Here is a 144,179-nt window from a genome sequence, read left to right on the forward strand (position 1 = left end):
TAAATCTAAAGTTTAATGCTTTCTTTTTTAAAAAGATTTATTTACTGGAGGGGGAGGGGCAGAGGGAGACAGAGTCTCAAGCAGACTCTGGGCTGAGGCGGGGCTCCATCTCAGGACCTTGAGATCATGACCCCAAGAGTTGGACACTGAACTGACCACGCCACCCAGGCACCCCTTTAATGCTTTCTTAATATGTTCACTCCTTCCATTAAGAGCTAAAGAAATCAAGGGGGGAAAAGGCATTGAAATTAACATTCCACAATAGAGCTTAAAGAACACATTTTGCTTGCCTTAGCCAACTTACATAAAGTTTTGCTTATAGGAATAGTCAAAAAAAGGTTTTAAGCTTGAGGAAAGCTCAGAAAGGTGACTTTTCAAAAGTAAATGTTGGGATATTCCTTTACAGAGTGATTTTTCTATGAAGAATAAAAAATGTGAACTCAAACATGCAACATATTCTCAATATCCTGTGGTGTACTTGAAAAAAAGAGCACTATATTGAAGTGTCCTTTAAACACCAGAAGATACATGATAAATAGTGTACACTTCCTTTTTATTAACCAAGGGATACTCCTCTAGAAAACAAAACAAAACAAAACAAAAAACCTTCCCATAATACTATGCAGCTCAAAGGGCTGAAAAGCAGACTCAAATGAATGTTAAGAATAGCCTGGATGAAGCCCTCCAGGGCCCCACTATCAAAGCCCAGGGTGTTTTTCTTATTTTGCCTCTGGGCCAAGATGTTTCTGTGATTATTGATATGCAAAATTCTCATATCATTAGAGACCTTATAGTATACCATGAAAAAGTACCATTTGAAGGAGTAGGGAATATTGCAGAAAGCAGGGGAATGAGTTTGTGTGCCTACAAGCCCCCGGGACTTGAGGTTTTCTTTTAAAATGATATTTCCCAATAGTGCCAACTGCTCTCTGAATGCCCCAGGACTTCCATTTCATCTGTGAAAAGGGCATCCTACCCACAAAAACTCGCCCTGCCCTATGGGGGTCCTGTGAAGAGCAAAGGGGACAAAGAGTTTGAAAGAAGGTTCCAGGGCGCCTGGGTGGCTCAGTTGGTTGGGCGACTGCCTTCGGCTCAGGTCATGATCCTGGAGTCCCGGGATTGAGTCCCGCATCGGGCTCCCTGCTCAGCAGGGAGTCTGCTTCTCCCTCTGACCCTCCCCCCTCTCATGTGCTCTCTCTCTCAAATAAATAAATAAAATCTTTAAAAAAAAAAAAAAAAAAGAAGGTTCCAAACACCTGAGTAATACAAACATGTTATCATTATTCCCTCTGTAAAATGGGGCTAAGTGGTGTGTAAGTAAATCTTCATTATATAACAGTTGAAACAAACCATCCTTGAGGTTGTCATCCAAATATGAGATATTGCACCTTCCTCGGCCTCCTTACTCCCCCTATTTCTGCTGCCTCTGTGGTCTATTGAAAATGTAATACATTCTATGCGATTGTCGTGTGTGTGTGTGTGTGTGCGTGTGCGTGTGTGTGTGTGTAGGGGAAAGACGCAAGGAAAGAAACCTCTGTGGCCGTGTTCAACATCTGAGCGCTGGCTGCGTGGAAGGCCGGAGGAAGGACCCGTCTGAGGTCCCGGGACTGGCCCCCGCCGGCAAGCTCCCCCGCTCTGCGGTCCGCGTATTGGTGCCTGTCCCCCTCCACCCGGGCGGGAGTAACGGAGGGAGGGGACTGGGCCGCCGAGGGGTGGGAGCGCTCGGAGGGGCAGCCCGGGAGGGCGCAGGCCAATCGCAGCGCGCTCCGCCAGCGGCCAATCACGGGCCGCGTAGCCCAGCGAATCTGCCCGGCAGTGCGGGGCGGGGCTGCCGGGAGTCCGGGTGCCGCGGGTTACACTTCTGAGCGCCTTCGGAAAGCCACAGGGCAGGGGGAGTGTGCGCCGAGAGGCCGGGGAGGAGGAGTAGGCAGGCCCAGCTTCTGTGCCAGCCCAGTGACACACTTTGAGGCATAAATCTGGCCGGCGATGCTGCGTCCGGGCGCTCACGTGTGTATAGACCCACCGGCTCGTCCGTACGCCGTGTGGGCACCTGTCGTGTGAGTGGCTCTGGGCGTGGCGGCTCGTCGGACGTTCAGTTTCTCTAAGATTTATCTCTAGGGGCCTACCTAACCCCGGCTCCAGAGGGGAACCTAAGAAGTTTAACGGAGCCGGGTCTGAGCTGATTAAGGGAGTGGAAGAGCGGCTGGGCCGGAGAGGGTGGGGACTGCGGGTGCTGGGGGTGGGGGGCGCGGGTAGGGAGCCACCTCTTTGCCCCGTCTCCCAGGCAGGAAGGTCTTTTGGCAAGACTGGCTTGACAAAGATGGCCCTGGAATGTGTGGAGTCCGGGCCGTGATGATCACTGAGTGAGTGGCACTGGGCTCAGGCTGGGCAGTTTGTTGACTGACAAAGAGGAATGCTAGCAGTTAGGAAGGTGAGGAGGAAACTCAGGATGGGGACCATCTGCTCCCCCAACCCCAGCGGGACAAAGACATCATCGGAGGTCTGCAATGCCGACTGGATGGCCTCGCTCCCCCCTCACCTCCACAACGTCCCCCTTTCCAATCTGGCAATCCCAGGTACTCTTCTATTCCTGCTTGTTCCCACTGTGTTTGCTTCTGCCATTTTAGTGTTGTTATTATTAATGGATTGGGTTGCTTTTCTGTTGTGCTGAGAAAATAATTGTCAGTGACCTTACTAAACCTTAACCAAAACTTAACCCTGAAGCAACTGCTGTGAACAGATTTAAGTACACTGCCTCACTGACAAGGGGGACTCGGGAGCATGGAAGCACCATTTTTTGTTTGTTTGCGTCTTTTTGTTTTGTTTTTACTTGGTAACCTCATTCTAAGAATGTTACCGTCTTAATGTTGGAACCAGGCCATGTGAGGGGTGCATGTACATGAATCGCTGAAAGAAAGAAGGAGAGATCAAGAGTAATGAATAAAAAGTCATTAACAATTTTAGATCTGGGTCAAAATTGAAACTGAAAAGTATTTTCTTTCTCATTCATCTGACCTTGCATATAGGAAAAACAAACAAACAAACAAACAAACAAACAAAGATAAGCATTAGAGAACAGGTTCAGAACCAGGACGGAGTATAAAGACACATATTTTTGCTGTTGGAAAAGCCAGAAATAGAGAATGCAAATGCTCATCAGAGGTCACAGGCAGTCATTAGGTGTGATGAGGTGGTGTTTGAAGATTTGTCTATATATACACAGGTGTCTGCCTGACTGATCTAGAACCGAAGCGTTGAAAAGCACTTCTGCTCCAGCCATGGTTTCTCTCCTGGGCGTTTTATGCCTTGGTATCACTCTCATTAAATTTGTTAAATGTGTCCTCTTCCTTCCGCTCAAAAGCTGGTTAAAGCATGGTTTCTAGGGAGAGACATTTGGACTACAGTGATCCAAGATCACTTGGTCTCCTGTGCTGGGCAAAGTCCCAGATGCCTGTACTTGAAAAGCACCCCTAGGAGCAGGGGATGGACGACTGCCAATGTTTTCTCTCAACTGGAGATAGAACAATTGCTCTTCGCCCCTAGACTACCAGACAAACTTGCAAGCATCCCTGGGAGCAGTCTGATTTTTTTGCGTGACCTCATGCAACCCAGATCTTTGCTTTCTATGCATGAGGAAGAGCAGAGCTGGCTTCAGATGCAGCCTTTTCCTTCCTCGCCTCTTCTTTTGGAGGTCGTCCAGGTGCATTGTCTTCATGGGCTCTTGCTACTTTTGAGCAAGGAGAGGGCTGCTAAATCTCTTGATAGTTACGATCACTTGTGTTTTATCAGCCATTGACTATAGTTCCTTGGGAAATGCCAGACGGTCATGCTTCAGAACAGGTCTTTTCCATGTTTAATTGACGCCTTTGGAGTCATCACTGAAATGATGCACAGGCTTCTTTTAACATTAGTCATTTGTCTTCAGGCTTTCCAGTGGAATTGTTTGGTCAGGTGGTATGGCAGGTAGTATGTGTTTGCAAACAGCATGGCATCTTAGGCAGGCCCTAAGTAACTTTGTCATTCAGGGCACGGCCAGGGTAGGTTGGGGCTTCCTCCTTCCTGTTGTACTTTGGACGGACAGATCACACCACAGCCCCAGCTCTGCCAGTGGCTTGGCTGGGTGCTCTGACACCGTGACCCCAGAAAGGAGCTGGGCATTTGTTCTGCAATCTATAGGGTATCTCAAAATTACTAGAATTGCCAGGGGAAGGGGGCAAACAGCCAGAGCCTGCTGCTGTGATTGGAAATGCTATGATTAGGCACCATGGAGGACATAGGAATTTTTTAACCCTGCTTTGTGAAGTGGGTCCTTCTATGCAGAAAACAAAAAAAAGGAAGGAAGAAAGAAAGAAAAAGAAAAAATGACCTTGACTCCTCAACATGCTGAATTCACTTCTGTGATTGTCCTTTTCCCAGCTGTGGAAGGGGCATAGCATATGTATATATGAGTTCAACACAGGAAAATCACATGTAAGTGCTAGCCATTTATGGCCCCCCCACCAACCCTGCCCCCCCCCCCCCGCCCAGTTTCCTTTCCCCTCTCTCAAGCTTAATATTCCCTAGCTAATGGCTAGCACTCAAGTTCTGCCAAGCCTTGCGGAGAAATTCTGAAATACAGAAGGCATTCAGGACGTGGAATCTCCATCATCTTCCTCCCCCATTTCCCCTCCACCTCTTCCCCTTCGTGATCGCCTTCAGCATAATAGTTCTTATTTACTAAGTGCTAACCTCAGTACCCACTGGCAAACACTACCTCAAATCTCTACACCTCCAAGATAGCTACTAACATCCTCATTTTGGAAATAAGAAAATTATTGTCCAGAGAGGTTGAGTAATTTTTTTAAGATCACACAAATAGTAAATAACAGAACTAACATTTAAGCCCCTATCTAGCTGGCTCTAAAGCCCATGCACTATCCCTGTGCCCCCCAGGGGGCCTTGGGGAGTGCAGAGCAGCTGTGTGTGTGTGTGTGTGTGTGTGTACTGGGGGAGGGGGTGGTAGTCTCTAACTAAAAAGCAGTTTTTACAGTCTGTCCTCTGCGGTAAATGAAATAATTTTTAAGATTAGGTGGTCTTTATCTGAGTGATTATATATTACTGTGAAGAGATAGATAAATAGATAGACATATATGTGTACATATTATATATCTGAGTAATATATATATTTACATGTTTACAATTATATATGTATATATGTGATATATATGTGTATGTGTGTGTGTATGTATATATACACATATCCCTGTTTATAATTGGAACGCAGGAAGTTTTAAATTCAGATTTATTGTTTAGACCAATTTTGTGTGATGTTTATGCCATGTATGTGCTCCTGTGTGCCAACCGATGATGTAGGGTGTCTATAAGATTGTGTCAGATCTGTCAGGATGAGGATGGGGCGGCATTGACCTGGGAAAGGTCAGAGAAAAAGCAGGGGTTCTGGCAAGAATAGTAGAACTGGGATGGAGTAAACTATGTCAAATTTGAGTGCATCTGCTGCATTTGCCTAAGTCATGATGGGAGAGAACAGGTGTGAATGTGTACCTCTCAACAAAGCCTTGATGTATTATTTTACTTGTACAACTGTTAAGAACACCTGTTAATGACTGGCATCGCCCAAACATATTGAAATATCCTGGAGAAGAACCTCAGAACAAATCTCATTGCCAACCGTTTAGAATGATTGGAGACCCCAAGGGTAAAGGATCTGGAATTGCAAAAGTCAGATTTTTAAATTAAAGCTTTAAACTCTACAAACATTTTCACTGACGTTAGTGAAAGCATGATATTCTTTATGGACAAATGGACTGATAGAAAAAATGTTTTCTATAACGTGTATAGTTTTCAATGAATTCTTTTTCTATAGTTTAGTGTATTTCTTTTCTTGTCTTTTTTTTTTTTTTTAGATTTTTTTTAAACCATGCTCTTTCCCTTTTTATTGAAGGTAAACTGTTTAGTCTGTTGGAGAGAGCCTTGAACTTAAGAAAGTTGATATTGTTGATTCTGGCTGTGTGATACTGAAGAAGCATCTGAATTTCTCAGGACTTAGTTTCCTCATTTGTAATTAAGATGTTGGATTAAATGAAATACAGAGTCTTTTCTAAATTAAAAATTCTTTGATTAATTGGAGGCTTTTTTATAAATGCCCATTCTTTGTCCAAATGTGAAAAGAGATAGAAGAATGAGTCATTTTAGATCTAAAAGCTCTTTCTTTTATGCCCCTTTAGAACAAGAAATTATTTTTGGCATGTGCAAACAAGTACTCACAACTGCCAGGATGAAGCAGGGTCCTCTCACTTTAGCATCCTAAAAGGAACTGTAGAATAATTAGTCTAAATAAACTGACCCTGAGTACATTTTAAGAAACGTCCATGCTCAGGCCTGGGGGAGACCCAAAGATGAATCAGGCATCAACCTTAGTATAAAGGAGCTTTCAATTTAGTTTTATATACAGAAATTACCATATATAGTTCAAAATAATTGGGGTAAATATTAAAACAGAGATACAAAGGTGTGATGGAAGCACAGAGAATAGAAAGATTAATTCCCGTTAGTTCCTACTTTTCCGATTAGGAACTACTTTGTTGAACAAACATGGCATTTGACTCAAGATTTGAAGAATGGTCAAAATTTCAAGGGATGTGACTAGGCAGGTGGTCTGGGTTGGAAGGAGACTTTCCTGATGAAATAAACCAGTTAAGCTCAGGGATGAGGGTAGATGGGAAATGGTTGGAGGACTTTCTCTCCTGCCTCTCAGTAATGCTTTGTTAATACCTTTATCATAGCACTTCTGAACACGTTATTTTTGGCTGTCTGACATCCATATCATCTATGAACAATTTGCATGCAGAGAGTATGTCTTATTTCTCTTTATAATCCTAGGTCCTAGTACAGGGTAGCAGCTTGGTCATTGGTGACAAGTGGATGATTTTTTTTTTTTTTTAAAGATTTTATTTATTTATTTGACAGAGAGAGAGACAGTGAGAGAGGGAACACAAGCAGGGGGAGTGGGAGAGGGAGAAGCAGGCTTCCCGCCGAGCAGGGAGCCCGATGCGGGGCTCGATCCCAGGACCCTGGGATCAGGACCTGAGCCGAAGGCAGACGCTTAACGACTGAGCCACCCAGGCGCCCCAACAAGTGGATGATTGAATGCGAGGGACCCAGAGAGTAAGGATGCGGGAGAGTGGCTCGCTTGCAGCCACCACCGTGTCTGATTGTGGTCAGGGCTAAACTGAATGGATTGATTAGGTTTACCTGGCGAAAACGCCGTCTGAAGCCACATTTTCCAGCCATCTCTTGTTCCCTCTGCATAGTATTCCCGTAGCTTTAGATAAGGCTCATCACTGAGCCCCACTGGAAGTGAAAATTCTGAGGCAGAGCAAAATGGTCAGGAGAGTCAGAAGCGGAATTCTGGTGTAACTTGTGTCCTAGGAACAATTCTTTCACCCTGCATCCTGTCTGCCTTCTCTCTTCCCTTGTCAAATGTGAGCTTCTCATGTTTCCTGCCTGGCCTCAGCCCCAGCCTGCTCTCATTTCTTGTTCCCCTCTTCACCTTCCTTCCACTGACCTGGCCTCTCCCTTTCCAGTGCCAACCCTCGCCCAGATGCTCCTCACTGCTCTCCAATTCCCAGACCCTTCTCCGTTCTCATCTTCCTGAGGATCATCCCCTTCTTTTTTACGTTTCGGAATTCTATCCCTGTCCCACGCAGTTCCGCCTTTGACCACTTGGTGAGTTCTCTAGCTCTTCTCACTTCCCACATGTGTGTCATGCAGACGACCAGATTATTACAGGGGCAGGACGAAGGGATCATTACTCAAATTATGCTTTTGGAAGTTGGATTAGGTCTGATGCATCCAAAAGAGATTTGGGGACCCAAAGGGGCATAACATACATTGTGGAACAAGAATTCTAGGTTGGCTCCACTTTGAGGATAGCATGAGCCATGAGTTGGCCCTAGAAAGAAACCCATCCTCCTACAGGATTTGAGGCTGTGGAAAACCAAGGACAAGGCTGAGTCTACCAGGGCTGACCCAATCAAGAAAAACAATCTTATGGAACCAAAAGGGACTCTTAAGTGGGAATACGTTTTGTTTTTTATTTTTTTCTCTCTGGGTGGTCATGGTGAGGAATAAAAAGAGCCTCTGACTTTGGTGTTCTTATTAGTAGGTCTTTCTTCTAAGGAAGCTCATCACTTCCTTAGATTTCCCTACCAGTGCCCCCCAGTCACATAAAAGCCGCAAGGAATTCAGGAATCACTCATATCTTCCAGAGGCAGAACGAATCATGGATTGGTTTAGAGCGTTAACGCTAGCGCCACTCTGTCTGGATTTGAACGTCAGCTCTGTTCCTGATGACTCTGTGACCTTGGGCAGGTTTCTTACTCTCTGTGCTACAGTGCCCTTCTCTGTAAAACAGAGATAATAATGGCACTACATCATTTCGTTAGTGTGACAAATAAATTAATTCACATAGCATGCTTAGAACAGTTTCTGTCACAAAATGATGTGTCATTAAAAATTAATTATGATGGATTTATTAAAAACCTGCACCTGGAATGGACGACCAAAAAGAAGTGTAAGATCAGTCCATCCCTTCAGGTAAGGCACAGTCTAGTTAAGGAGCTGACCTTCCAATTAAGCCTTGTGGCTCAGTGTTCTCTGTCTGATCAGATCAGGATAACCTGAATGGTCATCCCCTCAAGGGGGCTTAGAGTTAAGGGAAGGATACATGGAGGGTTGCCCAGGATGTGAGTACCAAGGGAGACTTAAGGGCAGTATGAGGGCAGCTGATCAAGAGAGCCAGAAGAACCTCTTTAGCTACTTACTCTGTCCCCCACCCCAAATTTAGCTGTCAAACTTTGTCATCTTCAGCCATCCAAAGCCTTTGGGGAAAATGCAACTCTCTGTGACAGGGCCATACTGTTAACTTTGCCCCTCCTCTCCTCATTTCCCCACCACTTGCCCTCCTAACCCAGTCCTTGCGTTCACAGCTCAAGAGTAGGGATGTTAGGAAATGCTTTCCTTTGAATAGATCTTTATACATACTTTTTAACTCTTTCCCCAGCCATTGGAATAGCCTCACAATCCCTCCAAACATGCACATCACCCTCTACACATACACTAACACACACATGCTACCCATCACCCAACACACACACTGAGCTGTGGCCTCAGGAGAGCCTAAATTTTCATGCCTGTTGCTGTTTTCCCTTGATAAAGATCTTGCAAAACATGCCTACGGACATCTCAAATCCTAGGAGCCTGCCGCCTTCCCCTGCACACTACTGTTTCAGATGTGCTTCTGAAGCTGACAGTCGGCTTCTTCTTTTTTTTTTAAAGATTTTATTTATTTATTTGACAGAGAGAGACACAGCGAGAGAGGGAACACAAGCAGGGGGAGTGGGAGAGGGAGAAGCAGGCCTCCCGCGGAGCAGGGAGCCCGACGCGGGGCTCAATCCCAGGACTCTGGGACCATGACCTGAGCCGAAGGCAGTTGCTCAACAACTGAGCCACCCAGGCGCCCCCTGACAGTTGGCTTCTATCCCATGATTTGAGCTGACTACCCCCTCACCCCCACCCATACCCCGCCAGGGGACGGGTTGGCTCCAGTCTCCCCCACCCAGCCCCTAAGAGCTTCCAAGTACAGGCAGCTAGAAGTAACTGTTAGAGAAATGCTTTGCCTTTGCGAAAAGCTTGAACCTCTTCACAAATGCTGAGTAACCCTAATCAGAGTTTCAAACCTGGCCTGCAGAGGAGGGATTATTTATAGACATTGTAGTAGGTGGGTGTGTTTGTGTGTGTGAAAGGATTTAAACACCCATCAAGAAGCAAATTGAGGTAGAGGAGCACTGTGACGGCGCTGGTTTGAAGTGAAGGGCCTGGTGGAGTCAGGGCCCTTCACTTCTCACAGCTCTGGGAATTCGGATTGTATTGCTGAGCGCCCATAAGGATCAAACAGTCCCTGGGAGGATTACATTAGTAGGTCTCTAGTAGCTCCAAGGTAACATGGGTTTGGCCACAGAGGCCGGCATTGCTCCAAGGGGATGTGTAGGTGGTGCTATGAAGTGTCCGTGGTCTACCTTGGATTCACAGTCTACAAAGCCGCTGGAATTTTCTAGGAGAATAACAGGTGGGGTTTTTTTGGTTTTTGTTTTTTTAATTTCCAATTATTCTAGAACTATTCGCTGTAAGGTTCTTTTTTTTCCAGAGAATATTCTGTTGCTATTTTTTTTCCTCTGTACAGACCTGACGGTATCAAAGGAAGAACCAGGAGGCATCTGTACCCTGTAATGCTAATGTCTCGGAGTGCGCAGCAGTCTGCGTAACGGTGGAACTGAACGATTCCTAGACACTGTCCGACTGAGATGAATATTTTATTAACATGTATGATTTGAAGGCTTCTATGCTGAAAGCAATATTCTTATAAAGTATAATTGAAACCAGGTGAAAAAATGTCAAAGAGATAAAGGTGAAGACAGCACCCCTCCCTCCTGAACTTTGAGTTCAGGTCACTGTCGTGGCAAGAGGTGCCCATATGGATCTTCAAAGCTCCTCACCCTTTTGCTTCTTTTGGTTTTCACTGCCTAGATTTAAAAAATGTATTCATTTAAAGGAAAGTTGGGTATTCAAAGGATGTTTGTTGAACACTTTTGTGCCGGGTACTGTGTTAGATGAGGTGAGCATGGAGAAAAGAGTCTTCTCCCTGCTCTTCATGAAGTTATGGTCTTAAAAGAGAAGCTAAAATTCAAACACTGTGGAGAAGAATGCATAGGACACTGTAACACTCAGAAAGCTAATTCCCAATTCCATTACTGGGAGGAGGCGGGAAGCCTGGTAGATTGAGCTTTCAAGAGGAGCCTTGGGTTGAATCATAAAGAGCAAATAGTAAATAGGTGTTAAAGGTAGAGGGAAGGTTATCACAATGTAGAGGTACCCAGGAGGAGCAAGGAGTGAGAGATTAGGGTGACCTTGAGAAAAGCCAACCAGTCTGGTATGGTCAGAACATAGATTTCATTTAAACAGAGATGAGACTGGCAAAGTAGGCTAAGGAGTCTTACGTGCCATGCTAAGATTAAACTTTAAACATTGTCCCAGGGCAAACAGCAGCCACTGAAAGACTTGGTCAGCAATGGGTGAAAAGCCCCCAAATAACTACATAAGGGTGAAGAGAAACAAAATGGCACATCAGTTATTAGGAATGCTGAGGGGTAATATGAGAAACTTACTCTTTCTTTCATTTCTATTTAATACATATGTATTGATTTCCTCTCATATGCCAGGCCCTCTCCTAGACACAGTGATGATCATTACACACAGTTCCTGCCTTCAAAGAGCTTACAATCTAGTTGGAGAAATGGACTTTTTTCCTTAAGATTTTATTTATTTATTTGAGAGCGAGAGAGCATGTGAGCACAAGTGGGGGGAGGGGCAGAGGGACAAGCAGACTCCCCACTGAGCAGGGAGCCCAATATGGGGCCGATCCCAGGGCATCAAGATCATGACCTGAGCCACCCAGGCTCTCCAGAGAAATGGACATTTAATCAAGTAGTTATATTGTATGTGATGAGTAACTGCTCTTTAAAAACAAAACGAAACAAGTAGTTATAACACTCTACTATACTATTAGAATGATTGGGGAGGCAGAAGTTACTACTGGAAGAAGTATATGGCATGAGCATCTTTAACAAGACTTGGGAGTCCAGGGAAGCCTCCTGGAGGAAGTGATGAATAGACTGCGCTGGGAAGGATGCATAGGAATTAGCCCTGAGGATGAGAGTGTTCTAGGAGAGGAAAAAATGTGGAGAGAAAAAGAAAGAGAAGAGAGAAAATGGCCCACTTAACCAAAATCGTTCACGGTAGTTGTACTGTAGGTTTTCAGGAGGGGAGGGGCAAGGTACAGGGAGGTCTAACAAGCCATGTTAGAGTCTTTTAGCTTTACCTCAATGGTGGTGGGAAGGACATTAAGCAGGTGAATGACAAGGTCAGCCCTGTGATTTGGAAACACCGCTCTGGCTGCAGTCCACGAAGTATATTGGAATTGGGAGTACTGGAGCCAACTGGAGCAGTTAGGTTGTTGATGAGGCCATCCCAGTGGGAGGAGATGCTGACCCGAGAAGGAGAGTGACAGTGTGGACAAAGGAAAAGGGAAGACACAGGAGATGTATTGGAGGAAGTATCGACAGGACTTGAGGGTGAAAATAGGGATACAGGAGAAGAAGCAGGTTAGGGGTGGCAGAGGGAAGCAGATGTGCTGAGTTTGGGGCACGCCGAGTTTGAGGGACCTGTGGGACTTATCAGAATTGGGAGAAGGGCCTAGACAGTGCTCAGTGGAAATCATTTCAGAGCTCAGTCTTACTTTTCACAATTTGCCCAACCCCTGACCCTCACCCACAGCTACTATTATATCCAATATAAGAAGATTTGAGTTTGAAATCAGTGTCTTTATTCTTTTTATATATATATATTTTTTAGATTTCAGTTAAACTTTTGCTTTGTTCAGGAACTCTGCCCAAAACTTCTAGTCCCAGATAAGTGACCCTCAGAAGCTCATCTAGTGTTGGCTTGTTCTGCATGAATTCTCTCATGTCTTGTTTAATGATTTCTTCAACTATATTGGCAGCTTGGGGGTGGGAGTTGAGGTTAGCTGTGTGCACTATAGCACAAACCAACTGTGAAATGGAAACATTTAGTAACGTTACCACGCCATCAAATACCATATATTTCACGCACTCACATCCTGGGGTACACCAAAAGGCTAAATAAAAGCAGGAGAATTTTGTAGTAGAATATTTAATGTAGTATAAGTTTTTCTTCTACCCTAAACATTTTCCTGTTTTCCCCTAGACCTTTGTATTATTCTTATTTTTGTGTTAAAAACTGAAAAGTTGCTAAAGAGAATGTGATTCTTTTGGAACCGAGAAAGCTTATCAGGGGATGACCAAGTGCCCTTTGTGAGGTGTTACTTTACCAAAAATGATGCCATCTGTTCAGAGACAAAGCAGAGTGATAATGAGCAAAACAGAGAAAGAATTTCTTATTAATGAATTACCTATACAGTCTCTTACTTTGGGATGGGGATCAGAGTCTCCCGGACATTTGAGGAAGAGAAAGTCTTTCAAAAGAAAATAGATGCCCATCCATCTGTAGAGGGCTTTAAAATGCCTCCCAGACATGGAATTGAAACCCCTCTGACTCACATAAATCCTAGGATGTTGGGGCCAATTCGGAGAATATCTGGGGCAGTGGAATTCTCATGGTGCCCTGCAAGAGCCTGGGTGAGGCTTGATGCCCCTCAGGACTCCTCCTCATGGCCAGAAGTGGGGACTGTTGGGGCAGACCTTGAACCAGAGAAGCTCTGCTTGTATTTGTTTTACATATAAATACCTCATCTGACAACATTCCGGGTCTGAAAAGCACCATGAAAAGCTCGATTTACTCCAGCTGTCTAGCTCATCCAGCCAGTTGGGGAGTAGACCAGGAGTAGTAGCTCTCTGGCTTCCCAGGCTAATGTCAGTTCTCAGACAGTGGGATACCTCTTGGCTTCTCAGCCCATAAAGATAAGTTGATCAGCATCCTCTGCTTTCCAGGGTTCTGCCTCATCCAGTGGCTTTGTTGCATTGTGAGTAATTCCAAATTCAGTAGGCACTTGATTAAAAATTAAATGGACCACGTGGCCCGCTCAGATTTTGTGGGCAGTTTGACCGTTGTTATTAATACTCTCCCACACGCCCTATGGAAAATAATCCAGTCGGATAGATGAAGTTTATCCCTTTGGGCTGACAGGGTTTAAAGATGTTATTCTTTGGTTTGGGAATCTGCTAAATGGTCCCCAGATCTCGAGCCTGGGACTCGTGTTGGCTAGATTCTGTAGATCCTAAAGATGCCTCAGCCTTTTCTGCATTTGTCAGCATGGAGTCACATTCCCTACAAATGCTGCATTTTTCCCAAGGACCTAATTCAGGTGTGTGAAATGGGAGACCCCAAGGAGATGTTATTAGAAAATAATTTACACAGGAATGAGTTGCAGGAAATCTAGTCTTTAGGACTTATCCTTTTAAATTGTTCGATGTGATGTTTTATTATAGCTGCTCCTTTCGTCATCCTTTCTGGCTTATTTTTGTTCTGTGTGTTTCCTGACATATTCCTCTTCGTTGAACCAAATAACTCAAGCTAGCAGGATAGATGGAGATAAATGGAACTGGGGGATACAGGTGCTGGGGGTGAGGAGGTGCAGACAGTGAACTCTGCCTGTTTTAAGAAGATGGATGGACCAAAGAGAAGTTTGGGAAAGGATCAGAGGACCTTGGCTTACCTGCCCTAGGCAACTCTCTAAACATCTGTTTATTCAAGCAATCATGCTTGCATTTATTCTAGATGCATGTATTCAGTGCCTACGATATGCCAGAAACTTAGGAACTGTAGGGATACTCACAGTCAGGTATCCGTGACAGATACGGAGATAATTGCCTCAAGGTGTCCCAGGTTCATCAAGTTCAAGAGGCAGTGGATGCACAAAGGGAAAAATATTTACATCTACTTGGTGGAGTCAGGTGAGCTCACAGGCAGATGATTTGTGACTTGGGTCACATACAGGTAATGAAAACAAGAAGGCAAGGGGCAATGAGTTTGTTCCCAACGAGTGTGAGGGTTTTCTGTTTCTGTCTTCTTTTAAGCAAATCTTTTGCTATATCCAATAACCATAAGGCCCACTTCTTTTTTTTTTTTTTTTTTTAAGATTTTATTTATTTGACAGAGACACAGAGAGAGAGAGAACACAAGCAGGGGGAGAGGGAGAGGGAGAAGCAGGCTTCCAGCCGAGCAGGGAGCCCGATGCGGGGCTCGATCCCAAGACCCTGGGATCATGACCTGAGCCGAAGGCAGACGCTTAACGACTGAGCCACCCAGGTGCCCCAAGACCCACTTCTTATATGTAACTTTGCAAATGAGTATGTTCTCAGCTCAGGCCACAGACCTATTTTAGCATGCAAAATGACAGTCTGTTCAAATCCCATTTATTGTAATATTCATAGAGATGAAATACCTGATCTGTAACACAAGATGTTTTCTACAAAAACTGCCTTAAACATTTCCATCATTTAAAGATGCATGTTCATTTTTATGTCTGTTCTTAATACGCTTTACCGTATCTCAATTTTTAATGTTTATACACAGGAGAAACAGTATAGAGAAGTAGTTCAGAGTACGGGTTCCGGTTTAGCATACCGAGGATCAGATCCTAATTACTCATCACGTGACCTTGAATAAACAGTTTAACCTCTCTGTCCCTTAGTTTTCTGCTCTGTAAAGTAGAAATAATGACAGCACCTGCTTCACGAGCACAAGGTTAGAAGAAACACGGTCTATATACCTGCCCTTACTCTTGACACCAACTGCCAGTTTTGGGGTCCTCAAGATCAGCCTTAATTTTGCTAGATAATTTGCTGGAAGGAGTGACAGAACTCACTGAAAGCTGTTATACTCACAGTTCCTTTTTATTTTTTATTTATTTATTTTTTTAAAGATTTTATTTATTTATTTGAGAGAGAGAGAATGAGAGAGAGCAAGCACATGAGAGGGGGGAGGGTCAGAGGGAGCCCGATGCGGGACTCGATCCCGGGACTCCAGGATCATGACCTGAGCTGAAGGCAGTCGCTTAACCAATTGAGCCACCCAGGCGCCCCTACAGTTCCTTTTTATTACGGCTAAAGGCTACAGGTTAAAACTGGCCAAGTGAAGAGGTACACAAGGTGGAGTCCAGGGGAGTTCCAAACGTGAAGCTTGCAGCTGTCCTGTCTCCCGGGCTTGTGGACGGTGCTAGTCTCCCGGTATTGAGGGGCGCAGTACACACAAAATACTGCGAACCAGGGAAGCGCATCTGAGCCTTGGTATCCAGAGTCCTCACTGAGGCTCCACATGGCTGACCTCAGTACCCAGCCCCTCCAAGGTCAAGTGTCTATCCACATGACTCAAAGCCATCACCATAAATCTCATCCTTAGATGTTCTGATGTGGCCCCAAAGTCCCCAGGTGAACAAAGATACTCTTATCAGGCAAGCTATTGCAAGGGTTTGAGAGATTACCTCCCAGGGCCAAGGAAAAAGACCAGCCCTCTGGTTGGTCAAGGTTAACCTCTCCTTGGGCAAGGTTAAATTCTTTACTACACAACAAAGTTGTTTAAGAATTGTATAAGATAAAACATGCATTGTGCTTAGAATATTGCTTAGCACAAAACAAGCATAAATTTTCGATATGTAGCTACGGTTATTAACAGTCCTTTTTGATGGCCAAATATATATCTAGCACCATATTAGATACTATAGGAAATCTTTAAAAATTTAACGAGATATAGTTTGTAATCTTGTAGGAGAGATACTGAGGTTCAAATAAAGCAAATAAAAGCAGAAGGCGGTGAATGCCACAGTAAAGAAACAAGCAGACTGTGCTTGGGACCTGGGAAAGGAAGCAATTACTTGCGGATGGGGGCTAAGGAACAGCTGCCCTGGAAGACACCTGGGAGCTGGTCCGAGGATGGATAGGATTTTGATATGGGGAGGAGGGGCATTTCAGACACAGGGAACTAAATGGATGAAATCGGAGATGGGAAAGCAAGGGCCCTCATGGCTCCCGATACAGGTGACAGGAGAAAGCAGTGGAAAAGGACTGGGCAGATGGACGGAGGGCAGATGAGAGAGGTTTTCAGTGTGGTGCGGAGCACTTCCCGCTTTATCTTGTAGACTGGAGGGAGCCAAACCCTGAAAGAAAATCTGCTGTCTCTCTTTACGACTCCAGTCTTCGCACATGCTCTTTCCTCTGCTGTCACAGCCTCCCTCCCAACAGTCCCCACTTCACTTGGCCCAAGACAACTCATCCTGCGAGAAACAGCTCGGTACCACGTCTGTGCATGCCTCCCTTATGGGACATATTGTATGCCATTGGGACTGTTCACCTGTCTTCCGACTACACACAGCAGTGTTTGGTCACCTCTGTATAGTCAGCGTCTGGTTCAGAATAAGAACCTTGTGCAACAAAAGGAGGGAGCCAAAGAGAGAAATGTGGAATCCTGAAATATCTACAGAGAATTTAAGCATAAAGAGCAGATATTTCTAATTAATTTAAGGAGAAAGTAGGACATAGAGAAAGTAACGATGCCTAAGGTAAGACAAAATCTTATAATTGCATTGCAAAGTTCTCTTAAGGTGTCCCAAGGCTTTATAAAATAAAAATAAAATATAATAATAGAAGAAGAGCTTACTTATATAACACTTATAAAGCATTTACTAGGTGGCTGATACTGCTCTACTTGATTTACGTAAACCTGCCTGGTTAAGCTTTGCAATCCAATGATAGAAGTACTATAACCTCCATTTTACAGATGAAGAAACTGAAGTACAGAGAAGTTAAGCAAATTGCAACAAAAATCCTGGTAACAATACTAGATTGTAAAAACTGATCTTGCCAAATTCATTTAAGTGCACTGAATAAAAGATATCTGTAGAGTTGGAAATTGACCAGTGTTGGGCTGTGCTTCAGTTCCTTTTGTTGGTTGTAATGAAGAGTACTTTTCTTTTCATCTGAGGCATTTGCTTCCATGCCAGAACTGTAATGCCTGAGTACCCATGAGGATGGTTGTGTTTGAAACACTGCCCGGTAACCTGTTCCAGCTGAACAAGTCACATTTTTTTTTTTCAAGACCAAACATGTAGGAGGCTTTTTATTGACTCAGAACAGAAGCAGCCCAGTGGTTTAAGTGGTCTGTGTAGTAATCGCCCAGCGAGGATCCAGCCGAGAAAAGATCTTTCTACCTTAATACCAAAAGATCAGCAGAGGCTTTCAGCAGGTGTGTAAGCTTGTCAGGACGCTAATGGTTCAGAATGGGGTGTGTTTCGTTCACTTTCCCTGCTGTGCGTAATGTACAAATTCCCTTTAAACCTATCATTTCATGTAATTTAGACTGTTACTTCTTGGCTTTCCCCTCCTCCTCTTTCCCTTTCCTTTGTGGGAGTACCTGGCTTCATCCTTCATTTACAGGAAAGAGGAAAAAAAAAAATCCTTGTTCCTGAAGGGACCTAGCTGAGTGAGGAGCTTCCCTGGATCTTGACCATTCTGCAGTTTGTCAAATGAATCTTAAAATAACCCTGCCCTGTGAAAAATTTCAACTGAGCGAGGTGCCTATGACGGTGTTTTTTTCAAAGCCCCCCCAATAAATTTCATAAAAATGTCAGACAAAGCAATCAAACACCAGCCTTTGGAGTGAAGGGAGCTGTCATGTAGACGCTAAACAAGAAGTGAGCTACTGGCGAGTGCGTTCAATCAACGTGCAGACCTACCCCTAGCCAACCATAAGGTGGCCTTGAGAAAATGAGAACTTGAACCTGTGTGAAGGGCAAGAATTTCTCCAGCAATTTCACGAAATTCTCAGATGAGCCAAAGATAAATAAAAGACCACCCTACAGTCTTAGAGTGATTTGCTTTTTGCAAATACTTATAAGCACATTTTCTGCTTAAGTATGGTAAATATGAAAGAAATGTATCTTATTTCTTTACAATGATGAATAATTATAAAGGGTCATAAATTCCTTTCACAAACTGTTAATAAGTTGGACTCATCCGATTCCTAACGTAGAAGAGATCCTAAGGCTCATTTCACCCACCTTCCTAAATTTGCAGATGGAGCAACCGACCTCCAGTGTGAATTTACGATCTAATCAGAGTAGAACCGGCGCTGGGATTCAAGGCTCTGAGCTGAGGAACTATAAAGAAAATGTTTCCTCAACTGAGAGAAGGTTAGAGTGCCCTCGTGTGTCCCTACATAGAAATTATTCATGTCTTTACAAAATACAAAATTACTTTAATCTCTCCATCAAGTTCCTGCATTGGGATGAGGGCAGGCATTTAGCTCTAAAAACAAACCCTGTGATCACCACATCTGAGGAAGTAAATATACAATGCATTTGACTTGTTTCATTATTAAACATATAGAAGCAACTATATCCGTAGAGTGTTTTTTTGTGGATTCTGGTCTGACACACCTGGATTTTTGTCCCAGGCCACTTGAGATCTTTGTAACCCTGAACTAGTTGCAAAACCAGTCTGTACCTCAGTTCCTCATCTGTAAAATGCAGGTAATCACTGCTGCAGGATCATGGCAGATCCAAAGAGATCTTATATGCAAAGTGCCCAGCTGGACATTGCATACATGATAAACACTCAGAAGATTGAAGTTGTTATTTTCAGACATGAGCCCTCACCAGGGATCACCTGCGAGTTCATGATGAAGGAATGGAATGCAAATACTGGGGAGGTCAACAGAATGTCTTTGGGATGCTTTTAGCTCTTGGATAAAGAGGTTCCCATGAGCTGGGGGGTGGGGGAACAGAGGGAAAGGAGAGATCATTTTTAAAGAAATATGTACTGAATATATGATTCCTCCAAAATAAATTCTTCCTTCAGATGGGGAAATTTAAATGGAGATAGGCCAAATGGCTTTCCCACAGATGGAATTTCTTTCAGAGATAACACCTGGTCCCTGGCACCCAGAGTCCAGTAATCAAAAAAAAAGTCTCTATTCTGACCAAAAAAAAAAAAGTTGAAAACCAGATCTTATTTATGTCATTGATCCAGTTCTTTTAGAAGTCTTTATTTATTGAGAGGGTAACCATATTAAAATCAATAAGAGCAGAGGTGAAAAACGATAGCTGGGTGAATTCATCTTCTGATTTTAATTTGCCTCTTTATTTGATGAAACAAGCTATCTCAGCATAAGTGTTGAGCAGAATTGCAGTAAATCAAGTCCTTTTGCCCCCAGTGAGCAAAGGTTCCCTCCTCCCCCGAGTAATTCTCACAGCCATCCTTTTCATACACGTGGGAGCAAGGTATCATTATGTGCAATACAAGGAACCTTGACCTTTAAATATTAGTGGAAATGCAGAGTCGGCAATTCTGTCTGTATCTTCTACTAGCTTATTGGAGAATTGAGAGGAACAGTCTAATAGCATGTGAGCGGGGAAGGTGGTGGGGTGAAGGAACTCATCACCTGTGCCTCGATCTTTTTGTCCTTACATCACCGGGGGGGGGGGGGGAGGAGAAGAAAGATTAGGTTGGACTCTTCTCTAAATACTTTTCCTAGATGCCATTATCACTGGGGAAGTCTGCATAGATTATTGCGCTGCGAGAAACAGATAAAAGGCTGCTCAGAGTTTGCAAGCCTCGCCCCTGGGGTCGCCCATCCTTTCTGAGAATCTGTTGCCTTTAAATAAGGCAAATGCGGCATATGAGGCCAAGGCATTTATTATTTATGGGAAGTTCATCAAGCTCACCTATGGCTGTGGAGGAGCAGAATGGAAGCCCGTGAGCCTCAGCAGCGCCCCGGCACTCTCAGCAGCCCCCGCTCAGCGGGAAACGGCCCGCTCTGCCCCGCGTGCAGCCCCGGGGGCCGCGGAATGCTGCACTCTACACAATTGCAGTGCTATTCTGGGCAGTGACAGGCTGCAGCTCGACTCTGTGGTCATCAATCTTCAGTCAAGTAATGAAAAGATATTCCCTGCCTCACACTTGAAAGTCTCCTGTTTGTGTGGATTAACTGAACAATATATGGTGTGGTTGCTCCAGTTACCTCCAGTAGCGTTTGTGAAACTCGCTGTTCCTGGTGTTTGTCTCCTTTTCTGTGTTGTGCTTTTCTTTATACGTTGTTTTTCTCCTTAGAGTGGCCCTAAAGTCTATAGATCTTGCTTAAGGATGGTTATTATTGCTAGCCCTGTGGTAGGGTTTGAATTCCAGCATACTAAGAAAAAGATTTTTCATAAAGTAAAAGATTTATTTAGTTATTTATTTTAGAGAGAGAGAGTGAGAGAGCGCGCCGGCATGGGGGGGAGAGGCAGAGGGAGAGGGAGACTTAAGCAGACTATGAGCGAGGCCGGACTCAGGGCTCGGTTTCACGATCCTGGGATCACAACCCTGAGATCACAACCTGAGCTGAAACCGAGTCCAGCGTTTAACCAACTGCACCACCCAGATGCCCCCATAAAGGGATGTTTTTGAAGTCCACCTCAATCAGAGAGAAGCCTCCCCTCATACTTTTCCACCTTCTCCCCACTTTATGTGGCACCACCCCACTCCCCAGCCTGGTGTGCCCCTGCCTGCAGACTCTGGCCCAGGCACCGGTGAGACCCAAGGCCAGGAGCCAGAGTCCAGCAGGGACAGCCCTGCTGTGATGGGGCCCATGAGCCGGGCTGGATGGAGACGCGCTTTGCTTCGGACAGGTTAATAGCGTGGCACCCCTTCACTGTCACTTGAACCATACTGATTTGTGATGTAGAGAGAAATGCAGAAATGAGACTGTACCACACCTTTGAAAACCCCACGTGAGGTTTGTTTCCTGCCCTGGGTCTCTCCTAAGCCCTGCAGCCCCTGTGATTCCCTCTTTCTTTCCCCCTCTGATTCCCAGCCTTCCTCCCGACACCGCCCCCCCTTTCCTCCGCAGAGCACTTCAGGTCGCTCCAGCTTCTGCCTCCAAGCCTGCACACCCCAGCCCCCCTTAATACTGCTTCAGGCGTGTCTAAAACATTAATGCCAAAGCTGAAGATTTCAGCTGTGCTTAGCAAACAAAAGATACCACAGTTACCAGGCTTCACTCTGCTTAGAAGAGAGTGTGTATTAAAAAGGACTTTTTTCTTATCACATGTTCATATTCAAGAGAAAGAGTGGCCTATGTGCATTAAAAAGAGCTTTTTTTTTTTTTTTTTCCCATCTCGCATATTTTGTAAGAAATCACTGGTGAAAACCTGTGTCAGCTGGCACCAAATATGGTGTTTATCCACTGTCCCTCGTGGACGGGTCCCTTTAGCTCCTACTCTGCCGGTGCGCCCCTCCGTGCGGCTATCCCTGGAAGCCCACGGTCCTGGCAGAGCTGGCTGTCATGAGTCAGGAAGATGCCAGAGAAGGAGCGGAAGTGGCCTCCAGGGAAAGTCAGAGATGAACAGTAGGGTATCTGGAGTCCACTTGAGCCAATGATCTCTGAAGGGCCAGAGGTGTCCCTCATATTCCTTGTCACCCTGAGTCTGAGAGTGGACGCCGGTGCTAAGGGAGTGAGTAGTTCCTAAAGAGCCCTTCTTCCTAAACATGGCCTTGCCGATACGTTCCATAGGCATACCAAGGTGTAGGTTTTAGTCATTTCTGAAATTAAGCAGTGGTCTCCCCAAACCTTAGAAAAATACCCAAAGTCTTTTATCAGATGATCTTGAGTGGGAATGCTTTTGAGTACCTTCAATTTCATATATTTGAAAAATTTTTGAATTTCTTAAAAAATCGCAGGTCCACTAAAATGTAAACACTTTGAGTGAGATAATGTGTTTGAGGACCTAAACCTCATTTTTAGCTCATTTTCTAAGAAATACTGTCAGAAGATTTTTTTTTTTAATAGAAATTCTATGAAGACAGAGTTGTCTGGTCTCCAGGTAAATCGAGGCACAAAATCCTCTTATTTTCTCAGAAAAATTCAACCCTTTAAAATGGCTTAACAAGTCACCAGGCTGTCATCTCCCAAACCCAGACAGACGGACAGTTATCAGGAGGTATGGTTCAGCTGGGCCTCTGATCCCAGTTGCTGATCCCAGTTGCATTTAGGATCTGTTCTCTCTTCTTTTCCTTCTAAGGAGATGTGAGAAAATTAGTCTCTTTCATTGGTGTAAACACTTAACACCTTTTCTCTTTATAAAGCATGATACTGCTTCTCTTCTGCTGTTTGCACTGACCGTTTTTGGATCTATCGGAGCCTATACTCCTGCCTAGAAACCTTCTGGTCATATGAATGACCTAGCTCTATTAAGACAGAGTGCAAGCAAGGTTGTGGTCCTTTGTGTTTGGGTACCTTTAATATCCTTTTGTTGTTGTTTTTAGATGGGGAAGAGTCTTCATTGCAGCTGAGATCTTCTTAACTTGCCCTGAGCATTTTTTTAGTGTCTGTATTTTACGTTAATTTGGAAAAATAAATTTGACATTCCAGGCCATTTTATGCAGCATCAGCTCCAGTGGGTAACTGGCAAGACGACTGCATCTGTTTTCTTGCAAGCTGCCTGCATTACTCTGGCCTCTAATAATCAGGGAAAGAATATGCAAATTACAAATCATGTGACCCAAAGTTCAAACTGAGATAAAATAGGCATGCCCTAATTGAACACTCTGACTATTCCTCCTAGCCAATGCACACACGTTCAGTACATGTTTTAAGAGCAAGCTTGCAATGAACCAGACTATCTTAGGTGTTGATAGAAATAATATGATTAAGTCCTGATAAAAATCTGGAGTTTACATGGAGTTTAGATGGTTCCTTACAAAATGAGCTCAAAATAATAGTTGTCTTTAAAAGAAATTTTGCAGATGGGGCCCCTGGGTGGCTCAGTTGTTAAGCGTCTGCCTTCGGCTCAGGTCATGATCCCAGAGTCCTGGGATGGAGCCCCGCATCGGGCTCTCTGCTCCGCAGGAAGCCTGCTTCTCTCTCTCCCACTCCCCCTGCTTGTGTTCCCTCTCTCACTGTCTCTCTCTCTCTGTCAAAAAATAAATAAAATCTTTAAAAAAAATAAATATAAGAAATTTTGCAGAATAATTATTTTATCTATTTGAAGCTCTTTGTTGATATTAGTAAACATACTTCCTGTGAAATGGTGGCTTTTTTTCAATTCTTTTATTAAAACACACTTTTCCAAGTAAATGAAGCATGGCATTTTTTTCCCTCCTGAATAAGAATTTTTCCCTGGATTTCATCTCAGGTGGGCCAGTTTTAATGTCAACATATACCCACAAACATGCACAAAATGCTTTGGTAACGGAGAGACATTAGTTCCAAACACTCCTGTAATATCCCTACTATGAAGGCTCGCTATCTAAACATTTGCCATAACAACTTGTAAATTTGTTTTACCTGAAATTCACTAGTCAAAAATCTCATCATAGTGAATTCAGCCATGTGGTCTATCAAACACCTTTAAGTTGCAGTACATCCAGAAGAGAAGATAGAGAATATTTTGTATCCACAGCTCAGTGGCTCTCCCAGCAGGCTTAAGTTATGTGTAAGTGCTCTCAACTTCCCATGTTAGTGAGTGAAAATGTCTTCTCAAACAGTGAAAAGCCTGTGAACAAAATAGGTGAACCCAAGAGGCCTGAAAAATAAGAGGTGATAAAGCGTGTTGAGAGAGGCAAACTAACATCAACTCAGCCGTGCTCATGTCCCTGGGAGCTATGCACCAATATTTTCAAATGTGTAAGAAAATGCAGAAAAGCTTCTGAAAGTGTTGTTGATTTTAGTATTTGGTGTTTAAAATACCTTATATTATGGAAAGATTCTTTTGTTGGGTGGTTATATAAGTGTTTGAGTGTTTTAGTGGTATTTGTGAACACTGGTGGGTTGGGAAAGCATGGCTGTTTTTTCCGTTTCAAATAATGGACTACAGGCTTTTGCTCTCCAAAAATGTGGTAACATGTTTTTAGAAAGAGGTTGGATTTGTTTTTCTGTAACTGTTTTTGTATAGAAATCTCTTGAGGATGTGTAATTCTATGATGTTAAAAACAAAGTTCAAGAATACCCTTGGAACTTTCTCTCTTCTACTTTCAAATTACATAGTGTATTTATTTACTCCTGAGTTATTGACATTCCTGAGTTATTGACTAGAGATAATTCATTATTTTATGTTTAGTGTCAGTTTACACAAACTGTAAATACTGTGATCTGAACTTATTCTTTTTGATGTTGGCTTTGATGTTGGTAACCTAAGATAAACCATTGGAACTGCTAATTTCATTTTTCCCATTCAACTGCCGCAGCAGGTCGCTGAATATAAATCTTTAATGAGGTTTCACGACATTGTTTAAAAACCAGATAATATCATCCAAATGGAAGATGATACAAATTCCTTAATAGTGAAATAGTAATAGTGATGATATGTTTGAACTCCTTCTGTTGGCCAGGGACTCTTCCAAGTGCTTACCGGAGTTAATCATTTCACCTTAACCACAAACAATTGATGTTGGTATTGTTGTTATCCCCATTTTACAAAGGAGGAAACTGAGGCACATCATTTCAGTCACATAGCTAGTAAGCAGTAGAGCCAGGATCATGAACTTAGGCAGCCTGGCACCAGAGCCCGTGCTCTCATCCACTGTGGGAACTCTCCATTGCTCATTCAGTGCTCTGGTGATTCATTAAGTTAGGTCTCAGGACTCAACATTCTTCTCGCTAAATTGGCATCTGATAAACGTCAAGTCCGGTCCTTTGCAGCAGAGGAGGCAGACAAATGACTTGTTGGCCCTGGAGATACCTAGTGGGAATATTTAAAAGATAACTGGAGGGGAGCCTGGGTGCGTCAGTCGGTTAGGCCTCTGCGTTTGGCTCAGGTCACCATCCCAGTAGTCCTGGGATTGAGACTCTTGTCAGGCTCCCTGCTCAGTGGGGAGTCTGCTTCTGCCTCCCCCTGCTCTTGCACTCTTGTGCTCACTTTCTCTCTCTCTCTCTCTCCCTCTCAAATAAATAAATAAAATCCTTAAAAGATAACTGGAAAAGAGGGAATTGAGTTGGTTCCCAACTCATTGGTGTTCTGGCAGCAGGGAAGAGAACCTTCCAGTACTGGGGCAACTTACGAATGGGTGTCCGGTGAGAAGCAGTTGCTGGAGGCATTGAGAGACATGCTGATTAAGGATAAAAAGAGGTGCAGGTAGGTGGGGGGATGGGTTAACTGGGTGATGGAGATTAGGAGGGCCTTGTGATTAGCACTGGGTGTTACATGTAAGCATTGAATCACTATATTGTACACCTGAAATTAATATTACACAATATATTAACTAAAATTTAAATAAAAACTTGAAACAAACAAAAAAGAGGTGCAGGGCCAGAGGTCCAGCCCAGACAAGTCAGATGTCCATTTGCTACTGGGGAGTTCAGTCTAGAGTGATATTTCTCAGCATTTTGTTTTTTATCACTAAGGAGTCTTTTTAGCCATTTCTATCCTGTCCACCTCTTTCCCTCCCTCCACACACAATGATACTGTAATACCACAGATACACTGTATATCTGTTTAAGTACTGTATATATATATCTGTGCTTTATACATAAAAAGAAGGAATTTTTTCATCCCCCAAGAACGGATTTCTGTCCCCCTGGGGGCAGTGTCACCGCCCTGAGAATGCATAGGCTAGGGGCACAGGAGGCACTGAACTGTGTTTGAGTGAACACGGCGTGGGAGTGGGGGCTTCAGTGAACCAGCTTGGAGGGGGCTAGCGGGCTTCAAAGTCAGAAGGGCTCACCAAAGGCAGAGTAGTATCTAAGGAGGGGGCGGGGGTGGAGAAAAGAGATTTTCTTAAATATGTGAGGTCAGAAGTTTTTGACGTGGGGTCACCATCCCCACTTGCCCAATGCCACCCAGAGATGTGATAAGGAGTTTCTCTTTCTCCTATGATTCACGTAACTCCTGTCTTCCCTCCGTGGCTGAAGGTGTGTCACCATGTAATCTGAAATGCCACTGTGTTTTAATGAAATGTTCATTTCAGGGTGTGGGTTTTGAAGTTCCTGTTTTATTTAGAGACCACGTTCCCAAGAAGCTTGCTTTAAATTCTTTTTAATTAAGTGAGTTCAGGAAAAAATGGCTCCTCCAAATTGCAAGAACTAGGTAATGAAAATACTATAACTAAAAACTGCTGTGTGCTCACTTGAGATCTCCTAGTTCCCATAAAAATAAACCTCAGAAAGAATCAAGTAGCAACTGCTGTTCCAGATAAAGAGCAAACTGGTTGTCCCTGGTCCTCAGAAGGCCAGCTCATTTTCTTGTACCTGGTCTCTTCGATAATCTTGGAATCTAATGCTATGTAGGAGGAAAAACATTGAGCACACATCTTGCTGACTCTTCCCGTTCAAATCTCTTTCCTCATGATTTTGCTACCACAATGACTTTATTCTGACCTCTGTAACACAGCCCATATCTCAAGGGCCCTTATTAACCTTAAATAACCTCATTTAATCACTTACTAGAAAGCATGATAAAGAAAGGAAGTTCTCCCAATATTTTTCTTCTTCACAAACAAGCAGTGGTTATTCAGTTGGTCAAAAGGCAGGAAGCATGAATTCCTGGAATGAAAGGAATGGTGAAGATATGGGAAAGGCAGTCCACCAGATTATTATTTGAAGATTTGAACGTACTAGAAGATCCGTCAGAGTAGGTGATGCCAGAAGTCAGAGAGCTTGTTGGGAAAGGATGATCTTCTATTTAGGCAGCAGGTGTCAAGCCTGGGTGCCCAAGAGAATCACCCGGGAACTTTTCAAGTCTTCCAGTCTCAACTCCCACCCAAGAGAGAATCTGACTCTTGTAGGTCTGGGTGGGGTCTTGGGCACTGGTGGTTTTAAAAGCTCCCCGAGAGGATTCTGATGTGCACTCAAGATCAAGAATCACTGCTTCAGATTACAAAGTGCTTTCTCACATATTATCGAGGGGTTTGTACACCTAAAAAGAGGAAAAGGAAACATTTGCAATGCCTGTTGACTATATAAGGAAGAGGAAGAGAAAGAGTGGTAATTATGAAAATGGAAGGATTGCAGAAAAATAAGCTTCCAAAAATTGGAGGAAAAGCCCTCACCCTTGTAGGGCTAAAATTAGGGATGCTAGCAATCCACTGAGTGTAGAACATGAAAGAAGAGTTTGTGTGGCCATACTTCCTGCTCTGTATGGACTGTTCTTAAGATGACAATAAAATTCCCTTCCCAGAGTCCAAAAACAGTCATCTAATATTTGATGTCTATTAGTTCCTAAGACCTTATTGAGTCCACTCTATAAATGAGAAATATTGGAGAAAACAAGAAAAACATTTGTTGATAGTCAAAAAGTATGTTAGAAAATATCATGTTAATATTTCCATGTCCATTTTGGACTGTGCACATGATCTGCGTGTATAGACAGAAAATGTTCCTCCACCGTGATCCTAACAGCTTTCAAATAGTTCTAATTAATCATTCCACAGATGGAAGTGGCAATTAACAACCTTGGTTATAGCTGAAGGAGAAGTAGAGCCAACGCTAGGCTCTCAGGCTGGGGGAAAATAGAAGTCAAGTTACAATGAGGCAGAAGAAAAGTTAAGTTGTGACCAGGATATTGAATTTTAAGATTTTGCAAGTGGGTGATGACAAAGCTTAGGCTGTGGCCAAGAGAGTGAGTGGCAGCTACTGTCAACAAAGTAAAGGCTAAGCTGCCATCTCCCTGTCAACCAGTAGATGAAGAGGGACAGTACTTGAAGTGAAGAAAAGAAAATCTTCCAGACCCTAAATATTTAAGGTCAGGAGTCCCAATTAATGACCCCTCCTCCTTCTAGTTTCCAACTCACAGAGAATGGCTAATAATAACAATAACAACAGTTCAGCACTTCCTACATGTCAGCATTGTTCTAAGCACCTTGAGCACTATTTCTGTGACAAGAGGCACTATTAGGCCCATTTCACAGATGAGGAAATAGACGAAGGGTAAGCAACTTGCCCAATATGGGTTGTAAATGCTGGGGAGAAGTTGTAGACAGGGTTAGGGTGAGAGAATATTTTATGGAAAGTTAAGTTCAGCTGAAGAAGTGAACAAAATTCAGGAGGAGGCCTGCCTACCAGTGTGTACTGCACACCAACAGATGCCAGGCTTTGTGTGGAGACCTGGTGAGAGATGAGTCTAAAATAACACACTGGGGCCATATTGAAGAGTTCTGAACAACAGTGCTCAGCATTGGAACCTGATTTGGGAGGGAGGAAGGATGAAAAAAATGACATAATTAGCACTGTATCTTGAAATGATTAGCTTTCGAATATGAACAAATTGGAGAGAAGCTGGAGTGAAAGGGATTACATTAGAGTCCTTTTGGTCCTGATTATATGACAAATAATGAACATATGAACCAGGGGGGTGTCAGCTGAAGGTTAGAGGAAGAGACAGGTTTGATATATGTTGCAAAAGTCAAATGCAAAGTTTTGGTAACTGGGTGGATGAAGAGTATGGGTGGGGGGGAAGGGGGACAGAATGTAAGTAGAATCCAAGGTTTCAAGTTCAAGTCGCTGCACTATTGGCAGAAATTCAGAAGAGTCACTTTGTGGGGTAAGAGGGACAGCATGAGTAGGTGGACTCTGAAAATCTGTAATCTGCTGTGTGAGCAGGTCATCAAGGTGGGAGACCTCAGCAGGAAGTTGGAAACAAATCTGGAATTTAGAGGAGTTTGAGCTTGAAGTGAAGGTTTTGGTGTCGTCCACACGAAGGTGCTATGGTAAACCTGGGGAGCGGATGAAATCTCTGGAAGGGGGAAAAGGAAGCAAATAGAGAACAGATCCTTGGGAAATATTTAAATTTGGGGGCAAGGAAGAAGAGGAGCCAGCAAAGGAGACAGGGGGAGAGGTTAACAGAAGGATAGGAATGTCTAAAAGTATGTATCACAGAACACAAGGGGATGGAAGGTTCCAGAAAAAAAAGCTGACTTAGCAAACCCTCAGAGAAACTAAGAAAAATTAAGCCATTAGGAGTTGTCAGTTGAAAGGTTATGAGGATCTAGAGGAGCCATAGGATAGGAGGCGGCCTCGGGTGGGAAGGAAGGGATGGAGCATAAGAGACAAAGCAGGGCTGCGCCACCTTTGAAGAGTTTGAGGGTGAGGAAGAAAGCGAAGACACAGTGGCTGGAAGGGCTAAGACATGTGAGGGAAAGTGTTTTGTTTGGTTCTTAAGTTAAAGGGCACCTGTTAAATCTACTTTAGAGATAAAGGAGCCACAGAGAGGGGTGAATGAAGACACATAGGTACTGCCAGGTGGTAAAGCAAAAATAAGTAAGCAGCAAAAATATTTCCGTGGCAGAAATCACAGCAGGATGAGGTCCCAAACTTCTTCAAACCTGATCATAAAACTCACCGGCGGGAGCAGCTCATGGAGCTGCCCTCCCTAACTCCCACGCAGAAATTATCACAGAAATAAGGCAAGGGCCAATTAAGAGGTTTTCCCTCCTCCTCTGGTGGAATGCATGACTGTAATGCATGCATCCCAGGGCAGAGGGGAGGGGTAGCTCTCACTATCGACAGTCTTAAAAAGTAAAATAACTTCCATCGACTCTAGGGAGAAGAAGAAGTTTTGCTAATGACTGGGCTGGAAAATATTAGGATTTTCTTTGTATATGTACTATTAGCAGGTTGCATAATTTGTAATTATTCTTTGTGCAGGAGAAGGGAGGGCATTTTTATCCCATGTTTTGAAAAAGAAAGTTAAATGCACTCAGGCACTCAGGCTTGAATGTTACTTCACTCACTCTGTAGGAGGCAAAAGCTTCCCAGAAAAAAAAAAAAAAAGGAGGAAAGCAAAAATACTGATAGTGGTTAACGAGTAACGTTAAGTAGGCTTTGACTGCTGTGGGTAGGCCTGGGTAGGACAATGCTGTAAAACATTCTGCAAACAATCGGCTCCATTGCCCTGTCCTTTCCTGTCAAGGTGGTGGCACTGGGCACAGCACATCAGAAAGGAAAAGAGGAAGCGGAGAAGGAAACAAAGAGGCAGAGACTGAGTGTTCCTAGGGAATGGGCACACCCTCCCTCTTCTGGGGGATGGCTGGGCACCACGCCTGCCCCTGTGTATCCAGAAATGGTCCCTGGGGCCCCATCGCTGTTACATTGCCGCACAGCCTTGGGGCATGGAGAAGCGCTTGGGAGGTTGTTAGCACATCTCCCTCCGGAGATGAGACCAGGCTTAGCACCAACAAGAAAATACCAGAGGGGATTGTCTCTTCTCCATGCCTGGATAATGGCTATTTCCTGAGACCCAGGGAAGAATTAAATTCAACGTGGGCCTTGGGCGCACTTTATCACACACTCCCACCCTGAACAGCTGGGCTGCTAGTATAATTTAAAAAGAAGAGAGAACTGGTCGTTCACCATTATAAATCTCTCAATGAGGAGGTAAAAAGATTTCCCATTTCTGTACAAGCCAAAGGAAGCAGAGCATTAGGCAAGTATCCTGTGAGTCTCATTAACAGAGACAACCAATATGGAAAATCCAGGGGGATTTGCTCCACATTTCTATTAGTAATAGCATTTTTTTTTTACCTGAAATATGCAGCAATTTTCTCGCATGTAGAATTGACTTTGCCTAAGGATTAATAAATATGCTTTTTCTTAATAGTTACTGAGTATCCTCCATGTTCTAGAGACTACAGACAAATAAAACATCGCTGGTCGCCTTCTTTTTTTCTTCTTTTGCTTTATTTCTGAGAAGATAAGATAGTAAAGCCATCCCAGACTGATTTATTTTAAAGAACATGGAAATAATATGATTTTAAAATTGAGTCAGAAGAATAATTAATAATAGCCAGCTAGTATGAATTAAAAATTTTGATTCTAAAATGGGCAGTAATGGTTAAAAACGAAGCTGGTAGAGTCAGAAGAAGGGCAGTTTCCTCCTCGATTTATGCGGGATCCCCAGTGTCAGAGTCAGTTCCAGAGCTAAGCGCGTGATAATGGGTGGCGCTACATAGAAACCCATGACCAGTGAAAGATATTTGTGAAAGATCATTTTCACCTTGAGTAACTACTGAAGTGTTTTTCTCACCGTAGTTAGAACTGTGTCTCTTGTGGTCTCTTAGACTTTATAACAATAAGATCATCTCAGTGTCTGGGTGGATAACTACCCTCTTTTCTTTCAGGCGGAGGAAAGGAACGTACATTTGCCCATTTAAGAGCAGATTTGGCTTATTAAGATATGTGTCCAGAAAGAAGGCCATCTGTGTAAGCTGTGTTGAGCTTTTAAAAATGATGACCTGATTTGTCAAGAAGTCATTCCTACTGAGTCAGGTTTTCATGATAGTAAAATAGTGTATGTATGATAGCATAAAAAATAGTATACAAAATAGCAGTTGTTGTTTTTTTTTTAATTCTGCCTTTCCTAGAATGTAAATGCCTGTCTGAGAATTCGACTGCATGAATAAAGCGGATATGGTGGCATCGAGTGTTCTTCCGTAAGAGACACTTAGGCAACCTCCAGGTTGTCTTCTTATGAATATTCTTTAGCAAACATCTTCGTTTTCCCACCATTAATGTATTTCCTCAGAAGAGCCTTCCGTGAAATGAAATCACTAGATCAAGTGGTATGAATATTTTAAAGCTCCTCTTTCCAAACCCGTTTCTAAGGAGCTTTCCAAAAGGGTATTTATTAATTCACCTTACACTAGTCATATGTGAGAATTAGAGCTGTATTCCAGGCTTACCGAGCTGCTAATAAGACCACATTAACTTTTATTTGCACTTCTTTCTAGTCTAGCAAGCTTGAAAACTTTTGCAAGAATTCGCTGACATTTTTGTGTGTGTATTTGCTAATTGTTTGCTGCTTCCTGATCGGCGGGTTTATCCTTCCCAGCGCCGGTCTCACCTGCTTTCCCATTTGTTGCTTCGCACAGGCTCCCATGATTCGTTCAGCTACTGGGTAGATGAGAAGTCCCCAGTGGGGCCCGACCAAACCGCAGCCATCAAACGCCTGGCCAGGATCTCCTTGGTGAAGAAGCTCATGAAGAAGTGGTCTGTGACGCAGAACCTGACGTTCAGGGAGCAACTGGAAGCCGGCATCCGCTACTTCGACCTACGCGTGTCTTCCAAACCCGGGGATGCCGACCAGGAGATCTACTTCATTCATGGACTTTTTGGCATCAAGGTCTGGGACGGGCTGATGGAGATTGACTCATTTCTCACCCAACACCCCCAAGAGATTGTCTTCCTGGATTTCAACCACTTCTACGCCATGGATGAGGCCCACCACAAACTCCTGGTTCTCCGGATCCAGGAGGCCTTTGGAAACAAGCTGTGCTCCGCCTGCCGTGTGGAGAGCATGACGCTGCGAGCCCTGTGGGAGAAGAAGTGCCAGGTGAGAGGAGACAGACCCGCTTACAAGGGCAAGGGCAAGGGCAACAACGGAACTCTGCCACCTTTTCTGTCTCAGCCGCTGGACGGCAGCTCACCACAGGGCTCTTGGCTAGAAGGCAAAGATTATTTGGAGTGTTAAACAGACACACCCGGAGTCCTGGGCTCTTGGATAGCTTCATACTCTAGGATATGCACACCAGTTCCTGGGTACCGGTGAACTGGGATTAACACCTGCCAAATAGTTACAATTGGTTGGGCAGCCTGTTGGAAGCATCTGAATTGACTTTGAGTGGCCTGGCCAGAACCAGCCCAAGGCAACTTTGTGAAATTGGACCAGCTGGTGATTGCCATTTTTTTTCTTATCTCCCATAGAATCCTTTCTCAGGCTCCTACTTCCCCTCAGGGATAGGTGGGCCCATCCTGCCTTGAGCTCAATGTCAGATAATCCCTGCAGGGGCTGACAAAAGCCTGTAAGTGATTCATCTCAGAGGTGTTAACATTTTAAATCTTAACAGATTTGGGGGCCCGGCCTGAGAGATTGAAGGAGGATCCAGGCCGCAGAGTATTCCCAGGTCCCCTAAGCTTAGAAGAGCCCCCAAACCAAGGCTTTGAGGGACATACTCAAGAAAAGGAATGTGGGCATCAGATACATGCTGCTCTGCTCCCACAGGATGAAAGACTGTGGGAGAGGGGAGCTTCAGGAAAGGTCAGCGTCCAATTTAGACTCGCTTTAAAAGAAGAAAGAAAGCAAGTCCCTTTTTTCATTCATAGTTGCTCACTTACTCAAAGGTACATTAACCAAAGCATCTTAAAGAGGCAGCTATTTTTGAACTTGGGGAAGAGCTTTCAATTAAAAATTAATTAAAGATTATTCACTTGCAAATATTCATTGAACACCAAGTGTGTGCCAAGCACCAGTCCAAGCACTTGGGATAAATTAGTAAATAAAACAAAGATCCTTGCCTTCATGGAGCTTTCATTCAGGTCTAAGAAATAGATGATAGATAATTGCCATAATAAATACATTACATAAAATGCTAGAAAGTGATATGAGCGATGAAAACAGAAAGGTAAGCGTGGTTAGGAAGAACCAGCATTCTGTGGGTTGGAGGGTTGGTCTCAGTTTTAAATAGGTTGATGAGGGTAGACGTTCGAAGGAGTTAATGGAGTTAATCGTGTGGCTGTTAGGGGAAGAGCTTTCCCAGCAGAGGAACCCGCCAGTGCCTGGTTCTGTTTGAGAGGAAGCAGGGGCCATGGGGCTGGAAAGCAGAGCGGTGGGAGGAGGTCAGAGGTCATGGGTGATGCGGTGGGAACTCAGGCTTTCACTCTGAGGGAGGAAGGTTCTGGGAGGGTTCTGAGTACCGGGTGCTGTGTCCTGAATTACACTGTAATAGGATCTCCTTGGCTGCTAGGAAGAAAGCAGGGGGAGGAGGGCAGGGAAAGGAGGGGAACCAGTGAGGAGCACTAGTGGGAAAAGTGGTCAGATTTGGGATCTATCAGAACTTAGAGCCAACGGGGTTTTCCAATGGATGGGATTCAGGGCACAAAAGAAACAGGCTCCAGGGATGGCTCCCAGGTTTGGCCGGAGTAACTGGAAACCCCAGGTGGTTTCGCACACCTCTGAAAGGGCTAATGCCTTTGACACCACAGAGGCTAACGAGTTAGCTGTCAGTATCTGTTAAAATTTAAGCCGCTTTTCCTCACTAAAACTTTGTAAATGATGTTTTGCCAAATATTTATCACACCTCTGCCCCTAACCTGGGTTGATATCTTTTCAGACTCACAGGTCTAATTTGGAGATTTTTTTTTCTCAGTGGTGTCTCTCTTACAATATGAGATAATAGTAATACCAAGGGCACCTTAACAGCTAACCTTTACTGAGCCTTTACACTGTGTTAGGTACCTGGATTCGCGCATTTAATCCTCTCCACAACACGATGAGATAGGTGTTTTGTTATTATCCTCATTTTACCGATGAGTAAACTGAGGCATGGAGAGACTAAGCGACTTACCCGAGAGAACATTCCTAGTGAGTGGCAAGAGCCAAGATTGAGTCATACGCTGTTTGGCTCCATAGAGCTCCCACAGCTTCTGATGCTATCCCAGGGCTGACCCCTCATCGTGGTGGTTTTCACAACTAGGAGCATAGATTATGCTAATAAAAACACCTTCTCCTTATTCGTGAGCCGTTATTATCAGAGGGTCTCAGAGGTTTCACAGAACAGAATAAAGGGCTGGAGATCTGTAAGAGGGCTTTTGAATGTGCGATTCAGGTAAGGTTAAATCTCAGTACAGCTAAGTTTGACAATCAGATATCTGTTATAAATACAGTTTTATAATTTTGCGCACAGATCATGTCCTGAATGGACTGCCATAGTGCATACCAAATTGTTCCGAAGTCTGCAGGAGTAACAGGTGTCTTCAGGAATAATGATGAGGGGGACAGTGAATTTCTAGCAGCAGAGTGATGAGCTATCCTTGTTTTTAAGTATGGACTAATCTGTGTCTTCCAAGTACAACTACTCTGAAAATTATGAAGGAAAGACACTGTGATGACCTGTCAGAAAAAGGGGAGTGTCATCCATTTGCTCTTCTTGCTTTCCCCAAGTTTTCCCTGCCCTGTCTCTTCTTAAAAGCTAAACAGAGACCTCACAGTCATCAGGGATCTATCTCCTGCGGGGGGCAGGGCCCTCCTGGTGGTTATACTTTAAATATTCATTATGTAATGAGCTGCCTTGCATGGAACCCCCTGAGTATTTTATCACTACAATTTCATAGCAAGAAGTGTACTACCATTCAGTCAAATTTCATTTACTCAACAATTACATCACAGCTCACTGATAGGTGTACATCGCAGTTATGGGTTTTGACGTACAGTGAATTAGAAGATTTAATCTACGGTTTGGCAGTATTTCAAATCTTAATGAGAAGGTGGGAGTCCGTAACACCTGTAAAATACAAAACAACCCATACACAACTGCAAGATAAAACTGCCTCAAATGTACTGTATGGAGAAAGGGGTTTGTAAGCCATCAATTGAAAAATAGCACGTAGCACAAATCTATAGTCCAGGAGCCTCCAGGAAAGGACCCATCAGAATAAGAGGAGGTCAATCGAGGAATAATTTTCAAAAGAAAGTAGATTTCAAATCTGAGTCTCCAGAGAGAAACTGAACATAAATTGCTGAGCTGGAGGGGAGAGTATTTCAGAGAAAAATATAGCAGAGCGAGGTAGGGAGGCAGATGCAAAACACAGGCCCTAGGGCAAGAGTTACTGCCCCTAGAATCCCGTGGAATAACAGTTGGTTTGCTGGGCCAACATCCTCGTGTAACCAGAAATTCTCCTTCCAACCCTTATGGTCAGACTGCGCAGGCGCTTGAGGAAAGGCCTAGAGCCCCTTTTGTACAACGCGTCCTATTTGCACCTTTTCTAAGGCAGAGCAAAGAACAGCACTGCCACTGCCCAGGGCGCCCGGCAGCTCTGAAAGCCAGCCCCGACAGGGAAGGATCACACAGCCTCCCGCCTCTGCCACCGTCCGTTCCACAAGACAGCGTGCCTCCCTTTCGGAGGCAGGAGACCCCAGCCTCCCAGCTAGCCAATTACCGCGCTGGCAGGGAACCCTCCCAATCGCCCCGACAATCTGCTTACTCTGAGCCTGTGATTAACCTCATTAACACACGTGTTTACCACGGGCATCCTCAGCAGTCAGTGAGACGTTACTCAACACCACTAAAAACAAGGTAACTATTCACCTGTTGGGTGCATCCAGCCTGACGCGCCCGAGCTCCGGCGCGTTAGTCATGCACCTTAGTCACGAGCGCAACACACTGGAGACCAGACACGCATTCAGAGCCCTGCTTCTCGGGTGCCCGGGGCATTATGCTCTCGGGCCAGCTATCTGAGGATTGCAGTCCAGGCAGTGTAAACACGCGGGACATTCCTTCAGGAAGAGATTACTGGTGCTTGGCAGCAGGGAAAATATACTACTTCTAGAAACCTAAGCAGCAGAGCCCTGAATTGGGACGATCAAAATAGCAACTCCCCGTCCCTCGGCTGCCTGTCAGAAACTAATTAATGCTGTGGCTATGGCTTGCTAATTATTTTCAAAATCACCACCAGCCCCCAGAGGTCCCACTGGAGACCCATCGCCTTCTGGAAGTCTGCCCTGCCTGGAGTAGCGCCCTCCCACCCCCTCCTAGGAAGGGTTATTCGTTCAGTGGCTTGGCTCGCGTGATTGAAACTCAGGGTACTCCCAGATTAGTGCAAGGTGTTGGTCTCAACCCCAGGAGCGTCAGTCTCCCGAGCATGGCAGTCATACCTTGTAGACGGCGCGAGCCACAGGGCTCTCCATCCGGGGCTCAGAGCCCCAGGGGGAGGGGCATGGGTAGGATTGAAGCAGTCTGTGAATTTGGATGGGAAAAATCTACATATTTTTCCCTGTCACCTGTAACTGAAAATTCATATACCCACAGTATCGGCCCTACCTGTGACTTTGTCACCATAGAAATCACAGGTATTTCCGTATCACATTCCAGTTATTTGAAATACCATTTATACTCATCATTAACTCAAAATGATGGAATTTATTAGACTTACAACAAAGTACTTTTATTTAATGTATTTATTATGAAGCATGTACACTAATTTATTACAAATTTAATAATATATTGATAGCTATATTTTGGTCTCATTGATTTCCTTTGTAATCCTGTCTATTTTATTTTATACATTCATTTAAAATGCAGTCTGAGGGCGCCTGGGTGGCTCAGTCGGTTGAGCGACTGCCTTCGGCTCAGGTCATGATCCCAGGGTCCTGAGATCGAGTCCCACATCGGGCTCCCTGCTCTGCAGGGAGCCTGCTTCTCCCTCTCCCACTCCCCCTGTTTGTGTTCCCTCTCTCGCTGTGTCTCTCTCTGTCAAATAAATAAATAAAATCTTAAAAAAAATAAATAAAATAAAATGCAGTCTGAGAAGGGGTTCAGGATTTTACCATACTTCCAGAGGTGTTCGCAATAAAAATAAAGAATTTTCATGTTCAGACATACACAAGTGCTTAAATCTTTGCTTATTGATTTCTCTAAATATACATATACATAAAATTCTTGAATCTCTACATGCTTATACGTGTTTGCCTTTAATCCTAGCAATCAGGGCAAAGCCAAGGAATTAACATTCAGCTAATTCATCAATTGTTCTCCTTTTTCTGTTTTGAATGTCTCAGGTTCTTATTTTCTATCACTGTCCCTTCTACAAGCAATACCCCTTCCTGTGGCCCGGAAAGAAGATCCCAGCGCCCTGGGCGAACACCACAAGTGTGAGCAAACTCGTCCTCTTCTTGGAGACCACTCTGAGTGAGCGGGCCCCGCGCGGCTCCTTCCACGTCTCTCAAGCGATTCTCACCCCCAGAGTGAAAACCATCGCCCGAGGCCTGGTTGGTGGCCTTAAGAATACCCTGGTTCATAGGTAAGAATTTGCTTCCACCCCACAAGTAAGGTTTATGGTTGGTTGGTTGGTTGGTTTTCTTAAAGGAAACGTATCTTGATTCTCTTCTGAATAAACAGCAGTAAAATCATAGAGTTTGAAGATTTTAGGATAACAACAAAACAAACACCAAAAAACCTTACATTTGAAAAAGCTGTGCATTTGAGGCGGTTTGCATTAAATGTGGCCAAAGGGCCTCTAAATACTTTGTTAAAATATCTAGTAGACCGTAAGTATTCTCTGAACTTTGATGCTCAGGCAAAGCACTCTAAGCCAATGGCAGTGTGTTCACTTCTGGTGTGTGATCACATCCCATACTTGCCCCGCCTTTCAGCGGGCCCAAGTACTCAGTCATTTAAAAAGCATTAAATGAGAACAGCTGTGCCAGGTGCTAGGGATTCAGAGGTGACCTGCAAAGGTTTGTCCCTTCCATAGCGACAATGAGTCCTGAGAAGCAGCTTCGGATGGTACCTGCCGCACCATAGTTTCACATACTTCCTCAGAGCAGAATGGATTCTGACCGCACCATTAGGCAGGAGAAGCTCCAGATATTTTATATTAGATGATATTCTTTATCAAGGACACCACAAATGATAGGTGTCATCAAGAAAAAGCATGACTTGCGTATCTGTACATATACATGTGCGTGCGTGTTGATGTGGGTAAAGGGAATGTTATCAATACACTTGCAGAATAGGGCATCCTCCCAATCCAAGCTGAGGAAGCGAATATGTTTGGATAACAAGGGCTATTTACAGGACTCGCTTCGGTTCCTGAGTTCCAGGTGGTAAGCACCAGTATTTAGGTAGTGAAAGATTCTTCCAAAAATGTGTCTCTGCCTATCTGGTTCTGAGTTTGGATAGCATCACTCCAGATAACAGGAGTTCATCTGGCAAGAGTTCAGATAGCAAGAAGCACCCGAACTTTTATTTCCTGGTGAAAACTCCTGCTTATCTTGTCCATAAACAAAACGAGAAACCCTTACTGTGGGGCTTGACTCAGTTCTGACTGAATTACTCGTGCTGAACTTGGAAAAGAGAATGTCATAAAGCAGTGCTGTAGCTCGGAAAGATCCAGAATGACAAACTCTTCCTTGTTTTTTATGTTCATGTAACACACCATTTTCCTCATGCGTTTGGCAAACTTGTAGATTAATATTATTCACTTATTCATTCACGCATTCATTCAACAAAAAAGATTGAGTACTTAGGAGGAGCTGGGTCTAAGGATACAAGGGAAACAATATAGTCTGTGTCCTCATGGAACTTAAGTCAATCAGGAAAAATAAACATGTAAATTTCTGTAAAGCAGTGTGAAAATAACATAATAAAGTCTGTGCAGAGAGTTGTACTAATAAGGGAGAGAAAGTATTTAAGAATAAGGATAAGTTATATCTGTATACTGTATTTAGAATATAAATTACCCTCTTGCGGATGATTTCATTTGATTCGTAAATCAAGCCAGCCTCCAGGTCTAGAGAGCATTATTGCCCCCATTTCAGCGGGACTCAGTAAGGCTAAGTGACCCAGACCCACATAGCTGGAGAGAGTCAATAATATGCTCTAACTCTGGACTTCTGACGGTTGTGCTGTTGCCCTTTTCCATATTCACCACTGACTTGAATATAGCATATTTCATCGCTCTGCTCCTTTCTGCTCCACTGGCCTGTAGTTGTCTTACTAGTCCCTGAGTCTGGTCAGATCTTCCTGGACACAGCTGTGAACCCCCAAAGTCGCGATGCTTTTCATACCCGTAAATTCCTAGAACTTTAATCTGGCTGCAAAGGAAGCACAAAGCTTTCACTTAGTGATAATGATGGCGGCATGTGCCCAAAGCCAAGGGATCCTGGCATGCCGGAGCCCTCGCTGGTGGCAAGCGGATGTCTCAAGGCTGGAAGGATACTTGGGCCTCTCCACTCTGCTGGTCTCAAGAATATTACAGGGAGGCAGCATGCATTCCTAGGCCTCCACATCCACTGCAGGGAGAAACAAAGTCAAGAGTTTGTTCCCAAACGCCAGCAGGACGAGTGGCCGTCATTTCCTCTGGGCAATTGAACAAGCGTAGGAGAGAAGCATTTCTAACACCCAAGAGCTCTGACCTAACTGAGGTACAGGGGTGCTCTCAGACTGGTTCCTGACCACTGGTTACCAGTTTAACCAAGAGGAAAAAGATCAGATAGGTGTATTTTCCCACAATTGTAGAGGTGATTTTTTTTTTCAGCAGGAAGTTAACTTAACTCTTAGGTGAAACTTTGGACCTGAGATCTTGTTTGCTTTGGTTCATCACCCTGAAAGGAAGGCATGAAATAGAGCCATTCTGACTGAATTTCTATGGTAGATTTCCCTAGATTCTTAGAAACCTTGCACTGCCACTGAAATCGAACGAAAGCAAGATTTGCCTAAGCTCAAGCACAGAGCAGCCATGGAGCCATAGAAGGGGACACAGACTGAAGTCAGAAGCCTGAGACTGAGGCCTGATCTGGTCCCTGGTATGGGCTGAATTATGTTCCCTGGAAATTCGTATATTGAAGCCCTAGGCCCCAATTATCTCAGGATGTGACCGTTGGAGATTGGGTCTTTAAAGAGGTGATTAAGTTAAAATGAGGCCATTAGGGTGCGCCCTAATCCAGTCTGACTGGTGTCCTTAAAAAGGAGGAAATTTGGACATACAAAGAGACCCCAGCGGTGTGTGTGCTCAGAAAAAAGGTGACATGAAGACACAGCAAGAAGGCGGCCATCTACCAGTCAAGGAGAGAAACCTCAGAAGAACCCAAACCTGCCAACATCTCGATCTTGGACTCCCAGTCTTAGAACTGTGAGAAAATACGTTTTTGTTGTTGAAGTCACCCAGTCTGGCATTTTCTATGGCAGCCCTAGCATACCAATGTAGTCTCTCAACAGCAGGGTGGCCTTGGACAAATTTCCTGAGCTCTCTGAGCTGTCTCTTTCCCGCCTCTTAAAGGGTTCGTATGACTGCACAAAACTGTAGAGTCTTAGCATGAAAATGCCTCCCATGGTGACTGGCACAAATAGGCACGCCGTCTCTGTCTGTAAAGAAACCTGGGAACACAGAGGGTCAGGCTGCTTCTCCGTGGGCTTCAAAAGCAAAGGGAAGGGCGCCTGGGTGGCTCAGTCGGTTAAGCGTCTGCCTTCGGCTCAGGTCATGATCCTGGAGTCCCGGGATCGAGTCCCGCATCGGGCTCCCTGCTCGGCGGGGAGTCTGCTTCTCCCTCTGACCCTCCGCCTCTCATGCTCTCCCTATCTCATTCTCTCTCTCAAATAAATAAATAAAATCTTTAAAAAAAAAAAAAAAAGCAAAGGGAAGTTTCTAACCGACTGCTCTGCTTATGGGACCTGGTGCTTCACAGGCCTGTTGGCAATATCCGGCTCAGCCGTCTGCCCTGATCTCTCCCTGCTGAAGGCCAGGAGTTAAGAAAATAAAATGGCTTCTCCTCACAGGCAGTTGTACATTTCCCTGTCCTTGTACGTAATCCTGGTTATTTGATTCTTGCCTCGAGGAAGGTGGATACATGCAACCCGAAGCTGACATAGAGCTCTTTGTCACCGGAGACCGCAGGTGGATGCCTTTCCCACATTTCTCTGCTCAGGCTCCAAGGATCCCCTGTGGTTTGGCTCTGGCTGGAGTCCCCTGGAGTTGCTACCAAGCTTTTAGTTCTCATTTCCCCATGACGACCAGGAGATGGCGCCAACATTTCATACCTAAACACTGACTAGGGGATTTTTTTTTTTCTTTTCTTTTCTTTTCTTTTTTTAAAGAAAGCTCTACACCCAATGTGGGGCTTGAACTCATGACCCTGAGATCAAGAGTCACATTGCTCTACTGACTGAACTAACCAGGCGCCCCCTGGCTAGTGGATTTTAAAAAGAAGTGTTGGGGCACCCAGGTGGCAAAGTCGGTTGAGCGTCTGACTCTTGGTTTTGGCTCATGTTGTCATCTCAGGGTTGTGATCTCAGGTCGTGGGATGGAGCCCCTAGTGGGGCTCTGCGCTCAGCTCAGAATCTGTTTGAGATTCTCTCTGCCCCACCCCCCCCCCCCCCGGTCTGTGTGTGTGTCTAAAATAAATAAATCTTTAAAAAATAAAGTAAAAGAAAAAGAAGTCTTGAATGGGTCAGGCTCAGGACTATAGTGGCCTTCTTGTGGGCCACTATGTATTGCAGGTCTCTATCGTCAAGGAAAGACTACTTGTGGCGCTTTGTTCTTGGCCTTCAGCTATTTCTACCCTACACTCTACCATGTATGAGTTCTTTTCTCGTGCCAAACACTCACATAGTGCTTGCTATATCCCAGGCAAAGTTCTAAGCACTTCACATATATTACCTTATTTAATTCCCCCCCCCAAAATCTACATGAGATAAGTAGTAGTTTTATCCCCATTTTACAGGGGGAGAGACTGAGGCAGGAAGAAATTGAATAAGTTAAGGTCAAATTGAGGTTATTAAATCTTTGGGAGACCCGGTTAAAAATGGACTTACTCCTGTGATGGCAGCTTATTAAATCCTAATTAACCTACTAACATAAAAATGCAAATTGGTTTATGAGATGCGTTTTATAGCCCATGGCCAGTTCTCGAGTCCACTGAGTGAGGGAAGTGACCCAGGACTGCTCATTATTTTCCTGAGAAGAGGAAAAGAAATGCTAGCAAGGCCTGGACAGGGTCATCTAGAAGGAGATTGAGAGGTCAGGATGTATGCTCAAAGGGAGGGCAGCTTGGAAAGAGAAGATGACAACCAAGGAGAGCGTCACCAGAGGAAGAGAAAGGGGCCCCTTAAGATAAAAGTATTTTTATTTTTGACCTAGAGCAAATCCTTCCTAAAAAGTCTCCAGTCCCAGGATGGCTGGGTAGCTCAGTTGGTTAAGTGTCTGCCTTTGGCTCAGGTTATGATCCTAAGGTCCTGGGAATGAGCCCTGCATCAGGTTCCCTGCTCAGCAGGGAGCCTATTTCTCCCTCTCCCTCTGCTCCCCACCTCCCCACCCCTGCTCTTGCTCGCTGTCTCTCAAATAAATAAATAAAATCTTAAAAAAAAAAAAAAAATCTCATCCCTTAACCAAATCATAAGCTATGGCTTGTGTCCTTAAAGTCTGCCCAGATGCCAGACTATGCAGTACACTTCACTTCGCCCTCCCCTCTGCCCTCCATGGTATTTACATTTCCTGCTAATACAGAAGGTATCACATTAAATTGTTGTCATTTGTTGATGTCACTAAGTGTTGAGCTGCTTCAGGCAAAACATTTCTGGATATTACATGGAAAATCCTTGAATTGTAAAATGTGACCAACCGACTGTCTTTGTGAGACCACTGAGTAAGCAGTGGTCCATTAAGAAGCCACTCATACTTCTGGAATAACTATATCCATATGGGAGAAGTGAGCCCCACCCCTACTTCATACCATATATAAAAATTAGCTTGAGATAGATTTTGGATCTAACAGGAAAGCTAAAGCCATATGCTTAAAGAAGAAAACAGGAAAATATTTTTGTGACTTGGGACTAAGCAAAAGTTTCCTAGATAGGTCACAGAAATTATAAAAGAAAAGAATTTAAGGAATTGAGCTCGCCAAAATAAGCCATTAATAAAATTAGTAGACAAGCTATAAGCAAGGTTAAAATATCAAAAAGCATATCCAAGAAAAGACTAATGTCTAGAATATATAAATAACTTCTACAACTCAACAATTAAAAGAAAAAGGAAAAAAAGAAAAGAATGGGTAAAAGAATTGAGCAGGTACTTTCCAAAGCAGACATACAAATGGCCAATAAGTACATTACAAACGGCTCAGCCTTAGTAGTCATCAGAAGAATGCAAATTAAAACACTTAGATATCTTTACATACCCACTAGAATGGCTAAAATTAAAAAGACTGCCAAATTTTGGAAAGGCTCTGAAGCAACCAGGACTCTCATACTTTGTTGATGGGATTATATAATGGAACAACCTCTTTGGGAAAAGATTTGGAAGTTTCTTATAAAACTAAATGTAAGCCTACCATGTAGTAAAGGAATTTTAGTCCTTGGTGTTTATCCAAAAGAAATGAAAATAAATGTCCACAAAAAGACTTAGATAAGAATGCCCATAACAGTTCTAGCCATAATATCCAAAAATGAGTAACATCCCATTTATTCATGAGTAAGAAAATGGATAAACAAACTACAGTACATTCATGCAGTGAAATAGTACGGTAATTAAAATGAAGAACAAGCTGCTGATGTATGCAACAACATGGATGGATTCCAAAACCATAATGCTGAGTGAAAGAACCTCACACAAAAGAATACATACTGCCTGAACTCCCATGAAGTTCTAGAACAGGCAAAATTTTTTTTTTAAAGACTTTATTTATTTGACAGAGAGACACAGTGAAAGAGGGAACACAAGCAGGGGGAGTAGGAGAGGGAGAAGCAGGCTTCCCGCTGAGCAGGGAGCCCGATGTGGGGCTCGATCCCAGGACCCTGGGATCATGACCTGAGCCAAAGGCATCCGCTTAATGACTGAGCCACCCAGGTGGCCCCTAGAACAGGCAAATTTAATCAATGGTAGAAAAAAAAATTAGGATAATTGTTGCCCCTGGGAGGATGTGGGCTGGGATTGATGAGGAAGGTATATGCAGGAACCTTCTGGGGCGCTGGTAATGTTCTGTCCCTTGATATGGGTGTACATTACGTACATACATTTGTCACAACTCAACTAGTGTACGCTTAGGATTTGCCCATTTTATTGGGTGCAAGTTTATGTCAAAAGAAATATTAAAACAAATATTGAGTCCTGGTTAATGATATGCATACGGGGTATTTGGGGCATGTGTATAGCTGTTTGCCATTGGAATTTGTCAAAAATATAAGATGTTTTGATGGAAGGATAGAGTGATGGGTTGATGGACAGCTATGTGGCAAGCACGTACTATAAAATGTTAGTGCTAGAAGCTAGGTGGTGCATGCACTACCTGTATATTTCTTTCAGTGTTGCAATATGTTTGAAAATTTTTGTGATTAAAAAAATTAGAGAACTTACCAATAATTAAGCTCTTGATCTTAGTCTTTCAAGGTCCTACTGACATGGTTATCTCTTTGGTGCTTGAGGCAGATAATCTCCTCTTCCAGAGCAGAAACCCTGAAAGTGCAGTTCTCTATTGGAATAGACGTCACTTCATCCCTGAAAGAGATCTACAGCTTCAACGGACGAACTGTGGGGGACTTGTGCTTTTATTGATGTACTTTTGTTACACGAATGGAAATGTCTTGTTTCCATTTCTGGAAGAGTCCTTTTCAACTCTACTCCCTGTCCTGTCTTCTGTATAGGAATCTTCCTGCCATCCTGGACTGGGTGAAGACTCAGAAGCCCGGAGCCATGGGTGTCAACATCATCACATCCGACTTCGTGGACCTGGTGGACTTCGCCACGACTGTCATTGAATTGAATGACCTCCTCCAGGAGGACAGAGCTTTGGCTAAATGCTGATTTGGTTTTTATTTCAATGTTGGCTTTGTTGATCCAGGCCAGAGTTCTGAAGGGTTTCCTGTTAGGACGGCCCCTGGGCAGTGATGGGGAAGGAGGAGGAGGGCAGTTTCCCCTCTTCATAGGGCCATTTGGATAAAATTATAGAGCTTTTAATTGCATTTTTCCCAAATGAGACTTTTAAAAAAACTGAAGTCCAAGGGAAGAAGCATGTTTCGTGTGATCAAAGTCAGGGTCTCCACATGGAATGTAATGTGGAAATGGGGTCTGCAGCTTCCTTCGAGTGTCTCCGAATTGGCCCAGTTTCCTGCTGTCTCCCAGGATGTTGTATGCGAGCCAGTGAGAAGACTGAACCAGGAAGGCATTCTTAGGCAAAAGAATGGCTCGTGGCAGGTGGGGAAGGCTCCGTGGGTGGCTCTAACATCAACCTGGGGCTTTGAGGGAGAAAGGGGCCAGGCACCACTTCTTCTGGCATCTCGAATATTACCACTTCTTCCCCGAGAGAGTAAGACTTCTCATCACCAGGCCATTCCAGCCACAAGCTGTTCTTGCATAGCTGCTGCTTGGGAACTGGGCACCTGCGTTCTTTGGATAAACTGCATATTGCCTTTGGTATCAGAAATGTGTTTCCCCGTTGTAAAACATTGATTCCTTTCCATTTCTATTGGCCCCTTAAAAGTGAAAGGAACAATGGTGGGGGATCTTTTCAGTGTGGGGCCCAACAGGAAATAGATATGCATGTTTGCTGCATGCCACATTTCTTTGTTTTAATCCTATAACCTTTTCCCAAAATGGCTGCCAGGTAAACTCCTGCATCATTTTGGCAAAGTCCTCTTTGGAACGGGATCTTCAAGCCAGATCTTGGAATTGCATTTCATTGCTGCTTGCCGAGGACCCGGGTCTGTGCTGTGTCGTGTAAGGTATAACGCTACCGGAAGGCACCTTATCGTGGCACCGGGGGGGCAGCCGCGGGATGCGTGGGCAAGTGCAATGGATTTAAGGAGGAAGCTCCGAGTGGGTTTGGAGCTGTTCTGTAACTTCGTGAAAACCAGACTACCTCAGGGACATTCAGGATGACTTGTGTGTCATCAAGCGAGAGAGACCCAGTGCTGGAACGTTTCCAGTTTGCATCTCGATTGTTCTACTTTCTGCAGGTTGTTTGGGGCCTGGTAATCACCCCTGCAGGAGGGCTGTGAAACTCAAGAGGGGATTTTGGGTTTTGTTTTGTTTTTTTAATTGATAAGAGGTACTTATCTAGGAAGAGCCCTCCTGTGTTTCTATTTATTTATTTATTTATCCATTTATTTATTTATAGATTAAGTTCAGTGCTTCTTACCTCAAGAGCACTCACAAAGGCGCTTCCTGAACTTTTCTCACCCAGGCCCAGCGCCGCCCTGATCTTCAAGGGGCCCGTGCGTTTCGGGACTGTGAGCGACCTCTGACTGGGCTGGGGATGTTCCCAGCTCCCCCAGGCCTGTCGGGACAGTGTGCATTGTGTGGGTGTGGTGCAGAGCTGAGAAGCCCCTGGCAGACCACGCACGGGGTCAGAGGATGCAACGGGTCATGAAGAACTCTCAGTTCTTGAGGGAGAATCCCTAGTAGAAGGTCAGAAAGGAAGGATCTGGAAAGAAAACGGGGCATAGGAGTGTGTACGTGCTGATGCCCCTCAGAACTGTCTGAGGATCCCTAAGGAAATGTCAGCCTCTGGATTCTTAAGGCAGATAAACATGGACTCCTGGACGGATGTGTGTGTGTGTAAGGATCGTTGGGCCACCTCCCAGAGGCTCGCCATTCCTCCCCTGCCGGTGCTCACGCTGTGCGGCTGTGGGCGCCTGGGGTGAGCGGCCGAAAGCACACGCCCATGCCCAGCTCGCGCTCTTCCAGCCTCTCTGTAAAGTCGGTTCATCCCTGACCTTTAGCTCCCGCGGCTGGAGGGGGGTCACAACACAAATGCCTCTGGGAGAATCTGGTTTAACTTTTCCTGTTCTTGCATTTGAACCCCCACTCCGAGAGGTTTCTGAGATTGTGCTGCCCATTTTTTAGGGCCTTCTCTGGAAAGGAGTAAGAAAGGAAGTGCCCTCGCTTTATCAGTTGTTCCTCAATTCTGCTATTAAACCCCAGTGAGAAGCTCTGAAATCCCCGGCCTACCCTCAGGGTTTTATTTGTGTCATTATTGTTTCATTTTGGTCTTATTTTTAACTCTTGGTCCATTGCTAGGGACTAGATCGGTTCCCCTCTTTTAACCCTCTGTTACTTGGCAAAGAGATCAGGAGGCAAGAGGAGAATTACTCTGCTCTGTTTTATTTGAGCCTCAGCTTTGTCCAGGTGCTCAGTGCTATGAGGCCAGGTGCGTTGCAGGTATCTACACAGGACGCCAGTGACACCCAAGGGCTGCTAACTGTTCCGTGAAATGTTTACTTGATTTTTTCCTTTAGTTTTAAAAGATATAATTGCACTTCACTTAGGTTGTAACATTTAAGTGCATCTCAGTGTTTGCCTGGTAAGAGAAAAGTCATCAAGCATGACCCAAAAGCACAGAAAATGGTCCCAAGGTCATGGGCACGGAGCCCTGCTCTATGTGGCAAGCGCAGGTGCTCACTCCTTCTTACTGCTCTGGGTTGCCAGCCTGGCTTGCCTTCTGAAATTCTGCACAGGAGTTCTGGGAGCTGGGAGGAAGATTATTTGCAGTTCGCCCTTGATAAACACCCTTGAATCGGCAGAATCTCTGCTCCAAGAAAAAGTTGTTCAACATATCACAAAGGACATATGCATTCTGCTCTTGGACCTAAGGCCAAGCAGGAGACTCCGTGATGGGACAGAGGGAGAATAAACTTTAGGTCTACGACTCATTCTGCAACTGCCAACAATAAAAATGGTTGACCCACCGCATCATTTATTCTCACAAGATCAAATAAGGCTATCGTGCTTACTCAGAATTCACTTCAAGATCAAATAAAAAGCTACTTGACTGAGCCAAAGAGGGCTTTAGTTTCATAGGATTTGGGGCCATAGTTCTTCTGAAATGTAGGCTGAGTTTTTCATGAATTCTCTGGACCATCTGCCACATTTCCATGGCTTTGTGGCAAAGGGGACAATCACAGGTTTCAGTTAGATTAGAGCACTGTTTAAAGGCTTGAACTTGGAGCCTATTAGAAGTACCACTGTGGTTTCATGGGCACAGAAGATATTCTTAGGGTTGGAGAGAGAAGTCAAGATGGAACTGATGGAAGGGATGATAAATGATTGTGGATTAAATTTTAAATTAATGGCAGACCAAAGAGGATCATGCCAAAACTATTATATATATGCTGTATGAGACCTCTAATAATTAAGTTTAGTCATTTCCTCAGCACTGAGTCCAGACCCCTGAATTCTTGAGAATAGTTAAGCCACAGTCCGAACCCAGTTTTTATATAAACTCAAAGAAAGCACACAATCTGAGCCCAGGTCATGATCAATCTTAAGAATCCTAGTTCTTCTTTCATGACCTCACGTTCACATCACAAAGTGGATGTTTCTGTTCAAGAAGATGATGGTGGAGCATTCTGGAATGAAATGCAGTTTTGTGGTGGGTCAGGATTTTGTTTCTGAATCCTGCCATAAGAAAGTGTCCCCCAAAGAGACATGATTACAACCTGGCAAGAAAGCTTAGTGCTAAGCGAACGGTGGAGAAGCCGAAGAAATTGCAACTGAAATGAAATGGTTTCTTTTCACGGAAGCACTAGGGCTACACAAATTCAGGCCATCTTACCGAATGAGTTCGTGCCCCAGGTGCAGTTTTTGTAATGTTCTCTGTGGGCTGACTGCAGTTTTTTACTGGGAGGTTCTGGGAAATGGAACAGGCTAACGAGTGGGGCACAGCCATGAGACTTCTCTCTCGTGGCTTTGCAGCTAAGTGACCCTATGCTACATCTGCCTTGGTTCCTTAATCTGGAATAAAGATGTTGTCTGCGACTTTAGTGCTGTTCTGTACACCTTGGTGGACTAGCCCCCAAAACATCAGGCCCCTAATCATTAAAGTAAATGCCTCATACTCGGGGGTACCCAGTTCCGGTCATTCTTCCTTGTGCGGCATGTGTGAAGAAATGCCATTGGGTTCATTGCTCAAAAGTGTGGTGTGGGATGAGGGAACTGGCGCCTTTAGTAATCCGTAGAACGAGATGCGTGTAGCTGCATGAAATCAGCCGACGAAATCAGAAACTTGCGTTTCTGAGAGGTGGGCTTGCCCAAGTGCATGCTAAACAGTCATGTTACGCCACAAGGGAATGAATAGAAACTGATAACATCAAATGTCCTGACAGGAAGTTTGTTCTGAATGGCACAGAACGTAGTTGTCCCTCAAAATTCTACCACCTTTCCAGTCCTCCTTGGCCCTCTGCCTCAGATGGCTTCCTAGTATTTGCCATCATCACTTTGTCACTCACAAATGTTACCTTGGGATACACAGGAGTGAATTGATTAGGGGATAAGTGATTTCGCTGGAAATTGGCCCTAACTCCAAGTGATCATGGACAGCCCTTTACTACCCCAGGATGTATGGCCGCCTTATCTTCTGGCTTCCCCAGCTTCCTACTAGAAATATTGATACAGGCCCCTGTATCGCTGCACAGACCCTGAACCTGGAAGAATACAATACACATGGCTATCGATGTTGTTGAAATAGCAGTCTTAAAATGCTATAAAAATATTCTAAGAACACTTTCGATCCTGCAGTGGATATAGTGTTCTAGTCTTTTCTCCAGCAAAACTTATTCTTAGGGTTTTTCAGACTCCTTTCTAAGCTACATAGTTTGGATACAATATTTTTCTTCTCTTCACTGGGAACTCAATCCCACAGTCTATTGAGATGACCTCATCAATAGTCAAGAGACATTTTCCATCTCATTCCTTCTGATCTCCACAGAAGTCCACTTTCTCCTCTTGTCTCCTGGCCATCCTTTATCATCTGCCAATTACTATAAATAACAGAATGCTGGCAAAACTTACACAAAAAGGCACACGTGTTCAATGATGCCCAAATACACTCTTACCACCGAGGTTATTGCTCCGTACTGTCCCAAAGGCATAATTCTGCACCCCCCCACACTCCCCCACAGCCACACACAGAATCTGATTGGAACCCAGAACTCGAGGCCAGTGCTTCATTCAACTAGCAGGAGCTTGCTCACAAGCTTGTAGCCCAATGAGAAGCACAGCACTTTGAAGTCAGGCCTTCAGTCGCTTTGTATATTTGCAGTTTTACATTTGCTATTAGTTTATAGCCACTAATAACACTGCGGTCATGAATCTATAGTATCAATATGATAAATCTTAGAACATATTCTAGACACAGCGGTACCTTGCTGCTACTATACTTACTAATTTACGCCCCAATATTAATAAGTATCACATACAGATTGTGTATGCATTGTTTGTCCTGGATATATGCCAACTAGGATCAGCACTTAGAAAATACAGACATTATCATAGTGAAAATACGTCTTGGTCAATTCAAATGATACGTGACTCTGATAAATACTCTATTAGATATTATGTTTGTCCTCTAGGCTTGTTTTATATTACAGTGCATGCTGTTTGCTAAGTTAAGTAAAAAAATAATAATAATAAATTGTACCAATTTTAAGGTTAGAGTTAAAATTTTACATATATGCTGCTTGGTACTCTGAAATGTATTTTGTGGCTTAATTATCTTATTCACACACATTTCACTTGGCTTTTCCCCCCCTAGGAAATCATTATTCAAATATATCTCTCCTTCTTTCTTATAAACTGGATCATACTGCTTAATTCAACCTAAAACATTGTAAAGCCAGATTACCTCATTTTAACTGTGAAAAAAAAATTAATAGGAATGACATGATGTCTTTTCTTGTATTTTATTTGAACTACCTAAATAGGCCTAACCCCAATAATAAATATAAAACTTCAGCAGGCACTTTTCCTTGATTCTACGTGCATTTTATTATCGGCCCACTTCTAATTTTTTTAAAGGCTATAGGCTCGGGGCGCCTGGGTGGCTCAGTCGGTTAAGCGGCTGCCTTCGGCTCAGGTCATGATCCTGGGGTCCTGGGATCGAGTCCCACATTGGGCTCCCTGCTCGGCGGGGAGCCTGCTTCTCCCTCTCCCTCTGCCTGCCACTCTGCCTACTTGTGCTCTCTCTCTCTCTGTCAAATAAAAATAAAATCTTTAAAAAAAAAAAAAAAACAAAGGCTATAGGCTCAGCGTCAGTAAGATGACTTATCATATGATATTGGATGAGGAATTCATGGGAATTGGCTGATCATGCCCGTAGTCCCTGAGATGAGCATGAAATGTGCTCACAGCCTTGTCACCCGTGCCTTTCCGAGCTTCACCCCCCAACACTTCAGCTGTTTCTCGTAGGCTTGGGCCAGGTCCTCCTGGCCTCCATATCCTCACCCGACCACCATCTCCAGCCCACGTTACTCTGAACGACTGCCAAATGCCCGGAGATGGGCAGAGATGACGTGTTTGTCCACACACAGAGTCAATAATGAGAGGGCGTCCAGGCCCTGTTGGCAACGAAGATTCCAATATTTTCCTCATTCTTAATTCTTTTTAGTAGAATACTGGAGCCCACTTAATTTCAGTGAATTTCTCTTTTTGCCCTCTGCCTTACAAAAATAATGGGTTGAGGTGAAAGTCCTGTGTATGAATTTAGTAGTGATGAAATTAATTCCATGTTATCATTCATTTCAAATAGTTGAATGTTACAATAGCTAACTAGGGATAATCACATGTAGCAATTGAAGAACAAGGTAAGAGTCAGATTTTTCACCTGTATTTTAGTCAGTGTCTAGTAAATCTACCATACTATCCTCTGGTTGGCTTTCATATGCACCATGTTCAGTCATTCCCATTTGGTTTCAATAAAAAATTACATGATGAAGTTAAGGCTGGGTCTAACCATAAGCAAAGCGGGTAAAACCTGCATGGGGTAATTGCAAAGACTCCACTGGCCTGCCTCAATATCTGAACATACACTTGGGTTGAGACATTGCTCTATGAGAATGGAGCTGGTACATTGTGTACAAATGAAGATTTCATTTTGTAGCTGGGTTCTGAACATTCTAGTTAGCACGGAAGCTATGGCAACAGGCATTTCAGAGATGCACAGCCCTGTGTTTCTATCCCAACTCTAGCACGTCCTGGCTGTGTAACTTTAGGCAAACTAACATCTCTAAATATATAGGATATAGGACTAATCATACCTCCTCTGATGGGTTGTTGAGAAGTCCACATAAGAAACTATACAGAAAGCATTTTAGCCCAGAGCCTGGCACTCAGAAATTCTCAAGAGTAGTTTTATTAGTCTTAGTTTGGGGGTGGAGACTTTGCACCCACCCCTCCCAGGACCCGGTACGATCCCTTCAACCGGGCTAACTTCTAACCCTTGTGTTGATTGGTAAATGATTTAGCAAAAACTAATTCATAAGAAGGGATGCAGATAAATTCAGACAGTGAAAGAGAAGTTGCACGACCACTGGACCAGTTCTGCATGGCTCAAAGAGTGAGTGGGGTTCATGCCCCTGGTGGTATGCCAGATGATGTGAGGTGGAAGGTCGTCACATCCTTGAATAGCATTCATGTCATTAATCACTTAATCATTCTGATTAGTAGAGAGGAAAGTCTCAGCTTAGTGATGAAAACCCTCTAACCCTTGTTTACCTAGCAAAAAATTTTTTTAAAAGGCAATAGCCTCCAGCTAACATTTAATACCATTTTGTTTGCATTGTATTTATTTTATGGTTACCTTCTCTTTATGGCAAGTGATACTGGGTTTTTCAACAGTGATATAAAATTTCCTTTCAAAGTAAATTTTTAAAAAATCCACTGTGAAGCTTGGGAATGACCTTTGTTTACGATCCTTTCCAGGTTGGAAAAAAAAACTGCCACACACTTGAGTCAACTGCACACTTTGGTCAAGAACTGGGTTTTGCTGTGCTCTTTCCAAACATCCTTAACTAAATAAATAAGTATATAAACAAACTGCTATTTGAGATAGAAAATCCCCTCTTTTTTCGCAAGGATACTCTCCATGTCTCCTGTAGAAGTCCGTGCCCCGACCACCCTCTTTCCCAGCCATCCTGTGCAGCAGTTTAAATGGGCAGGAGAGAGGTGCCCAGTCACCCAGTCCCGCGGACGGCCACGCCCAGGGTTACACACAATGCAGAGAGCAAACCCTGCTTCCTCGACTTGGGAAGTGAGTCTTCTTCTGTGAATCCCTGAGGTTAAGATGCCTGGATGCCCCAGATTTTTGTTGTGCTTTTTTTTTTGCTCTTCCCCCAAAGGAATTCTTCTTGATCAGCAGTGTGTTTCTTTGTTTATCCCTCGGTAGATCTGCTCACTTGGACTGAAGGAGTGTTATTATTTTTAAGACTCGAAACCTTTCATTCTCAGAAAGGGTAGAAGGTTGCAAGGGAGGGACAGTGGCCAAAGCCCATGTGCCTCAAACCTCACCCAGAATGGCCTGGGCAAGTGCCAGTTAAACAAAAGTGCTAATCAGACTGGGCGGTTTGCACAGCTGGGCAGTGTTTTTGGAGAGCACGGGTGGGGAAGGGGGACCCAGGAGTGTCGCCTCCATCCAGTAGCATCATGCAACTGGGAGAAGCCTGAGGCAAGCAGATGGCTTCAATCTAAGGGGCCTGCTGTCTAAAGGATGGGACTTATCCTGTGGAGAAAGGCCCTGAGAAGCAGAGCTCTCATTGCAAAAGGGGCCACTGAAAGCTGTTCTTTGTTTAACCTGAGAACTTCTCTGCCTTGTGGCCTAAAGACTTTCCTGCCTCCATCCTTAATGGGCGTTTGCTCAACCTGGGCCCAGCAGTCTCATTTCTAGGCCTCCACTAAGCATCAGTGGACCTGGAGGAAGACATTAGATCGCCTTTTGTAAAAGCTTCCCCCTTCCCCAACAAGCTTGCGGGTCTAGAACTAACTTGCCACATCAGAGGGGTCAGTGGACTACCTCAGCAGGACCAGAACGCCCTGACATCGCACACAAAATTTTGGAAGTATGTGCACTTCTTTCTAGTAGAGGATCGGTAGCTCTCCTCAGATTCTCAGAGGAAACTATGGTCCTAAGAAATTTACGTACCACTGTCTATCAGTACCTGTGAGAATGAACGATCATTTAAAGGTTGTTAAGCAAGCAACGATGGCCAACATAGGCCTTGGTCTTTCCTATTTAAAAAAATGAACTAAACTAAGACATATGAATTTGTTGATTATGGATGCTGTCTTTCAAGAGGTAAAGTTGGATAGAAAAAGATAAAAAGGAACAGATTAAGCAAGTCCAAAGGACTTGTTAGGTGGGCTCTAGCATGAGAGGGCAGTGGGAGATGGGAGAAACAGACACACTGGCAGACATGGAGGGGTGGCTGGGTGCCCTGCACAAGTCTGAACACCACATTTCAGAGGGAGGTGGACAAATTGGAGCCTTTCAAGAGAATGACGGCTACGAGGGTGAAGGGTCTAGAAGTAATGTCACCTGAGAAACTAGGGATGTTGAGTTTAGAAAAGACTGAGAAAAGGGTGATGGTGATATCTTCAAGTATTTTCAAATTGTTAGATGACGAGATATTAAAATCTTATAAATTTATATGTGGAAGGACCAAAGAGCTTTTGTCCAGGTGCTGATGTTACAGGAGAGAAAACTGAAAGAGAGAAAAGACTGGCCCAAGGCAGTGCTGGTACTAGAACCTGGTTTCTGAGTCTCCACCCAGCGTCCTTCCCCAACACTTGCAACTGCCTCCCTGAGTGCCTGATAATGCCGAGAAGAACTAGGACCCATGAGTTGCCATTTCAAGACGGTAGAGCTTGGCTCAGTAAAAAGCATTCCTGTCTGAGATCATGAGCTCACCATCAGGCAGAGTATTTCTGAGAGTGTGCATTAGTTTTCTATAGTTGCTATAATAAGTCACCACAAGCTTCGTGGCTTACAACAGCACACATTTGTTACCTTTCAAGTCTAGAGTCAGAGGTCTAAAATGGGCCAGCCCAGGGCAGCATTCCTTCTGGAGGTTCTAGAGGAAAATTCATTTCCTTGCCTTTTCAGCTTCTAGAAGCCATTCCTTGGCCAGTGGCCCCTTCCTGCATCTTCAAAGTCAGCAGCATAGCATCTTTAATCTCTCTCTGACTCCACTTCTGTCTCCATGTCTCCTTTGATTCTAGCATCTTACAAGGACCCCTGTGATATACTGGCCCACCTGGATATTCCAGGATAATCTCCCATCTCAAAATTCATAACTTGATCCCATCTACGAAATCCCTCTTACCATGTAAGGTGACATATCCACAGGCTCTAAGGATTTGGGCACTCTTCAGCCTACCACGGAGTACTATAGAAAGTGCATGGACATTGGTATAGTTTTAGAACAGTGAGTTCAAATCCTGATTGAAGCACCTACTCAACGCATGACTATTACCCCTTCGAGCTTCTCTTCCCTCACCGATAAAATAAGTATAAAATTTCAAGGTTACTATAAGAATTTATGTATATATATCTATATATCTATATCTATATATGTATATATAGATATATAAACGCCTAGTATATAGTGCACATTCAGTAAGAGGCAGCCAGGTTTGTTCAAGAAATTTCCGAATGATTCTCACCAGACAGGAATTCAATAGAAGAAACTCTATTACATGAGAGATTGGCTAAAGTGACTTCCAAATTCCCTTCTGGGATTGCTACAAGAAAAAGAAGTGGAATAAAAGGATTTTCCTCCCATATATACCAGTCTACTTCACAGATCTGGTTGCAAGGTCACTGCTTTTCTTTTTCTTTTCTAGATCTGCTTTCTGCCCCTGCAGTGCTGCTATCAGGCTTGAACAGGACTGAGAGCCTGGTCTGGTCTGCAATGATTGGCCAGACCAGGCAGCTGAGACCAGTGCAGGCACCCTCCTTCATATCTGTCAACATACCTGACTGCGAGCAAGTCACAGCCCATGACCGCTGTCTGCAGGGGCCAGGGAAAGCAGGAAAGCAAATGGAGGGAAACACCTTGATTTGGTGTTTGAGAAAAAGTGAAAGCCTGTGTTGATGCTTCTTACCACTGTCCCAAACGCTTCAGCAAGGACTGGAACAGTCATGGGCCACCACTGCTGAGTCAAGAAGGAATTTGAGAGAAGAATCCAGATTCTAAAGCAGCAATCAAGGTAGGCAATCTGTCTGGTCATGGGCCTTTCTCTCAAGATCACAATACAAGCACTTTGCTCAGCCTTGTAGCCAGGGTGTCTCTGATGATGGCCTACTGAAGGAGATGTATGTTAGTTGTGGGCGCATGTCAAGAGAATTCAATCATTTGTCCACCAACATATTCTGCAAGGTGGGCTGTTATTTTTCTTCCATTCTTGCTCCCCTTTGAAAATCGTCATTGTTCCTCTACATATTTCAAAGGTTTAGAAAGTTTACTATCTTTCATTATAAAAATCGTATGTGTGATTTCTTGAAGTTCTTCCATTAGTCATGGCTCTTCAAACATAACTCTGTTCCAGAATTTTGTTTGCATGAATTCTTGATACTTTCAAGATATAGCATGACAGTTGGCATAATAATGCTGAGGAACACACTGTCCAGAAAACTGTCAAACTCAAAATGATAGGCTCTCCTAGGAAGCCATATGCATTTTTCTGCTCTGGAACCTAAGGAGTTAAAGGTCTTGAGATTGCTGGAGCAGAATCAAGCCTATTTACCTAAGCTTATCACCCAGGGCAGCTGGGTCAATCATTTACTGATGAAAGGCTGTTTCCCAACTTTGACAGAAGACCACTAAAGTCCTTGCCTGACTATCTCTATAGAACAGACACAAGGCAGTGTAGAAGGTACTGCACTTTGTGGCGAGAGCCTGTATTCTCTTCTGACCAGAGACGTTTTTCTCCTACCCAGAGTTGTAAATGCCACAGGGTCCTTCCCTAGCTCAACAACAAATAAACATGAACAAGACCCATGCACAAACTAAATACCTGATGTCACCTCCCGCATGAGAGCCTGGGGCTTTGAAGAAGCTTGCCCTACTTCAGGAGGTCTACTGGGAAGAAAGAGACTCGAGAACAAGTTATCAAGTGATTCTCTAGGGGGAGTAAGATTATTAAGTAATCACCAAAAAACACGGAATTTTTCCCCTTCAAGTCTACACATTCCAGAAATATGTCCTTTTTAATAAACATGATCCACTCTGCTTTAGGTCTGAATCTAACTCTTCCAGAAAGGTTGTCATATTGTCATCCTATATACTTGTCAGATCTATGCAATGGCTCCGAGCTCTTATCATTGTTAGAAGCCCTGGTGATAGAGAAGCCCTATTTTTCTGAACTCCCTTTAGGGAAGGGGTTGGGCCATTTACTCAACAAGGTAATGTTTGACACTATTTTGTCAATCATTTATGGAATTGAAGTGTATCCCCTTTAGTGTGGTTTGTGGCCGGAATTTTTATGTGGCTAAGGCAGTTAACTCGATGCAGGAGTGGAGGCCATTGCGGAGGGTAGTGCAGACACAAATCCCATGTGTGATTTTGGGTGAGTCTGTGGCTAACTCCCAGGAATGTGGGGAAGAATTACGGAAACTGATACATTTCTGTGAAGATATTAACTCAGTAAAATGTTAAGTGTGCGTCTGGCTGGTTTCCAGAGAATGTTCATAGATAATGCATGTGAAGGGGGTGGCTTAGAGGGGGGTGGGGAGTGTGTCAGAACATTCCAATGCATCGGCCAGATTTACCCACAATACCTTAGGCTGCCTTAGGAACAGATAGGTCTTATCTATCCTTTCTGCATAGCATCCGCTTAAGCCAAAACCCTGGTGGCCATTGAGAGTATATCCAGCTTTTCTTCCCATTTCAGGCATATTGGATATTAGGTGGGGGGAAGTTACTCTTGAGATTGACTAAACGAGATAGACAGTATTATTCCTTTTACAAGTTAGGAAGTTAGAACCCAGAAGTTAGTTAATTTGCCCAAGTTTACTCAGAGGCTGGGCCCGGTTTCTACCAAATTCTGCCTCATTTCCAATCCAGTGTTTTTCCCAAGTGGTCATGGAGTTAAGCACATGTGGGAACATAAATTGTGGTGTGTGTGGGCGTTGGGGGGGTCACTGAGGAAAGCAAGGCTGACTAATGGAGTCAGCGGTTCTCCACCTGCCCTTTGATGTGCCATGCCTGAGGCCAGCTGGGTACCACTATAACCAGAACACCAGCACTGATGAGACAGGACCTTCTTGGAGGGGAAGGAAGGGGGAGGAACAGGCGGGGAGCAAAGCGAAGTGTTCCCAGTCCTAGTAGTGATGGTCCCTGGAGTCTTCCCAGTCCTGGATATTTCTTAAGTAAACCCAGGGAATTTTCAGGCTAGATCTCCGCCCCTTTCTATTCCAGAGACTCAAATTCATGAGCCCCAACTTAAGTACGACATTTGAACTATGACATCATTCCAATCCTTCTCCAGGAACTAAGAAAATTAATTACAATTTCACTTCACCTCAGCTCATATCCACTCATCTAAATCCCTGGGATTTGGGCAGAAAGAGGCTTAAAGCAGGAGGAACCTTCAGCAATCTATCATATCAAGACTCCTGGTAACTGCAACCCAAAGAGACCCATGTGAGCCTGGAGTCCAAATGGCTTGTTGGTGTCATTCAAGCGGTAAATGCATAAGGTCTTCCTTTCCTACCAACCTCCATTTCACTTTCGTTCGGATACACCCTAAAAATTCCATTAGCTGTCTGGCAGAAATCCCAAAGCAGCCACAATTCCTGAGCATTTACAAGATCAAGATAAAGAAATGCCACTGTGAGATGTGGTTGGCTAAATATCTTTGAACAGAGAATTTGCTTTTTATACTGACCCACCTCATACATACCTCAGTGTGATAACAAAGGCATTGAGTAGGTGCCATGTTCGGAGACAGCTGACCCCGCATGAACTGTACTCACAGGCTATCATTTTTGTGACCTAAAGCATTAGGATAAAGGGAAAAATTTGGAGCTGAAATACACGGACTCATAACAACATTTCACCTTTATCCAGTGCCTCTGACAACCAGGAAATGAACTACTGTCTTTTTTTATCTACATTTAAAAAAAATTTAATCCTTATAATAAACTTATGCAATTTGCTCAATTCACACATATTGGATAGTAAGATGAGGTGAAATTTAAACTGGAGTCTGTCTGGCCAAAGCCCATATTCTTTAGCACTCTGTTTTGGGAAAAATACCCAATGGTATCTATGTTATTTGTATTCCAAGTGTAAAAGAGAATGGAGTCCTTTCTAAATTATTAGCTTGGATCCTCAGAGTATATATTTATGACTCCCTCCCCCAGGTGTTCTTGATCCTATGCAGGCATAAAACCCAGTATCAGAGTAGTTTTCCTCTCCTCCAGGGAAGTAACACACACACACACACACACACAACACACACACACACTCCTCACCCTCAGTTCAGCATTTTGATCCCTTTCTGAAATTGCGAAAGAAAATCGTCCTCTTCTTCTGGTCAACAAACATTGTTTTGTTGATTTGTTTGATTTTAATGTAACATAGAGACAATTTTTTCATTTATTGTACCAGGACCTTTTATTTCCGCAGTCCAATCTCTCTCTCTGAGTAAGGGAAATACGTCAAAACTCCCCATATGGTTTTCTTTCATTTTCTTCACAGCCCCGTAAGGGCGGTGTCATGTTCAGACACATCCTTTCACACAAGGAACCCGACACTCAATAAAGGCGAGTGCCCTTCTCAATGTCACTCAGCTCACAAATCCCATAGGTCTCGCGAATCCAAATTCTTTGCTCTTTTTTCCTAATACACAAGCAGTTTTCTGGATTCTTCGGGCTCACAGATGTGCGAATGGGACAATAAAAGCCATTTTCAGAAATTAAAAATGCCAACTGACTAGAAAGCCTGTTCTTGGGCTACAAAGACCAACTCAAATGTTGATTGCTTTGCTTTTGGCTGAGATTCTATCAGGTCAGTGTGGTAATGTTGTTACTCTAATTAGATTTTCACTGAGTAGTGGAAATGAAGATACTAATGGATACTTAATAAAATCTGCCCTAAAGGCAAAAGCCAATTCAAGCCATGTGCCCATAAGCAAAGTTAAGAGATCAAAGGAATTCTTGCAAGGCAAAAGGTCAGAAACCACTGGTTGCAGGCCTGTGGGATGGTATATACCATATGTAGGTAGGGGGTCTCTTGATATAGACAGTTCCTGTCTTGGTTAACTCTCTGACCAGATGGTGTCCTGTGGTCAAGCAAGAAAACCTAAGGAACTCTTCCTACAGATTGGGTATCTGTCATGAGTGGTGTCCCAATACTTCTAGAAGCCAGCTAAAGTTACAGCCGGCATTCTTGTGCCCTATGAATTTCATTTCAGTCCTAAGATGCTCTGAGGAGTCAGGGAGAAACTTCATCAGTTGTGCATCTGTGGGGACCAAAAGTTTTTATTCCTAATGCTTCACTGGGAACTTCTCCTGGCTGGCCAGCTAAGTCTCCATCCCATGTGACAGTCTTGTTATATGCATCCTTGCTTTCGGGTTAATGTGTATTTTCATTGCACTTTTTGTCCCCATCTCCATGCCCTCAGAGGCTCTAAAGGTCTTGGTGCAGGAGGACCCATTCACTTTGAGCAGTGAGCGGAGAGAATGAAACTTCTGCCCTGCCCCACACCAACTCATTCCCCTCCTCTTGACAGTTCCTAGGTCAAGTTTCCCTTGGGAGCAGTTAGGGAACTGAAGGTCACAAAGAGCTGGCAATGCACCATGCCTTGGAGGGTTTCCCAGAAAGCAAAATGAAAATGAGATTGTTTTCACATAAGACTTCTGTATTTGGAGGACAGGATTCAAACCGTTTGAATCTGCAGTTTCACTGTGCACTTAGGTAACCCCCCGAAGTCTAGTTGTTTTTCTTTTCCTAAAGCCAAAACAATATCAAAAATACTTCCTGCAGAGAACTCTAACTAGGCAGAATTCTTTTTTGTCATCGCTGAGCTGATATTTTCAAGGATTCATATCTTAAGATAAGCCTTATATGATGTGTTTAGCTGGGGCTCTTGTGTCTTTCTGTGTAGTGATGGCTGGCCATGGGCCTGCCTTGTTGTAATCTCATTAGATGTCACAATGCACCCAGCTGAAAACTTGTGGTTAGTAAGTGAGCAGGTTGCAAAAAAAGAAAACCCAGAGGCCAAGCAAAGATGTTGCAGTGAAGGAGCAGATGGTAGGTTCTCTATGACCTGAAGAAAACCAGTACCTCCATCCTCAAAAGATATACCTTCAAGTTCAAATATATGTATTCCACAAAATTGAGCTTTATTTCCTGAGTAGAAATCCTGAATATAGGCAAGAACCAATGGCTAGGCCTCCCAATGTCTGACTGTGCTCTACCAAAATTCATTTCATCTGGTTTCTCTTTGCAAGATGGAAGAACCCTTGGCAAGAGTTATTATTATAGAATATAGTTGTGTTGGTAACTTAGAGTCCGACCAATAGAACATAAAACATAGCCCGACAGAGGCACCCTGGTCCTGACTCCACCATTATCTTGCTCTGTGGGTTGGTGCCAACTTTTAAACTTCTTGGTGGTGACTCAGTTTTGATTCTTTACTTTCTGCATCTTCACTGTGAATAACCACAAACATTCATTGATGGGGTCATCCTCAGCTCTGTTGTCGTCACTTACTCTTTCCGAGAAACATGTTAGACACAGTTTTTGAAAGAAGATTGAATAATCTTGAAGGTTTTTAATTTATCTAGTGAGCCAAACCACAGCCTCCTTAGAGTCCCTTGTTTGGGTCTGTGTCTGTGGATGTGTGCACACATACTTTTAATTATTTGTACAATACTCTGGGGGCGCCTGGGTGACTCAGTCGGTTAAGCATCCGATGCTTGATTCCAGCTCAGGTCATGATCTCAGGGTCCTGAGATTGAGCCCTGTGTTGGGTTCCATGCTGGGCGTGGAGCCTGCTTAAGGTTCTCTCTCTCCCTCTCCCTCTGACCCTCCCCCTGCTCCTGCCTTTGCGCAAGTGCTCGCGTGCGTGCTTTCTCACTCTAAAAAAAAAACCCACAATATTTTGTACAGTACTCTGAAGATTATGAGTTCTCAATAAATATTCACTGATGATAATAAATTGGTAGTTGACTGTAAATTTAGTAGAGAAAGGATTAAAAAAAAAAAAGACTTTTTCACTGCCAGGGATGACTAAAGAAAAGAAGGAAAAGTATTAACCTGTGGCGTGGTGGGCACGGTGCTTTGACGATTACTTGCTCTCCAGCGGTCCAGTAACAGATGGCCCAACAGAGCGGACACTGGTTTGGTCCGATTGTGCTGTTGCTGCATGCTGCCTATGCAACACGGAGCAAATCCCTTCAGCTCTCTCGGGCTCAATTGCTTTTTTAAACAATGGAGGCGGGGAGATGGGTGTGTATGATTTTGTTATGGTCTCCTCCAGTTTTAATATTCCGTCTTTTATGAAAAACTAGAGAAGATCAACAGTTCTTTTAAAAAGAAAATACACAAATGGATGTTATCTCTCTTGAGCCACTTTCGCTATCTCTTAGGTAAATGAGCTGTGGGAATAAGAAACTGCTAAAAAGATCTCAAGAATGAAAGTCCAAGGCTGTTATAAGATTGGAGAAGGTGGGCATCCATCTTTTCTGGAGAAGGAGCCCACGCAGCTGGAAAATGGAGGCAACCGCCTCTGAGTTCCCTCCCGCACCAACCCTGACAGTGTATCAGCTCAGCTTTGCCACCCCTGTGTATCACGGATGGGAGCTCCAGCGAGCCGCCAGTCCGGACTATCATCCTCCCTCTATAAATAAACAAAAGCCCTTAAAGGTGACGTGACTTGCCCAAGGTTACAGGAACATGGCAGTGTGTCCAGTGGAACTGTATGTGTTGGCGACATCATAAGCAAAAGGCGGAAGAGTGAGGGACAGATCTGCACCTCCTCTTAAGTTCACAAAACAGTGGTCAAGGGCTCTGGAAGAGCTGCAAGTTTGCTTTGGATCCTGAGACCATTTGTGTCCTCCTGCCCCTCCCTGAGCTGCTGCCTCCCAGCTGCCCTGCCCAGGGTTACTCACCTAGGGGGTTGCTCACCGGGTGCTGGTGCTCACGTCCCTTCTTGTAAGCTTCATGAAAGGCTATTTGTAATGAAGAGAAGGCACAACAAGGAAGAAGAACAATGCATCAAAGATCTTCCCTGAGGGCTTGAACTCAAAAGGCAGTTTTCCTGGGAGAGACTCTGGTTTCCCTTTTATATTCTGCAGAAATGAATGGCCATCAGGATGACTGACAGAATTATGACGTTCCAGTCCAACGTGGATAATTTTTATTTTTCACCCCTGGGGTTACTTCACTCCTCTCTGCTCTACTTCTCCCACAGAAAGGAAAGTATAATGCTTGCTCACTGTGACAATGGGAAAGCAGCCCAGAGCAGTACCGTTCAAAGGAAACTGCTAATCTCACCAAGCACCAAGGCAGGACTGGAAGTGCTAGTAAGAAAGTGTGTAGTATCACAGCCCACGCGGGTCTACTTATCACTTCAGACCCATGCCCAGGGAGCTCTAAGTCCCTGCAGAACCATATTCACAAGTCATGGCTAGGAACTTCTGGCCCCACAAGAAAAGCACTGAAAGAAATGAGGCAACAATGGTCTCATGTCTTGGCAGCATTCAGAGGTTGCATCACTTTGCTATCCATTTTTTTTTGTCCCTTTTTAAAGATGAGAGAGGAAAAGACAATATTAGTTACTATCACCCAGGGATCTCTGGTAATTTTTGGAGTGATGGGGAACGTCATGAATTCAGTAAGAATAGACTGGTTTCCTGGCAGGTTCTTCAAGTGACTTTTCACACTTCTCCGTTTGTATGTTACTGAGTTTTCATACTTCTCCGTTTTGACTCTATTTCCAATATCTAACTGGCTTCTTCTCAGGTAGTCTCTTGGGGAAAGGGATGGGTAACACAGATGCATAGTTGATACTGTCCACAATCATATTAGCTAGGCTCACTTTTCAGAAGCCACAAAGCAACCAACCACCCACCAAAATTCACCCTTGGGTTACCCACCAAATACATCCAGTTAAGGCAGGTTAGGAAGAAAATAAGCTTATGATTCAACAGTATACCAACCCTTAATGAGGCCAGGGAACCAAAATGGCCCGCGATTCCAAGAAACATTATATCAATGTCAAATGTAGCTCAAAAACAGACCTCAGTGTACTCCCATGGGACAGTCTCATCATTCTCTAATGCTGATAACCAAGTGACCAAGCACCAGTAAGTACTGTCGCAGCTCCTTCTATAGAGTCCGGGAGCACACCATCCCTTCTTGAACTGAACTGAGTTCCCAGTACTGGGCTGGATTCTCCAGCCTTGTCAGTCTTCTAGTAGGAGAAAAAGTGTTTCAGGAGCAATAGAAAGCCCTGTTTTCCTACTTTCCAAAAGCCATCTGGCCATTCACACATCTACCCTTAGTCCTCACTCAGCACACAGTGAAGGGAGTCAGAGTCCATAAGTGTTCTTCTATCTGTGCCCATCACTCTGCCAGACAGTGAAGGTAAGGAGGGGCTTATCCAGTAGAGACTTTCCAGAAAATTAAGAGACTGTTCCTAATAATCCCATGTTTTTACTGCCCACTAGTCTGAAAGGCAAAGAGGCAGCATTTTCAACAGAGGAAATTTTCATGCTATAAATCTTCAGGCATTTGGGGGCACCAAGTGTTTTGATGTAATTGCAGTAAACCTAAAATAATTTACAAGTTGTGTGTGTGTGTGCAATGCATGGAAAGAATTTTGATATGAGAAAGACATTAGATCAGTTTTGCAGAAAGAAAAATCTTTAAACTATTCCTGGATGTAGGTTACAAAAAATCTAGGTACTTGTTTAATTTCTGGAATTAATTAGCAAACGTTTGTCCAAAACATGGGCTTAAAGGACTTCTATTGATAGCATAGCCCTTCTCTAAAATTGCTGCAATGCATTTTGATCATTTTTAGAAAAGGCGCACTACAAGAAGCTTTGGCATGTAAAACATTCTTCTGAGATGTCTACACGAATCTCAGGGTCAGTTAATTATATTGAACTTCATATGTCTTCAAGTAACTTGTGGCATGCCAAATTCATATCTCATAACTATCTTATTTTACATGATTTGTTAAGTAAGATTAACCAATGAAATTTGAGTAAACTGATCAACGGATACAATGGCTGAAGCATTATTTGGTTACACTGTGTGCTTAGCCCAGTCTCCAGACATATTTTTTTCTCCTATTCTGCAGACAGACTCTCTGACCATGTCTAGTTATGCTCAGTCTTTGGCTGTTCCCCTAAAGGGATTATCTGAGGGTCACTATTTTTCCTCTTTGAATGACTGTCTGACATAATTCCCACTGGGATACTGCTATTTTTCATATCAACTTATATCAGAAATTATTAATTCCCAATTGCCCCAAGCCAAGGTCATAACAGCAGGTTGGAATCAAATGTTTTCTATTGTTCTAACACAGATACAATAAAAAGACATTTATAGAGTGCCTAATATATGCTTGACACTCTGCTAAGTGCTCTAGATACAGAAACGAGTAGCTCACAGTTTTGCCCAGAGGAAGACCAATATCTTGTAGAGCAGATGAGCAGATGAGCCAACTATCCTAAGAAAGAGAAAATATAAGAGTTAAGATAGTTGTGGTGGCCATGACTAAGGAAGATTTGATTCCCTGGAGAAGGAAGGTAGGGGGAGGGTTCAGAGAGATCCCTCTAATTGAAAAGGCAGGAACAGGGAGAATTAAAACCTCACCCTGAAATAGAGCCAGTGCCTCATTCACATTCCTTGAACTTGGAGCTTTAATTTAGAATCGTTCTCTGCAGCCCAGACCTCACATGCTCTCCCAAACCCCGGGGACCTTTGCCTGGTGAACTGTCTTGTTATAAATCTGATCTCTAGTCAGTTATGACTTGAATTTCATCTATCCTGGGAGCAACCTGAAACAGAGACAAAGAACAAAACACTGGAGAAATAGCAGAGAAGTCTTCTGATGTTAGCAGCTGGTACCAGTTTGGAAGCTCAGAGTTAAAGGATAGGGATGACCTACCCACACCCATCCCAACAGACCTCCATTACCATCCGAACTCCAAGTCCGACTTTAGCATCACTCAGCTGAAGCAGGAGGTAAGCTGGAAGGGTAAGCTTAGTAGCTGGAAATCCTTCTGAGTTTTAAGTTGGCTTAGGTAAATCTTTAGTGTGTAAGTGAAAATTTTCACCATCTTAAACAGCGCACCTACTTCCTGAAGCTGGGCCAGCGTGTTGTGGAGTTGTCTGATTCTTTTAGAAACTCAGATGGGAAGTCACACTCCTAATGGATCAACTCACATGTTGGTTTCATTCTTTCATCCACTGAAAGAAAGAATATATGTAAGAGTTAATTAGGATAGATTTGACTACCCAAATACTTAAAACTCCTTTTACAAATACCATACGGAAAGGTAAAAATAGAAATGGTGAACAGGAAAGTATATTTGCAACATAAATAACAGGAAAAAGTTTGCTATCCCTGAAGAGAACTTGCAAATCCATCCCAGCTAGAGGCAATATCCCAGTAGAAAGCTGAGCAGAAAATGAATTGACAGTTCTCAAAAGAAGAAAGCTAAATGACCTATAATCATTTGAAGAGCTGTCTAGCCACACTAAAAATGAAATAAAGCAAATCTAAATGGGAAGATAACATTTCCTTTTTATGAGATTGGCAAAATTTGGGTAACACCAGCCATCGGTGAGCAGGTGGCAAACAGGTGCTTTCATACACGGAGATGATAACAAATGCGAAATGCTGCAACCTCCTTTCTTAAGGGCAGCTTGTCAAACCACATAAAAATGTCTCACGGTGGGTAATTTCTGACTTAGCAAATTCACTGCTAGGACTTGCTGTTAGACAATAATAGAAGAGTGCATTAAAAATTTCCCATAGTACACATGTATCTACGTGAGGCTTGTTTATACCTGCAAATTTTGCCAAGGGCGGGTGGAAGCCACACAGAGACATGCGCATGCACGAGGATACTGGGCCGCAATCTCCTCGGATGAGCTCCATCTAGCAGCCCGGGTTCAGAGCTTGAACTCTGTCACCAATAGATCCGTGATTACATGTATGTCTACCAGTTACGAGCTGTGTGACCTGGGTGAGTCATTTGACCTCTGTAAGCCTCAGTTATCTCATCTTTAGAAGCGAGGACAATACTACCACCTGTGTTTTAGGATTGAGCCGAACTGGGTGAGAGTATGAAAGTGACGCGCTTGGCACAACGCTTGCAGAATAACCACTGCCACCGAGCCTCTTGATCCAATGCGGTCAGCTTCTGCGCAAAATGACAAACTAGACAGACCCAAGGTTTTACCTCTTCATCTTCCCAAGACCTTATTAAAAGAAAAGCATGTTTGGGGGCCCCTGGGTGGCTCAGTCAGTTTAGCATCTGCCTTCGGCTCAGGTCATGATCCCGGGGTCCTGGGATTGAGTCCCGCGTGGGGCTCCCTGCTCAGTGGGGAGCCTGCTTCACTCTCTCCCTCCCTCACCCCCTGCTTTCCCTCTATCTCAAATAAATAAATAAAATCTTAAAAAAATAAAAACATGTTTTAGGGGCACCTGGGTGGCTCAGTCGTTAAGTGTCTGCCTTCGGCTGGGGTCATGATCCCAGGGTCCTGGGATCGAGCCCCGCATCAGGCTCCCTGCTCAGCGGGAAGCCTGCTTCTCCCTCTCCCACTCCCCCTACTTGTGTTCCCTCTGTCGCTGTGTCTCTCTCTGTCAAATAAATAAAATCTTAAAAAAAAAAAAGCATGTTTTAAAAAAGAATAAACTCAGAGAAGAAGATGTTACCAAAAAAAAGAACAATCTAAATACATTTTCCTGGGGCACCTGGGTGGCTCAGTTGGTTAAGCGGCTGCCTTCGGCTCAGGTCATGATCCCAGGGTGCTGGGATCGAGTCCCGCATCAGGCTCCCTGCTCAGCAGAGAGCCTGCTTCTCTCTCTCTCTCTCTCTGCCTTCCTCTCTACCTACTTGTGCTCTCTATGTCTCTGTCAAATAAATAAATAAATAAAAATAAATTATTAAATACATTTTCCTTAGTGATTAAAATTATTACTGTTATAAAAAAAATGGATAGTCTGGAAAACCATGTTGAAGAAGTTTTTTTCAAAATTTAGAGCAAAATGACATTGGTGGAAATGTAAGGTAAACTGTAATTAAATAGTAATAACGAAAATTAGATAGCCAACATATACTAAAAGCACTTGAATATGTGCCAGGCACTGATTTATACCCTCTCCATGCATTATTTCAATCAGTCCTCCCAGAAAATCTGTGAGGTAGCTAGTAATATCATTCCCTCTCTTTACAATGGGAGAGATGAAGAAGGCCTTAAGCAATTAGGAACTTTCCCCCAGGTCACAGCTAATATGTGCTGCATTTAGAATTTGCACAGAGCCAGGGTCACTGTGCTGGATTGTCTCTGTCACCTTGGCATGTCTGCTGCCCCTGCTAAGGACCTCTCTGCACCACAAAGAAGCAGAACCTGCATCTCCCAGACTGTGCCCCCCCCCACGTTTCAGGTTAGAGCCTGCAGGGGGTATCTGTAATTTGGAAGGTGGAACAATAGAGGCGTTGTTCCCCAGAGCAGTGGTCATCAGACACACAGGCGGAAGATGCCTACGAGGTCTGAAGCAGCTGCAAGGTGAACATCACTGCTGGGATTGCACACTGAGCTAGTCAGTAACAGTTCAAGAAACTTGCCCTCCTCCGGCCTTTCCAATGTTTTTTCCTTGTATTAAAACATTTCCTACTGAAAACACACAGAAAGGCTTTTGTTTTCCTGATCAAACTCTGACTGATTCAGGCACGAAACACTGAGACCCAATCCAGGAAGTCCCACATCTAACTAATAGGTGTCCCAGAAACAGCACAGAAAATTGAAGGGGAAAAAATATCCAAAAGTAGAATCTTAGTGCTCAGCAGTCACAATGCTTAGGTTAAAAGAGCTCATGTATAGCAAAATGAATTTAAAAACAAACAAAAAAACCCCAGTGAAACAAAGAAACAAACAAACAAAAACCCAAAACAACTAAGCAACCTGTTATATTTTAGAATGCTAAAGATAAAAGGAATAAAAGAACTTTCAGAGAGGAAAAAAAGGAACAAACAAGACTGTGAATTAGACCAGCTTCTGACCTCTCACAACATCGCCAATGGGTGCTCGAAGGTGTTGGGGAAATGCCTTCAAAGATTTGAGAGGACATGATTTCAACCCAAAATTCTGCACCTAGCCAAACTATAAATGCAAGGTTAAAGTAAAATATAGACATTTTTGGTCGGTAAGGTAAGGATTGCAAAATTTTAACTTCCATGCACAACTTTTTAAACAAGGATGGAATCCTAGTTCACTTAATAAACTTTCTGTAGCATGCAAGATGATGTATAATCACTTTAATTCTATGGGTTTATTGCCATGAGTATTAAAAAATATATAGCATAACAAGCTTTCACATTCACGTATATTATTTAGAACAAAAGTTTTGGAGGTACTTAGAAAAAAAAGAAATAGGGGCGCCTGGGTGGCTCAGCTGGTTAAGCGGCTGCCTTCGGCTCGGGTCATTTCAGGGTCCTGGGATTGAGCCCCACGTCGGGCTTCCTGCTCCGCGGAGAGCCTGCTTCTCCCTCTCCTTCTGCCTGCCGCTCTGTTTATCTGTACTCTCTGTCTCTCTGTCAAATAAATAAAATCTTAAAAAAAAAAAAAGAAATAGTATTTGAATATGGCAAGACTGTAAAGAGAGGACATGAATGAAGTTTGGGAAACACTTGGCTAAAGTAAATGACAATATATTATCTCTTCCAAATATATTTCCATTTTAAAAGAAGAGACTTAAAAGACACTGCAGAGGCCAAAGCAGGAACTCATCGGCCATAGCAAGGGCAGGACAGAGGAGCCCTGGGACTGTGGTTTGTGACCCGCCCCCAAAGATAGCCCCATTTCCTTTGCTTAGACTCCATATTCCTCGCCCTCCCCATGGAAGCCTCTGGCTATTTTGGCTTTCCCAGAAAGGGTTTCCGGCAGGGAAGAGAGTGTGAGGACCCAGGTGAACTGAGGGCTCTGAATTGCCTACAAGTTCCATTTCTCATGATAAAGAAGTGCATGAGCAACCTGGCTCATACCAACACCTTTATTTTTCCTTCCTCCTGTTTCTATTATTTTTTTGTCTTGTTGGTTTGTGCTTTTCTGTGTAATTTCAAATCTTATTTGGAGTGAGGAAGAGTTTATCTAAATAACATTAATGACATAAGCTCACTAACCTGTGGGCACACTGGAATTTCTGGTCCTAAATTGCTGGAATTAACCTCGTAGTCAGGGTGCTTGGTTCCACAGATAGACGCTAACTCTGCTTTAAGCAGGAAAGGAATTTATTGGAAGGCTGTCACATCGTTGACAGAATGGGTAGGAAGGCTGGAGAGCAACACAGGAGAAGACGTGGACGATAAGAGAGCCAAGATGGCATCACAGAACAGTCCAGAGGCTGTCACACCCACCTGCTATGGTTCCACTGGCCACAGCTGGACGCCCCCCTCCCTCAGGGGCACTGGCCATCATCTGGGAAGGCCTCCCGCACATCTGCATTCCTCAGCCAAGCTCAAAGTCTCTGGCAGATGCAGCTGGTGGCCTGAACTGCCAGGGAACTGGGGGAGGAAACAGCGGGCCCTCCGGGCTTGGGTCTCCTTATCAGGATTCCCTGCAATAGGAAGACAGGGTAGGCAAGAATGACAAAAGCCCACTTTGCTTGGTGACTTTGTGAGGCCCTAGCTGAGCAGCCATGTGTCTCTTTATGCTCACCTCACTTCCCTGGTTACATTGAGCAGTTGGCAAAACAGAATGTTGGTGTTAGAGTAATTACATTAACATAATATCTATTTCCTTTTCTTTCAAAGTCAGGATTCAAACAGGAGTTTCTCATTTAAAATTTTGGAGTCTTTTTATTTGTACTTCTAAATAAACTTGGACAAGGCTGAGGAGTATTTCCTGTCAAATTCTATTGAGACATAAGTTTCAGATTACCTGTGAGTCTTTTTCATTTACAAGAAAAATCCCTTTTGAGGATAAGTTCAAAGAGACTGAATTTTCTAATGTAATTAACCACCGACAATGTAAGATCCTTATTTCATGAATTCTTGAGAGAGATTTTAAACTGTGATAGTGCAAAACCACTGAACTGCTTAACTTGAGAACTAAGTAGATGTCTCTAGTAAATTCTGGTAAAAAAAAAAAATCGGTGGGGAAACAAAGACATCTCTTTTAGTGGTGTATGAAAAATGATGTAGGTACATATATAAAGTAATTAATATCAACTATGGGCTGATACTCTGCACCCAATTATATTCACAAGCAAGATTTTTGTTTTACTGGATCTGACTCTACACTGAGTGATTACAGACACATTCCCCATGTTTGTTTTAATCTCCTTTACATTTTATGTCCTGGAGGGTGGTGGTGTTCAATTTAATTTGTCAACCTATGTTAATTTTACAAGAATCCAGATCAAACTGCTGTGTAAACAAGGAGTGCCTTGCAGAGTTTTTTGGTGATTAGGCTGGAGAAGTCACAGCCGAACTCAAAAATATGCTGCCAGGGGTGATTTTTCATTTTTCTTCCTATAATTTTAATGGCTCCAATGAAAGAGCTGTTTTCCTTTAACAATAGTATCCTTGTTAAAAGTCCTTTAAAGAGCTCTTCCACTACACTGAAACAGTCTAATTAAACCACTCATATAACAAAGATACCAGCAGTTGCTAAATCCAAAGATTATAATTCCATCTCACGGCAGAAATTTTTAAAGGTGATTTTTTTTCAGCATTTAGCTCGATTCCCAGTTTAGGGGACCCCTGTCCATTCAGCATTTCTTTGCAGAGATACATCATTCATCTGTGAGATTTACTACAATGGGATATTATTTTCCTCAACAGAGGCTGTTATTGAGACTGTGGATTATCAAGGCAGCTGTCCGATTAAGTTTTTATAAAGGATTAGGGGGTTATATGAGCACCCAACAGCTGCACCAGTGAGGATAAAACTGGGGTTCCTAAATCGTATGCTTCTTGGTATATGCAATGAAGTGGTATATTCTTTACCCATGCAGCAAAATACTCATATTTAAAGGGAAAATCAAAATAGGAACAAAACCTCATTCATCTGAGAGCAAAACACTGTGTGAACAAAAATGAAGAATAAACAGAAATATATAAAACGTTGCCCTCCTCTGGAGGAGTCTCCCATGGTCTCAGGTGGCATGATGAAAAATTTCAAAACGCTAAATAAAATTAAAGATTTAAGGAAAAGTTTGAGGCATTGAAGAAATTCTGTGAGTTAGTGCGTGAGTCACTACTGAAGAATATGGATATCTGCTATGGAATCTCAGAGGCAAGAGCACTTTGGGGCCAGAGGTTAAAGAAGATAGTTGATGTCATTTATCAATGAAGACCTCTGAGAAAAGTCATCAGGATTGTCTGAAGTGCACTGTGTTAAAGTTGAAAGTGACCCAGGAGAACATCTCCTCCTCCAGTGGTCCCTAAACTTATCTGTTGACAAGAATCAGATGAGAAACCTGCTAGAAATAAAAGAAATAAACTAAAATAAAATAAAAATTTAAAAATAAACAAATTTTAAAATAAAATAAATAAATAAACTATATGGTGCCTTCCTCAGTCCTATTGAACATATATGCCAAGGATTGTGTGAACCTTCTTTTATTAAATTTTAAAGAATGTTTAACTGACTCAGAAGGCCCAAGAAACTGTATTTTTACCCCAGGTGACTATTTTCAACCAGAAATTTGAGAAAAACTCTTCTAAGTTAACTTTGTGAACTCAGAAAACAAAACATTACACAAGTACTAAATGTGAAAAACAAAAACAAAACAAACCAGATGGGGACAAAGATGCGTGTGTGTGTGTGTGTGTGTGTGTGTGATCACCTTCAGGAGGAGCAGGGAGAGAAAAAGTGTGCAAGGTCCAGGGCCAAAGAGCTATGGCCCAGTGTCTTTCTTGTAATTGACCCTCAAGAAATACCTGGTACTGGCTGAATTAAAAATGAAGCAAAGAGGGGCATCTGGGTGGCTCAGTAGGTTGAGCGTCTGATTCTTGATTTCGGCTCAGGTTATGATCTCAGGGCTGTGAGATGGAGCCTTGTGTCGGCTCTGCGCTGAGTGTCAAGCCTGCTTGAGTTTCTCTCTCTCCCCTCTCCCTCTCCCTCTCCCTCTCTCTCTCCCTTGCCCTCTGCCCTCTCTCTGCCCCCCTCATTCTCCCTCTCTCTAAAAAAAATAAAGAAAGAAAAATAAAATAAAGAAAATGAAGCAAAAACAAAACAGGTTGTAACCCTCAATGATGACCTATTTATTACCACCTTACATTCAATTCATTTATAAAGTCTCTCTTGGAGACACAGGCATGCACCTTAAAGAGTCTCTTGTGGATTGTGTAGCAAGACTGAGTGAAAACACTCAGTACCTGGGAAAAATGTAAACACCAGGGGAGATTTGAAGTAGAGAGTCGAAATTTAAGAAAAGGAGACTCTGGGCTGTGTCACAGAGAACATATCCCGGTGCTTATATTAGATTGTGGTAGATTTTGCTAAAGCATGTGGTAGAGTGAATAGTTCACAAAATAATTTTAAACTGGCTTCGAAGACCTTGAAGAAAATTACTTAAAAGTAGCCCAAGCCCTCAGCAAGCCACAGAAACATAAACTGCCATCTGGGGGATAATCTCACTGTGACAGGATGGAGCAGATGACCTAATGCTTTCTCCACCAGCTCCCACCACGCATGCTCAGCTTCTCTGCCTTCCTCTGCCAGGGGCACTTTCTAAACTTCAGTGTGTGTATGTGTGTACATCTTTTCGCAAAAGAAATGCCTGTATCGTATCCTAGTACATTCTAAAATTCTCTTTTCATACAGACTCCCGCTTTTTTAAAAGATTTTATTTTATTTTATTTATTTATTTGAGAGAGAGAGAGAGCAGGGGAGGGGTAGAGGGAATGGAGAGAGAGAATCTCAAGCAGACTCCACGCTCAGCATGGAGCCTGACACGGGGCTCAATCCCGAGGTCATGACCTGAGCCGAAACCAAGAGTCAGACGCTTAACCGACTAAGCTACCCAGGTGCCCCTCCCCACTATTTTAATATTGAATTTGTGAGTCACTTTACTAAAAAGTTGATTTACAAAACAAATAGGAATAATAATGTTTTGACATTAATGGTTTATTTCTTGACTTTTTGAGTATACACACACGCACACACACACAAACACACATATATATATATTTATATATATATATTTTTTAATACCAGCATCGGAGTCTACTAGGAACATCAAATTGTCACTAAATTTTTTTTCAAACAAAATATTTCAAATGTAGTTTTTTGCTGTGGGCATAGCTTGAAAAATGCATGCCTTGACATTTTTCACAGGACCAAATCCATGGAAAGGGTGAGTCAACAACCATGATGAAATCATGACTCTACTAGACTCGGGAGAGACAGATGCAACACGTCATACTTTGCTAACGGGTCCCATCAGGGTGGGGTCCCAGCCACCTGGAACCTGTACATATCACTCAGGATGCCAGGATGAATGGAGAGTTCACAGTGAAAGAAAGGAAAAAGAAAGATTACTGTTTCTCAGAGCTGATTAGAGTGAAAATGTAATTATATGTATTATTATATTATATGTAATATAATATATAATATAAAATTATATATATATAATTTTTTCAATTGTCTATATTTCCACATCTATATATCTATATCTCCCATATACATGTACACAGGCAGTAGGGAATTTTTGTTTTAGCATGTAGATTTACTGTTTGTACCAGTTGAGTTTAAGATGACAAAAAAATAATAATAATAACACCTACTAAATGCCAGCATTGGACGTTATCCAAATCAGTCTTCATAGCAACCCTATGGTTATCATTTTTTCCCCAATTTATAGGAGAGGAACCCAACCCAAGTCTCAGAGAGGTTAAGTAACTTGCCCAAAGGCACACAGCTATTAAGAGGTCAGTCAGATTTTGGCCTTGGGCTTATCTTTTTCCAAAATTTTTATTCAAAATTTTATGTTGCGATTAAAATATTTATTTTTGTTTCATAATAGTGACAACATGCAATCTGTGAGGCAAGGGTCTTGGAGGCAGAGAATGTGGTGTACGTAGCAGAAAGGGAAGGCCACGTGAAGGCCCAGTATCGTCATTTTCTCGCACTGAATTCGGACTGGAGCCACCACACTTCTGCAACAGCGTCTCAGGAAAGATCGCTAGGCAGGGGCTCCCCGTCCACCAGGTCAGGGTTTAATACCCAGCACACACCTTGTCTTCATTCGCATGGGGCTAACCCACACTCGGGGCCTGCGTTCTTCTGTAAGTCTACAGTGAATTAGAGTCAGACTGGCCTAGCAGCACAAAGTACTGAGCAAAACTCTTTTGAAACGCAAAAATAGTTTCTGGCAACAGAAACCATGTTTTCATGCGTATTTTACCTTATTTAGAGATGGAAGCTGGACCCCAGAGACCCTGTCAAACCAGAACTTCATGTTAGTGAATCTTTGTTGAGATAAAAGAACATGTCCCACCCCAAAGATGTTCAACACAGGTCATATCCATAACCGTAGTTTCTATTTTCTGGCAGAGGTGAATAAAATTTCCTACTATTTTTCTACTAGGAAAAACAGCATCTCACATGACAAGAAAGGCTTTTGTAACAAATTCGCAAACTTGGAATAATTTTTATTGAAAGTTAGGCTTACGTGGTTATTAAGAGGCAGATTTGTGTTGGACTGGGGGCCCATTTTACACTGGTCTCTGGAGAAGGAACTGGAGGGAAGAAAATTTTTTCTGTTTTCTTGTCTCTGCAACGTGCATTCAGTTTGAGTTTTTCCCACTGAGAGGCAGGCGGGACCAGCGAGCCCAAGACCAAGACAAAGCTTGCGTCAGAGCTTACAGTTGAAAACTGAAGCCATGATGTCTCCCATTTTCAGCTTTAGTTGCTTAACCCTGTGTCATGAATTTTAGGCAGGGCAGGCAGGAGACAGGGGGACAGGATGCCACCTGGCTCGTGTCTAGCACTGTTCAGAGCCTTTAAAACCAAGCATGTTTGCAGTGCTGACCCTGGTTCTGCCATTCTTTAATTCAACCTAGAACCACAGATTTAGTCAAACCTATTTTTCTCTTCTGACATGAAGAGTAACGTGAAGCTAATTGCCCAGACTGGAAATTGAGCAAGTGGTTCCAAAACCAGAAGTGGGCTACGCACGCCCAGGGGAGTGGATAAAGCTCAAAGTCGCCTCATGCATGTTGATTCAGAAAGGAACGGACGCCGTTGATGAAATTTATCACACAAGATGGGATTGAGAGCAAATCCTTCATCCTAAAAAGGACAGAAACCCAGAAGGGGATGACTGGGGAGAATGAGTCACTAGCAGCTGTTAAGAATCATAGACATCTATTCCTGATTTAACTCTCTCCTTTATCTGCCCCAGAAGCCCGAGGTTCTCAAACTCTGGCTGCTCGGAATCAGCTTGAGGGCTTGTTAAAATACGGATTGCTGAGCCTGATCTTCAGAGTTTCTGATTCAGTGGGTCTGGGCGGGGCCAGAGACTCTCGTTGCTTGCGTTTCCTGGTGATGTTGCTGCTGGCCAAGGGTACCGAACTGTAAGAACCCGGGCTCTAGGTAATACCCGTTTCAGAATTTAGCCCAAGACCAGTTTTTTTTTTTTTTTTTAAGATTTTATTCATTTATTTGAGAGAGAGAGAATGAGAGAGAGCACATGAGAGGGGGGAGGGTCAGAGGGAGAAGCAGACTCCCTGCTGAGCAGGGAGCCCGATGCGGGACTCGATCCAGGGACTCCAGGATCATGACCTGAGCCGAAGGCAGTCGCCTAACCAACTGAGCCACCCAGGCGCCCAAGACCAGTTTATCTACCAGGAAAACCAGCGCAATATATTTTTTTTAAAAATGGTACTGTCAAGGTAAGCTAAAAGCCGGAAGGAGAAGCCAAAGGACCATATTTTATCGAACAAGTGATGCCCCCTATTCTGGGGGATATCCGGAGAATTCTCACAAGATTCAACCCAGGACCAGAGCAATGTGGGCCAAGGTTGGCCTGTCCTTGGGGAGGCAGGAGAAGGTGTCAGTTCACTGGTGCCAGACGATTTAGATTTGAGACCCCAGTCTACCCCCTAAGGGTATGAACTTGTTCAGTCACTTAGCATTTCTTTTTTTTAAATTAATTAATTAATTTTTTTATGTAGTGTTCCATGATTCGTTGTTTGCGTATAACACCCAGGGCTCTAAGCAGTACGTGCCCTCTTTAATACCCGTCACCAGGATAACCCATCCCCCCACCCCCTCCCCTCTAGAACCCTCAGTTTGTTTGACTCAGAGTCCATCGTTTCTCATGATTCGTCTCCCCCTCCAATTTCCCCCCCTTCATTAGTGCTCACCATAGCACATACCCTCCCCAGTGTCCATCACCCAGCCACCCCATCCCTCCCACCCCCCACCACTCCAGCAGCCCTCAGTTTGTTTCCTGAGATTAAGAATTCTTCATATCTCACTTAGCATTTCTAAACTGCAGTCTCCTTACATGTAAAAATCAGGAAAATGATACCACTAATCTGGAAAAGAGATGTTTAGAAATCTTTAGCATAGTGGTTCATGTGTAATAAGGCTTGGGTAAATGCTAGCTAATTAGGTACTGTTTAATAATATAATTAGTCATATCCCACCATTATTATATAGCCTGTATGTATAACACTTTTACTACATTCTACAAATTTTGAGGCCTGTCTCATCTTCAGGTATTGGAAACTGAGGCACTGAGAGGCTAAGTATCTTGCCCGGGGGCATCCTATGGAGCTCTCTGAAGTTAATGCCCCGCAATGCCTGCTATTAGCATCATTCTAATCCCAGATATTTAAGTGTGATCTGATCCAGACCTTCTGGACAGCCGTCCCCGAGAACCTGGCCATCCTCCTCAGGATTAAAGGAGGAGGTATTATTACTTCAGCTCCCCCTGGAGTCTCGCTCTGCCTTTTTTGGCCCAGAAGCTGCCGTATGTAGTTTGTATCTGAAATGGAAAATTTCTGTAACACAATACTCAGCTCTAATCCCCACAGACTCTCTCTAGCTTTTTTTTTTTTTTTTTTTTGGTTTGGGTTAAACTATGACTTCATAAGCAAAAAGAAGCCTCATTTCCCAGTGTTCTCAGCAAATTCATAAACATTACAGATTCAAAACCCTCCGGTTCCTAGGAATTCCAAAGAATTAATTTCCCTTTTCTGAAAAAGCAGAGCGATGACTGAGAAGTGAGAAGAGAAATGGGAAAATTAAAACTACCTGCCCTTCAGGACCCGTGGCTCTGCGGGGGGCCGTCCTCTTCTCCCGCTCCCCTCCCCCAGCGTGGTGTGATCCCCCGCACTCCCATAGGTGCCCCGAAGGAACGACAAGAAAGCATGGTGCCCTTAGCTTGATGACCCTGCCTGAACCTGGGAGTGTTGGACAACCAAGCAATGGAAAGCAAGGGTTAGAGGTTCGATCCATTGACTCACTAGCATTTTTCCCTCCTAGAGCATGAACCCTCTACAAACCGTGTCTACTGCGAGCCTGGACAAATCTGAACAGAGCAGTGGGTTTCCACGGAATGATTTGCCCCTCTGACAAGCTGCTCCGGCCGAGCGGCAGACTGCGCAGCTTCTGGAGCCCAGCTGTCTGGCTCTGATTCCCAGCTCCGCCCCCTGACTAACTAGCCCTGTGACTTTGGGCCGTTGCACAACCTCTCCATGTCTTCCGTTCCTCATCCAGAAATGGGGCTCGATCCCTACCTTGTAAGATTTTACAAGGAATAAGTTATTTAAGACATTATAGAGTGTTCAGGAAAGTTCCTGGCCCATAATAAGGTCTCCAGGCATTGCTCTTGTTATTACTACTAGTTCTACCCTAGGGCAAGTAATGGAGCATTTCTGGCTACATTTGCTCAAGAAAAACATAATGGCCTCATAGAAAGGAAGGAAGCAATGTGGTGTCCTGGTAACAGGGCAGCTTTGGAGTCAGGCAGCCCTGAGTTTGACCCTTAACACAACGACTTGTGTTGAGTGACCTCAGGCAAGTTATGAGCCTCTTTGAGATCCAGTTTTCTGTTTATAAAATAGAGATAGTAACACCTACCTCCTAGGGTTCCTGGGAGAATCCAACGAAGTACTGTTTGAGAAACACTTGACCCTCGGTCAGCAGCCAGGGAATGGGAGTTATTACATGGTAAACTGGTCACATGAATAAAGAGACCCATTAACTGCTGAAACCACTTATGACCACCCTATTCCATACAACTGACTAAACTAATTCCAACACCTAAGATTCTTAAAAAAAAAAAAAAAATACAGTGTTTTGACTTAGGATTTTTCAACTTTATGATGGTGCAAAAGCAATATGCATTCAGTAGAAACCATACTTCAGGGGCGCCCAGGTGGCTCAGTCGTTAAGCGTCTGCCTTCGGCTCAGGTCACGATCCCAGGGTCCTGGGATCGAGTCCCACATCGGGTCCCTGCTCGGCGGGAAGCCTGCTTCTCCCTCTCCCTCTGCCTGCTGCTCACCTGCTTGTGCTTGTGCTCTCTCTCTCTGTCAAATAAATAAATAAAATCTTAAAAAAAAAAGAAACCATACATCGTATTTGGAATACTGGGATCTTTTCTCAGGCTAGCGATATGCAGTACAATACTCTCCCACAGCTCCCAGGCAGCCCCCCGCCCCGTCCCGATTACAAGGGTAAGCAACCCCTCCACTTACAACCATTCTGTTTTTCACTTTTGGTACAGTTCAATAAAGGACATGAGACATTCAACATTTTCTTATAAAATAGGCTTGATGTTAGATGATGTTGCCCAACTATAGGCTAATGGAAGTGTTCTGAGCATATGTAAGGTAGACTCGGCTGAGCTGTGATGTTCTGTAAGTTAGGTGCATTACATATGTTGACTTAGGATATTTTCAGCTTACGAGGACTTCATCGGCTCGCAGATCCCGCTGTTAGCGGAGGAAGTACTGTATTATCAAAGAGTACAGGATAAAACAGCAGTCTCTGTACATTTTTCTGTCTTGTGTTAAACTTGGTTTGCTGTCTGGATTTATAAATCACTCATCACCCCTACCCCCAATTTAGCCTCTTTTCTTTATCAATCGCATTTTTGTTCCAGCATATGCATGGAGATATGGGGTTTTACCAGGTTTCATAAAGGAACTATGATGAAAGTACTCCCCAGACGTTGAGATTTCAACCTCCAGAGGGTATGAAATTCTGTGATGAAACGAAGGTCCTTAGGGCATCACAAGCAGGGTAGCGGTGTCGCTCCGTGTCAAGGATCACGGATTCTGTGACACTGTATTAAAACTGTGTTCCAAGGGGAGCCTTTGACAAAGAATGAGCAGCCCCTGGAGTCGTGCAACAACATAGCTCTGATCCCCAAACACAGAACATAAGGTCCACTCACTCAGACTTGGACCATAACCCCCCTTACTTCTCATGAGTCAGACTCTGTCTTCCAAACCTTCATTTATACTTGCTGAGGGAGAATGTGTTAATCCCTGGGTGATCTAGTCATGAAGAAGAATTGCAGAATCACCCATTCTGAGAGTTGAAAGACCTACACAGGTCATCAGGCCAACCCTCTGCAGTGCCCCGGGGGAACTTGTCAGCGCAGTTCTGATTTGCCTTTTGTTGGTGGGAAAACCACTTCCCAGGAGTGTTAGAATTCCCCCACCTGACCTGTCATTCTCCCAGCAGGAGGGTGGGGAAAACCAGGAGACATGAAGCACCCTTTGCCCTTGGCTGCCTCCACCAGCATCAGTGTTTGAAGTGCCTAGGTGTGACTTGCAGGATTTCCTGAAGATGTGGGAGAGAGTAATGGTGTCACCACTCAAGGTGCAGTGAGAAGGAAAAGGATGAATCCAAACACCAGTGGAGGGAGATAATGGAAAGAAATTATTCCAGGAACCCTAACCAAGCGGATGTTCCTTTGCTTTTATGCTTTCGCTTACCCACACCGCACTCGCTTCTTCCGCAACAGTGTCATCGAAAAGGCACTTTAGAGCTAAAAGCAAAATTACCTGGTCCTGCAGCTCTCAGTTTGCAGTTGAGGAAACGAGTCCCAGATGTCAGGCAGTATGAAGCAGCCAGGAAAGAGGATTGATCCAGAAGTCACTTAGGTTTTCAGCTGCCTGTAGAAAGAGAGAGAAATGTATTCGGGTCAGAGCAAGTGGAATTTATAACTCCATTATACAGATAAAAAAGGTAAGCTCAAAAGTAAATGATGATACATTTCTTCTCTGGTTCTTACACTACTCTGCTGGGTTGGGCATTGCGGCAGGGCTTGAGCTAAAAACCAGAGGCAGCTTCTATCAAGCAGTTCCCTGAAATGGAAACTGATAGTTGGGGGGGCAAGACATGGTCCCATCCTTTGAATCTTGGGGTAGAAGGAAAGCCAGCGTCCAACCAAATGTGAATCTACATTTCACTGTTATTTCTTTCTCTGCACGCACACAGGCACACAGGTACTCACACAGCAAGTGGCAAGAACAGACATCTGCAGTGAGAACACTTTTTTTTAAAATACTTTATTTATTTATTTGACACAGAGAGAGAGAGAGAGAGAGAGAGCACACAAGCACAAGCAGGGGAAGCAGGAGAGGGAGAAGCAGGCTCCCTGCCAAGCAGGGAGCCCGATGCGGGGCTCGATCCCAGGACCCTAGGATCATGACCTGAGCTGAAAGCAGCCGTTTAATGGACTGAGCCACCCAGGCGCCCTGAGGACACTTTTTTTTATATCATACCTGTGCCCATCTTTCCCAATGTCACATTTTCTCCCTCTGTAAATTAAGGATTATGATGATGTCCTTCATTGTTGTATAGTAAAATAAAATAATGAAGTGTGACTGCTTTTTTAAAACATGAAGCAGTAATTCTTCAGTAATTTGGTTCAAGAACATTCTTAAGAATTTAATGAATGCTAAAGACCCTCACCAAAATTCCCACATGTAGACATGAAGTTTTGCACGTAATTTCAGAGGGTTCACAGACCCTCTGAAGACCTCAGCTTAACACCTCCTCTAAAAGTGCTTACCAAATGTGGAATATTCCAGTCTAAACACTCCAGTCTGAAAATTCCAGAATTTTTCCAACTTGGCATGAACTAGGTGTGTGACATTCATTTATATGATAAACCTTTACTTGGACCTTACTAGGTACTGGGCCTGTAGGGGCACAGACATCCTTATCTTTTAGGAGTTAACAATCCTAAAGGTGTATTAAAGCCAAAGAGTTCCTACACATGCATTGTCAATTGAGAAGGTCACTTCACTCTGACATCTGTCTTTATAGCTCCTGTCTGGTTACTCTGGTCAGTTAGAGGGCAGTGTAGTCACAGCTAATCTGAGACAGGAAACCTGTATACAAAATGTCAAGGGACGTTTTCCAGCTCTATGAAGGTGTTCTTTTCCCCAGAAAGATCTGAGTGCGGACAACCAGAGGGAAGCTGTGTTCAGCTTTGGGTGAAACACTATTCCTCACAGTCCTGGGGTCTCCTAGTAAGAACCCTTCATGCCAGTAAAAGGACATCTGTAAACATCTGCCATTCTTCCACATTCTACTAAGTAGCATCTTATAGATTATTGCTGCCAAACTAGAGAATCAAATATTTCTGGTCATATAACCCCAAATCAGAAACGGGCATTTTCACTATGAGCAAAGGTTTTCTTTTTTCTTTAATTTTCTTTCCTTTTAAATTCCTGTCATCTAGGTTTTAAATTACTCTACCATTTTCAAATTTGAGGAATCAGAAAAAAGCATATTTTCCTTATCTGAAAATAAGGATAATAATTGTGACTTCTGCATTTAGTTGTGAGATTACATGAAATTTTTTTTTTGCCATTCTAATTCCTTTAGTTTTTTATTTTTTTTTAATTTTTTATTTAAATTCAATTTAGTTAACATATAATATATTACTAGTTTCAGGGGTAGAATTTAGTGATTCATCAGTTGCATATAACACCAGTATTCATTATATCAAATGCCCTCCTTAGTGTCCATCACCCAGTTACCCCATCACCCCACCTCCACTCCCCAACCCTCATTTTGTTTCCTAGAGTTCAGCATCTCTTATGGTTTGTCTCCCTCTCTCTTTTTATCTTATTTTTCCTTCCCTTCCCCTATGTTCATCTGTTTTGTTTCTTAAATTCCACATATGAGTGAAATAATATGGTATTTGTCTCTCTCCGACTGCCTTAGAAATAAGTCAGCATAGCATAATACCCTCTAGTTCTATCCACGTTGTCGCAAATGGCAAGATTTCATTCTTTTTGATTGCTGAGTAATAATTCCATCGTGTGTGTGTGTGTGTGTGTGTGTGTATACACATGCCACATCTTCTTTATCCATTCATCTGTTGATGGACATCTAGGCTCTTTCCATATTTTGGCTATTGTGGACATTGCTGCTATAAACCTGAGATATTTTTAATCAGGTACTCAGAATTATTCCTGGCACTTAGTGATAGCTCAACAAATGGTAACAATTATGATTATCATGACCCCATTCCAGCTGTATCCTTAGCTATTGCCAGAGGCTGTGATTTTAGCAGCAATGAGAAACATGTTTTGTTGTCGCTGTTATTCTCCAGAATATCATTTTAAAAATATGGCCACTAAATTTGTCTGCAGAAATGTTAATCTTTGTGACGACTGAGGCTTGATTTTCCAAGCTCCGGATTGAGAGGTATATTAATTGGGTTTTATAGGGGAAGCAGATGGAATTTGGGAAGAGCTGGTAAGATGTGATAGAGGGTGAGGCTTGGAAGTCAAATTAGAAGTGAAGAAACAGAGAGAGAGAGGTGATTGATCCTCACTGGGAGTGCCTAGAAGACAATTAGGAAAAGGCGAGAGTAGAAGGCAGAAAATAGGTGCCCTTTCCCTTATGAGGAGGGAAATAGGACGAATGGTCTCACTTCGTTTTGGATGGTTTTGACTAGAAACTGGATTGCAAGAATAAAACAGAATTTCTGCATGGAGGGGGATTGGGAAATGGTGACATATGCCAAGGAGAACTGACGTGTTCTCATAAAATCCTGTCCTGTCCACCTAGACTTAATGGCTGCCTTTCCTACGTGCATACAGTTTGTAACAAGTGTTTTCCACATGGAAGGAAGGTCTAATTCTCTGTAAACAGCAGAGGAAGGTTCTGATGCATTTGAAGAGGAAAGAAATGGAAGAGTACAGTTGGTGAGATCTGTGGTGCTGACAACATGACCTCAAGAGAGCCCTTTTCTGTCTTGGTCCAAGTCCTAACCCAGGAATGGAAACACTGGAAGTGACCAGCCACAGGAATTCAGGGACTTCAGGGGAGCTCATTCATCGGTGAAGCCGTCCACCCCCACCCCCACCTTCTGGTCTGGCCACAGATACGTGAATCACCATGGTGGCAATGCTCACAGACACTTGCTGGCCAAATATCCATTCAACTGCCAGCAGTGGAAACATCCTCCGGCGCACCCTCAGCACCCAAACTCTCCTGCACTCCTTGGGTCTGCTCCGCCTTGCCGGCTGATTTTACATTTTCTCACTGGGCCTACGTGCGGAGGTCCTCTGAGACAATACTTAGATTCATGTCTGGAATGCTTCAACATACCATCGAACCAACTCCCACTCTCATTTTTGCCTAAGGGAGAGATTGGCAAATGCCCAAGGAGCCCTCCGGCCACCAGTGAGCCATGTCTTCTATCTTTAATTACGGGCCCTTGGGTGAACCGCTGCCTTCCATTCACCTCTGACCCGTGGTCAGACACGTGGCCGGGAGCGTTGCCAGATGGAAATTGTTAGTGAAGATCCATATTTAACAGGATGTTTATTTGTGACCTAAGAACAGCTTAGGTCTTGGGCTTGACTTTTGTTTAGTACATGAGATCAACCTTGTATGTGAAATCTTGTGTTTGGATGTGGCTTGGCCTAGGGAAGAGAAAAGAAACCATCCCCTCCTGAGTTCCTTTACAAGCACCTGGGCCAAAAGGAGGATGGGGAAACCAGTCCAAATATTAGGGCCTAAGGGCCTGGGAAGGAGTCCAATGCCCAAATAAACATTTGCACTTGGGTCTGAAGCCTTGCTCGGCTACGATGTCGTACACCTTCCTCTCCCCATATGCTGACATCCCAGAGATTATGAAGACAACCTCTTTTATCTCACAAGACCCTATCAACCAAATGTTCATCACCTGCCTGTCCTCAATCTGAACATTTCATTGCTCTAAATCAAGGTCGGTTGGAGCTTCACCAATATATTCCCAAATAACCAAGCCAAAGTGCCCATGGCCTGCATGAGTCTGTACAACCTCAGGGGGCAAGGACGCTGGAGAATTGGACTTCCTCATCCCCAAGATTTCCCAAGCCAAAAACGCACATGGAAAACCGTACATACACTCAGCTTTCTGGGCGTGCAATTCTGCCCACAGCCTGCTGCTTTGGAAAGTTTTCCCATCAACCCCTGGTTTTGTTCCAGCTCTACACTGGGTGATCTCTTGCCACTCTGTTCAGCAAGTGTTTGGGCAGATGGATGCAAGTCGATGAAACACACATGGTTTATACAAGACGGAGATTAAGAACCCTGCTGCCTGGGCTATGCCTGATCTGTGATCGCCACGAGTGTCCTCGTGGTTTAGAAGAGAAAGGTAAATTAACCCATAGAATCCAGTGTTGCGTTTTAGTTCTTTCGTTTTCTTAGCTTCTAATATAATTTCACAAACCTGACTTCACTTGCAAGTATTCCAACATAGCATTGTAGAGAGAGAAGCAGGATCTTCAGTTCATAACTGGAAGACTGGGGCGATGAGAAAGACAGGCCGGAGCCTCACAGCCGAGAATCCCGGCTGCGTCCAGAGGCCCCTATCTCCCTCAGCAGAAGGTGCTTCCTCTGGGCAAGGTTCTCATTACATCAGCAATGTATTTTTCCAGATACCAGCCTCTCTTGGGATGTAGAAACTGCCTGGGGAAACATTTATCATCCCTAAGCAGGAATTTAGATCTTTGTTTGCCCATTACATTTTCTTCTAATTTCTCCGTGTGTGTGTGTGTGTGTGTGTGTACCCTTTTCCTTAGGGACTATCTATTAGTAAGACCTTTCGGATTTAGCTTGACATTTATTTGTTACTATTTTTAATGCAAATGTTAAGTGGCTGTCCTCTGAGAATCTGTAACTTTCCTGTTATATTTTATTTCCAGGAGCAACGATTCTCTTGGCTCACACAAACACACACACACACCCTCTTATGAGACTATAGAAACACACACACTTGGGAAAATGCTGGACAGTGTACTAAAACCTTTTATGTTATTATAGGAATACTGTGATAAAGCTTGTATTCCTGTACCCATTTCACAAATGGAAAACTTATTTAGAGATATGAAGTGACCTGCTAATGTCACAGAGCTAAAATTAGAACCCAAAAGTAAAAATCTGCTTCTCAACCCAGGAACTTGCCCATATATGCTGTGAGGCTCCTTATGGAAGATGAGCAGAGAAAGGTGATGTTAAAATCCTAGTCCCAGCAGGCTAATCAAGGATCCGATTGCCCTCAGAGAAGAGCGGCCTCAGTACAAAACAGTAACTGGTCCAAGTCCAGTAAGCCGGAGTCAAGGTTGGGGAGGCCCTAGAGCAAAGACATGGAGCCTAACAGCTTTGTGGTACCCCGGGCCCCTCCCCAAGGCTCCTCACACACCAGTGTGCACCTGTCTCTTTTCCCCCATGTTCTGGTATAGCTCTACCCACTCAGGTTGGTCAGTCAGCAATCCTGGGCCTTGAGAAGGAAGAGTCTGTGTCTAGGTAAATGTATTTACCTAGAAATCTCATTTCCTAGAGTTGCTGTAACAGTGACCTACACTGGCTGGCTTGTACAACAGAAATTTATTGTCTCATAGCGCTAGAGGGTAGAATTTCAAATCGAGGTGTAGACAGTTTGGTTCCCTCTGAGGGCCAAACGAGGGAAAATCTTTTCCATGCTTCACTTCTTGGCTTCTGGTGATTTGCTGGCTGACTGCAGCGTTCCTTGGCTTGTAATGCATCACTCCAATCTTGGCCTTCTTTGTCACATGGTGTTCTCCCTCTGTGTGTGTCTGTCTCTGTGCCCAAACTCCCACTTTTTATAAGGACACCCATAGTTCTGGATGAGGGCCTACCCTAATGACTTCATCTTAATTTGATCATCTGTAAGAATCTACTTACAAAAAGGGTCACATTCACAGGTATTGGTGGTTAGGATCTCAGCATCTTTCGGCGGACACAATTCAATCCGTAACAATAAAGACCGTGTTTCTTCTTGAAAATCATCTCTTACTCTGAAACCGTCATCTCTGACATACCTACCTTGGTTTCACCTACCTCAAACATAACGATTAACTTCCTTTTAAAAGATTGACTTTATCCCATTAGGTTTTTAAAATTTCTGTATTTTGACAAATGACCCTTTGGATTTGGTACAGAATACCCCCATGGCTCCCCTCCACAAAAAGGTAAATGCTCTCCTAAAATATAAAGTTGCTATCATTATGGGGATTTTTACTTCTGCCTTACTTGTACTATAAATTCTGTTCGCTCACATCATGGAGAACAAGTAACATACTTAAAATGGATCAAAATCTGTATTATTATTCATTATTATTATTATTATTCAGAAGGAGACCTGGTTCAGAGGAAAGTTTTTTCCAACGTGATTCTGGAAAAGTTCTACAAGTTGTATTTTCCAAAGGATTTAACCTTATCTTTCTGATTTATTTTTTAAAATAAATTGCTTTTTTATTTTCTATAGTAGAAGAAAGATTTTTTTTAAAAAAGGGTGGGTCAGGGGAGGGGGAAGGGGTAAGAAGAAGAGAGAGAAGAGGAGGAAAAGGAAGCCCACAAAAGGGTACGCGTGCAAGTGCCTATGGCTACAGGTGTCTGTGATGGTGTGTTTACCCCAAAGCTGGAAAACGTTTTGAAACTCTGTCAGCTGTCTGGTCTCTGGGCTCAGAAGTGCCTGCATCATCCCTGTCCTAGCCAGACCCTGGGAATGACTTGCTTCTTACAAAGCAGTCTGTGCCGGGGACCCAGCCAAGTCTATATTCCTTTTTTTTTTTTTTTTTTTTTTTTGCAGTAGCACTTTTCTCAGTTCAGATTCACAGGTGAAAGTATAAGAGAACATCCAACGTAGCTTTCCTCATCAAAGGGCTTCCCTATAGCCCGAGAACGTATCTGTTTGCCTTATACATCCCCAGGCCTCAGGGCAAGACAGTATTTCATTACAGAAACACCTCACAGAGCCTTTCTCCGCACGCTTTCTTCAGAGGCCCTCCACTGCCCTGCCAAGGGAGGGCTGGGGCCTGTGAGGACTGTAGTTTGGGTTTTCTCCTCACAGAGAGAGAAGGCTTAGCTGGGGCCGGGAACCTCTCCTCTGTCCACGCCCATTCGTATGTAGATCAAACACCTCTGATTCCCAGTATATTTTCCCTGGGTTTAAGCATAGAGGCAAACAACTACAGTAAACAGATAAGTACTTACTTTCTTGCTACCGGGATTGAATTGGTGGAAGCTGGAGACTAGTCCTTGGTGGAAACAAGTGGGAAATTCAGGGCTCTGACAGCGTTACTCAAAGTGCAGCCTGAGAACCACTTTCAGCAGAATCAACTGAAAAGCTTGTTAATAAAAATTAACCAGGTTTCCCAGGTTCTGCTTCAAACCAACATCATCAGAAATTCTTGGAGTGGGGACTAAGGAATCTTATTTTTATTGCTTTCCAGGTGCTTTCAATGCACGGTAAGCTATGAGAGCCACTGCATGACCCAAATGTATGTGAGCAGCCAAGGCTTATGCGAATATGGATCCCAGCACGTACCTAGGTGTACCTTGAGGACCCAGAAAATCAGTGACTTGTCATGTCAGTTTAGAGAAAGTTGGACTTTGGATAGGGTCTTCCTTGACTCCTGACTTCTCTGCAAAGTTCATCTCTATACATCAGCGCTTTCTTCGGCACTTCGCATGCCCTCCATGCTATTGGATTGCTGTGATCGGTTTACCCGAATTTCTTTTTCAGGCAGAGACAGTGGCTTATTACCTCTGTTGCTTTCTATATCCTTGCCTGGCAGAGCTTCTGCCTAATAAACCTTTGTTGATTAAATAAATAAACATAGCGGGGCGCCTGGGTGGCTCAGTTGGTTAAGCGACTGCCTTCGGCTCAGGTCATGATCCTGGAGTCCCGGGATCGAGTCCCGCATCGGGCTCCCTGCTTGGCGGGGAGTCTGCTCCTCCCTCTCCCGCTCCCCCCTCTTGTGCTCTCTCACTCTCTCTCTCAAATAAATAAATAAATAAAATCTTTAATAAATAAATAAATAAATAAATAAACATAGCTGCTTTACCCCTCAGAAACTTGGCAAGCAAAGGATTTGTGTTTGATCTCAGTAAACTATTGGGCTTCACGATAGTGTAGGTTTAAGATGAGGCCGGGTCTGATTGGACGTTTAGCCTTATTCCTAAGACCCCTGAACAGTAGAGTTTCATCACAGATGCTACTACCACCATCTTTCTTTTTTAATTGATGTGTGTGGGTTGCACACGATGTGTGGGTTGCACACGATGTGACACTAGTTTCAAGGGTGGGTTGCACACGATGTGACACTAGTTTCAAGGGTGGGTTGCACACGATGTGACACTAGTTTCAAGGGTACAACACAGTGGGTTGCACACGATGTGTGGGTTGCACACGATGTGACACTAGTTTCAAGGGTACAACACAGTGGGTTGCACACGATGTGTGGGTTGCACACGATGTGACACTAGTTTCAAGGGTACAACACAGTGATTCAACGTCTCCACAAGTGTGGCTCCCATCGGCCACCATGCAGACGCCATTACAACGCCATTGGCTGTACACCTTACACTGCGCCTTCCGCCCGGGTGCCCTAGCCATTCCGTAACTGGAAGCCTGCACTTCCTACTCCCCTTCACCCATTTTGTCCACCCCCCACTCCCCTCCCCTCTGCAATCACCAGTCTGTTGTCTGTAGTGATAGGTCTGGTTCTGCTTTTACTTTTTCGCTTGTTTTGTGTTTTAGATGCCACGTCATCTCTCGAGTTGGAAACTTGTTTCTCTGCGCTCTCTTCTCGCCCCTGCTTCGAAAGGATGTGTTGCTAGCAGGTAGCAGGAAGAGGCCCAAACAGCTGTTAGAGAGTTGCAGATGCTGTTTAGTTGCCATATAGACTCGGTACTCAAGTGCCCTGTCCACCCAGCCAAGGCCTAGGAAAGCTACCAAGGCACTAGGAGGATGCGGCTCTCCGCATCTTGCCGCTCCCTGTGCACCGGGACCACAGACTCGAAAGAGGAAGAAGGCCAGTGCCCGGGAGAGCCTCAGGCTCGACCGCTCCTCCCTCCCTGGGGAACACTCCTGGGCTCTCAGGTCGCCTCTGTGAGGGGCTGGGAGGCGTCTGGTGGCGATAGGCGATTGCAGGAATGAGATCCACTGCAGGTGTTTCTCTGAACTTGCTCTTGCTGCAGAGTTACGTCCTGACTCGTGACCCTTCGGGGATGGTTTAGTGGGTTCGGAAATTAATAAAGTCAGAAAGAAACAAACAAATGTGATCATCAGTCCTGGTACTAGCAAGCGCTCTATCTCCAGGAAACTGAGATGGGACAGGAAAACGCCGGGCTTGAAAGCGCTGAGTGGTTTGGCACATCTGGCTTGAGATGTGCTGACTGAGGAAGTGCCAGGACCAGAAATATGAGGAGAAATATGGGGTCCTGGGAAAGGGCACTTCCCCCGAGGCTTGGGGTGGTTTTCAGGGCTTTTTTCTGTTTTCATCTTGAAAAAGAAAAAAAAGAAAGCTGAAAAAAAGCTGACTTGAAATAATTTCAGTCATGTGCATATCCTAACTCTGGCACATTCTTTGTGCTGTTAACGTCTCCTTATTTCAAAGAACACTGTCAGTTTATAAGGCCCAAACTTCATGGTGTTTTTAATTTAAACAGAGGGTTTTGCCAAACCTAGCCCTAAGAGAAATATTTTCATTATCCAGCTCTCTGATCGACTCCACAGCTCGGGTGTGGTTTCACTCTCCAGTTCAGCAAGGTTCTGGCTGCTCAGCAGCAAACCCCGCGGACAGCCTTGAGATGTGAACACGCTGCCGACGCTTGCATCTGATACGAGAGACACGCCATAGGGAGTGGGGTGCAGAAGTGGGAGAACCAAATTAAGATTTATATTTAATAGTGTTATATGTGCTGTAAAGAAAAGGAAGGTTTGAATCATAACAATTCCTAATAATCATGAGAATCATAGCTATCAATTATCGAGCACTGACTATTGCAGCAGCCTACCCTGGTGGCTTTATGGATGCGTCATCCCCCCAGCAACCTTAGGAGTAGATACATCATCATCATCATCATTATCACCATTTACAACTATAGCAGAAGAGCAGACAGATCAAATGAAGGCGGCTTGGCCTCTCATTTTGTCAGATGCATGGTGGGTCCGCACCTTCAGAAAACAAGCTTCAAGAACCCAGGTCTAATCTCCCCGCCTCCCCCCCCTCCAGAGATTAAAAAGGTGAGTAACAGTGGAAGCAAATCACATGGAAAGGCATGTAGATGACATTCTAGAAAGACTAACAAGTCAAGAAGTAGGGGTTGAAGATGCAGAGTGTGAGGGCTGAAGGTGGGACCTGAATTTGCTCTAGCCAGGAGCACTCTGGCGGCAGAAGGGTCTTAGAAAGGGGCAGGGAAACCTAAATGACAGATCTGGCAGATTTTTGGCATCCTCTCTCAGACTTTCTTCTAATTGTACATTTTTTTAATGTTATGCAATGCATATGCACGCAATCTGGTTTATCCTGAAGATGGAGTAGAATAAGCAAAAAAAAAAAAAAAAAAAAAAAGAGTGTTCTTATAAAACTGGGTATAATGAAATTTTGACTTGAAACTTGACCCTGAGAATAATTATTTTAGATATGTTTTTCTTTAGCAAAGAAATTAGCAGAGTTCTTGTATTTTTCTACAGTTGCATGTTTAGGAACCCATTTCTTTGTTATTGACAAATTAGTGAAAGCCCAGAATTCACACTGACTCTATGAAAATGGGCACTCATTTCTCAAATAAGGTGTTTAAGTATGCCTCATTGCTTTGCTATAAAATTCGCCCTGGAAAATTCTCAGAGCTGTTACTGCAAACTTTGGAACACAGCTCGTTTGCAGAGATACTGAGCTCCCCGGCAGCAATGCCAAAGGCAGGGGATCCTGAAGCAGAGTGTAACTGCACGGAAAAACTCCTGGGCCAAGGCACATAAGTAACCAGAATGAGAAAGCCCAGTGACTGCTATGTGAGAATGCGCTCTTGAAGAACAGCCCTTATTTAAATGTGGTTGGGTCGAGTTGCCTGTATGGTTGGACTGTAGATGCATCTGGGCAAGAATCCCTGTTGTTATATAAACTTTCCTGCATTCTAGTCTAAATCTTTCTTTGTCAATCAAGTGGGACTAGGGAGGAAAGGGAGTAGGAAAAGGAAGAAGATAGAAAAGCAAAATCCCTTTCCATAGTATGGTGCATAGGTCAACATTTCATTTTATGGAAAGTCCCTTTCTGCTCTTCTACCGTATTTCCAAAGTATTTATGATTTATGGGTTTTTATATCTGTTGTACAAGCCAAATTTTAATTTACTCTCTGAGCTCACATTCCTCCAATTATGCCTCACCCTCCAAGTTGATTCGGTTGGGATCTCCCACCAACATTCTGGAAGGTCCAGCTTCCGGAGGGTAAATCTTCCCCTGCCAAATACTGAATCAACTGCACCCTATCTTAGACAATATGAAGGAAAGGATTTGTAATGATTCATATACCTGGATGTAAAACTCAAAGAATCTAGGCCAGCATAACAGTACAAAATAGTCACAGTCCACCCTCGATGTTGCAGAGAGCCTGCACCTTTCCTTAATTATGGGCAAGTTTAATGCATTCTGTCCAAAGATGCTTGTGCTGAAGACACTTAAGTATATTGCTAAGGAAACTGAAGATAGATTCCTAGCCTTAAGGAGCTTATGGTCAAGCTAAGAAAATCTGGAAGGCGCATACGGTTTAGGAGCCAAAAGAAGAAAAACCTCCAAAAGGCATAAAAAAGAGAAGACAGAAAGGTAAGCCAAGAGGCAGTCTCATGCAATGACACAGGAAGCCTGGACAGAAAGGCTTTGATGAGAGGCGGCATCATGTCCCATAGGAAGCTCTGAGAAACGGACTCTTCTATAAACATAGAGGTTCTTGCTAGTGAAAGATACCTCCACAGTAATAAGGAACTCATTATTAAAATGGATCCAATATGATTTTCTAAATAAGGATTTATGTTTTTTTCCCCTTTTCTTTCTTTTCTTTTTTCTTGTAAAATAACCCCAAAGATGCAGAATCTAATTTGAAGTTAATATCTAGCTCTAAAATTTAGGCTCAGAATTTACGGTATTTCTTTTCTCTTGTTTTCTAACAAAGGGACATTTAGTATGGTATCATAAATCAGACCACTCTTCTCTCAACTGCGAATATTGAGAAGAACAGAAAGGCCAAAGGTACTCTGGTTCCAGATTACTAGAAACAGCTCTTTCCTTCTCTGTTCAGCTTTATGTGATTTCTTTCGATCGTGTTCCACATTTCCTTTTCTTCAAAAGGATGCTGGCTTGTGGTAACACTGGCATGCATCATATTCTCAATTTGTTGTTTGATGCCATCTGCTTAACACAATAGAAAAGAATTAAGAGTCCTATCGCGTCAGCTGAATTCATCTGATCCCCCTCCAAGGAATATATGGCACTATTCTACAGGACAAAAATCATGGGTGTTAAATCCTTCAAGTAGTTTCAGATGGGAAACATCTGTTTTACCGAGTATAGATGTTAGGTGTTCTACATCATTGCCCGCCCCCACCCCACTTTTTCTGGTAAATGGATTGGCTTATGGCAAATCCAGACCACTTGATGAGCCCTAGAAAGGAAATTTAAAAAGCACAGGAGTCAGCAGAATCTTGTGGAGAGCTCTGGATTTGCATGCCATTACGCAACCAAACTACTTCCTTGAGGGAGTCATATAACCCCTCATCTTAAAAATAGGGTTCACTTATGTACCCCCCAAATTCATATGCTGAAGTCCTAACTCACAATACCTCCAAATGTGGCCTTATTTGGAAATAGGGTCTTAACAAATGTAATCAAGTTAAAATGAGATCATTAGGATGAGTGGACGCCAATATGACTGATGTCCTTGCAGAATGGGGACGTTTCGACAGGGACACACATAGAGAGAAAACACCACGGGGACACCCTACAAGGCAAGGACAGAAGGATGAAAGGAACAGATCCTTTTCTCACAGCGCTAATAAGGAACCAACTTTGCCGGCATCTGGGTTCCAGACTTCTAGCCTCCACAACTGTGAGACAATACATTTCTGTTGGTTAAACCACCCCGTTTGTGGTACTTGGTTATGGGAACCCCAGCAAACGAATACAGATCCTATTATAGATCCACCTCACTGGGCTGTATTAAGGATTACAGAAAACATGTCAAGTGTCCAACCTGGTTTTAGGGCTGAAACTGCCATTCCTATAGAACACTGCACTTGTCCACAGTTTCAATGAAATTAGAAGACTGCTCATGCTCTCATGTGAAGTACACTTCGGCTCTCATTAGGATGTCCTTGGCCTTAGAGTCCCTCATACAGAGCATCTCTACTTACCACCCAGGACTCAAAACAGGCCAAATTGGTCCTAAGAAACCCAAGATCCATTCTGAATCCCTAAAACAAGCATGACAATTGTTGCATAGCCATAACTGGGACCGAGAGGTCTGTGGAGATCAAGGTTTCTCCCCAGTTCTCTTCTGTCATCCGATCCATTCTTCTCTACCTACAAATTTCCTTCACCCACTAACTTCCTTTAGCTTCTGGGCTGCTCCTACAGCCACCCTTTGGCTACTTTTATAAGATTTGTTCTCATACTTCAGTGGCATCACAATTACCTGAAAAGCTTGTGAAACTCAGACTGCGGAGCCCTCCTCACAGGCTCTCTGATTTAGTAGGTCGGCGGGAGCACTAGCAAGTTTCTAGGCCATGCTGATACTCCCGGTCTAGGGACCACACTTTGAAAATACCTGATGTATATAATCTGACTTTTCTGCTTCAGTTTTCACTGATTACTCATCGACAAACTTTCAGGTTCCCCAAATTAGTTTTATTTATTTATTTGTTTATTTATTTATTATTTGAGTATAGTTGACACACAATGTTACATTAGCTTCAGGTATATAACTTAGTGATTTAATGAGTTTATACATGATGCTACGTTCACCATAAGTGTAGCTACCGTCTGTCCCATTACCTCGCTTTACAATATCATCGACCATATTCATTATGCAGTGCTTTTTATTCCCATGACTTCTTCATTTATTCATTTCATAGCTGGAAGCCTATATATTCCTCTCCCCTTCATCTATTTTGCTCACTCCCCCTCCTGCTCCCCTCCCCTCTACAGCCATCAGTTTGTTCTCTGTATTTATAAATCTGATTCTGCTTTCTGTTTGTTTATTCTTTTTTTTTTTTTAAACTCCACTTATGAGTGGAATCACATGGTGTTCATCTTCCTCAGTCTGACTTATTTCACTTAACATAATACCCTCTAGGTCCATCTATTGTTTCAAATGGAAAAATGTCATCCTGTTTTGTGGCTGCATAATATTTCATTGACTGTATCTATGTATATACCACATTTCCCTTATCCATTTGTCTATCAATGGACACTTGGGTTTCTTCCATATCTTGGCTATTGTAAATAATGCTGCAACAAACATACAGGTGCACATATCTTTTTGAATCAGTGTTTTTGTTTTCTTTGGGTAAATACACAATAGTGAAATTACTGGATTATATGATATTTCTACTTTTACCAAAATCAACATTTTTAAAAGGGCTCGGACCCAAATCCTCTTTTTGCCTTAGGTACATAGGTCCCTGACCACCATATATATTGAAATACCTAGGGTAATTAATCCAATCAGCTGTGGCCAATGAAAGATTAGGTATGTGTCCCCACATTTAGCTACTTAGTGTCCCACTCCTTCTGTAGATTTTATAAGTGGAGCCATGTGTCTAGTTTACAAAATGTGGGCCCAAACCTTATTTATAAGTCAGATATTTGTCACAGTCAGTTCTCAAATGTTGACTTCCTACTATACATTATTAAGAAGTACAGCATTTCAGAATCATACTGAACAACATCATTCAAAGGGGAAAGTACTTCATAATTCTAACTCAGGATGCCCAGAACTCTGATCTCACAGAGATTCTTCAGGTAAAACTGTGCTGGGTTATGGCAAACTTGTAGTTTTGATGGCAAAGGGATGGACCTAATTGCAGCAGTAGCATCAGAAGTAGAGACAAAATCTATAGGGGATATTTGTAGGTGTTTTATATGTCAGTACATTAACTGAGTGTGTCTTTACAAGTAGACTGTTCTTTTCAGCATACTGAATCTTGGTTTTCCCTTGGGCCAAGCATAGAGCTGTAGACATAGTAGATGTTTAATAAGTACTTGATTGATGAATGAATGGTCATTATCCTTTATGTTTGTGTAGTAACTTAGAATCTTTCCATTGGCATCATCTCTCTCACCGTCATAATGTATGAAATTTGCTCTGAAGGCATTTTTCAGCTTTTGTGATTCAAGCTGACATCCTTGTGGCCCAGTACACAATGAAAGAAAAATCTAATTGCTGAAAAGAAGTTCAAAATATAACTTCTTTACTTATGTCTGAAGAACTATGGAGGGAATCTATTGACCGTGGTGATCACTTCTTTAAATTTCCTTGTCTCTCTCCACTGCTTTCCTTTTCCCAAACCTATCTGGCACTCCCAAGGAAACTTCTTTCTCACAGCTCCAGCCCACATGCCTCTCATCGTTCTCTATCCTTCTCCCTTTCCTCCAATTTTGTAACAAACTCTGTATTATGGGCCTTTCTAAGCAAGGTTGCCAAGAGTGTTTGGAACACTCACACTGTGCCCCAGTACTGAACTTAAATGAGAGTTTTATTAGGATCTCCTCAAACAGTAGCCTCACCTCAAAAGCCCCTTCTTCTAAGATTCTTTACTTCTACTTTCTAAATATATTTAGCAAATGACAATTGAATTTCTTCTCCGTAAACATTCACAGAAAGATTGGGTTCATGTGGATGGTAGAAATGATCGTTAGTTTTCCAAATATGATTCAACTTAAAAGCAAGAATTTTCTTCAGCCTTCTGCAATGCAGATACATTCCTTTCTCCCCACACTCTCAAATCTCAGATTCTTAAGCAAAGAAATTTTGGGAATTGTTGTTGTTGTTTTTTAATCTAGGAAAGAATCCAGAAAGCATTGCTTTTCTCAGTCTTCATCTTGGTGCAGATGAAATACAGTCTTCTGTATTTGAAGTGTGAGGTGGCAGCTGTAGACGAGACAGTATTGCTTCTAGCACCAAATTACCCCAGTCAAGGGCCATGATGCAAGCTGCCTATTCTGAATTTTTCAAGCAAACAATGACTTAGTTCTATCTCTCTCAGGCAAAAACTCTGTTTACTCATTTAGTATCTCAGGAATGGGACAAGATACAAGGCCAGGGCCAAGATAGGGTGAGATTTGAAGAAGAGAGACAAACTATAAAGCTAAAAGTCACTATTAGCATCCAAATGACAATAATAATAGAAGGTGGAGATAGGCAATGACTGCCCTTGCACCAGATCGCAAATGTCCAGACTTCTAACTAAAAATGATCTTAGGTAAGAATGAAACCTATTCCAAGTTAAATGGTCAGTCTCAGAAAGGACATTAGGCTCCTGGCAACTATATCAAAACTTGAGCTGGTTTCGTAGTTCCCATTTCCCAGCTGGAAGATGCAAATTGAGAGTGGAAAGAAAGAGGTGCCTGTGCCTGCCTGAACCCCAGAAATGTTGACCACTCTTTGAGTTCAAGAGCTCAAGTTCAACCTTTTAAGTTTCCTCAACCTGGAATGCTCTCCACCCTCGTCTTTTTTTTTTTTTTTAAAGATTTTATTTATTTATTTGACACAGAGAGAGTGAGAGAGAGAGAGAGAGAGCATAAGCAGGGGGAGTGGCAGGCAGGCAGAGGGAGAGGCAGGCTCTGTGCGGAGCAGGGAGCCCGATGCGGGACTCGATCCCAGGACCCCGGGATCATGACCTGAGCCGAAGGCAGACGCCTAACCGACTGAGCCACCCAGGCGCCCCAATAAGTACTAGTATTTTTTTTTTTTTAAGATTTTATTTATTTATTTGACGGAGAGAGAGTTAGCGAGAGCAGGAACACAAGCAGGGGGGAGGAGTAGAGGGAGAAGCAGGCTCTCCGCGGAGCAGGAAGCCCGATGCGGGGCTCGATCCCAGGACCCCGGGATCATGGCCTGAGCCGAAGGCAGACGCCCAACCGACTGAGCCACCCAGGCGCCCCTCCACCCTTCTCTGTACCAGGATGGCTAATCCTTGCTTATCTTTTTGGTTTCAGTTTAAACATCATTTTTTGCCAGACAGCCTCCCTTGACCCTCGCCACCACCCCCCCACCCCCGTTAAACTAGGTGAACGCCTGCCAGGGCTTTTGGAGTGCCAGGTACAGATCCTGTAGACTACTCATCACATTTCTGTTCCTGCGTAGTGATTGCCTTTCTGATCAGTGGTAAACTCTGTGAGGGCAATGACCTTCTCTACTTTCCCCATCATTTTGAGCAGGTGCTTTTCACATACCAGGTGGTATATAGAGCTCTGGTTTTGTTCTCAGCCTATTCAGAAAGAAGAGAATTTTGAAATATACCGCTTTCTTTTTAAGGTTTATCTATATTTGTATCTCCATATTATTTGCATAGTTCGAATTAGTCTTTACATACTAATCTTACGTCACATATAATTTCATCCTATGAACAGTTTTGGTTCTTGTTTTTCTTCTTAGTTCTTTCTCTTTCTTTCTTCTCCTCTGACCCAGGACGGTACTTTCTAAAATTCAAAAGCTCTCTGCGCTTCAGCATTCTGAGAATTCTTGCTTTACGTGTTTATTTCTAGAAACTGTGCTTGCGGGAGTTCTGAGGTCTGTGGCTTCAGCCTCAAGGTCATGGGAAAACCCTTACTGTACAGAATGAGGTTTCTGGAGTCCTCCAATGAATATGTGCAATTGGTTAATCACAGAGGAGTCAATTCTTGATTACCTTCACATAAAATACTTCTCTCTCAAATGAGTAGCCTCAACAGCAATTACATCTAAAATGTCCACTTTGCTTTGGAATTTACTTCTACTCTTCTTAGCGACAAGTTATTTAATGAGATAGAATAGAACAAGCATTGAAGCAGAAGCAAGGTTAGGAGATAAGACAAAACATCTCCTTTAATTGCATTCAAGTATCCAAGTTTAGATCATTCAGAACAAACTTGCAGATCAATCAGAGAACACCCAGGGAGAGAAACATTCATAACGATGAATGTACCTGCACTCCAGAGAGGGACAGGTGTCCTTCTGATTTAGAGATTAACAAGCTAGTGGCCCATAGCAAGAGTCTAGAATTGACCATTAAATAGCAATTTGTGAACAGTTGGGTCAGAATACCTTACCTCTGTTCCAAAGGATTAAAATCAAGTTTTGTCAAACTTAAGACACTATGTCAGATGAATACCAAAGAGGAATTCAATTTTTGTTTCGGTAAGCCTCTTTTTTTTTTTTTTAAGATTTTATTTATTTATTTGACACAGAGAGAGAGATAGCGAGAGAGAGAGAGAGAGAGAGAGAGAAAGAGCACAAACAGGGGGAGCGGCAAGCAGAGGGAGAATCAGGCTTCCTGCATGAGCAGGGAGCCCGATGCGGGGCTCGATCCCAGGACCCTGGGATCATGACCTGAGCTGAAGGCAGCGGTTTAACCAACTGAGCCACCCAGGCGCCCCTCAGTAAGGGTCTTAACAAGCTTTGTTATTATATCATTTTAAGAACCAGATGGTAAACTGAGGATTATATGGAAACATAGTGGGGGGGATTGGGAGTTGAATGAACAAACATATTAAAGAGAATTGTTTAGTGCATCCATGTCTTTTGGAAGGAGTAATCTCTCTAACATGTCATAGTGCTCCTCCTGCCCCTTATCATGTTGATAATTATTTAGATGACATTTTTTTTCAAAACTGCCAAAAGCACGAAACCGGGGAGGGAAAATATGTTGGCTAATGGAATCAAGGTCAAGATTGAGAAATATTTTAACAGGCAATAAATATAATCACCAACATTCCACAAACTTATGATTAAGGACACATGTCTGAACAGTAATTTTTATTAATCAAGTAATCTATATTTTGTTTTAGAACAGTCAGAAAATACAAACAAGTAAATAGAAGAAAAAGCTGTCAGGTGGTAGTCATTAGAACTGTCCCCCAAAATTAGTGGTAAGTGCGTGGTAAGATTGCACTTCCTTACTGCTTTTGACATGTGACATGGCCTTATGATTTTCCTTTAACAACAAAATAACAGAAACGCCATGCAGCATGTGCAAGTTGTCTCATCCTTTATTCCTGTCCCAGTGGTAACGGAAGCTTCTGGAGCCTCCGTCTGTCTGTGTTTCTGAGTGAGAGTGATGAGTAGGCCTCCTCTCTCACAGCATGCATTGGGATATAGCATACTCAAGAACTAATCTCTTGTTGTACTAAGTCACTAAGATTTGGGGAGTCTTTGCTACTGCAGTAAAACCTAACCTATTTTGACTGATAAAACTAGGATTTCTGAACACAAAGATAAGAAGAAGTGTGTTTGTAGTACTCTATTTTGTAACATCCTGATTCACTTTATTATACTGTAAAGTAAATATATTTCTACAATATCAGTTTTACAACTGCAGGGTAATAATAGTTCACCATTTGGACATTGCATTCATTACTGAGCCAATCTGCTATTTTTAGAACTTAGTTTTCCTATTATATTATAATTAATGTTATGATGACACTCTGTTCATATCTTTAATATTTACTTGGGATAAATTTAGAAAAGTGGTATTATAGGAAAAAAGGTTATTGCCTTATTGGGCTTTTATCATATATTTTTAAATTATACTAAAATAAGTACTACAAATATACAGTCCCCGCTGTGTGCAAGAAATCCTGTTTTGTCAGATACTTTTCTACACAGGATATTGGCTATTTTCACATTCATTAGTCTAATTTAGCCAGCACGTTTAGTGGCTAGTTTGTTTGAACATTTCATCAAATGTTTGAAGACCATTTCATTTCTTTGTTATACAATTGTTCATGGCCTTTTTCTTATGTCTATTTTAGTTGACTCATAAGGGCTCTTGAGATATTAAGTCTACTAACCTTTATCATATATTTTGCAAACATATTTTTCAGTTTTCTAGTTTTTTTAATATTATTTATGATTTTTTGCCATATTGAAGTTTCAAATTTTAGGTTAAAAAAATATAACAGTCTTTCCTATATGCCTTATGTCTTTGGAAGTCATACTTAGAATACGTCCTCAAATCTCCCAATAAAATAGAATATTTTCCTCTAGTACTTTTATTATTTTTTACACATACTTTTGAATCCATCTAGAACTTATTTATGAATATTGAATATAATAGGAATCTTTTCTCATCCCCTCAAGAAAAAAAGACCTAGGGTTTTTAACTGACCTAAAATACTGTAAGAAGCAGTAGTGAAAAATCTAAGATTTTACAATTCTGGAACATGTTTGACCTGCCTGAGGAAAATGGCTTAATAAATAACCCTTGTTCCCTTCAAAACGTTAGGTCTGAGTTCTTAAAATGGCTTAAACTAAAAATGGTTTAAACAATTAAGGGACACAAGCATTAACTTAGGGCGTGGTGTTCTAGCCCAGGACCTACCACCCAGTAATAAGCAGTAGAAACTTAGACACATCGCTTATCTTTCTTGGGCTAGTTTGTCATTCTAAAATGAGAGAAGTGAAATAATAAAATATCATTACTATATGATCTAAGGGCCCTTTCAAAGTCTAAGATACTATAATTTTATGTTTAATAGATAGGTGAAATAAACTATATAATCAGGTTTCTAAATAGAAACCCATATGCTTGATCTAACAAACCCGGGTCATTTCAATACCTTATCTTATTGAGAGCCTCTAGAAACCAATCCAGAGGTTAAACCCAAGGTTCATATATTCATTATTCATAAAACAAAAATTAAGAAACTGTTTTGTTCCAGGCACTATATTAGGACCAGAGATTCAAAGATGACTAAAATGAAGTCTGTACTCTCAAAGATACCACAGTTTCATAGTGATGACAGCCTAGTAGACTAACAATTACAATTGTGTTGAGTGTCTAACTGCTGTAGGTCCAGAGACATGCATCTTTTATCCAAGTCTCTAAACGATAGGTCTAGATGATATCTAAAGATTCTCCCAGCTTTACATCTTGTGCACACTTCTAAATCAGAAGGAAGACTAGCCTACCAAACCCACTTCCCCAGGGCTAACCAGTAGTTGTATAAAGACAAATGCTAAGCAATACCCCCAAGGCTCAAATCAGAGACTCAATTACAACTGCCTGTTTAAGATTAAAGATGCCTCTGGAGTCTCCATCAACCAAACCACAAATAACCTTCATAAATCCCTCCTGACAATTACCTTCTGTGGATATTTTCTATGGTGCTGGCTCATCTAAACTTTCTTAGTATGGTGTAAATAAAACCCAATGTGATAGCCTTTCTGTTCTTTAGTTACCTGCTCACTAAAGGCACATTTTGTTTTACAGAAGGGTCACATTGACAAGTGACCATATTTTAGTGTGTAATTGTAATGGCAAAGTGCACTGATTTGAGTGATGGGTAGGAAGTGGTTCATGTGGTCTAAAGCTGGCTTTTGCAGAGATAGTTGTGAGATCTGCCTCTTAGACCTATAAGCAGTTGGGGCAGGATTCTAACATTATACCTGATACAGCACTAAGCCCTCAGACTCCCACATTATGAAATCTCAGCTTTTGTTTCAATAAAAATAACCTGGCAGTTCCTCCTGATCAAGAATAGAGGAAAAGAAAATTTATGAGCCGACAGAATTCTGGAGGCCTTGTTGAAACATGGAATGCTGACCTATACCCCCAGAATTTCTGATTCATATAGGTATGGGGTGGTATGTAAGAATTTGTATTTCTAGCAAGTGCCCAGGCGATGCTGCTGCTGCTGCTGGTAGAAGAACCAAACTTTAAGAACCACTGTCCTAGAGGATAGTTAGTGGATACTTGACAAATGCCTTCCCATCTCAAAGAACTTCTCAAAAGAAGCCGGGCTTCTGTATCCACTAAGGGTCTTCATAGAGAGTACTCTCAGAAATGGAACAAAGAAAAGATTAGAAGTAAATACCATTAAGAGTTCTCCTGAGGGATGCCTGGGTGGCTCAGTCAATTAAGAGTCTGACTTCGGCTCAGATCATGATGCTGGGGTCCTGGGATCGAGCCCCACATCGGACTCCCTGCTCAGCGGGGAACCTGCTTCTCCCTCTCCCTCTGCCTGCAGCTCCCCCTGCTTGTGCGCTCGCTCTCTCTCTCTCTCAAATAAATTAATAAAATCTTAAATACAAAGAGTTCTCCTGGGGCCAGAGGAAAAGATAAGTAAATAGAACAATGACCCTTTTATTCTGTAGGTGGATAATATCCACAACAGGTAGAACCAGTGACCTGAGGTAAATCAGCATGGGGAAGACCGGACACCATTCATCGGGGTATCATACTTAAGATTACAGCTGTTCCTCCCATTCCTCAGTAATATCCCAGTTGTCCTGTTTTCTTGGTATTTGTGGTGTCTAGTGAAGCTGAGCTATTGGGCCCTTAGGTAGGTACTCCATACGATACCTGAGAAACTCCAGCTTATAATTCTTATCCTCATGATTTCAAGTTACTCAAGGTGTGTGTCCTTTATCTAAACAGTTCAATAATTCACCATTTAGGGGTATTTATTGTATTCTTTATAATAGGCTGTGTTCTCAGAATTTCTTTAGTGAACAGTTCATTGCAAAATTCAAATGGTCCTTGTAAGTGAAAGATTCCTCTTTCTCTTTGGGTAATTTTTCCGTACTTGGGTTTCAAGGCTGGAAGTGAGGATTCTCTCTCCACTGTGCCATCCACAGACTCTCTTCCTGGCTCTGCATGGTGTGTGACTATGGCCCAGCACCGGCCACAGATTAGAGCACCATGTAAGCTGGAACTGTAGTGCTCAGTTTGCTTCTGTAGATTTCCAAAGATGTGGCTAGTGGCCTGAGCTGACTCTGAGCTTCTCTCCCTTGTTGTCTGGGGCTCTGCTCTGACCCTGCCATTTCCTTACTGGTCCACCTTGCCTCAGAGAAGACATAGCCCCCCGTGGGAGAAAGGAGAGTCATTCCACAGCCAAAAAGAAAGGACCACCCCAGGGTAGAGTCGCTGGGCGCCCACCCAGGCTATTCTCGGCTGGATCTAGCTCTATTGCATATTTCTCTAAAATAAAACATCAAGTTGAAGATACACCAGATACTTTTTCTACAGTTTTTAAACAAACATAGATTTTGTAGGCTCCCAAAATAAACCTTTGAGAATAAAGTAGTCAATTTGTCAACAAATACATTAAAAATAGACAGTAAGGAATTCTGTAATCTGGCAAAGACTGGAATGGGAGCATGAATGGCAAATGGGCCAAGACTCCTGGTCACAAATAGGTTCCTCACTTTAACCAAAATGATCACCTCATGCATTCTGAACCGAGCAGGTCACTAGTTTCCAGGTAGAGGGTTGGTAGGATATTTCAGCCCTAAATGTGGTTAAAGAACAAGAGAAAGGCACTCAGACAAAGAAACTAGCAAGTGGAGAGAATCATTACCCATTTTTCTCTTTAATTTCAAAGTGGTAATTGGGATAGATGTCATTATGTGTCTTAGGAATGCCATGGGAGTAGATCTGCATGGCTACTCTCCTCTGGTAGAAAACTAAGACTGACATAGTGAGAGACTCAGTCCGGGTCAGAAGTGGAACCTGAAACTCATGGGCATCAGTCCTGCTATTTATTGTCAAGGTCTTTGGCCTCTAAAGGTAGAAAAGGACTGGAAGAGAAAAAATATGTCAATTTTATTTTAAATGACATTAATTTGACACTCCCTAAATGAAAAGGCCCCTCTAACACTTCTTTGACTTTTTCTCCAATCGATCTACCTTTTATTCTTTATCTCTTAAAAGAAACTGAGATGAGGCTACAACATTGAAATGGATAGACCTACCATGTAAGGATGGTTGAAATATTAAAGGATAACTTATGGGAAAGCACACAGTAGACACATAGTAGATACACATAGTCAGAAGGACTGACTCCTTCTCCTTCCCTTGTTGGCAGAGGGAACGCACTGCAAGATTGTGAGCACAGAAGTGTCATTATAAGAGCTCCCTTAGGTTCTGCCCCTCATTGGAGTCAAATTGTTAAGAAAGGAACACCAAGTTTCATACATCAAATTCCTTTGTAACCCTTCTACAAACTGAGCTTATTCTCTCTGGTTCTCACTGCAGGCTTTAGAACAAAGTGCTGGACAAAGCAATGCTCCCCACAACCAAGAAAGGTACTGCTAAACAAAAAATTATGCCTGTTGTTCAAGGTTCTATCAGATTCCTGGCATCAGATTAGGATTTCCTTTGAAGAAAGGATTGTTGTCTTCGATAGAACTCTTTATTAGCCCTCTTTCTTAGAAGGTATAATAATATACTTCCTATGGGAACCAGGTAGTCATTTGGTCAACCAACAATTAAAGAAACCCCATTCGTATTTGGTTATACAATTAGTATATATCTTCCTGTCTCAATGATTTTAGAGACTACAAGAACAAAATAGTTTTGCTGTAAGTACTTATATGTACATTTCCCATTAAAAAGGAGAGAGAACGAACTGCTCTGCCATATACACATTGTGAATGAGAGTACGGCTTTGGGTTCAGGCAGTCCTGAGTTCAAATTTCTTTACTAGCTTGTGGACTTGGGAAAGTCACTTAACCTTCATAAGATACAGTTTTTTCCTCTGTAAATGTGGATGGTGATAGCCTACCTTGTAGGGTTATTAAGACTTGAGGTTGTTAAGAATGAGATAATGTGTATTATGCTCTTAGTTCATACAGTGTTTGCCCCTATAGCAAATGGATCAATAAACAGTGGTTAATACAGTGGCAATGACTAACTGCCATTATCAGCCAAGCTACTATCACTGGGGGGCTGTGTGCCTTGAACATTTGTGTTTGACCCTTATTTTCAGCCAACTGAACAAGGCAAGACTGAGTTCCTAAAAAATCTTGGAAAAAATAACCTCTTTGATTCTCACCACTGCTATACTATGAAGTCCATGATGTGTTCAGTCAGAGTCTATCCAGCCAAAAGTCACCTCAGAACTTTGGAATGGAGTTCCATCACCACCATCGCTGCTACAGTGTCTTATGAGCTCGAGGAGCTTACTTGGGGAGGGGAGATGGGGGAGCAGGAAGCTTCACACAAAATCCACTTTCCAGATTTTCAGTATTATAAAAATATTTGATGAATAATATTGTAGATAAATGGATCTCACCATCACCTCAGAGGTGTTTCAGCTCAGTCAGCTACCAGGAAGTGGAAGCCTAGCTTCCTAATGTTTGTTTCTACTCAGAAATAGGCCAGACCCTGAGTTTCTATAATTCTGAGGAGTTCACAGCATGGCCCTGAAGATTCAGCCTCCCCTATCAGAAATAATCCACTTAGAGACTGGCCAAGAGAGAGTCTCCCACTTATCACAGCACTATGGGGACTCACTCTGTTGCTTTTTGTTCCCAGGCAGGCTTCAAGTGCCTTCCTTCTGACCACTAAAGCAGATGAGTTCAAACCCTCGGGTAAATGTCTCTCCTGTGATAAGGAACGAAGGTCCAAAGTCCTTGAAAAGTTCCGTATTGACCTTCTAGAAGTTTCTAATTTACATAATTAGTGGTCTGTCTGTTCATACTCTCTTCACAGCACTTAAGGCATCAGGACTATCTCAGTAGGTTGATAAGGGAATTCAGTTAAGGAGCCAGACAATGAGAGTGAGCTAACTAACTTATGTTTGTGGCCACCTAGGCAGGGTTTCGACCAAGAAAGATAACCTTTCATGGATGCAGTACAAACTTTCGTTGGCATGGTGTAAGGAAGCCTGCCTACCTAGGACACTCTGGACAGCTTCTAGGCCCGACAGTGCTCTGGTATGATAAGATTTGTTTTCCATTTGGTTTGCCTCTTTTTACAGGTACTTTAAAAAAATGCATGATGAGGGGATGCCTGGGTGGCTCAGTCGATTAAGCATCTGCCTTTGGCTCAGGTCATGATCCCAGGGTCCTGGGATCGAGCCCCTCGTTGGGCTCCCTGCTCAGCGAGGAGTCTGCTTCTCCCTCTCCCCCTCCCTCTGCTTGTGCTCTCTCTCTCTCTCTCTGGCAAAATAAATAAATAAAATCTTAATAAAAATGCATGATTATTACAGGGAAGCATAAAAGTATAGAGAAGAAAATTAAAAATTAAATGTTCTCCAAAGATCCACCAATATCTACAATTAAAGCTATAAAATGCATCTTCTTAGTCTCTTTTTAATGTACATATTCATTTTTAAATAGTGTCATATTGAGCATACTGATTTGTGATCTGCTTTTCCCTTAATATATTATGAACATTTTTCATAAATATTCCTTTGTAATATAGTTTTAACTGACTGCCTAATAATCCATATTATGAATGTACCACAATCACTTAACCAAAACTGAATTGTCATTATTTGAATAGTTTTCAGATTTCCAATATTATAGAAATACTTTGATGAATAACATTATAAATAAATGTTTGTTCTTAGTATCATTTCAATACATTTCAGTTACAATAAATTCCTAGATATCGCATTTGCTGAGTGAAAGGTTATGCGCAGGATTTCGCTCATGTGAAAAAGTGGGCTCTGAGCATTTCTATATAGGACTCCTGCTGAGCAGATGCAGTGGTCTGTGTCATGGGAGTAGACTTTCTGGGTTTTAGATAAATGAACATATGTCTCTGTTTCCTCAGGTCAGTCCCAGTTAATTCCTGTTGACCCAGGGATTCACCCTATATATGTCCCTTTTTATCTCAAAGGTGTCTTGGATTAGGCAATGTATAGTCATCCTAGGATAAATGAAGACTCTCCTTTAGGAGATAATACAAAACTGTTTTCCAAAGTTGTCGCACCAACTCAAACTCCCCCAATAATGTATCTGTGATGTTGGAGCCCCTCTGATACCTGGTACTGTCAGACTTTTTCATGGTTGTCAACCAAAGGATTATCAAATGTTATTTTATTATAATCACAATTTATATTTCCTGATCTCTGTTGATGTTAAATATCATTTCATAGTTTTATTAGCCATATGTAATTCCTATTCTTGGAAATGTCTGTTTATACGTTCTGGCTATTTTCTATTAGGATGTTTGGGTTAAGCCAGCAAAGTCTGAACAAAGCCCAGATGCCCATCAAAAGGAGAGGGCATGAATGAGCTGTCCTATAGAAAAAGTAAAATTATTCAACCACCAAAATGAGTGAATCAAAGTAACATGCCACACTATGGATATCTTAGTAATATATTATTAAATGAAAAAAAATAGTTCATACAAACTAAACACACATACGCACAATATATGTGTGTGTGTATAACAAAATAAAATTTTAGAAATACAAATATTACAAAAAATCTATACAAAAGTAAAGGCATGGGGTGATGAATATGAATATGAATATTTAGGTTAGCAGAAGGAAGGAAATGCAGACAACTTATGGTTAGACGTCAGTCATCATCAAGGTCTGAGCATTTGTTTTGAGTGGTACATTCTAAGGATTTATCACAAATGAATAAGCTAGCAAGTAAAAAAATAAACAAAGTAAGACGATGTGTGTGCAATTAACCAAGATTATGATTGATTTATTTCCAAAGAGGAGAAAGGAGGAATGCACATTTTAAAGCTAGTTATAGGGGTGCCTGGGTGGCTCAGTCATTAAGCATCTGCCTTCAGCTCAGGTCATGATCCCAGAGTCCTGGGATCAAGCCCTGCATCAGGCTCCCTGCTCCGTGGGAAGCCTGCTTCTCCCTCTCCCCCTCCCCCTTCTTGTGTTCCCTTTCTCGCTGTGTCTCTCTCTGTCAAATAAATAAAATCTTAAAAAAAAAAAAGAAAAAAAGAAAAATTAAACAATGTATATTGCCACCAAAATGTATGAGTCCCTATTTCACTGCATCCTGAATTATTCTATAAAGCAAAAGTGGTTGAACTGGATCCACGTGGGCCATGGTATACAGAATGAAACTGGGACCTCTGTCCCTGATCCATGAATGGCAAGCCATTTGGTCAACCTATACCATTGTCATTTTTACTGAAGATTTGCCTGTTCTGGTCTGATGTTGGAAGATGGGATGCAAAGGAGGGGCTGTGTAGCACTTGACTGAAGTGTGGAACCATATGGAAGGCCTCTCTTACCATTGCTTTCGATGGCTCTCAGATGTGAAGAGAACCACATGCTCTCCAGCTGTTTCCATTTTTATTTCAGCCACGGCCCTCTTTTCAGTGACATTTTCTCAAAGTTGATTTACCAGTACTATTCTATAAACTGCCTGCTGTCCCCCTCTATCATCAGGAACAGTAACAGCTCGTGGCTGGTTTTTGCTGAAGTGCTGTTTAAGTGTCAGGTATATAAATAAGAATAGCTCCTCTACCCTCAGATACACTTGCATTTACTAATTTATTTTAAAGCAGATAAATATGCTTAGGCCTCCGCCTTCCAGTCATAGGAAATTGCGTCTCAGCCGCGTTTAAGAGCTCCTTTCCCTTACAAAGATGATATGAGAGTAGAAATAGATAAGAAGAAGATGGTGTCCTAACTAGAAAATTTAGTTCATCACCAAAGTGCGTATTGTCCAAGTCCTGTATCCATTTGAACATGGTTTCTGCTCTTCTCTCTGTGGAAGGCTGGAAATGGGGACCTTTCTTTAAGACCCTCCCCATTAGCCTCCACAATGGCCTCCGTCAAAGATCTATCCATTCTCCATAAGCCAGCCACATGGGAGCAAAACAAGGCTCCCACCATATTTATTTGCAAGTAAAGACACATTTTTTTTATTCTTATGTTAATCCCCATACATTACATCATTAGTTTTAGATGAAGTGTTCCATGATTCATTGTTTGTGCACAACACCCAGTGCTCCATGCAGAATGTGCCCTCCTCAATACCCACCACCAGGCTAACCCATCCTCCCACCCCCCTCCCCTCCAGAACCCTCAGTTTGTTTTTCAGAGTCCATCGTCTCTCATGGTTCGTCTACCCCTCTGATTTCCCCCGCTTCATTCTCCCCCCCCGCTACCTTCTTCTTCTTCTTCTTCTTTTTTTCTTAACATATATTGCATTATTTGTTTCAGAGGTACAGATCTGAGATTCAACAGTCTTGCACAATTCACAGCGCTTACCAGAGCACATACCCTCCCCAGTGAGTAAAGACACATTTAATAAGACCACCCACCTCCACACATCTTCAAGTCTCAAAAAATCCCTCTCTTTCCCACCCACACAGCTTCCTCCAACCGATGGAGCTCCTCCCCGTCTTGGATAATCCTTCGGGGTGTCTCAGTTTGCCTGGCTTTCATAAATAAAGGTCTTTTTCCTTGAGGGGGAAATGGAAAAATACTTTTCCCTCTTTATAGAGTCTACTGGAGTAGTGAAAACAAAGTAAACTAGTATCTTTAAAAAACATTCCAGAGGTGTTAAAACATTGTCCTGGTGGGTGGTTCTACTTTCAAAATCCGTCAAGGACCTATCCACTCCTCTCCGGCTCCTTTGCTGTCATCTGATTGAAGCCCCCGTCATCCTTAGGTGCACTGTTACATCAACCATAAACAAATCTCCCTGAATCTACACTTGCTCACTTCTAAGGGATTCTTTATAGAAAAACCATTGCAAGATTTTAAAAACACGAATCTGATTGTGTTATATCCTGAATCGGTATGACACAAAACAGTAAAATATAATAATATAATTACATTAAAATTCTTATCAAGATCTACAAAGCCTGCAAGCCTTCTCGCCTTATTCCCTGATGCTCTTCTCCGGGTGTTTGACTGGCTTCATTTGCTTGTTTGTTTTTAAATTCTCCCTAGCTCTTCACTACCTCAGGCTTTAGTCTATTCCTCCATCCCAAATCTTTTCCTAACTACCTCTTCCTCGGGCCTCATGGACCTATATACCGCTTCCTCAGAGATGTCTCTCATTGATTCCATAATCTAAATGAGTAACTCTCATTTGAGTTTCTAATTACACCCTTTGTTGTCCTTCTTAGCATTATGACAATTCATCATTATCTATGTGTTGGTGCCATTATGTATTCAATATCTGTTTCCCCTACTGACAACTTATCACCAGCGATGAACAAATAGTAAACACTCAAGAAATTAATGAATAAAAGAGGAAGATAATGGAATTTTGAATGGCTTAAGTTCTACTTAGGAGGATGGGCGTGCATGTACGCACACACAAACACACACCCACACACAGTAATCTTATGGATCATTGAACAGCTCCACCCTTTCTTAATTCTCAGCTCAGACACTGGGTAACTAGAGGCCCAGCCATCGCCACAGCATTTCTGTTTCTTCTTATTGTTGACTGGCATACTTCAAATCAATTCAGTCCTTGTGTAAGGATCCATGAGACAGTCTGTCATAAGACAAAGGCAAGAATGCCTTGGTTCTATATTTGTTACAGGCTGTGCCTCTTAAAATCCATCCTATATGTGGCATTTTGGATGCTTGGGAGACCTCAGTAAGTCTGCCAAAAATGTTTACAAGCTGAAATAACAGGAAGCTGTATCAAAAATAAATATAGATCCACCTCCAAGCACAAACTGAGAAATATTTGTCGTTGAGTTTAATCAACTTTAAGAATCAGCCTCCTGAGGCACATCCCACAATCTTTCCCCTTTCACCTTGTTTCCTCCGCCACACCTACCCCCACCCCCACCATGGAGTCATATGATTTTAGAACTCGAGCAGACATTCAAGATCCTCTTAGCTTTACATATGGCGGAACCAAGGCTCAGCAATGATTGTGATTGCACAATTGTAGAGGAAAAGAAAATCAGGTAACAAGGTGAGCTTTTAAAAGCAGAGTCCCAATAATTGACTACCAAATTTTCAATTTTAAAAAAGAAGCAAGGAACAGTCTGAGAGCATTCTAATTTTTCAAAGGACATTTAAAAAGTTAATTGTTACGATCAAGCTGGAGAAACCAAGGAAATAAGACCTAAAAATATTTAAAAATCAAATCATTTTGTGCAGGAATACCTTCACATGCTCTAGGTGTGTTTGCAGTTACTTTTTCTTTTTTTGCATTTACTTTTTGTATTGCTTTCTGTAATCAAGTAAGATTAATTGAAAATTATCTGAACCACAACTCTGCAATGGAATTATTAAAACATTCATTTAAAATGCTATTTTCTCTTTAATCTGAACAATTCTAGGATCTGGCATTTTTTATGTTCCCAATATAAATGATCAATTATAAAACATTTACTGGATTCCTGTCATGCAAAGGAGAGTTTACCGACCCCTACAAAGGGTGAGCTAGAGCCAGGGGTGGGGGGGTGGGGAGGTGGAGGAACTCACACTTCATTGTGGGGAGAGATGACCTACAGGCAAAAATTCTCCCCCAAATTGGCCATGGTGTCAGCACAGTTTGAAAAAAAACTTGTATAAATATAAAAGCAATACCAGTCTCCAAACTGATCTTTGGGGGGGAAAAAAAAGTATTACAGAGGAAAAATAATCTTTCTTCGATTCTTCATACAGGTGAAGCAGAATGTTTCAGTTGGTTTTTAAAAGTATACACTGATGGTTTAGAAATTATTTTTTGGAAAGCTAGGAATTGCTCTGAAAAAAAAAAGTCGTACCAACTGGAAAATATTTCTGAAAGCAGTTGGAGGACAAGAATAAACAAGTATATTTGATGTTGTCTTTAAGTCACTGAGTACTGAATTAGTTTCTCCTTCATATCAAATGATAGAGGTTTCAAGCAGTTGCACTGCTGGGAATGTATCCTGTGGATACATTCCTATGTGAAGATCTTCATTGTGCTTTGATGTAACTTCCCAAAATTGAAAACAACATAAATGCTGATCAGAAGGGATTGATTTAATTAATGGTATTCGACCTATGTGGTAGAATACTATACACTCCCCAAAAAGAATAAGGGGGATCTACAGGTGTTAATGTGGGAGAAGGTCTAAGAAATATTACTACATGAAAAGACAAAGAACAAACTATGTGTAAATAGGATCCTATTTGTGTAAAAACAAGATTGTATAAATATACTGTTCATAAAGCATTTCCAGAAAGATACTCATACAGGGGTATATCTTTAGGAAATGAAAGTATGGGTTGGGGTGAAAAAAACTTTGACTTTCTAATTCTATGCCTTTCTGTACGTTCTGATTATTTTTAATCATGGCTAGGTATTACTTTTTGTTTATTAGATTCTTATACTATTATACATATATCATTTTAAAGCTATAGTGCTTTTAAATTGCAGTTACTTAGAAAGCTGTCCTAACTGCTCTTCTTGTATGCCTTCAGTTTCTACAGCCCAGTGACCCTGTCATAGCCCAAACACTTGCCTTAGCTTTTCCCATCTCCAATATCAGCAAGCGCTGACAAATGTAAATTTTCATTTCTCCTACTGAACTCTTTCATCTTGCTTTTTTAAAGAAGTACTCTCCAGTCTCTTCACAGAAATCTGTTAACATAGTGCATTTTAAAGTCCCTGCTAGGGACACTTGAGTGGCTCAGTCGGTTAAACATCTGCCTTCAGCTCAGGTCATGATCCCAGGGGCCTGAGATGGAGTCCCACATGGGGCTCCTTGCTTGGCGGGGAGCCTGCTTCTCCCTCTGCCTGCCTGCCCCTCCCCCTGCTTGTGCTTTCTCTCTCTCTCTCTGACAAATAAATAAACAAAATCTTTAAAAAAGAAATAAAGTCCCTGCTATAATTAAGTTCAAAATTAAAAATCTATGGGCTCCTTAGTCTTTCAACTAAACATTCACCCACCTACTCTATGGAGTTTTGAGTATATAGCATTTTGCAAGCTACAGCTTGGTGAAGACAAAGTACCTGATTTTAAGGAGCATACAATGCAGTGGGAGAGAGAGAAATTAATTTTACTCTCTATAATCCAGTTCAAAAAAGGTTCTTAGAACACCAAGGGGGCATGGGGACTTACAGATGGAAGGTTACAAAATTACACTGGATCCAAGACATAACAATTAAAATGCATCTTGAAAAAGAAGAGACAGATTGTATAACCACACTGCCTTCACTAGGACATTGTCCAGGACCTCAATTAGAGAATTTTGGACCTAAAAGTGACCTTAGAGAATAAGTCTAATCCTCCTGTTCTGAAATAAAGGAACATTACTTTTTAAAACAACAAGGGCTGTGGGGTTAGATTAAGTGGCCAGTTCAGAGTAGACTTAACACTTCACAATTGTTCATTTCCTCCCAGACCAGCTACATCATTCACAGGGCCTCTTATTTGAAAATTATTAAGAATTTCCAGACAGCTACAGCGAAGCATTACACCAAGCCTGGGCCTTTGTGAGCATGGAGCCCTGTGCACCTGCCCATAGAGTACTCAGACCTGTGAAGCAGGCCTCCCTCCCTCCACTTACCCAGCTTACCAGAGGCCCCTCGAGGCAGAATCTAAACAAGAGCCCAGGGTTCTCAGGCTCTGTTTCATGCCCTGTGCTATTCAGATTTAAAACAAAAGCCAATAATAATTGGCAATGCCAATACCAATAATAATTGGCAATGCCAATACCATATATAGAGGCTAATGTTTTTAAAATTTTCCTGCACACAGTTGTAGAACTGTGTTAAGAAATAGGTACAAAATCACATTGTGCCAGTAGCTTAAATAGCTAAATAACCCAGGCCTTGAAGCAATGGGGTGGATCATAAATTCTGCCTTTCTTTTTTTCATCTTTGCATATTATAAAAAACAGATGAATTTTTAATGCCATTTTAAAACATGATTACAACAAGAAAAATCCCTACCGAATACAGAAAAGCGTGCTTCCAACGAGGCTGGTACTGTACTTGGTTCTTTTACCTAGATGGACAAAGACTTCTCAAAATATAAAAATTCATAAATAATCCATTAACCTAAACTTGGCTTTTTTTTTTTTTAACTGAGGGGAGATGAAAGTCTCATAATTCTTTGTATACACTAAGTAACAAATGTGGGCCTCCATTTATTCATGTAACAAATACGAAGCCATGTGTCCAGAGAGCCATGGGTGTTCAGTGAAAGATGAGTGACAAGAATAGATGACTGAATGAATAAGTAAAGAACCACAATGGGGTATTATTGGCTACAAAAAGGAATGAAATATTGATACATGTTGCAACATAGATGAACCTTGAGAACATTATGCAAAGTTAAAGAAACCAAATATAGAAGGCCACATATATGATTCCATTTCTATGAAATGTCCAGAACAGGCAAGTCCGTCAAGGCAGAAAGCAGATGAGTGGTTGCCAGGGTCTGAGAAGAGGGAGGAATGAGAAGTTACTGCAAATGGGTATGAGTATTTAGGGGTTGTTTGGAGTGATTAAAAGGTTTGGGAATTAGAAAGCATTGATGTTTGCACAACTTGTAAATATACTAAAAACTATTCAATTGTACACTTTTTTTTTTTTTTAGATTTATTTATTTTAGAGGGAGAGAGAGAGTGTGCGTGGGGGGGAGAGGCAGAGGGAGGGAGAGAGAATCTCAAGCAGACTCCCCACTGAACAGGGAGCCTGATGATGCAGAGCTCAATCCCACGACCCTGAGATCATGACCTGAGCTGAAATCAAGAGTCCCATGCTCAATTGACTGAGCCACCCAGGCGCCCCTGAATTGTACACTTTAAAAAGTGTGGCTATTACAGGACACGAATGCTACTTCAATTTTAAAACTTTTTTTTTTTTTAAGATTTTATTTATTTATTTGAGAGAGAGAGAGTGAGAGACAGAGAGCATGAGAGAGAGGAGGGTCAGAGGGAGAAGCAGACTCCCCGCTGAGCAGGGAGCCCGATGCGGGACTCGATCCAGGGACTCCAGGATCATGACCCGAGCCGAAGGCAGTCGCCTAACCAACTGAGCCACCCAGGCGCCCCCAATTTTAAAACATTTTTAAAATAAATAAGCCAACATTAGAGATTTCAGTTCCTTACTAATGTAACACTGAGACTTTTGGCTTCCAGCTAGGGCTTTCCCACTCTCCTAGGCTCCCACCCTGAAGTCTGCAGAGCACCGCCAGCTCTCTCAAAAGCTCTGTAGAGCGCTGTGCTTCCATACAGGAAACCCCCTGGAGCAAAGTGTTAACCTAGCAGTTGCTGCACTCCGCCTCCTGAAGCTCTGGCCGGCCAAGGTCGTCCTATAAAGCAGAGGAAAGAAAGAGCAATGGCAGAACATCTTCCAAGAGGTTCCTCATTTTCTCTGTTTTCCTAGATGCCACTCAAGTAGACCTTGTACCTCAGGTCTTCCTTGAGAATCCAAAATAGCTAGCAATAGCCATCTGGTGCCTCTGGTGTATTCCATGATGCCTTAGAATATTTATTTCCTGTTTTTCAAGTCTGATTTATTTCCAGGCTAGCATAGAGTAAGATGACCCATAACCTGTTGTGAAATGCTCCGTATTTGTCCTTCAGAACAGATGGTAAGCCTATTAATTTGGTTAATAATAAAATAACAACAATCCTAGCTTCTCATGGCTTGTGATATGAAAGTCTCCTAAGGTTTCTTTTATTTTGTACATATGTTCATTTGTCACAGCAGAATGAGGCAATCATCATGCATTGCGTCTCTTTTAAAGAAAAGGAAATGAACATAGTGCTAAAACCTCCATCTTCTGCCTCTGAGTTTATTAGCCTCTCTTCTTCCCTACAAAGGAAATCAAGCGGTCTTTCTTGCACTTAATTTTTATTTTGCCCAGATGGTTGGGGTGAAATATAAGGGAGGGGGGTGATAGGGACATGTGGTTTTTGTCCTCCCAAGAAAAGTTAAAGGTTAAGGTACTATTCCTGAAGGATAGAATTAATCATAGTTGAAATGGCAACCTGTCACTGGAAAAGGAAAGGAAAAGCAGAAATATAAAATAAAGCAGATATATAAGATCAAGTAGCACCAAAGAGATTAAGGATTTCACTCTAAATGTGTGTAGGAGATTTAATATAAAAACTTTATACTAATTAAGAGGCACAAAAAGAAAAGCAGAAATGTTGTCTACATGCTCATTGTTATATGGCCATTGCTCTAATTTTGAAATCAGGGATTATTCCTTGATACATGTGTTACTTGGGGATGCAGTATGGGAGAACACGGACAACAAAAGTTCCACTTTTTTGCTGTGAAGCAGAGAGAATAGGCAACTCGCCAAAACTCATATGGTTCTTCAGCTTTTGGTCTGGATGAGAATGTGTCTCCCTCACCAACCAATAAGGAATGGAATGTAAGATTGTGACAAACGGGTCCTCTGCAATCCTGAGATTGGTTCTGCTCTATCTAGCCAAGCCTCTTGGATTCCTGTTAGCTCCAGTCTGTCAGAGCCTCCCTGAGGACTGTCCCCTCCCTCACGTATCACCTCCCCCCCAGCACCCACCCAGAACTCCTGACACACCTCAGTGACAGGTTCCACCCCACCTGTTAGTCATCCCTAGAATCCAAACTGTAAGAGCCCATCACTTCCTGACTCAGGCACTTGACTCAATTTTCAGTGAATTCAGGATAATTCCCACCAACCAGCAAGCAGTAGCCATCATATAAGGCAGAAGAAATCCTGGGCTTTGAAATCAAACAAACTCAGAATTTTATCTCAACTCTGCCATGTATTCTTTGTAAGACTTGAAAGTGTCATCTCACTGAACTGTCATGTCCTCATCTATTGAAAAAAAAAATTGGAGATGTCAGTATTTTTCTTGCAAGTGTCACTTTAAAAGAAAATGAGATAAAAGAGAATGAAAATTTTGAATTTATAAGTATTTCTTAACAAATCTTAGGTTTCTTCCTTCCTGTCTCAAAGCTAATGACTTCAGGCTAAGCAGTACCTTGAGAGAGGGAGGTTCTAAGGGATCAATCCTAGGCCAAATGCACGCAGTCATAAGACAATTGACTTCATCAGCCCCCTGAAACTCTTTACCTGTCCTTTCTTGTCCTCTCTCTACTCCAGTGTCTCTAAACCTTTTGTTCATTATCACAGCCCTATAGAGCCTTTTGGACATTTTTCTTAATCGTCCTCTCCTTCATGAAATTCAATACCACAGATACACTATCATATCTGATTATGTACTGTTATGTATACATGTGCTTTACACATAAAAAGAGTAAAATTCTTTTACTCCCTACCCCCCACCAAGAACCAGTTTTCACCCCCTTGGGGATGAGATTGCCTCCATTGAAAATGCAAGATCTATCTGTCGCTCCATCTATCTGTAAAAGCTTAGAAGAATTTGCAAGAAGAGATTTTTTTTTAAAGCCTGTGAGGAAGACCTTATCGGATTCCACTTCAGAACACTCTTCCCATCGTCAACGCATTACTTTTCAAGGTAGAAAAAAGTTAGGCTAGTTTTAACACATTTTTTATTTCCTATGATTAGCCACCAAGGTCTAGGCGAACATGTCAAAAATAAAGGAAGAAGCCTGGGCACGAGAATTAAGTGATGTGTGTCCCTTACCCTCTGATGTGTCTGTCTTTCCCGATTCAAAGGACATCATGACACACCATCTGCAGCACCAGTGCGCAGATAATGGGGCCAAACCTCCAAAACCCAGTCCCATGTCAATTGACTAAGTGGTTCCCACTCTGCTTTATGAGGATATCCACATTTTGCTCAATTAAACTTTTATTCCTAAAAAACAAAACAAAACAAAAACCCTTTAATTTTGACTTAATATGACAGCTGGTGCCACTTCCATCTTAGTGCATACAATTGAAATTTTTATAAAAGAACATTGCTAAACTGCAGTATTTATTTACATTTTTATTTTTTTATTTTTTTATTTTTTTTTAAAGATTTTATTTATTTATTTGAGACAGAGAATGAGAGACAGAGAGCATGAGAGGGAGGAGGGTCAGAGAGAGAAGCAGACTCCCTGCCGAGCAGGGAGCCCGATGCGGGACTCGATCCCGGGACTCCAGGATCATGACCTGAGCCGAAGGCAGTCGCTTAACCAACTGAGCCACCCAGGCGCCCTTATTTACATTTTTAAATAACTCTGATGACAACCAGTAAGACTTAATTTACATGCTCAGCTTCTGAAAAGTAGGGTCATATTTCCTACTGTTTTCAGAAAAACTCAAAAAAAATTTTTTTATAAAGATTTTATTTATTTGAGAGAGAGGGAACGAGAGAGAAAGCACAAGCCGGGGGCGGAGGGGGGGGTACGCGGTGGGGCGAGGGCAGAGGCAGAGGAAGAAGCAGACTCCCTGCTGAGCAGGGAGACCGATATGGGGTCTCCATCCCAGGACCCTGGGATCATGACCTAAGCTGAAGGTATACGCTTAACTGACTGAGCCACCCAGGCGCCCCAAGAAAAACTCAAAATTTTGTAATAACAAATTTCATTGAAAAAAAAACTGTTGTTATAAATTATAGAACAGTGCCAACTTTGGGTCAAATCAAAGTCAATAATATAAAAAATAACAGTAATAAAACAATACTTAAGTGTCAGGAAGTTTGTGAAACAAATGAAAATCTCATGCACTGCTCATAGAAACCAAGATGAGAGCCACTCTAGAAAACAGGTATTCTTATAGCAATTAAATATGTAGTTGCCGTGTTGTCCAATAAATCCATTCCTAGGGATAAGCATTTGCCCAAGAGAGATGAAAATAGGAGTCCATAAAACATTTGTACACAAATGTTTATAATGGCTTTATTCATGAGCCAAGAACAAATTGCAATACATCCACTCAATGTAATACTAGTCAGCAATAAAAAGAACCAATTACTGATAAATGGAACAACCTAGATGAATCTGGGAAACAATATGCTTAGTGAAAGAAGCCAGACACAAAAGAGTACATACTGTCTGATTCCGTTTTTATGGAACTCTCATGAAGATGAATCTAATCCACAATGACAGAAAGCAGTTCTCCATGCCTGGGGCCAGCGGCGCTGGGAAGGGGGTTGACTGGGAAGGACACAAGGGAACATTTGGGGGTGATGGAAATGTTCTATATCTTGATTGCAATGATGGTTCCATAGATGTATACATTTGTAGAGAATTACCAACTTAAAATGTGTGCATTAAAAAACAGTCCAAACCAACCAAGAAACAGACTCTTAACTGTAGAGAATAAACTGATGGTTACCAGAGGGGAGGTGGTGGGGGGATGGGCGAGATAGGTGATGGGGATTAAGGAGTGCAGTTGTGGTGATGATGAGCACCGGGTGATATATGGAGGTGTTGAATCCCTATATTGTACAACTGAAACTGTGTGTTAACTAACTGGCATTTAAATAAAAACTTGAGAAAAAAAAAGTAGGCCAAAATGTTGATAAAGATGCAGCGATGACAGTTAACCTGTCGTGGAACCACCACAAATAGTATTTATAGAATCCTCCCAGCAGTCATCTTGCCGTACACACCTCGGTACCATTTTTACAGCTGTATGGAGATGTAATTCACACACCATGAAATTCCCCTGTTGCAAGTTTTCAGTAAATAGCTACTGTTATACAGCCATCAACAATCCAGTTGAGAACACCCTCGTCATTGCCCCAGAAAGTCCCCTGGTGCCTCCTTCCCAGTCAGTCCCCTCCCCAACCTCCGGCAACCAACAGACTACTCTCTGCATACTTTTGCCTTTTCTAGAAATTTCATATAAATGAAATTTTATGTAACACAGAATGTCGTCTTCTAGGACTGGCTTCTTTTTCGTGTTCTCTTACTCCTTTTTTCCTCCCTTTTTTTCTTAAGATGACGAAATTCAAGTCTGGTTGAGTGTAGGACTTGTCTGAGATCACGTGTTAGGAGCAGATCCAGGACAAGGGCACACATTTGCTAATCGTCAGTCTGGGACTTTTCCAGGACGGCATGCTATCGCCGTGATGAGGGATGCCAGAATAGAGAAGCACAGCCTTCAGGGGTCCTGGTCTGCTGTCACTTTCTGCTATGTAGGCTAGGCAACCAACCCAACTTTCTGCGGTCAGGGTCTCCCTTACACAAAATGAGGATGATGATATCTAATGTGTAGCTCTTTTTGAGGAATAAATTAAGTGTACAAGATGCGTAAGACAGGGCTAGACAAACATGAGGGACTTAATAAATGACAGTTATTGTTGACTTAGAGCACATTCCATCTTGAGACAGAGGACATAGGGAGGGAAAGTAATACACGTCAGTACTTGAAGAGTAGGGCTTAAACATTGACTTATTTAAATTTTGAAAGAAAAATGAATCCCACAGACCAAAGACAGTGCCAGCAAAATTGGGGATAATTTGCTAAATGCAGTTAACTGAAACACTGCTTTATTTCCTTCATAGGAAGAACATTTTATGATTCATCTTTTTTTTTTTTTTTTTTTTTTTGCCTGGTTTTATGCCTAACTCGATAGTTCTCAGTCCTGGCTGCACATAAGAGTCACCTGGGGAGTATTAAAAATTACCAGTGCCTGGCCCCAGCCCAGAAATCCTGATTCCATTGCTCTGAGGCGCTGTCTGGGCATTGGCAATGTTAACATATAGCCATAGTGGAAAAGCCATGGTCAAACTAAATTTGATTCGTTTCCTGGGTTTTGGGGAATGAGTTCAAAATGGTGGATCAAACTGTTTTTAGAGCATAGCACTTCTGACACCTTCTGATGAGGCAAACTGCAGAGCCTGCCTGTCCCACCCCGATATTCCAACCATAGATGATCTTTTCTCACTTTCTCAATAGCACTGGATATTTGTGCAATCAGGCATGAGGGCTTTGTATGAGAGACATCAGCTATTTCTGCTTGGAAAGAGGAGGCCATCCTCCCCTCCACATCCTATGCTGCTACCTACTTTCACTCCTCCTCAGAACTGGGTATTTAAAGACATGTGTGTAAGCAATAAGTGTGTCTCACATGAGTAACCATATCAAGGAGACAAAACCTGCGTGGATGGTTGCTCTAACTTAAAAGCTCTTAAAGACCCAGGAGGCTTGGACAAGTCTTCTACTGTCTCTGGTCCTTAAATATTTAATTTATAAAATTAATGGAGTTCATTCTATGAACTCTAAGGTATTTTCCAGTTACTATGATATGATGGTTGTAATTCTCATGACTAATACAATAATTGAGCACATTCTTTACTTAGGGTCCCATTTACAATTCTATTACCAACCCTAAACAACTCAGCAATGAGGGTTTAGATCTCTGTTGAAGCCATTCGCTCATACACATCAATGATATATTTGATCTTTGAGCAATATATTTAAATTACATTTCCCAAGAAAGGCAATGGTTCCATCTGTAATTTCCAGAAGGAACTGCCAGCTGTAATCCGGGAGAAGCTACATGAATAAATTACTATTCTTTACAGATAAGCTAACGACAGAACCCTGAGTGAACGGTTCACTGGTCGACTATGACATTGCAGAGGTGACGATCATCACCTGGTAAATGGTTAGGAGCCTTTGAACGATTGCCACAGCTTCCTGAGAAAATCACTAATAGGGCGCCTGGGTGGCTCAGTTGGTTAAGTATCTGCCTTTGGCTCAGGTCATGATCCCGGGGTCCTGGGATCGAGCCCCACATCCAGCTCCCTGCTCCGCAGGAAGCCTGCTTCTCCCTCTCCCACTCCCCCTGCTTGTGTTCCTTCTCTCTCTCTCTCTCTGTGTGTCAAATAAATAAATAAAAACTTAAAAAAAGAGAATAAAAAAAGAAAATCACTAATAAATCCACATAAATTAGAAGTGCTAGAAGAAATCTCCTGCTATGGAATTGAAGGAATCTTTGCTTAAAGAAAGGAAAACAACTCTAAATAGTAAAATAAATATTTTCCCCTGCCTTTGGTGACCTTATGCTCAGCCTCTTCCCTTAGGAGAATGCCGTCTCCAAGCCTGTGGGTTTTGTGGCTTGTCAATAATTCCTGAGAGCCTTCCTGTAGTCTGGCAGTAGGCCACTTCCTACCCTCACAAACCTGATTTCCTCCTCTTTCCTCCATGGAGACCTATGTGCTCACCCGCTCCCTTGTTTCCTAAGACAGATTCTCTTTCTTTAATGCCAATTTATAACTCTATGTCAGGTCTTGGTCCCAGAAAGAAGGCTCCCCATCCTCATCTCTAAGGCATGGTCTGGCAGGCCTACGCAGTCATATAGAATGTCTGCTTTCCAGTGGTGTTGAGGTTGGAAGAAAAGTAAGTCAACAAAATAACTTATCTGAAGTAAGAGTCAAATTAAATTAAGCTCATTGGCTTAGTAACTTGTAGAGATTTAAGGACAGTAGTCATGACATAATCCCAGAGAGTGTACAAACCCAAGAGGTTAGATATTACCTTAAGAGTATAAGAATAAGGTATGAAGTTTTAGTTATGCAAGACAAGTAAGTTCTAGAGACCTGTTATACAACACGGTGCTTGCAGTTAACAATATTTTTTGTACACTTAAAAAATTTGTTAAGAAGCCTTAAAAAAAATAAAGGATATACTAAGACAGAACTGACAACAGCGTGTCTTCGCGGATCGTCCCAGGGGGAGTGTCATGGTCCTGCTGCCCTGCAGCTATCTGACAGAAGCTAGAAGCCAACAAACCAAATGGAAACTTATCCAAACAGAGGGCAAACACACCAGGCAAAGAGAGAATCTGAGACTGGAAATATGTATCCCAAGAGGTGTCTGTCTGGGCCAGACTACCGTGTGTTCTTGTGCTTCCTGAACCTTCTATTCAATGCCTGGGCCTTCTCTTCATGACTCTCTTAGTCTGTGGGTGCTGCCATAACACAACACCGCAGATGGGGCAGCTTACACAACAGAAATGTATTCCTCATGGTTCTGGAGGCCAGGAAGTCTGATATCAGGGCGCCATCATGGCTAGTTTCTCAAGAGAGCCCTCTTCCTGCCTTGCAGACACCCCACCTTCTGGCTGGGTGTTCATGTTGCCTGTCCTCGGTGTGTGTGTGCATGGGAGGGGTGGGGAATCCTCCTCTTCTTATAAGGTCACCCATCCTATCAGATTAGGACTCCTCCAGTATGACCTCAATGACCTCTAAAAGGCCCATCTCCAAATACAGTCAGATTGGAGGTTAAAGCTTCAACACATGCATTTGGGGGTGGGGGTGGGGACCCAATTCACTCCATAGCAATGACCCAGCAACCCACCCAGAAAATCCCCAAATGCAGAAGTTCGTTTTAACTCTATTTGTGACCATAGGCCTCTTTGTCCAAAATAAAGTTTACTAAGACGGCCAGTATATAGTATAAAAATAAATGAGAAACTAAATAAACAACTGGAAGATGAGGTGGGAAAATGCATTCAATCTGTGTAGGAGCGGACAGCTGCTTCTACATCAAACCGGTTCTATGAGAAAACACATAGGAGATTTCAAGGAGCTGCCAGCCTGGGCAAAAGGCTCAAGTACATGCCCCATGAAACCCCCTGGAAAAACATCTTTGCTATCACACAGGAGAATCTGTAGGAGCAGTTGCACCTGGTGGTTACCATGGAACAGAATGGAGCCAAACATGACCCTGGGTGCATGAAGAGACTCAACCACAGGGTGTCTCATCTTGAGTCATCAGGATCTTTCTCAGGGGGATTGGAACAACTGGTCTTGCAAGTTAAAGCCTCTTGAAAGAATGTATACCCTTTAGCACCTTGCTGATAAAATCAAAGTGTCTGCAAAACTGGAAACGTTGCAAACAGGATGTAGTCATTACTGTAGGAAAGTTCACATTTCCTCATCAAATCACAAAGAAAATGTACTGGACTGGGTCAGGAGCACTCTGCTCTCACCTGTATTTGGCCACCAGCTAGCCTTGTTGGAAAAGTGACCCAGTTTCCTCATCAGTAAATGAGGGGTGGGCTAGGCCAGTGAGTATCAAAATTTAACGTATGTAAGAATTCGCCGGGCAGCTTACTTTTAAAATGTAGGTTTTCTGGGGACGCCTGGGTGGCTCAGTCCATTAAGTCTCTCACCCTTGATTTGGGCTCAGGTCATGATCTCAGGATCATGAGATCAATCCCCACCCTCACCCCTCAGGTCAGGCTGTGCCCTGAATGTGGCATCTGCTTGAGATTCTCTTCCTTTGCCCCTCCCCCCACTCACACTCTCTAAATAAATAAATTAATTAATTAATTAATAATAAATAAATAAATAGAATCTTTAAAATGTAGGTTTTCTGACTTGTAGTTCCCCCCAAAATCTGATTTGGTTGTTCTGTGGCAAGACACAGGAATTTTCTTCCTTTACTGACAACCTGCTGATTGTGATACAGGAGATCCCTACACATTCGGACACGCATGCACACATGTGCACACATACACACTGAGAAACACTGACAATCTTTAAAGTACTGCCTTTCAGACTCTGTAATTCTGTTTCTCAGTTTCCTCCAAGTAGTGTGATATTAGGCCTACATTCTGGACCTTCAGTATGCAGCAGAATTACTTTTAAAAAGTATCTTTTGCTCCCTTAAGCACATTGGACCATGCCATTGGGATCAAGTTCGCACGCGAGAGAAAATAACGATGCCTGACTAGTGTTTATTTTTGCGACCTTCATCCTAAGTAAGCTAGTGATTTTCCGCTTTCAGTTTTTATGTTTTTATGTTCAGAACAATGCCCCAAGGTGAGAGACTTGAAATGTTCCTTCAGCACTCTCCACTCTTCCTTCTCCCCTGCTACCTACAGTGTCCCTATGAAGTCTCACACCTGAATTCCAGTACTCAAATAAGAAACAAGACCTCCTAGCTATCTTTTATGTCCAAGTCCATTTCCAAGATTACTAATGTGTTTATGGCCAGATAGATTTATTGTAAACACTACATTCTCTTCAAGAATATTCCCAGTCATTTAGAATCTCATCTGTACATACTGGGCATCTCTCTCTGATCATTATTTGTTTTCAGTTGGTATGAATGGAACTTGAGATGGTTTCCTTATAGGGAGGGATAGGATACATGGATTGTGTCTTTATATGAAAAATTATAGCAAACACAAAAAATAGTACTTTGCAAGAACAGTGCTCTGGAGGGAAATGGGGGAGGACAACATAAACACATGGTGTCTGAGTGGTCTAATGAAACCTAAATTTATTCAGTGATCCAGTGGAAGGACCAGAGAGCTAATTTTTTTCATAATCTAAGGTTTACTAGCATAGCTGCTTGCAATGTCCACAATAGCCAAACTATGGACAGATGTCCATCGACAGATGAATGGATAAAGAAGATGTATATATACAATAGAATATTATTGTATATATACAATATATATTGTATATGGTGTATATATACAATAGAATATTATTCAGCCATCAAAAAAATGAAATCTTGCCACTTGCAACCACGTGAATGGAACTAGAGGGTATTATGCTAAGAGAAATAAGTCAATTCGAGAAAGACAATTATATGATCTCACTCATATGTGGAATTTAAGAAACAAAACAGAGGAGCATAGGGGAAGGGAGGGAAAAATAAAACAAGATGAAATCAGAGAGGGAGACAAACCAAAAGAGACTCAACCATAGGAAACAAACTGCAGGTTGCTGGAGGGAAGGGGGGTTGGAGGGACAGGGTAACTGGGTGATGAACATTAAGGAGGGCACGTGAGGTAATGAGCACTGGGTATTAAATAAGACTGATGAATCACTGACCTCTACCTCTGAAAGTAATAATACACTATATGTTAATTAATTGGATTTAAATTTTAAAAAAGTATTGGGGAAAAAAATAATGTAGCTGCTCAACGTTGGAAAGGACCAGTGAAGGAGGGAGGAATAATGACATCATTAGGACATTCTCAGTTGGCCTCTTTGACTCTATGTGGCCATCTCCAGGCTTACAATATGTGTTCACTTGGTGTGAGTCATCCTGGGACAGTTGCTTCCTGCCTGGTTTCACCCGCACTGTTTCAAGCAACTTTATGAAGATAGGTCCCTATGGGAATGATTCAGATTGGGGCTCCATCAAATACCACTTGCTTTTGACTTTCTGGAGAGAAAGTCAAAGAATATAGCTTGGAGTCAGACAAATTAATTTTTTTACACTTTATTTTTAAATCTTGTTCCAAAAGCTTAGAGAGAGGAACAGTTGGGCAGGCTTCACAGCCATAGTCCAGGATGAAGTAATGGGACACTAAAAAGGAGATTTTGCCAGCAAGATATTACAAAGACTGACAGGATGCTTCCCCAATAGCCTTATCACATTGCTCGTGCTGCTTACATACGTAACTACCACTCATCTGACTGAGAGCTTCTTGAAAGGAGACACCAAGTCTTCAATCCCTTTAAACCTAGCAGAGTGCTTTAGCATGTAACAGTGGATTCTAGCAGATCTGAGGGAAAGAACTCCTGCTGAATGGAAACTTTCCATTCAAGTATTTTAAAAGTGTATAATACTTTCTTTGGTGTTTGGGCAGCTCAGAAATTTTTGAAAGGAAGAAAAGGAAGTGGCATTTTCAATATGTTTCAGTTTCCTTTCCTTTTGGTCTTTAGTTAATCTTTAACCAATGTAAAATAATGAAGTGAGAGGGAAAAAATTAATGATGTAAGGCTCAGGCCAACCTATCAGGCTTTGTGTTTTTATGATGTTTTGCCTTCTACCAGACTGTAAATATTTTGATTGAAAGTCTGAAGCATTGAATGGTACACAAAATTGGACCTTATACAAAGATGTGGAAAGAACAACTAAAGGAAAGGAAGGTGGAAAAGGGCCAGAAATTGCTAATAACTATAAAGCAATTGAAAAAACTATAAAGCATATTTGAGGCCCCAACCTGGTTTAGACTTTCTCTTCTTTGCCATCAGCTTTTGAGCCGAATAAAGAAGTAATGTATTCTGAAGCCATGATTCATTACATGAGTGTGATATTTAAGCTACTTAATTAGGGTGAATATATAATTTATCATCCAAACTGGGACACAGTTGCAAGTAAAAGGGGGCACTAAACCAAGTCTGTCTCTGGCAACCCAACACACGTGCCTGTTCTACTCTCCATCCACTGAAGGGACTGCTTTTTTTTTCTGTGTATTTTGTTCAAAATGTTCCATATTTTAAACAGAAACAGACTCATAAATACAGAGAACAAACTGGCGGTTGCCAGAGGGAAGAGGGTGGGGGGATGGGCAAAATAGGTGAAGGGGATTAAGAGGTACCAAATTCCAGTTATAAAATAAATAAGTCACAGAGATGAAGAGTACATCATAGGAAATCTAGACAAGAGTATGGTGATGATATTGTATGGTGACAGGTGGTGACCACACTTATCACGGTGATCACAATGTAATGTAGAATTGTCAAATCAGTGTCGTGCACCTGAAACTAATATAACATTGTATGGCAACTCGATTTCTATAGTTGACATTCATAACATTGCTTTGCTTTCCCTGTATTTATTTTTAGATGATCTATTTATAAAACTATAAAAAATTTTTTTATTTGTCCCATATTTTTCTCAAAGGGAGATCTTAATTAGGCTCCTACCACGTGGCAGCCTGAAGTGAACATAAGTTTGCTTCAAACACACCCAACTGCAGCTCAGCTGTGAGAACATGGCCCAGACCAGTGTTTCCAAAAGGGTGGAATGCACAACCAAGTGAGAATCTGGTTTGGGGTCACAAAGGACAAAGAGCGCTGCACAAAATAACATCTCATCACAGCAAGCAGGAGGTTGGATTTACATGCTAAATTATCTTTCTTGCTTCTCTAACAGTTAAAATCTCCCATTGTGACACATAACAGAACTGTGGCTCACAGTTCTTAATGTAGCTGACCTTAATAACATTGCCTTGCTTTCACTGTATTTATTTTTAGATGATCTATTTAATGCAAATGATACTAGTTTTTCATTATAATAATGCCATTTTCCTTAAAAATAAAGAACCACTGCCAAAATGATAAAAGAATTAGGAGTTCTGACCCAACACATGTTCATTTCTGATCCACGGCCTCGAGCGAGGCAATGGCGGTTAACATAAGACTTCACCAATACCTAGGTTTTCTCTAAAAGCCAAAACATATTAGGAAAAGATAGCGTCATTCTTCCCTAAATGAAATGGGAAGAACCTGAGAACTTGATAAAATAAGGAAGGTCTGAACATACCAAGATCAGGAGACAAGGTGAAAACTTAGTGAAAATTAAGCAGAGGTTGAAAACCAAGGGAAATTGACCTGCTTATATGTATGGGATCATATATGAAGCAGAAGGTGAAGAAAAGAACATAAACAGAAATACTCCAAAGTCTATGAGAAATCATAAATTCTATGACAGATGGAGGTATTTAAGGGTGAAAATGGATGGGCCAGGAAATGAAATCTGTCATGGTACATACACCTGCTGTGAAATCCCATTCAACAATGTTGGCTGGGGCAAAATGGGATAAAAGCCTTTGCTACTTACCTTTGCATCCAGATGTTCCCCCACCCAACTCACTCTACAACCACCTAGTATTCCAATCTTACTCCTATTTTAGAGAAAGAGTCATGTATAAGCAAAGCTTCCTACGGAATCTTTCAACATTTAAACATGATGAGAGACATAGGAGCTGGAAATGGGCTTTTGGAACTTGTCAGCATATTGGGGGTGCTGGAAATCATGATAGTGGCTAAAATTGCACATTATGCATTCCCTCACAGACACCTGACTCATGCCATTGTTGTCTGCAAGGAACATTCTCCTCCTACACACCTTCCCCTGGCCGGCTGTTACCATTCATAGTTCAGGTCCCAGCTTCAACTCCCTTCCATCTCCACCTGTCCCCTTGGTGTATGTTCTCAGAGCCTACTCTTTCCCAGTTCCTACAGCAACACTGTTGTTACTTATTTAATATCCCTGTTAGGCTCTAAACTCCTGAAGGGCAGAAATGGGCTTTGCTGCGATATCCGCACCATCTGATCTCGTCTGGCACATAGATGAATGAAAATGTGAGTGAGTGAATGATGATAAGCGCATTGACCTGACCTTTGGACAGGCCAGGAGGAGAGGTGAGAACTGGCCAGAAGAGAGAGAAGGTCAAAGCAGCTGGGACTCAGACCAGAACAGCACACTAGAGTGCTCAGAGAACGTGTGTGAGGGGGAGGGGCTCGGGGTCGGGCTTGGGGTAACTGGCTTCGGAAGTGGGTGAGACTAGCCCAAAGTTTGGAGACACTGTTGCTGAACGGGACATTACCGCACTGGGATGTCCGCTTATTCTGTTTGTAAAAGTTAACCTATACCCTTTTTTATCCCCTCCAGGGTGAATGAGCAGCCACCCAATGGAGAGCATTGTACAACCACACCCCCTTGGTCCATATAACTGAGATGGGGGGAAGCAGAGCTAAGCCTGCTTTCCCTGCCCACTGATGTTTCTTCGATCAAAACTAGAACGAGTTATTCAAACAGCTACCTAAATACAAATTAATCACTAGGAAAACATTTTCTAAAATAATCATAAAGAGAGGCAGCTAGGTAACTTTGGACAAGTTACTTAACCTCTCTGAATCTCAGTTTCCTTCTCTGTAAAAGTTGAATTACACCACCTGCCTCTCAGGAAAGATGTGAGGCTCAAATACATAAAGTACCAAACACAGAATTGTCATTATTCATTCCAATTTATGGTAAACTTCAAGGAAGTACAAATACTTCAGCATATGTGATAACCCTCTCACTAAATAGCAACGCTTTTATTCCAACATAAATCTGTGTTTCCCTTTAGAGCTCAGTAGAATATCAACTATTACTTTGTCCTGAACATTTTGAGTTCAAGAAGCTTTACAGGTTGGTGTACATTAGTACACAAGTCCGTGGAGACATTTCTCTGGGGCCTTACTTCTCACTCCAGCAGGAGAAAGCTTTAAGAGCCCACCTATTGGTGTAGGAAGAGGAAGCCTCTGAGTTGCTATCTCTTCCCCTGAAGCATCCCCTTGTCCTACACTCAGAACACCTGCTCCATCCCCACCATCTGACCCCCTCCTGCCACCAACTCCCAAATTGGAACCTTCTTTTCCCTTCTCCTGGGTTTTTCAGGGTGTCATCTTTACCTCCCACATCAGAATCATCAGATGTCTCACTCCAGACCTTCCCAAGCCGACTCTGTGGGGGTGAAGTTGGGAATTCACATTGTAACAAACTCCTCAGAGGATTCTTAGGCCCATAAAGCTCAAGAACCCTGGCCTTAGACCAGGAGCAGCATTTATGTGGGCAGAAAAGAGTGCCTGGGGCTTTAGGAGCAGGTCTCTGCTTCCCCACCTTTCAAATTAGAGTGCATGTGCCTCTTTTACCATTGCCTGAAAGATGCCCCAACTGGCTCATCTATAAACCTGTTTTGCCCTTTGAAAAACCTAATGCAAGAATTGGTACCTAGCCAAGTCTAACTGCAGTAATTTGTGATGAGTTTATAGCCTAAATCACTGAGTCTCCAAGTTAATAAGTAAGAGGCTCACATCAGTGATTCCCAACAGGTGAAGGACTAGCTCTGGACAGTGGGAGAAAGGACATTGAATGGGACATTCATGTGATACAAGATAACCATCAGTCACAAAGCGAGGTCCTTTTCAATTCCCTTTCTATCTTTCTGATTCCATCAAGGGTAAGTCTCAGGGGCGCTGTGCCTTCCCCCGCCTCACTGATACTTCCCAAGCTGCCTTTTTTAATAAAGAGAGAGTAGGTTTCACGCCACAGCTTTCTTAAGAAGCAATATTTAACTAGAATGGAGTAGGCCGTAGAATTTTCTGTGTATTTCTTTTTATGGCTTCCTTCCATTTATTTTATAGTAGTGATATAAAATTTGCTTTTGTGAATTTAAATATTAAACAGTGAGTTGATTCAAGGAAAAAAATAATGGTCCTGTTAATATATAGTATGGCAAAAATCATGAAGAGTGCAAATGAATGACTAAAAGTTTTGGAAAAGAACTTTAAGCAGGTGAGAGCGGTCCTTAGAATAAGATTAGAAAACAGATTTTCATATTGGAAGCCATGACATTAAGTATTATACAATTATGTCATTTCATGCAAAAGAGGAGCAATTCATTTAACATTTCTTACACACAATATAAGATAGACCACATATCTTATAGGTATAAGGGGCGGGGGTGTGGGAGACCAAGTCCACCTTTTCTTCCTGGGACCATATACAAAATGGCAAAGCCCAACAGTTGTTTATTGGTTGAAGGCACGTGCTGGTTTTACCACTTATACAGGGACTACCAGTATGAACCACCTCTATGTAATATAAGTACATATATGCATAGACACGTTTTTATATTTAAGCATTGGTATATTTATAAATTAAGCACAATGCCCAACACATAGAAAGTGCTGAATACAGGCTTATTATTCTATTGTTATTTAAAATTGGCATCGCTTCTGCTCTTCCTCAGGTTTTAGTCACAGAAGTAATCATTAGAAAGGTCACTTTTTGAGGAAGCCACATTTACACCATTTACAATTCCCACCTTTTAATTATTTACTCTTCAAATTAGGCTAAAGAGCAATTTGGGTCTCTTGACCACAATTCTTTCCAAGCTTTTATCTCATAGCCAATTATATTTAGGACCATGGTTACCCCAGGTGGAGGTAGCCCAACATATATAAATAAGCTCAGAATATCGCTGGGGACCTTGGCTTTTCAGATTTCTAGACACACTAATAATAACAGGGCTTAGCTGACTTGAGTTGTAAGAATGGATTCAGAATGAGTAGAAAGGGTAGTTAATTTTGTACACTTTACTAGTAGTGTCTCTCTCTTTTTTTTTTAAGATTTTATTTATTTATTTGAGAGAGAGAGAATGAGAGACAGAGAGCATGAGAGGGAGGAGGGTCAGAGGGAGAAGCAGACTCCCTGCCGAGCAGGGAGTCCGATGCGGGACTCGATCCCGGGACTCCAGGATCATGACCTGAGCCGAAGGCAGTCGCCCAACCAACTGAGCGACCCAGGCGCCCAGTAGTGTGTCTCTTGAGGGGAGAAGATAGGCTGGTGATAGATTATTTAAGTTAATAAGTACATGACAAACTAAATTCTGTAGGCCATTAAGCCTTTATTTCTTCTCTGATGCACTATGGCATCTTATTTTTATCAGTAATGCTTTTCTCATTTTTAAACTAGAGTTATGTCCAAGATTGATCTCTTGCATGAAAGCCTTTGGTAAAATGTGTGGTTTCTGTTAAATATAAGCTGAGTCAGAAATGGGTTTTGGGAAGCCAGTCTTGTTTGAAAAGAAATAAAAAATTAATGCGTGTGTGTTTGTGTTTTTATTCAGTAAAGTATCAGAGAGAAATTTAGCGATCTTGCAAATGGAGCTAGGCTGGCCTTTGGGGCCAGGAGAGTGAGATCCTCTGGGAGGCTATATGTTGAATAAATGATGCAATCTACTTCCTAAACTTAATTCAAGTACTGGTGTACAGTGGAGATACTGTTCCAGTTCCAGACCACTGCAATAAAGCAAATATTGCAACAAAGCGAGTCAAATGACTTTTGTAGTTTCCCAGTACATATAAAAGTTTTGTTTACACTACACTGTGGTCTATTAAGTGTGCAATAGCATTATGTGTAAAAAAAAATGTACAAACCTTAATTTAAAAATATCGGGTTGCTAAAAAATGCGAACCATCAACTGAGCTATCAGTGAGCTGTAATCACTGATCATAGATCACCATAACAAATATTGTAATAATGAAAAAGTCTGAAATATTGTAAGAAGTACCAAAATGTGACAGAGACACAAAGTGAGCAAATGCTGTGGGGAAAAATGGCACCAACAGACTTGCTTGATGCAGGGTCGTCACAAACCTTCAATTTGTATAAAATGTAATATCTACAAAGCACAATAAAGGAAAGCACAATAAAATGACGTATGCCTGTACATTCATGAAATATGATTACATAGATTTTTGTTGTTGTTGTTGTTGTTGCTGCTGCTTAATTTGCCGTCCCCCCCCCCCCCACATGGGCTAGTAGTACTGAGTCTAGTTTCTCCCACTGAGATTTACTCTCATATCTCCTACTTAAGCCCATTATCCAAGAACTCTTGGAAGTGACTTTAGCCCAAGTGGACTAGTCCTGCTTCCACTCTCTGAGTCTGATTGGATCATGGTTGCCATGTTTTCTCAATATCAGACACTGTCACTGTTGAAGATGGGTCTTACAAGATCAAATCTCTCTTAGCAGTAATATACTTGCTCCCTGGAGTCTTGCTAGTGCTCCCGGGGACCCAGTAGTGAGGCTCTAAAGTGCAGCTCTCTTATAGCATTCTCCACAGTCGGTGGAGACCAGTCCAGGCTGGCTGAATCCTGAGGGAATTCTGGCATTTGCTACATGCTGTGCCATAATCATTCCTATACATCTTGAATTCTGGTCACCATACTAGCTGCTTCCTTTCTCCAAAGTTAGTTTGATTTCACAGATCTTGTTGCTTTTCCCTCTCAATGTCTCTTCCCAATGTCTATGTCTATCCTAGTTCACATGATAAATCTTCTCAACTTCAGAGATACAGAATTCTAACAAATTTTTCTGTATGAGAATCTGTAAAAAAACAAAAGGAAAAAGAAAGACAAGAGCAAAAACAAAAACAAAAACAAAACAGGGTAGGTAACCCATCTGAATTCAAGGCCACTTAACCTCATTCATGTCTAATCACCTGACGTGGGAGGCTGTCTACATCTTTAATGCACAACATAGCCTGAAATATCCCATTAAACGGCTTTCCACCTTGGGTCACTGAGTACAGGAGAGCTTCATTTCAAAATCTAGTTTGTTTGTTTGTTTGTTTGTTTGTTTCTAGAAAATTTATGTAATAAGGAATTTTGAGAAGCTGCCTAGAATGTCCAAAAGACCAAAGTGGGTGTCCTAGAAATACAATTAGTACATTCTCTACAGATATACTATACTTCCTTTCAGGAAACAAACCCCTTATTTTCTCAACCCTGATGTTGTTTCCCCATATCATATCATGGCTCACTCTGGTTTTTTTTTTTATATGTGTACCCCAAAGATAAACAAACCTCAGTGGGGTCTGTGAATTTAAATCTCAAGATACTTCCATGTTTATCAAATAAATTATTGAGCTGGAAACCAAGCAAGGTTGGTGAGAGCCGTCAGACCTCATTTACAAACTACATCTGGCATGGTATGAAATGGCTCTCAGGCTTTAGTGGTCATAAGCTTTGAAGAAAAGCAGTGTCCAATAGAAGTTTCAACCAAAGGAAACTTGGACTTAGGTCAAACCATCCTTGCCCTAGTGGCTTGAGGTTGTTCCTCTTTGTTTTTCTTGAGCTCTTTAGAGAGAGTCTGACCACATTCTTCTGCCTCTAACTACTACATGTAGAATCAGAGTTGGCAGGGAACTTGGTGGTCAGCTAGTCTGAAATCTTATTTGAGTCACAAATTCCTTCACTACTGTAATGATTGACATAGATGGTCAAGAGTACAAATGAATACTCCATGTCAAATATTTAAAAGTTAAAAACAAAGCTAAAAATGGTTAAATAAATATGTTTTATCTTCCCATCTTAATAAAAAAAAAATACTTTCATAACTACCTGGAAAACAAGGTGCAAAGTTAGGATTCTAGAATTCCCTTAGAATTCCATTCTAAAACAGTGATGCAGGGAAAGCTAACCCTGGCCCAGTCTGAGACCCTTCTCTTTTCAATCCAGATCCATTTAACCCTGTGTTGTGTTTCACACTAGCCTACACCTACAAATTCAACCCACATTACCCATAAATAGTTGCCCCATGGCCACCTCTCAGACTTAGATAGCATGTATTTTTGAGAGGCAGGTCTACACAGACTATAAACAGAGACCTTGGGCATGGGATTCCCAAATCTGGAGTACCCACTTTGTGTTTAAGAAGAGGAGAGAAGAAGAAGAAATCCAGAAAAGTAGGGCCAGAGGAGCATGGCCAGAATAGGGCTCTCCAAAGTATGGGACCCAATGCAGCAGTCTCTTTGCTCAAGTACAAGGGTGGTGGCCTAGCCAAGTTGACACAAGATTAACCATCATAGGCTCCATGACCATGAATCTGTTCTTAGGTACAACGGCAGTAGTGATACTAAAAATAAGATCTTGTTTGCCAGGTGCTATTACAATTTTTAAAAGTTGTATTTAACCATATCATCTCCTGCTCTATGTAGGAAAATATTAGTAACCTAGGTGAGACCCAGGAGGCTGTCTGATGGTCAGAAACTGTAGGTTTCATTTCCATCCCAGATTGCTGGCAGAAAAAAATGTCAGTGCTGAAAAGACATATAACGTCCATGGGGTAACAGCTTTACTGGGCATGATCACATTCCATAAAAAGAGTTTGAGTTTCGGTTGTCAGGAAATACTGTGTTTGGCAAATAGGAGTGCTATGTCAAGCCCCATAAATAAAATCAGGCCAGGTTACTTATAACTATACTGATTACCTTTCCAGTCCATTTTTTGAAACCAGAATCTTAGGTTGTAAAGTTAGGTATTAGTGTCTCATGGTATTTTTCTCTATTTCTTTTGTACTTTGTGTCCAGGCAGGTAGGGGGGGAGGAAATCACCCCCATTTTATATACAAATGGTTTAAATGGTTTAATGTAAAGTTTTTAAATATAAAACTTCTTTATATATATATATTATATATATATATATATATAATGAAAGAGATACTTGTTTTCTATCTATAATATTAATCGGAATCACTAAGGATTCTAAATATCCAAATAAAATTTACTGTACTTTATTGAGACTCAAATTAGAAGTCACAGGGGCTCTGTCATCTGTTCAATATAAACTAACCAAAGAGGAAAAGAGATAAGAAATTTGCAGGATGCAAATAGGAATATTAAATATGATAGTAATAGTTGTATGGATTAAACACCAATTATATATGCCAAACACTGCCAGGCACTTCATACATATGTTATTTCTAGTTCTAAATACAAGACAGTAAGTGTCATTTCTCCCACTTTAAAGGTAAGATAAGACTCAGAAAGCTGAGCGACCTGCCTAAGGTGCACTGAAAACAACGTACTCTGCTGGGACACAAGCAGCTGTTCTATTTATGAAAAAATGAAAGGCACACGTAGGAGAGACACCTCTCAGACTCCCCTCAACTCCAGGAGTGTCCACGAAACTCTCGAGCTTTCAGTGGACATATAAAGTAGCCCCCCCAAAAGTAAATAAATTTAAATAAATAAATAAAGTAGCCCCAACTCCCAGAACTGAAAATCCCTTTGTGTGGTCTCCAGACCACCTCAAATTTCTGGAATTTTCTCACTCCCTCTTAAAGAAGGGCTATTTATTCCACCACAGTGAAAATTCGATGAAAAGGACCCAAAAGTCAAGGCACAGAGCCTTTTCCTGTGAGCTCTAGGCAAGACTGGCAAGTTGCCGAAGAGAAAGCCTGAGGATTTACATTGAAGATTTGAGCTCTTCTCTCATTCCTCTCTCCCCTCCTTGGCCTGAATCGATTACAGGGACCAGTACCGAATGTCACTAAAACTCTTCTTCCTTTGTTTATTCGTTCCTTTCCTTGCTGACCACATAGTACATTCCAGACATAGCAATACAAATGAGATGAAAGGCACAGTCCCTGTCCTTGAGGAACTGACTCTCTAGCCCTCGAGGAAAACAAATATACATTTAATTATAATATATCTGGTTAAGTGAAGTAACAGATTATGTAATGGATAGTCTGGGAGGAAAGAAGAGGCTCTAAGGCACCAAGCATTTGCTTTCCTGGAGGAGCCTCAGAGCTGATGACCGGGCAGGTCGCTGAGGAAGCAGCCACAGCATTGTTAGGATCACATGGGATCATCCGGGATATTGGGGTGCTCAAGCAGCATGACTTCCAGAGTCACCTACAGCCAGGTGGCCTCAGGAGCCAGGAGGAAGACAAAGTATCTGGATCATCCCAGACCAGAATTCTTGATTCAAATAGAGCTGCAATTCTAGCAGTTGCCACGGATGAGAGCTGAGATATGGAATACATGTTCTGCAATGTGTACCCCATTTGCACCCTGGGCTACTCTGCCTGAGCAAATGCTTGTTATTATGCTTCCAGAGACTTCCCAATAATATGTCATTTGAATCAAGTCAACTCAAAAATTTCAAATACAGCCTCATCATATCATGATGGTTACAGAAAAGGTGGTTCTTGTTGAAGGAGTAGTGGGATCATGTGTCTGTGGATAATAAGAAGTTAAGGCAAATAATCACGGATCTCATGAGTCCTCTGTCAAGTAGTCACTCGCTCTGCCTTCTAGAGGTATGGAGTAGAGTCTGCATAAAATTCTTTTTTTTTTAAATGTATTATTTATTTATTCATGAGAGTCAGAGAGAGAGAGAAAGAGAGAGGCAGAGGCAGAGGGAGAAGCAGGCTCCCTGCCCAGCAGGGAGCCCGATGTGGGACTTGATCCCAGGACCCTGGGATCATGACCTGAGCCGAAGGCAGAAGCTTAAGCATCTGAGCCACTCAGGCACCCCGAGTCTGCATAAAATTCTTTCACGAGCCCTTGGGCGCACACGGACCCAAGTCCACCAGGCTTTCATAAACCTAGGAAAGGCCTGTTTATTTATACCTGCATGGAGAGAGAGGCATTCACAGCAAACTTAAATTGGAGACAAATTTAAAAACACCATCAGTATGCATTAACATCTTTTGGATCTTTAGAATGACCCGGTCATTACATAATGGAGAATATACGCTGGGTTCACTTACCATTAAGGGGTATAGAGAAAATGTGTCTTCTTGATTTCTCTGTAACTGGCCTGATGTTCCTCACCAGCCCCCTTTCTTCTGGGTAGCAGTGTGTGCATGTGTGTGTGTGTGTGCACGTATGGGAGGAAGGGGTGGAGAGGGATGGTATGGACATTCAGTTCAACCCAGCAGTCTTATCTGTCTCTTGAGGTAACTTCATTTCAGCTTGGACTCACAAAAGTGGTTAGTCTTTTAGAGCCCCATTTCCTCCCCCTATTAACCTCCAAGATAGCATCTGAGTGAGGACATGTAGCTCTAGGTAGTTGAGAGGAGACGCGATTCTAGGACCTATTCTGTTCTGCCTGGATCTTTGCTGGTCCCTTCTGGAGTGGCTGATCTCAGCTGTTCCCTAGACTGACGATTCTGTTGGCATCTGCTGCTGAAAGCCACAGCTGGTGTACTTCATAATTTATGGTCTGTCGTCTCAGCTCATCTGGACCCAGGAATTTCTCCTGGTGCCTCAGCCCTGCCTCGGGGTGCTATGCATCCCACCTGAGGTCTGACTGTTCTTCCCTCGTGTGTCCCACCTCTGATGTTTGGTTGTGCAACTCCCAACTCCAGAGACACTTTGCCCTCACTTGGTGACTTGCAGTGAACTTTCACCACCCCTTCTGGGGTGAGTGGGAATTTGTGAGTCTGTCTATGCCATGTGGGAACAAAGCTAAATTTCAGGACTGTCTAACCTGTACCACTTTTACTTTCATGTGACAATCTGTTAAGGGTTAAAAATTGTGTCCCCCAAAAAGATATTTGAAGTTCTAACCCCAGTACCTCAGATTGTGATCTTGTCTGGAAATAGAGCTGTTTCTGGTCCAGTCAGACCCAGAATCATCGCTCTGTTAACTTCCCCATGTGCAGACAACTTGTAACCATGCTCTCTCCTCTCTGGGAGAAGTGAAGAGATCCTAGCCATACGCTCTCATGTGCTCTCATCTGCTGGTCTGCACATTTCTCTCCAGCCGCCTGGACCAGAAAAAGCCTGCTAGGCATGCTGTCAGCCACACGGTCCCTGGGAACCAGAGGCATGTCCATACCATCCCTCTCCACCCCTATTTATAACTTCTTATAAATAGATCTTTTATCTGACCCATTTGTAGCTTCTTACTGTATATTAATGGTCATGACGGTTTTTCTACTTCCTGTATAGCCATGTCCTCTCAGGAGCTCTGGAGTGGACATTACAGGTGGCCTTCAGCATTCACAGTCCTTTCTTCCCTTCCAATAGAACTGTGATGTGGTTTAGGTGTCCATCCCTTTCTGACACAGCCCATGTCCCTCAGTGGCCTGAGAGGTCAAAAGTTTATCCCATAACTTCCTCCTGTGATTGGTTCTGGAGTGGGCATGGGACCCAAATCCAACTGATGGGGCTCAAAGAGCTTCTGCTAGAGACTTCCGGGAAAAAAGCTTCCTTGTCCTCAGGGCCCTTCAGAACGCCAGGCTCCTTTACACCGGAAGTGGAGGGAAGAGCATGTGACCCTGATTGCTGCTAGCAGCTGGCTTGCAATTATGAGGAAAACTGTCTTCAGGATGAAACCTGTGTTCGGCAGAGCCCAGCAATGAGGCACCACCGGCTCCTCCAGCTGAAGGCCAGTGAGTCCTTGATGTGCAGTTACATGAGTCAGTGACTTTCTATGCTGTTTACATCAATTTGATGGGCATGTGATTGACAGTATCCTAATACATACAAACTATACTGGACATTTTAGAAGAGTTACCATGTGGGGAAAAGGCCACAGATCCCTTTAGCTTTTTCAGTCATAGATACACGAATAATTCTGCCTGGGTGTTCTTGAAACCATGGAGGATTTGTTCCTTATATTTCTACTTATAAGCACTTTACCTTTCTATACCATCTTACTTAACATTTAATTATAAATTCAAAGAAAGTCTGGTCCATGGTGTACTCCTGAGAAGAAGTTTGTTTTTGTTTTTTTTAGCTTTAACAGTATCATTAATACATAGGTGAGAAAACAAAAATACTAAAAAGGAAAAGACTTGCTTAAGCCCACAAATTTCCATGATCTAGGTAATTGTCACAAATACAAATAAATCAGTGTAGAACAATTCAACAAACACAAAAGGTTGAGATTTTCTCTAAAGAGCTGGATCCAGCTTCCTAACTTTGTGTCAGTATACTTCTGCTTTGGGGATCTATGAAGATCCTTATACCACCAAAAGGAGAGATCTGTAGGGAGACATTAAGTTATTAGTTTCAAAAGATTCTCATGTTTTTGAACTCTTAATAAAGCCAAGTGGACTGGGAAATGCTTGGAGTAGAGTAAGATAAATAGACATCTTCCATTGGAAGGACACACTAAAACCACACTTCCTTTTAAATAAACCCTTAAGCACTACATTATTATAACGGTTTTTCACTTGAATGTTCTCAATTTTTGGCTCACTTAAATCATTAGACTATAAGGGAGCTGAAAAAAGGCAAGGGAGATTGGAACACAACTAATTAGCTTGTCTTTGGTTGTTTTAAGAAGCTTAATTTAGGAAAGAATTCTCTGGAATAAAATCTGGATTATCTTTAAATTTTTGTCATCTCTTTTTAGCGTATTTATTATAATTAATATTAATATAATATAAAACTAAATATTGGATTGTCTTGTCAAATAGCCTTTTATTTTTTTAAGATTTATTTATTTTAGAGCTAGAGAGAGAGTGAGAGAGTGGGGGTAGGGGCAGAGGGAAAGAGAGAATCCTGAAGCCATCTCCCCAGTGAGCAAGGAGCACGACTCGGGGCTAGATCCCAGGACCCTGAGATCATGACCTGAGCTGAAATCAAGAGTCGGCCGCTTAATGGATTGAGCTACCCAGGCACCCTTTGGATAGTCTTTTAAATAAAACCTTAAAAATATACCAGGCAGGTAAAGCTGTTTCAATATGGTATTAGCTGGAATTATCCAGTTATTCAAAGGGATAAACCTGGCACATTGGGGATAAATTTACCCACATGCTCCTTACTCATGTCTAGAAAGTGTAGTTCTCTGAAGTCTATGGGTCATCTTAAGCATTTGAGCCATTTTTCCTTTCTTTCCCTAAGCGCAGGGAAATCTTGGCAGCTTAAACAAGAATTGGATCCTGCGTTTTCTCTCAAATAGGTAGAGTCAGGACACAAGAAAACATGATAACATTAGAACAAGGAGGAAATCCTTAAAGCCTAACAGTGATGCCATAATTTGGGCCCTTCAGTCAAGGAAGGAACTCTGCCATCCCACATTCCTTTGGCAATTCTGCCCAGGGAGGTGTGGTCATGTGGTGAGGGGGTGAGGGAGGGGGCAGGGAGCGAAGCTTGATGAACCAGAACCCTCTGGGAGAGACAGCCTATCTCTGGGAGCAAACCAGGGCTATATATCTATAATTTCTCAGTGTAGGACTGATTCCAGTCAGGACTTGCTGGGTGGTTTGGAATCACTCTTCATCAGTAGTTCCTTCACTTGTTCACTTCCTGCACAAGTCCATTCACTGAGAATGACAAGTTGTTCATTAGGGCACTTTGGAGTTTCTATTTAAACCTAGAATGTTTGGAATAAGTAACGTTAACACAAACGGTGAAGCACTCACAACCCTGGATAAATAAATAAATATCTTATTTATGTAAGCTAATGCTAAATGAGTATAAAGCAACTCAATCATCTCTACCTTATTAATATGGTTGGGAATAAAAATCTAATCTAAAGATTTCCAAGGAATAAAACTAGTAAATTTCAGGTAGTATGATGATTTAATTAATTTAATATATTGGATGGTTTGACCTGTATAGTGCACTCCTTTGCTTTCTTCGTTCTGAAAGCAGGTATCGAGGACCTCTATATAATGATGCTAAGTTAGGCTCTCCATGCTATAACAAACCTAATGAAGTTACTGGCCATTATCTTCCATATGCTTGAAAGAAATAGTGCATAACACACACCAGGTGCTTAGTTAGTAGTTGCTGAATGCTGAATGAATAATCTATGGCAAAAAAAACAAACCAGAAATCACTTCTCCTGTTATATTTTTAATTATATTTTATAGAATATTTATTTAAAGTCGACATTAAAATCCATTCAGTATGTATCTGTTTGATGGTAAGATGAAGACATTTGACTATTAAAATTTGGCCAAGAAGGCATTGGATTGATTATCTATGTACAAATAATGAGCAACATATTTTGTGATTTCAAAATATATCAGAAACATTTTTTCATGAGCATATGATTCTATTAAATGAAAATAAACCAATCTCTTTAGAGTGAATTTAAAGTTGAGCCGACCCGAG

General features: G+C 42.4%; 1 protein-coding gene and 1 long non-coding RNA gene across 4 annotated transcripts; one reads left to right on the top strand and one right to left on the bottom strand.

Moving 5' to 3' along the window:
• The first annotated feature begins 2,247 nt into the window (after nt 1-2,247).
• Nucleotides 2,248-51,830, top strand: PLCXD2 (phosphatidylinositol specific phospholipase C X domain containing 2). The gene is made up of 4 exons (XM_045902833.3): nt 2,248-2,576; nt 32,424-32,884; nt 38,105-38,346; nt 45,681-51,830. The coding sequence occupies exons 1-4, from the start codon at nt 2,414-2,416 to the stop codon at nt 45,838-45,840; spliced, it is 1,026 nt and encodes a 341-aa protein (XP_045758789.1). The 5' UTR covers nt 2,248-2,413; the 3' UTR covers nt 45,841-51,830.
• On the bottom strand, nt 32,728-79,633 carry LOC123863367 (uncharacterized). Of its 3 annotated transcripts, XR_010410668.1 has the most exons (9): nt 79,517-79,633; nt 71,411-71,610; nt 67,120-67,235; nt 66,639-66,823; nt 66,433-66,492; nt 63,923-63,982; nt 59,707-59,798; nt 56,908-57,107; nt 32,730-32,863 (listed from the first exon to the last, which is right to left on the bottom strand). It is a non-coding gene; the product is annotated as an uncharacterized LOC123863367 (long non-coding RNA). The 3 variants fall into 3 exon arrangements; XR_010410658.1 differs by lacking the exons at nt 66,433-66,492; nt 66,639-66,823; nt 67,120-67,235; nt 71,411-71,610; nt 79,517-79,633 and having other exon boundaries at nt 63,923-66,140; XR_008504997.2 differs by lacking the exons at nt 56,908-57,107; nt 66,433-66,492; nt 66,639-66,823; ... (1 more) ...; nt 71,411-71,610; nt 79,517-79,633 and having other exon boundaries at nt 32,728-32,863; nt 63,923-66,140.
• Nucleotides 79,634-144,179: the final 64,546 nt, after the last annotated feature.

This window comes from Mirounga angustirostris, unplaced genomic scaffold (assembly GCF_029215605.1).
Source record: "Mirounga angustirostris isolate CCGP_5_RB_7025 unplaced genomic scaffold, mMirAng1.0.hap1 SCAF_1, whole genome shotgun sequence".
Lineage (NCBI taxonomy): Eukaryota > Metazoa > Chordata > Mammalia > Carnivora > Phocidae > Mirounga > Mirounga angustirostris.

Excerpts from the sequence above, each read along its gene's own strand:
- PLCXD2 (XM_045902833.3), top strand. The coding sequence starts at position 2,414 with ATGCTAGCAGTTAGGAAGGTGAGGAGGAAACTCAGGATGGGGACCATC. Across the intron at positions 2,577-32,423 it reads TTCCAATCTGGCAATCCCAG|GCTCCCATGATTCGTTCAGC; the intron begins GTACTCTTCTAT and ends TGCTTCGCACAG. Across the intron at positions 32,885-38,104 it reads TGTGGGAGAAGAAGTGCCAG|GTTCTTATTTTCTATCACTG; the intron begins GTGAGAGGAGAC and ends TGAATGTCTCAG.